The 144,179-nt window shown below is 42.0% G+C and overlaps 1 protein-coding gene across 3 annotated transcripts; it reads left to right on the top strand.

Annotated features, from left to right (window-relative positions):
- The first annotated feature begins 51,047 nt into the window (after nt 1-51,047).
- ST6GAL2 (ST6 beta-galactoside alpha-2,6-sialyltransferase 2) lies at nt 51,048-135,382 on the top strand. 3 transcript variants are annotated; one of them, XM_044263785.1, is made up of 6 exons: nt 51,048-51,116; nt 91,312-92,316; nt 101,869-101,966; nt 103,874-103,975; nt 106,614-106,788; nt 130,441-135,382. In XM_044263785.1, exons 2-6 carry the CDS (start codon nt 91,368-91,370, stop codon nt 130,710-130,712), a joined length of 1,596 nt encoding a protein of 531 aa, XP_044119720.1. In that variant the 5' UTR covers nt 51,048-51,116; nt 91,312-91,367; the 3' UTR covers nt 130,713-135,382. The 3 variants fall into 3 exon arrangements, with proteins under 3 accessions (XP_044119720.1, XP_044119719.1, XP_044119721.1); XM_044263784.1 differs by lacking the exon at nt 51,048-51,116 and adding an exon at nt 51,411-51,466; XM_044263786.1 differs by lacking the exon at nt 51,048-51,116 and adding an exon at nt 82,540-82,623.
- Nucleotides 135,383-144,179: the final 8,797 nt, after the last annotated feature.

The following is a 144,179-nucleotide window of genomic DNA, read 5'->3' as shown; positions in this document are numbered from 1 at the left end:
GAACCCTTAATGGTATAAATGGTCATATATATATATATATATATATATATATATCCCTGAGAATATCATATTCAAACTTATTAAAAAAATCAAAGAGAAAAAGACTATCTTGAATGAATTTAGAGGGGGAAAATATCTAAGATGTAAAGAAACAACAAAAAAATTACATTAGATTTCCCTTCAGAAACCATGTAAGTAAGAAGAGACACATTAAAAGAGAAAAAACATATAATTACACAAATAGATGTAAAAAAGCATTTGCTAAAATCCAACACACATCTATGATAAAAATCCTCAGCAAACTAGGAATAGAAGTATTCACAATTTGACAAAATACATCAGTGAAATGCCTACAGGTAACAACTTACTCAGTGGTCAGAAACTTTCCCCCAAAGACCAGGAATAAGGCAGGGATATATGCCTTTTAACCACTTCCTACTGAAAGTCCTAGATAATGCAATCAGATTTAAAAAAAAGAAAAGATATACAAATTGAGAAGGAATATGTACTTGTGCACAGACAAGATTGTTTTTGTAGAAAATCCCCAAGAACCAACAACAACAAAAACAACAAAGATCCTGGAACTAGTAAGTGGTTATAGCAAAATTTCAGACATGAAGTTAACATACAAAAGTCAATTATGGAGGCACAAGATGGCAAAGGACTAGGAGACCTAAATTTCATCTGGTCCCAGAGATTCAGCTAGATAGTTATCAAACCATTCTGAACACCTATAAACTCAACAGATCAAAGAGAAGAATAGAAGAAATTCTATGAACAGAAAAGCGACCACTTTCTGGAAGGTAGGACAGATGGAGAAGTGAATCTGAGGTGATACATGGGAAGATAGACCAAGGGGGAGGGGCTGGCTCCTGGCAAGTGGCAGAGCAGCAGAGCACAAAATCAGAACTTTTAGAAGTCCTCTCTGTGGACGGACATGGCTCCAGAGGCTAAGGCAGGGTAGTGGAGGGGGCCTCGCTGGGACATTGTGGTCTCAGGTATCTCAGGGTCACAGAAAGACCAGGGGTGTCTGAGTGTGGCAGAGTTGCCAGGTATCAGAGTGGGGAAGCTGGATGCAGAGATGGAATTAAGAAGAGGGCTCTAAGCTCGGGGTTACCTTAAACCGTGATCCAAGGCACAGTTAGGACACTACCCTTTGAGCAGGGACTCCACAAATGGCAGATCAGGGGAGACTCATCTTCCTCCTCCAGGAAAAGTGATGCAGGAGCACACTGCAGAAATCTTCTGGGTTTAGAGCCTCCAAAGGGGGCCATGCACCAGAGTTAGAAAAGCTTGGTCACAGGCTGGGTGAGCATGGAACTTGGCCAGAGATCAGGGAGACAGGAGGGATTGACTGCTTTTCTCTGAGGGTGCACTGAGGAGTGGGGCCCTGAGTGCTCAGCTCCTCTGGCTGGAGACTGAGTGGCCGCCATCTTCATTCTCCTACTTGAAACTCTAGGAAAGAATTCAGGGAACAAAAGCTACCAAGTGCTAACCTGAACAGATTACTTAGCCTGGTCCCTGGCAAGGGCAGTGCAATTCCACCTCAGACAAAGACATTTGAAAATCACTGTGCCCCTCCCCTAGAAGATTAGCAAGAACATCCAGCCAAGACCAAGTTTTCTGATCAAAGAGAAATGCAAAACAGAAATGTTAGGGGAATACAGCACATAGAATTCATGGCTTTTTTTTCCCATGATTCTTTAGTCTTTGAAAGTTAACTGTTTTAAATCCTTGTGTTTTTTTCTATTTTTTTAATATTTCTTCTTCCCTATTTTAATGTATTTTAACTATTTTATCTTATCAATACCTTTTAAAAAATCTTTTCTAATTTTCCTTTTTGTATTCATTTAACCTTATTTTTTTATACATGTAAATTTTTCTTTCTTTAAAATTTGGGGATACAATTTCTTCTAACAGAGCAAACTATATCCTCAATCTAGCATATGGCTTTGTTCTAGTCTCCAGGCTGATCGTATTCTCTTCTTTTTTTTGGTTCTGTCCTTTTTTCAACCAGCTTCTTACTTCATTAATTCCTTTTTTAAAATCGTTTATAATTTTCATCTTTACAGTTATATTCCATACCTTCATCATATATATATATATATATAGATAGATAGATAGATAGATACAGATATAGATATATGCTTTTCTTTAAAATTTTGGGAGGCAGTTTCTTCTAACAGACCAAAATATGCCCAAAATCAAGTGTGTGTTTCTGTTCTATTCACCAGCCTAATCATTTTTTTTCCCCTTTCTTCTCCCCCAGGGTTTAGGTCTCTTCTGATTTGGTTAGTGTATATTTTTCTAGGGTCGTTTTTACCCTTTTAGTGTTTTGTACTCTCATTCATGTATTCTTCCCTGGACAAAATGACAAGGTGGAAAAACTCACCTCAAAAAACAAAAACAAAACAAAACAAAAAAGGAACAAGAGGCAGTACTGACTGCTGGGCACCTAATCATTACGGACATTAGTAAGATGTCAGAACTAGAGTTCAGAATGACAATTATAAATATAATAGCTGGACTCGAAAAAAGCACAGAGGATACTAGAGAATCCCTTTCTGAAGAAATAAAATCTCTTTCTAGAGAAATAAAAGAAAATCAAGAAAACCAAGTTGAAATTTAAAAAAAAAACTATTAATGAGGTGCAATAAAAAATGGAGGCTTTTACTGCTGGATAAATGAGGAAGAAGAGACAATTAGTGATATAGAAGACCAAATGATGGAGAATAAAGAAACTGAGAAAAAAGAGAGATAAAAAACTACTGGATCATGAGGGAATAATGCAAAAGATAAGTGATACAATAAGACAAAACAATATTAGAGTAATTGGGATCCCAGAAGAAAAAGAAAGAGAGAAGAGGGAAGAAGGTATATTGGAGCAAATTATAGTACAGAATTTCCATAATTTGGGAAAGGAAACAAGCATCAAAATCCGGGAGGAACAGAGAATCCCCCTCGAAAACAGGTAACACTGCATCATCTAATAGTAAAATATACATGTCTCAGAACCAAAGAGAAAATTCTGAAAGCAGCTCAGGACAAGAGGTCTATAACTTATAATGATAGGATTATTAGATTGGCAGAAGATCTATCCACAGAGACTTGGCAAGCCAGAAAGGACTGGCATGACATATTCAGAGCACTAAATGAGAAAAATATGCAGCCAAGAATACTATATCCAGTAAGGCTGTCATTGAAAATAGAAGGAGGGGACACCTGGGTGGCTCAGCAGAGCAGTAGCAGGCTGAGACTACCTCAGCTAGCAGGAGATCAGCTAGATAGCTCATCTAAAGATTGCAAACACCTGCAAATCCATCGGCAGATCCAAGAGAAGAAGAACAGCAATTCTAGAAACCGAAAAACAACCACTTTCTGAAAGGTAGGACTGGTGGAGAAGTGAATCCAAAGCGACGGGAAGATAGACCCGGGGGGGGGGAGGGGCCGGCTCCCGGCAAGCGGCGGAGCAATGGAGCACAAAATCAGGACTTTTAAAAGTCTGTTCTGCTGAGGGACATCGCTCCAGAGGCTAAACCAGGGCAAAGCCCACGCGGGGTCGGCGTGGCCTCAGGTCCCGCAGGGTCACAGAAGGACCGGGGGTCTCTGAGTGTCACAGAGCTTGCGGGTATTGGAACGGGAAAGCCGGCTACAGAGACAGAGCCGACAGTAAGCTCACAGCTCAGGGTTACCTTGAACCGTTTGCAGGCTCAGTGAGCTCCGAGCGCGGCCGGAGGTCAGGCAGACAGGAGTTACTGGGCGCTGTTCTCTGAGGGCACACTGAGGAGTGGGGCCCGGGCTCTCGGCTCCTCCGGGCCCGGAGACCAGGAGGCCGCCATTTGTATTTCCATCCTCCGGAACTCTACGGAAAGCGCTCAGGGAACAAAAGCTCCTGAAAGCAAACCCGAGCGGATCACTCAGCCCAGCCCCTGGTAAGGGCGGTGCAATTCCGTCTGGGGCAAAGACACTTGAGAATCACTACACCAGGCCCCTCCCCCAGAAGATCAACAAGAAATCCAGCCAAGACCAAGTTCACCTACCAAGGAGTGCGGTTTCAATACCAAGGAGGGGAGCAGAATTCCAGAGGAGAAAGCAAAGCACGGAACACATGGCTTTCTCCCTGTGATTTTTTAGTCTTGCAGTTAAAGTAATTTTTTTTTCATTTTTTTCTCTACTTTTGCTAATTTTTTAAATTTTTTTTAATTTTTTTTTAATTTTTTTTAACTTTTACCCTTTTCATTTTTAACGTTTTTTAACTAGTTTATCTAATATATATATTTTTCTTTTTCATACTTTTCTTTCTTCATTTTCTTTTTTTAATTCCTTTTTTTTTCCTTTCTTTTTTTTGAACATCTTTTTATCCCCTTTCTCCCCCCTCACGATTTGGGATCTATTCTGACTTGGTTAAAGCATATTTTCCTGGGATTGTTGCCACCCTTTTAGTATTTTACTTGCTCCTTCATATACTCTTATCTGGACAAAATGACAAGGCGGAAAAATTCACCACAAAAAAAAGAACAAGAGGCAGTACCGAAGGCTAGAGACCTAATCAATACAGACATTGGTAATATGTCAGATCTAGAATTCAGAATGACAATTCTCAAGGTTCTAGCTGGGCTTGAAAAAGGCATGGAAAATATTAGAGAAAACCTCTCGGGAGATATAAAAGCCCTTTCTGGAGAAATAAAAGAACTAAAATCTAACCAAGTTGAAATCAAAAAAAGCTATTAATGAGGTGCAATCAAAAATGGAGGCTCTCACTGCTAGGATAAATGAGGCAGAAGAAAGAATTAGCGATATAGAAGTCCAAATGACAGAGAATAAAGAAGCTGAGCAAAAGAGGAACAAACAGCTACTGGACCACGAGGGGAGAATTCGAGAGATAAGTGACACCGTAAGATGAAACAACATTAGAATAATTGGGATTCCAGAAGAAGAAGAAAGAGAGAGGGGAGCAGAAGGTATACTGGAGAGAATTATTGGGGAGAATTTCCCCAATATGGCAAAGGGAACGAGCATCAAAATTCAGGAGGTTCAGAGAACGCCCCTCAAAATCAATAAGAATAGGCCCACACCCCGTCACCTAATAGTAAAATTTACAAGTCTTAGTGACAAAGAGCAAATCCAGAAAGCAGCCCGGGAAAAGAAGTCTGTAACATACAATGGTAAAAATATTAGATTGGCAGCTGACTTATCCACAGAGACCTGGCAGGCCAGAAAGAGCTGGCATGATATTTTCAGAGCACTAAACGAGAAAAACATGCAGCCAAGAACACTATATCCAGCTAGGCTGTCATTAAAAATAGAAGGAGAGATTAAAAGCTTCCAGGACAAACAAAAACTGAAAGAATTTGCAAACACCAAACCAGCTCTACAGGAAATATTGAAAGGGGTCCTCTAAGCAAAGAGAGAGCCTACAAGTGGTAGATCAGAAAGGAACAGAGACAATATAGTGTAACAGTCACCTTACAGGCAATACAATGGCACTAAATTCATATCTCTCAATAGTTCCCCTGAAGGTTAATGGGCTAAATGCCCCAATCAAAAGACACAGGGTATCAGAATGGATAAAAAAAAAAAAAAAAAAACCATCTATATGTTGCCTCCAAGAAACTCATTTTAAGCCCGAAGACACCTCCAGATTTAAACTGAGGAGGTGGAAAAGAATTTACCATGCTAATGGACATCAGAAGAAAGCAGGAGTGGCAATCCTTATATCAGATCAATTAGATTTTAAGCCAAAGACTATAATAAGAGATGAGGAAGGACACTATATCATACTCAAAGGGTCTGTCCAACAAGAAGATCTAACAATTTTAAATATCTATGCCCCCAACATGGGAGCAGCCAACTATATAAACCAATTAATAACAAAATCAAAGAAACACATCAACAATAATACAATAATAGTAGGGGACTTTAACACTCCCCTCACTGAAATGGACAGATCATCCAAGCAAAAGATCAGCAAGGAAATAAGGGCCTTAAACGACAAACAGGACCAGATGGACATCACAGATATATTCAGAACATTTCACCCCAAAGCAACAGAATATACATTCTTATCTAGTGCACACAGAACATTCTCCAGAATAGATCACATCCTCGGTCCTAAATCAGGACTCAACCGGTATCAAAAGATTGGGATCATTCCCTGCATATTTTCAGACCACAATGCTCTGAAGCTAGAACTCAACCACAAGAGGAAGTTTGGAAAGAACACAAATACATGGAGACTAAACAGCATCCTTCTAAAGAATGAATGGGTCAACTGGGAAATTAAAGAAGAATTGAAAAAAATCATGGAAACAAATGATAATGAAAACACAACGGTTCAAAATCTGTGGGACACAACAAAGGCAGTCCTGAGAGGAAAATATATAGCAGTACAAGCCTTTCTCAAGAAATAAGAAAGGTCTCAGGTACACAACCTAACCCTACACCTAAAGGAGCTGGAAAAAGAACAAGAAAGAAACCTTAAGCCCAGCAGGAGAAACGAAATCATAAAGATCAGAGCAGAAATCAATGAAATAGAAACCAAAAAAACAATAGAACAAATCAACAAAACTAGGAGCTGGTTCTTTGAAAGAATTAATAAAATTGATAAACCCCTGGCCAGACTTATCAAAAAGAAAATAGAAAGGACCCAAATAAATAAAATCATGAATGAAAGAGGAGAGATCACAACTAACACCAAAGAAATACAAACTATTATAAGAACATACTATGAGCAACTCTACGCCAACAAATTTGACAATTTGGAAGAAATGGGTGCATTCCTAGAAATGTATAAACTACCACAACTGAACCAGGAAGAAATAGAAAGCCTGAACAGACCCATAACCAGTAAGGAGATTGAAACAGTCATTAAAAATCTCCAAACAAACAAAAGCCCAGGGCCAGACGGCTTCCCGGAGGAATTCTACCAAACATTTAAAGAAGAACTAATTCCTATTCTCCTGAAACTGTTCCAAAAAATAGAAATGGAAGGAAAACTTCCAAACTCATTTTATGAGGCCAACATCACCTTGATCCCCAAACCAGAAAAGGATCCCATCAAAAAAGAGAGCTATAGACCAATATCCTTGATGAACACAGATGCAAAAATTCTCACCAAAATACTAGCCAATAGGATTCAACAGTACATTAAAAGGATTATTCACAACGACCAAGCGGGATTTATTCCAGGGCTGCAAGGTTGGTTCAACATCCACAAATCAGTCAATGTGATACAACACATCAATAAAAGAAAGAACAAGAACCATATGATACTCTCAATAGATGCTGAAAAAGCATTTGACAAAGTACAGCATCCCTTCCTGATCAAGACTTTTCAAAGTGTAGGGATAGAGGGCACATACCTCAATATCATCAAAGCCATCTATGAAAAACCCACCGCAAATATCATTCTCAATGGAGAAAAACTGAAAGCTTTTCCGCTAAGGTCAGGAACACGGCAGGGATGTCCATTATCACCACTGCTATTCAACATAGTACTAGAAGTCCTAGCCTCAGCAATCAGACAACAAAAGGAAATTAAAGGCATCCAAATCGGCAAAGAAGAAGTCAAACTATCACTCTTTGCAGATAATATGATACTATATGTGGAAAACCCAAAAGACTCCACTCCAAAACTGCTAGAACTTGTACAGGAATTCAGTAAAGTGTCAGGATATAAAATCAATGCACAGAAATCAGTTGCATTTCTCTACACCAACAACAAGACAGAAGAAAGAGAAATTAAGGAGTCAATCCCATTTACAATTGCACCCAAAACCATAAGATACCTAGGAATAAACCTAACCAAAGAGGCTAAGAATCTATACTCAGAAAACAATAAAGTACTCATGAAAGAAATTGAGGAAGACACAAAGAAATGGAAAAATGTTCCATGCTCCTGGATTGGAAGAATAAATATTGTGAAAATGTCTATGCTATCTAAAGCAATCTACACATTTAATGTAATTCCTATCAAAGTACCATCCATCTTTTTCAAATAAATGGAACAAATAACCCTAAAATTTATATGGAACCAGAAAATACCTTGAATATCCAAAGGAATATTGAAAAAGAAAGCCAAAGTTGGTGGCATCACAATTCCGGACTTCAAGCTCTATTACAAAGCTGTCATCATCAAGACAGCATGGTATTGGCACAAAAACAGACACATAGATCAATGGAACAGAATAGAGAGCCCAGAAATAGACCCTCAACTCTATGGTCAACTAATCTTCAACAAAGCAGGAAAGAATGTCCAATGGAAAAAAGACAGCCTCTTCAATAAATGGTGCTGGGAAAATTGGACAGCCACATACAGAAAAATGAAATTGGACCATTTCCTTACACCACACACAAAAACAGACTCAAAATGGATGAAGGACCTCAATGTGAGAAAGGAATCCATCAAAATCCTTGAGGAGAACACAGGCAGCAACCTCTTCGACCTCAGCCGCAGCAACATCTTCCTAGGAACATCGCCAAAGGCAAGGGAAGCAAGGGGAAAAATGAACTATTGGGATTTCATCAAGATCAAAAGCTTTTGCACAGCAAAGGAAACAGTTCACAAAATCAAAAGACAACTGACAAATGGGAGAAGATATTTGCAAACGACATATCAGATAAAGGACTAGTGTCCAAAATCTATAAATAACTTAGCAAACTCAACACCCAAAGAACAAATAATCCAATCAAGAAATGGGCAGAGGACATGAACAGACATTTCTGCAAAGAAGACATCCAGATGGCCAACAGACACATGAAAAAGTGCTCCATATCACTCGGCATCAGGGAAATACAAATCAAAACCACAATGAGATATCACCTCACACCAGTCAGAATGGCTAAAATCAACAGGTCAGGAAATGACAGATGCTGGCGAGGATGCGGAGAAAGGGGAACCCTCCTACACTGTTGGTGGGAATGCAAGCTGGTGCAACCACTCTGGAAAACAGCATGGAGGTTCCTCAAAATGTTGAAAATAGAACTGCCCTATGACCCAGCAATTGCACTACTGGGTATTTACCCTAATGATACAAACGTAGTGATCCAAAGGGGCACGTGCACCCGAATGTTTATAGCAGCAATGTCCACAATAGCCAAACTATGGAAAGAACCTAGATGTCCATCAACAGATGAATGGATAAAGAAGAGGTGGTATATATACACAATGGAATACTATGCAGCCATCAAAAGAAATGAAATCTTGCCATTTGCAACAACATGGATGGAACTAGAACGTATCATGCTCAGCGAAATAAGTCAAGCGGAGAAAGACAACTATCATATGATCTCCCTGATATGAGGATGTGGTGATGCAACATGGGGGCTTAAGTGGGTAGGAGAAGAATAAATGAAACAAGATGGGATTGGGAGGGAGACAAAGCATAAGCGACTCTTAATCTCACAAAACAAACTGAGGGTTGCTGGGGAGAGGGGGGTTGGCAGAAGGGGGGTGGGGTTATGGACATTGGGGAGGGTATGTGCTTTGGTGAGTGCTGTGAAGTGTGTAAACCTGGCAATTCACAGACCTGTACCCCTGGGGATAAAAATATATATTTATAAAAAATTTAAAAATTTATTAAAAAAAAAGAAACAAGAAATGTGTCTAATACCCAGCCTCACCCTACACCTACAGGAGTAGGAGAAAGAACAGTAAATAAAGCTTAAACCCACCAGGAGAAAAGAAATAATAAAAATCAGAGCAGAAATCAATGAAATAGAAACAAACAAAAAACAGTAGAACAGATCAGCAAAACTGGGATCTGGTTCTTTGAAAAAATTAATAAGATTGATAAACTCCTGGCCAGACTTATCAAAAAGAGAAAAGAAAGGGCACAAATGAATAAAATCATGAATGAAAGATGATAGATCACAACCAACACCAAAGAAATACAAACAATTATAAGAACATAATATGAACAACTATACACTAGCAAATTTGACAATCTGGAAGAAATGGATGCATTCCTAGAGATGTATAAACTACCACAACTGAACCAGGAAGAAATAGAAAAACTGACAGACCAATAACCATTAGGAGATTGAAACGGTCATCAAAAATCTCCCAACAAACAAGAGCCCAGGACCAGACGGCTTCCCAGGGGAATTCTACCAAACATTTAAAGAAGAATTAATATCTATTCTCCTGAAACTGTTCCAAAAAAAAAAAAAAAAATGGGAGGAAAATGGGAGGAAATGGGAGGGAAACTTCCAAACTCATTTTATGAGGCCAGCTTTACCTTGATCTCAAGACCAGAAAAAGACTTTATCAAAAAGCAGAATTACAGACCAATATCCCTGATGAACATAGATGTGAAAATTCTCACCAAAATACTAGTCAATAGGATCCAGCAATACTTTAAAAGGATTATTCACCACGACAAAGTAGGATTTATTCCTGGGCTGTAAGTTTGGTTCAACATCTGTAAATCACTCAATGTGATACCATACATTAATGAAAGAAAAAAACAAGAACCATGATAATCTCTTAGATGCTGAAAAAGCATTTGACAAAGTATGGCATCCTTTTTTTTTTTTTTTTTTAAAGATTTTATTTATTTGTCAGAGGGAGAGAGAGGGAGAGAGAGCGAGCACAGGCAGAGAGAATGGCAGGCAGAGGCAGAGGGAGGAGCAGGCTCCCTGCCAAGCAAGGAGCCCGATGTGGGACTCGATCCCAGGACGCTGGGATCATGACCTGAGCCGAAGGCAGCTGCTTAACCAACTGAGCCACCCAGGCGTCCCATGGCATCCTTTTTTGATCAAAACTCTTCACAATGTAGGGATAGAGAGTGCATACTTCAATATCATAAAAGCCATCTATGAAAAACCCATGGTGAAAATCATTCTTAATGGGGAAAAGTGAGAGCTTTTCCCCTAAGGTCAGCAACACAGCAGGGCTGTCCACTATCACCACTATTATTCAACAAAGTACTAGACGTCCTAGCCTTGGCAATCAGACAACAAAAAGAAATAAAAGCATTCAAATCGGCAAAGAAGAAGTCAAACTCTCACTCTTTGCAGATGATAGTATACTTCATGTAGAAAGTCCAAAAGACTCCACTGCAAAACTGCTAGAACTCATAGGTGAATTGAGTAGTGTCAGGATATAAAATCAATGCACAGAAATCAGCTGCATTTCTTTTTTTTTTTTTTTAATTTTTTTTTTTTTTTACCATGGGAGACTATGGACTCTGAAAAACAATCTGAGGGGTCAGCTGCATTTCTATACACCAACAATAAGACAGAAGAAAGAGAAATTAAGAAGTCTATTCCATTTAAGTTGCACCCAAAACCATAAGATACCTATGAATAAATCTAACCAAAGAGCCAAAGAATATGTTCTCAGAAAACTGTAGAGTACTCATGAAAGAAACTGAGGATGACACAAAGAAATGGAAAAATATTCCATGCTCATGGATTGGAAGAACAAATATGTAAAAAAGTCTATGCTATCTAAAGCAATCTACACATTTAATGCAATTTCTTTCAAAATACCATCAACTTTTTTCAAAGAAATTGAACAAATAATCTTAAAATTTCTATAGAACCAGAGAAGACCCCTAATAGCCAGAGGAATGGTGAAAAAGAAAACCAAAGTTGGTGGCATCACAATTCCAGACTTCAAGCTCTATTACAAAGCTGTCATCATCAAGACAGTATGGTACTGGCACAAAAACAGACACATAGATCAATGGAACAGAATAGAGAGCCCAGAAATAGACCCTCAACTCTACCATCAACTAATCTTTGACAAAGTAGGAAAGGATGTCCAATGGAGAAAAGACAGTCTCTTCAACAAATGGTGTTGGGGAAATTGGACAGCCACATACAGAAAAATGAAACTGGACCATTTCCTTACACCACACACAAAAATAGCCTCAAAATGGATGAAAGTCCTCAATGTGAGAAAGGAATCCATCAAAATCCTTGAAGAGAACACAGGCAGCAACCTCTTTGACCTCAGCTGGAGCAACTTCTTCCTAGAAACATCACCAAAGGAAGGGAAGCAAGGGCAAAAGTGAACTACTGGGACTTCACCAAGATAAAAGCATTTTGCACAGCAAAGGAAACAGTCAACAAAACCAAAAGCAGCTGACAGAATGGGAGAAGATATTTGCAAACGACATATCAGATAAAGGGCTAGTATCCAAAATCTATAAAAAACTTGTCAAACTCAACATGCAAAGAAAAAATAATCCAATCAAGAAATGAGCAGAAGACATGACCAGAAATTTTTGCAAAGAAGACATCCAAATGGCCAACAGACACATGAAAAAGTGCTTAACATCACTCAGCATCAAGGAAATACAAATCAAAACCACAGTGAGATACCACCTCACACCAGTCAGAATGGCTAAAATTAACCAGTCAGGAAATGACAGGTGTTGGTGAGGATGCAGAGAAAGGGGAATCCTCCTACACTGCTGGTGGGAATGCAAGCTGGTGCAGCCACTCTGTAAAATAGTATAAAGAATCTTTAAAAAGTTGAAAATAGACCTACCTTATGACCCAGCAATTGCACTACAGGGTATTTACCCTAAAGATAAAAACGTAAGGATCCGAAGGGGCATGTGCACTCGAATGTTTATAGCAGCAATGTCCACAATAGCCAAACTATGGAAAGAACCTAGATGTCTATGAACAAGAATGAATAAAGAAAATGTGATACACACACACACACACACACACACACACACACATACATACAATGGAATATTATGCAGCCATCAGAAAAACAAAGTCTTGAAATTTGCAATGACATGGATGGAACTAGAGGGTATTATGTTAAGTGAAATAAGTCAATCAGAGAAAGACAATTTTCATATAATCTCACTGATATGAGGAATTTGAGAAATAAGACAGAGGATTATAGGGGAAGGGATGGAAAAATGAAACAACATGATACCAGAGAGGGAGACAAACCATAAGAGACTCTTAATCTCAGGAAACAAGCTAAGGGTTGCTGGAGGGGTGGGGGGTGGGAGGGATGATGTGGCTAGGTGATGTACATTGGAAGGGTATGTTCTGTGGTGAGAAAAATAAAAATAAACTTTAAAAATTTTTCTAATATAAAAATTTTTTAAAAATTCAATTGTTCATATACCAACAATAAATTATTGGAATTTAAAATTAAAAGCACAGTGCAATTTACAACAGTTGTCTCCTCATGGATGCAAGGTGACTAGAAAAGTTCTGAACATCTCATCTTCATATAGCAATATCCAAGACATGGGCAAATAATCATCCTTATTTGCATCACTTTAATAAGGAAGAAAACCCTTTTAGAGACAAGAACTTCCCCCCTGCCAACATACACACACCCACTACCACCAATGATGAATTCTGTTCAGACCTTTGACCCATTTTTTAATTGGATTCTCTGTTGTCTTATTGAATTTTTAAAGTTCTTTGAATATTTTGGATACCAATCCTTTATCAGATATGTTTCTGCAGAGATTTTCTCTCAGGCAATGAATATCTTTACATTCTCTTTGCAGAGAAAGAAAGCTGAAGATTTCAATTTTAATGAAGTCCAACTTATTAATTTTTTTCTTTCATGGATCATGCTTTTAGTCTTGTATCTAAAAAATCATCACCAAGGGTACCTGGGAGGGCTCAGCTGGTTAAGCATCTGCCTTCAGCTCAGGTCATGATCCTGGGGTCCTGGGACCCAAACCTCTCTGGCTCCCTGCTCAGAAGGGAGTCTGCTTCTCCCTCTCCTTCTGCTCCTCCCCCTGCTCATCTTTCTTGCTCACTCTCTGTCTCTCAAATAAATAAATAAAATCTTTAAAAAATAATAAAAAATTAAAAACCATCACCCAACACAAAGCCAAATAAAATTTCTGCATTGTTATTCTCGGGAAACTTTATAGTTTTGCATTTTGCAATTATTGCTATTTGCATTCTTACAGCAATCTCTGCTAAGAGGAATGGAATAACTCTAATTGGTTTTGGTTATTGATTTTCAAACTCCTTTCACCACTGGAATCACCTGATGGATTCGTCAGGTCAAGGTCCCCCAGAGAAACGAAATCAATGAGAGGGATGTGTGTGCATGTGTGCACAGGTGTGCATGCCTGTGTGTGTGTAATAAGGAATAGGGTTACACATTTATGGAGGTCAGTGAGTGCAAAATCTGCAGTATGGGTCAGCAGACTGGAGACCCAAGGTGGTACACTTCCAGTCCAAAGGCCTTCTGAGGGAGAATTTCCCCTTGCTTGGAGAGGCAGTTCTTTTGGTTCTATTCAAGCCTTCATCTAATTGGATGAGACCCACCCACATTATGGGGAGCAATCTGCTTATTCAAAGTTCACTGATTTAAAAGTTAATCTCATCCCCAAACACCCTCCAAGCTGACACATAAAATTAACCATCAAGAGTTAACCTCCTATCAACTTGATCCTCTTTAAACCAGTGTTAATCTCCAAGTAGAGAGACCAGCAAGATCTTACTTCCACTTAACATTTCTGCAATAACCAAGAACTCACAAAATTCTTTCACCAGAGAGGATACAAAGTCCTTGCATGATATTTACCCTTCTCTCTGATATGCCATAACTAAAACACTATGATGTCATGCTACAATATTTTAAATAATGTGATAGAAAATCAATGTAACATAGTTACATAATAAGGGAATAAGGCAGGCAAGAAAACAAAGTTATTTATTTAACAAGCAAACACACATTCATAAAATAAGAAGGAGAAAATACTCATGACAGTTACATCTCTCGTTCTGTACATGGTCACATGGTCTCAGCTGATATCTGTAACTACCTTCTTCTACCACTCACTCTATATTCTCTTTGCCTTCATCAAACACTTTACCCAGTTGTGGTTCTTTACCCAGTGGGATGACCCAAACTTTCATCTCTAAAAAGTCTGGGCCATTATAGTCCTGCCTGAATTGTGTTGTTGTAGTTATCCATGACTTTAATCACAGAGCACAGTGGTATTTAGAGATGCCTAAAAGATCTCCTGTATTCCAGACACACTCTTCCTTACCTTTACTGTGGAGTAACAGTCTAATTTCCCAATCAAGATCAGTCACTGCAGCCAGCACTGTAACTCCCTTCCTTCTTAGCAAGTTAAATCAGAAGTTTGAGGATTTCTAAATGCCTGGGTAGCAGTCTGAACTTCCAGTTCAATTGAATCATTGCTGTGCCTCCTGGAGGAAACATTCTTTCCTTTAGAATTAAAACCTTTTGGGGGTGCCTGGCAGGTTCAGTCAGTAGACCATGTGACTCTCTATCACAATCATATTAGTTTGAGCCACATGTTGGTTGCAGAGATTACTTAAAAATAAAATCTTAGAAAAAAAATTTAGAAATAAGTCCTCTACACCAGCAGAACCTAAGATCACAGGGATGGGAAAACAAAAATTTTGCTAGTGAGACAATAGAAGTAACAGTGAGTGATACCTCTCACATTTCCACCCCTCGATTCCTGGACCCATGAATTCTGGCTATGGAAGAAACACCACCATCTATTAGAGGCTGACTTAGAGCACACAGAACCTCGTCGAGAACCTTGTCCCAGCTTGGCAAGGTATTTCCACCTAGTTTACAGTATAAACAAATTTTCAAAGGTCATTCCACCATTTTTTCTAGCCAGCTATTTCAGGATGGTGGGGAACATGGAAAGACCATGAGCATGGGCCCATGACCACACTTCATTTGCTGTGCAATGAGTTCCTTGATCAGAAGTGATGCTGTGTGGAAAAGTATGATGATGGATAAGGCATTCTATAAGTTCACAGATGATAGTTTTGGCAGAAACAATGTGCAAAGGGAAAGCAAATCCATACCCAGAGTAAATGTCTATTCCAGTAAGAACAAATTAATGCTCCTTTAACTATTATTCCACACCCATATCCATCCCCACACATATTCCTTGGATTTTGTGTCTGCATAAATTAGCTAACTCAACCCTTAGAATACAGCACATTTTCACATGGGTCATACTTTGTACCTCACTTTTAGAGGCCTGCTGCAACTCAAGTCTAGGTATAGGTCTAGAAGTATAGAGGGTGCCAAAGTGGGTCCTGAGGAAAATTGGCAGTGTCTTAGATGACAGCTGTCTCAAGGGAGGCCAGTGCAGTGTCCCTAGGCAATGCAGGATCAATCCCTTCTGATAGAGATGGAGAGTCTGCTTCTACTGACAAAGAAGATTCACCAGAATTCACAGGCTTTGTCTCCAGTTTCATTTGGGTCTTCTCACATCCCTATTCCAACTTCTAGGATCCTGTTCTTTCTCAGTTAATGCCCTCACTTTAACCCTAGACATCCTACAAGGTTCTGTAACTCAGAAAACTTGCACAATGAAATTTTGAGTTTGGTTTTTAGCAGTCTTCCCAGCAGTTACAGGAAGTAACTTTCCTCCTTCAGAAAAGACATGGAAGCTCTTGGGTCATTGATGCTATGCTTAATTTGGGATCCAAGTCCTTGGGCTTATCCTTTTCTCTTCCCACTTTGTCCAGCAACACTAGGAGCAACCAGCCTATACCATTATACTAAAGCATTTGATGATAGAAAGTGTTCAAAAATAACATATGCATAGTCACCCGGATCCTTGCTTCTTATAACTACTTGATTAGGAGTATCCAGTGGTGATATCTTGAGGATCTCTACTGTCAGATCATGCTATGGACTGTGTTCTATTTAGTACTTGAAATCAAGTCATCATTGTCTTTAAATCTAATCAGATTACAGAGCTAATTCCAGAAATCCCAGAATAAATTCTGAAGATTTATCCTTAAGACTTTGTTCCTCTAGAACCTCTCTCTACCAAAATCTGTATTAGTCATCATTCTCCAGAGATACAGCACCAAAAGATGTGATTTTTCTGAGACTGCAACTGACTCATGAGATTATGGAGGCTGGAAATTCAAATTCTGCCGTGTGGGCTGGCAGACTGGAGGCCCGGAAGTGCTAATGGTGCAGTTCCTGGTTGAAGGCAGTCCTCTGGGGAATCTTCTATTGCTGGGGAAGCCAGTTTTATGTGTGTGTGTTGTATTGTTTTGTTTGGTTTGGCCACTCAACTGATTGGTGTGGCTCACCCACAAAATGGAGAGCAATCTGCTTATTTGAAGTTTATCAATGTAAATGTTAATCTAACTGAAAAACACCCTCTGAGTTGACACATAAAATTAGCATAGGCCCCGGGAACTAAAAAATACTGAAGCCTGAGTCTCATCGCCAGTGATTCTAATTTCATTGACCTTATATGAATTCTGAGCATCCAGAAGCTTGAAAGTTCCCCAAGAGATACTACTGTGCTGTCAAAGTTAAAAATCTCTGTATTAGGTCAGTTAAGATCTATATTGCTGGGGCTAGAAAAGATCCCTGAAAGCATAAGAAACCTTGATGGCTGAAAAAATTAGTTAGCAAGAAATCAACAAGTGGGGTATTAGACCAACTAGTTTGGGATTAGGAGCCTATCATCTCTCCCACAAAGTACCAAAGAAAAATTCCTTTTCTATTGCTTTTATTATTCATTAATATCCTCTTTCTTCTTATTTTATATGTGGTCACTTCTTTTCTTTAAGATTTTATTTATTTATTTATTTATTTATTTATTTATTTATTATTTGATAGAGAGAGAGAATCCCAAGCAGACTCCATGCTGAGCACAGAGTCTGACATGGGGCTCAATCTCTTGACCCTGAGATCACAACCTGAGCCAAAATCATGAGTAAGACTCTTAACCAACAGAGCCACACAGGCACCCTTATATGTGACCATTTCAATTTCAATTTATATTAATTAAGAATAAATAAAATACAAAGTTTACTTCCATAATCACACTGGCCTTTTCCCAAACATTCAGTAGACACTAATGTCTGGTATCCACTTTGTTAGGCAACATGGATAAAGGATATTTCTATCTTCACAGAAAGTTCTGTTGGTCTGTTGGGCACCACTTACCACTTATCTGGAGTAACAAACTTAGCAAACTTGGTTGAGTTTTGTGTGTGCCAGAAACTAAAAACAGATATTATTTTTTAAAAAGATTTTATTTATTTATTTGGCAGACAGAGATCACACGTAGGCAGAGAGGCAGGCAGAGAGAGAGAGGAGGAAGCAGGCTCTCCACTGAGCAGAGAGCCTAATGTGGGGTTTGATCCCAGGACCCTGAGATCATGACCTAAGCCGAAGGCAGAGGCTTTAACCCACTGAGCTACCCAGGCACCCTAAAAACAGATATTATTAAGATACAATCCTCACAATCTTCACAAAGTTTACTATGAAGCTGAAGCAGCATTATATTATGAATACACAATTATTACAAAATACTATAATATTATATATAATATATTATTGTATTATATATATAAAAATATAATAATATTAACAATCATAAAATATTCATTGTGCAAGTTTTTCAGAGGTAAAATGTATCAGGAGCCACTGAATTTTTTTAACAATCTGCTTTTTAAAATATTTCAGGCCATGAGAAACACTGGACTCCAGAAAAAAAACTGACATTAACATATGGGTGGGGAGTAGGGGGATGGGGTAACCAGGTGATAGATATTAAGGAGGGCACATGTTGTGATGAGCACTGGGTGTTATACACAACTAATGAATCATTGAACACTACAGCAAAAACTAATGATGTACTATACTATATGTTGGCTAACTGAACATAATAAAAAAAATCTTTCAGGCCATTTTTCCCTTATACTTCTTTTGAAAAGGAATATTTATAAGCATAGAAAATAGGGATATGCAGGTAGAAGACACATCTTTTAAGATATTTTCCCACCCCACACAAAACTCCCCCTGCCATCACTGTCAGTGGGTACAGGAGTTGACCCAGAGTGGCTGTGTATATACAGTCTGACTCTAAAGTCTCAACCATCTTTGATAGAACAGGAAGGACTCAAATTAAATTAATCCTCAAAAATCGTAAATGGAAGTGAGAAGCATGACTCCTGAAATTTGACCAGAACTGGGGATGTTGGTTCTCCCTTGGAAAGCTCACAAGACACAAAAGCATGCAGGCCAGCTCTTACATTTACAGCCAAGCAGACCATAAAATTATTTCAGGCCCGCTATTGAATTCTCTCCCAGTAGGAAAACTGCATGGGAAGCCCAATCATCAAAAGTTTGTTTGCGCGCATGGCATCAGAGTTAGTCCATTTGAGCATGAAGTGGTAGCAACCCCAGGTGGCCTGGAGTGTCTACAATCATAAAAAGGAATTACTTGTCAGGCTATCTAGACATACCAAGGAAATATGTGGAAATGTGGAGAAGATCGATTTTGAAAGTTTGGTTTTAGATCAGCTAAGGAAACATTCTCTCGCTCTTTCTCTAGTAACCACCCTCTTCCACTAGAATCTCTAACTGAGAACTGTTTTCAGAAACTGTGGTAATGCCATGCTTTTCCTTGCTTAGCATCTTTGCTCACTGGGTATCCCCTTACAGAGATTGAGAGGGGGTAATCACATGCCCCTGGCCATGCTAATCAGAGTCTTTCCACCTGACTAGTCTGCAGGAGGTGACCAGAGGTCTCTAACCTCTGAGATCACAGAGCTGACTGAACGTGAAGTGGTCCAACTCTTGAAGCCCTGTCACCTTGTGAAGACTCCTTCTTGTACTAACAGAGAATGGCAGGCATTTAGAGACCTTTAGAGGGATTTGTAAACCTTTAAGTGGATTGGTAAACCTTTAAGTAATTTTGTCTTCTCAAAGAGCTGACATGCTAGAAAGGAAACTATGAATAAAGAATGAAAAGGTATTTGTTTTCCTGAGATAGTCTTAATTTTACAACACTTTTAATGCCACGAAAAACATTTTTTAAAAAAAGGGATAATGGGGTACCTGGCTGGCTCTATCAGTAGAGCACACAACTCTTGATCTCGGGCTCATCATGAGTTTAAGCTCTACACTAGGCATAGAGCTTACTTAAAAAAAAAATAAAATTAAAAAAAGAGATACTGTAGTGGATTATATAGTGGTTCCTAAAAGGATGTGTCCACGTCCTAAGCTCTGAAACCTACAAATGTGACTTTATGTGGAAAAAAAGGTTTTTGAAGATGTAATTAGGTTAAGGATCTTCAGAGAAGGTCATCTTGGATTCTCTTGCCAATGATCAGTGTCCCAGAAGAGAAAAACAGGGAATCGGGCCATGGGAAGGTGGAGGCAAAGAGTGAGGCCATGCAGCGACAAATAAAGGAAGGCCTAGAGCTCCCAGAAGCTGGGAGCGGTGAGGAAGGTTTCCCCCTAGAAACTTCAGCAGAGAGACAACCCTACCAAGACCTCAATTCTTGGATTTTGGTCTCCAAAACTGTGAAAGAATACATTTTTTTTTTTGTTGTCGTTGTAACCCATCACATTTATGGTAATTTGTTACAGCAGACCTAAGAAACTAATACAAATGCTAAATAGAGAATACAGTTTGCTGACTCATTCAAAACTTTGGCTATAGGAGGTATACACCTAAAACCAATTTCTTGTTCATGTTAATTCTTGGTTTGACATTAAAAGAATGTTAAACAAAATGCTTTGGGGTTTGTCCAAAAATATTTTCTTTCAAGCTAAGCCAAATTTGGGGAAAGTCCTGGACTGATTTCACAGACTGGCTTTGAATCCTATTTCCTAAGTCAAAAGCAAAGTCATTTTTAACTGCCACTAGAAGTGACAGAGAAATATCATTCAAAAGGGAATCTTTATCTTCAAATACATTTCATATTTCTTATGTGGGGTGGGATGCTTCTAACCATGTGAGTGTTTTGACAGGTACATTTAAGGCATTTAAGAGGGTTTTCATTGTTTGATTCCATATTCTTACATTTTGAGCCTAGATAAAAACATGAGGAAAGGATAAAATTGCTATCATCCTTCAGGAAATAAGGGATATGATCTCCTCCATTCATTTAAATTAGTTTGTTCATATTTTTTCATCTCTCCAAGGTTCAAAGAGCCAAAGAGCAGAAGTGACACTTCCTTCTTATAAAGCATCTTAGGGTCCCAGCAAGGAAAGCATCCTATGTGATTATAGGAAAAACTAAACAATTATCTTTTCAATTGATTCTTGCGATGCCCCACTGAGACAGTTCAATATTATTTCTGATTTCCGGACTGATGAAGAATCCAAGCACTAAATTATTTTCCCCCAAAAGCATTCAGTGGCTCAGGAAATGGCAGACCTCTTCTTCCCAGGCATCTGCATTGGAACACCAGGTCTAGAATTAATGTATTTGTCCACATGGCTCCCTTCCAAATCAAACCTTCAGAGGGGTGCTCCTTATCCTTAAGCTGAAGCCAGAGGCGAACTGGTTCCAGAACACCTGCAAGTGGTAAGCCAAGTACAGTTGCCTTTGTGTCTTATCAAGGCTGAGAAAAGGGCAGCCGGCATCGCCCTCCAACTCTACCAGAGGCAGCCTCTCTTGGAGGCTCAGGTGCCAGAATTGCCCATTAGAAGCTCATTCATTTTCCTGGTAAGAGTGTAACTCAAGCTGGAATGACACCACACTCAATTGCTAACCTCTCATCCTGCATTTGCCCAAACTATCTTAGAGAGATGAGATTCAGGGTCAGTAGACAACGCTGATGACTGCTTTTTCAAGAAGGCTGAAATAGGAGAAGTTCTTTAAAAAAAAAAAAAAAAAACAGTGAAGATGGTGAAACAAGACACAAGGAGAATAAGGTCCCCTCCTGAATAGTATTCCTGAAACCTATAAAGAAAAAGGAGAGAAGTCTCCAGCTAAGGGACCCCCCCTTTTTTTTTCATCCAAGTACCAAAATGTGCTAGTTGAGAATTACAGATAACTTGTAGTTAGCAGCTTAGTTAGTGTTGCTGATACTGTTGGTGCTCTGCCATTCTCCATCAAGCCTTGTCACACTAGTGCACCAGGCTGACTTCCAACCACCATCGTTTAATCTCTGTGCCTGGGGACTTTCTGTGACAGCTGGAGGCCTCTTGGCCAACATCAAAAAATGAACGCCCCCTCCCACCCCCTCCCACACTCCAGGCAGCCCTTTAGCAGAGACTGACAGGAACTGATGGATACAATCCCAGCTCCCTCACACCCTGAGCTGTGTGTATTATGCTGGTGCCCACAGCACCCCAGCAGGACTGAGCTCAGAGTGCCCACACTGGTTATTTGCTTCACAAGACACTCTTTATTGGCTGCCTCTACTTACAGTCTTTTTTTTCCCTCCCCTCCCCCACTCCTCCTCCTACTGATGTTTCCTTGGAGCACCTTCAAACAAACTTGCATTTGTCTCAAGGTCTGCTTCTGGGAAAACCAAACTAAAACAACTAGCACAGTTAGCTATAACCAGAACTTTCCTCTGCCTAAATGACTGCTGGCTTTACATTCACAAAGGTCTTTCCTGACAGGAGTGATATCTTACCCTCTCAAAACGAACCAACCTGAACAGTTATCAGATCTAAATACATAGTTTCCTTCTTGGCTTATGATTTGATTATTGACAGAGAATAATTTTAGATCTATCTTTATTAATATGTAAGAAAAGAAAGTACACCAGGCTGCCAAGGTGGTATCAGCAGAGGCTTATTTCCAACCCAGAAATACCAAAGAGTCCCACCTGTCCCCACAGAGGTCAAGGGGAGAAATGAGACTTTTACCCCAACCTAAGAGAAACAAGGTGGCATTCCCTTTCCCCCACTGGAGTAGTGTCAGAAGAACCCTTCCAAAATGCAAGAGTTAAATAAGATCTTGACTCCTATAATATCTAAAATATCTGGGTTTCAAGAAAAAAATCACTTGTCATAGAAAACATTAGGAATATCTTAAACTAAATGAGAAAAGAAAATCAATAGATACCAACAGTAAGATGACATAGATGGTCTAATTATCTGACAAGTGTTTAAAGCAGCCATCATAAAAATGCTTCAATGATCAAATATGAGAATCTGAAACAAAGTTAAAACATAGAAAATCTTGGAAAATATATAGAGGATATAAGAAGAATCAAATAAGAAGTTTAGAACTAAAAACTACAATAGTTGAAATAAAAAGCTGAGTGATGGGTTCAATATTAAAATGAAGAGGAAAGAAGAAAGAAGAAGTGAACTTAAGATAAAACAAAAGAGATTACCAAATCTGCAACACAGAGAAAAATATACACCAAAAAAGAAGAAGGAGATTGAATAGAGGCCCAGGGACATGTGGAATAATAACAAAAGATCAAACTTTTATGTCATTAAAAATCCCAGAAAGAGATCAGAAACGAGACGGGGATGGAAAAATATTCAAAGAAATAATGACGAAAAACCTGCTAAATTTGGCAAAAGTATAAAACTACAATTCAAGAAGTGAGCAATCTTCAAACAGCATAAAAACCAAAGAAATTCATCTTAAGATACATAGGCAAATTTTGAAAACTAAAAACGGAGAAAAAAATCTTAAAAGCACTCAGAGAGAAATGACACATTATCAACAGGGGCAAACAATTCAAATGACAGAATTTCTTTTCTTTTTTTTTTTTCAGATGACAGAATTTCTGATCAGAACCACGGAGGTCAAAAGGACATGGCACAACAATTTTTCGAATACTTTTTAAAAAGGAACTGTGAGTCTATAATTCTGTATCTAGTGAAACTATTCTTCAGGAATGAAGGGGACATCCAGACTTTCGCACAAAAATGAATGTTAAGAAAATTTGTCACCAGCATATTTACGCTGAAAAAAAAAATGCTAACAGAAGTTCTCCAAATGGAAAGAAAAATATTTAAACAAACAAGCAAACAAAGAAACAGAATCTTGAACATCAGGACAGACAAAAAAAAACAGTAAAAGCAAAAATTAGGTTAACTACAATAGGATTTCTTTCTCTTCTTGAGGTTTCTAACCATGTTTGATAGGGGAAGCAAAAATTATAATACTCCCTAGTGTGGTTTGCAATAGGTGTAAAGGAAATATTTACGACAATTATAAATGGGGAAATATATAGATGTAAAAGGAAGTAGTTTCTACACTTCACTTATACTAATAAAATACTGATACCAGTAGAATTTGATAAGTATGTAACTGTTATATAACATCTATAGCAACTACTAAATAAGTTATAAATGAGATAAACTCAAAAACACTATACTCAAATGAAAATAGAATTATAAAAAAGTGTTGATAGCTCACAGAAAGTAAAAGAGAAACAGAAGTGAAAAAGAGAGATAATCAGTCAAAAACAAAATATAAAATGTCAGACTTAAATTTTAACATGTAATCATTTCATTAAATGTAAATGACTTTTGAAAGTCAGTGATTGGCTGAGTGGATTAAAACATTACCCAAGAATATGCTTTCTTCAAGAAACTCATTTCAAATAGGATGGCATACATTGATTGAAAGTAAATGGATGAAATATTATATACTTAATATAATAATACATAATATAAAATATATATTATATTATATATAATATATAATAATATAAATAAATATTACATATATGCAAATATTAATCAAAAGACAGAAAGTTGGCTCTATTAATATCAGATGAGATAGCTTTCAGAGCAAAGAAAATTATCAGAAACTGAGAGGGATATCACATAATGAAAAGAAGTTTAATCCATCAAGAAGACATAACAATCCTAAATGTGTGTGAACCAAACAACAGAGCTACAAAATGTGTGTGAGTGTAAAAGAAAGGAGAAACAGAGAAATCCACATTTACAGTTGGTAACTTCAACACCTCTCTCTCCAACTGACAGAACAGCTAAGGAGAAAGTCAATAAGGACATTGAAGAAGTCAACTACTTCATCAACCAATAGAATCTAATTGATATTTTAAAACACTTTACCTGACAATAGCAAAACATTATTTTCAAGCAGCCAAGGAACATACATCAAGGTATACCATATCCTGGAATATAAAACCAACCGCAACAAACCTAAAAGAATTAAAATCATGAAGACCAGGTTCTCTGACTACAATGGGATCAAAACAGAAATCAATAAGAAGACGATAACAGAGATATTATCAAAACATAGAAACTAAAAAACTTTTTTCCAAATAATCCATTAGTCAAGAGGAAATATCAAGGGAAATAAAAAATATGCTGAACTGAATGAAAATGAATCTACAAAATACCAAAACTCATGACATGCAGCTAAAGCTGTGGCAAAAGTGAAAGATATACACTAGCATAGAAAAGAGCAACATCCAAAAATCTGTTATATATCTATATATTAACAACAAACACATGGAAACTGATATTTTAAAAATGAATTTCTGAGGAATAACAACCCTTGTACTGAAAACTACATAATGCTGAATAAATAAATGAAAGGAAGATATAAATAAATGGAGGGACATACCAGATTCATAGACTTACAGAAGTCTCAACATACTAAAGAAGTCAATTCCTCCCAAACTGGTGACCAGTTTTAACAAAATTCCCATCAAAATTTCAGAAAGAATCTTTTTTTTTAAAGATTTTATTTATTTTATTTGACAGGCAGAGATTACAAGTAGGCAGAGAGGCAGGCAGAGAGAGAGAGAGAGGAGGAAGCAGGCTCCCTGCTGAGCAGAGAGCCCAATGCGGGACTCGATCCCAGGATCCTGAGATCATGACCTGAGCCGAAGGCAGTGGCTTAACCCACTGAGCCACCCAGGTGCCCCCAGAAAGAATCTTTAAGAGATGAGTAAGAGTATTCTAAAATTTGCATGGGAGGGTAAAGTAACTAGATTAATTAAAATTATTCTGAAAATGAAAAATTAAGTTGGAAGAATTACTCAACCCAAGTTCGAGAGTTATTATACAATACAGTAATCAAAATCATGTGGTATCAGAGTTGATAAAAACACATAGGTCAATGATTCTGATTTGATAGTCCAGAAATAGCCCTATACAATTATGACCAACTAATATTTCACAAAGACATGAAAACAATTTGATAGGAGAAGGGGGTAATTTTTTCAACACGTGATTCTGGAGTAACTGGGTAAATATGGGCAAAAACATGAACTTGGGCCCACCTCATGCTTTATACAAAAATTAAAATAGATTTAAGCATAAACCATAGGATTACTAAATTTTCAGAAGAAATGTGGGTAAAAATCTTCAGGACCTGGGGGTCAGTGAAAAGTTCTAATATGTGACACTAACAACATGATCCACCAAAGAGAAAAGATAAATTTAAGTAAATCAAAATTTCAAAATTTGCTTGGCAAAGGACCCTGTTAAGATGACAGAGAGACAAGGTAATATTAGCATCACATGCATGACAAAGGACTCATCTAGATTATGCAAAGGACTCTCAAAAATCAAGACTGAAAACAGAACAATCTGGTTAGAAAATGCATAAAGATGTGAGGAGAAAGATGGATGGCAAAGAAGCACACAAAGGCATATTCAAGATCATTTAACCATCGGGGAACCTGGGTGGCTCAGTGGTTAAACTGCTGCCTTCAGCTCAGGTCATGATCTCAGGGTCCTGGGATTGAGTCCCACATCCAGCTCTCTGCTTGGCGGGGAGCCTGCTTCCCTCTCTCTCTCTGCCTGCCTCTCTGCCTACTTGTGATCTCTCTCCATCAAATAAATAAATAAAATCTTAAAAAAAAAAAAAAAAAAAGATCATTTAACCATCAAGAAACCACAAATTAAGACCAAAGCGTGATATCCCCACATGTGTATTAGAGCAACTAAAATTAAAAATTAAAAAATGGTGACAATCCTAAATGCTGGAAAGGATGTAGAAAAACTGGATCCCTCATGCATTGCCAGTGGGAATGGAAAAATGGTAGATCCATTCCCAAATACCATGTATTCCTTTGTTTCTGAACCATTTATTCAACACTGTGTTTGTGAGACTTTTCCATATTGTTGCATGCAGCTACAGTTTGTTCATTACTATATAATACTCCATAGTGAATAGACCATAATTTATGTGTGTTTTATGGTTGAAGGTCTTTGGAATGCTTCTAGATTGGGGAAATAGAAATGATACCGCCGGGGCACCTGGGTGGCTCAGTGGGTTAAATCCTCTGCCTTTGACTCAGGTCATGATCTCAGGTTCCTGGGATCGAGCCCGGCATCGGGCTCTCTGCTCAGCGGGGAGCCTGCTTCCTCCTCATTCTCTGCCTGGCTCTCTGCCTACTTGTGATCTCTGTCTGTCAAATAAATAAATAAAATCTTTAAACAAAAAAAAGTAAAAGAAAAGAAATGATACTGCCACACAAATTCTTTTTTTTTGTTGGTATTGTCAGTCTTACTAATGTTAGTTATTCTGGGGTAGAAAATAATTACAGATTTAAGACACATTTCTCTGATTACTGAGAAAGTTGAACATGTTTTCAGATTTATTGGCCATTTGTATATCTCGTTTTATGAAGCACCTGTTCAATTCTCTTTTTTTATTTTCTACATGCCTATCTATTTCTTGCTTATTTGTAAATGTTGCAAGTGTCTTCTCCCATTTTATGAATTTCTCTTTCGTTCTCTTAATAATATCTCAGATAAAACTTTTTTAAAACAGAAATGTCCTATCCCAAGATTATAGGGAGGCCAATATGCTGTCTTGTTCCAATGACAATGGCATCATTTGGGGAGAAGAAGGATGATGTCCCTAAGATAAGGGAAGATGCTACCATGGGGCTTCCTTGGCACTGGCTGCTTGAGAGAGTTAGTGCTCAGCAAGGGCTGAAACACAGAAAAGATTCATTTTTAAGTATAAATGAGATCGTTCCTCCATTCCTTCAAACCTAGAGAAACTGAAAATAAAATGGGAAAGACAGTGAGACAATTCACAGTGTCTAGCAATGGAGAACTAGAAAAAGATCTGGCAAAATTCTATTTGTTACTATTGGCAAAACCAGGACTTCATAGCCTGAGGCGGGGAAAAAGACAAGGAATGAAATACTTTCCCAGATATCAGAGTTAGCGGTCTCATGACAGAGATGGATCCTTTGTATGGTGGAAAGTGGCATCACAACACCCCTTACCACTTGTGATATCAGAGCCAAAAGAGAAAGGGACTGGTGCTAACTGAAGGCAGGGAAGAGTCAGATAAGAAGGGAGCACCAAGTTGGGATAAAAAAGAAGACCAAATGACAATAACCTGAGAAGGGGAAAAGAAAACTAAAAAACCAAGGTTCTCAAAATTTCTCAGTTTACAGTGCCCACGGTGTCTCAGACATTTTCTTTCTTTCTTTCTTTTTTTAAGATTTCACTTATTTGAGAGAGAGGGCACCTGTGCAGAGAGAGGAGCAGAGGGGGAGGGAGAGGAACAAGCAGACCATGGTAAGTGCAGAGCACAACATGGGTCTCCATACCAGGACCCTGGAAGCAAGACCTGAGCAGAAACCAAGAGCTAGCAGCTCACCCGACTGACCCACCCAGAGGCCTCTCAGAAAATTTTCAAGATGCCTGTAGGCCAAAAGAAAAGTCTATCTGTTTTGATTCATGTATTCATTAATCAGGTACAAAAAACTTTCCCAAAGTTTGTATAGTCTGACATCTTAGTGAATCCTCATTATTTGTGGCTTCCATACTTTCAAATTCATCTACTTGCTTAAATGTATTTGTCACCCCCAAATCGATACTCATGGCACTGTCATGGTCATTTGCAGACATACACAGAGCAGTGAAAGTTATGAGTCAAAATTTGGATAATGTGTTCCCTGTTTCAGTCAAACAAGGTGGCATTCTGCCTTCTTGTTTCAACTCTCATACTGTAAACAGGTGTCCTTATCATGGCCTCTTAAGTACCATATTTCTCACAGTTCTGTGCTTTTTTTTTGCAGCTAATATTCATGTTTAAAACACCCCAAGCATAGCACTAAAGTTCCTAAACACAGGAAGGTTCTGAGGTGCCCTGTGGAGAAAAGACGACGTGTGTTAGATAAACTTCCTTGGGCATGTGTTATAATGTTGCCAGACGTGAGTTCAATGTTAAGGACTCAACAATATATATTAAATAAGATGCCTTTAAACAAAAACACTAGTAAACAAGGTCATGAACTGGTCAGTTGATGAAAATGTTGTGATCAGGAGCAACCAACCCTGTATTTCTTCTTGGAACAATGATCCAGTATTTGCAAATTCACTGTTTACAGACATTCTGGAATATAACTACCACAGATAACAAGAATAGCTATTTCAAAAGCAATTCATATAAATTGAAGGAAAAAACAAAAAAATTGTACTTCATTCTGAAATATCCAAAATTATTTAATAATAGGTGTTCCTGTTGAGCACGACACAACTTCTCAAACTTGGAATCAGATTGAATGCTGCTGCTTTGGCTTCTAGTTCCACCTTAGTTTATACGTGGTATGTACCTTTTAGTCACAAGAAGTGCTGGAAACACTATTTCAAAGAGATGTGATATAGTAATAACAATGTAGCACAATCTCATGTCCAGAATGCCAAATTGCATCATCCTACAGGTATCAAGTATTACTGTGCTTCCCCTGAAACTCTAAAATACCCTGCAACATCTCAGTGAGTTTGCTGTGGCATCCTGAGCAATTCTGCTCACATTTTGAGAACCAAGGGTCTAATTAAAGAAAGACTAAAGACACAGCGAAATGGAATTTTTTTTTTTTTTCAGGAATAACCAACTTGGTTATTTTCCAGTATGTATAAAAATGGCATACTTGGGGTGCTTGGGTGGCTCAGTCATTAAGAGTCTGCTTTCGGCTCAGGTCATGATCGCAGCAACCTGGGATTGAGTCCTGTATCAGGTTCCCTGCTCCACGGGAAGCCTGCTTCTCCCTCTCCCGTTTCCCCTGCCTGTATTCCCTCTCTATCTCTCTCTATATATCAAATAAATAAACAAAATATTTTTTTAAAAATGGCATACTTGTGAGAAATGGTAGAAAATGAGGCTGGAAAATGAAATTTGAACTAGCAGAGGAAGACTGTGAACGCCACTTCAAAATTCTTTAGCTGCTTATTCTCAAGACATTAGAGAGTCAAAGAAGATTTTAAAGAGGGCCAATTGGCAGATCTGTATATAGATATGTTTAAGTGATATGTAGCTATAGCTATGCAAAGAGGTAGATGATTTCATATACATTTATGAAAGAAAGAGAGTGTGAGAGTGGGAGAGGAGGGGCAGGGACAGAGGGAGAGGGAGACCATACAGGACTTCATCTCACAACCCTGAGGTCATGACCTGAGCCAAAATCAAGGGTTGGATGCCCAATCGGCTGAGTCACCCAGGTGCTCCCACATATATATTATACATACATACATATAGGGGTGCCTGGGTAGCTCAGTTGGTCAAGCATATGACTCTTGGTTTCCGCTCAGGTCAAGATCTCATGGCTGTCCACATCAGGTTCTGTGCTCAGCAGGGAGTCTACTTGAGACTCTCTCTCCCTCTGTCTCTGCCATCCCACCCCCACCGCCACTGTGTGCTCTCGCTCTCTCTCTCTCTCTCTCTCATTTAAATAAATAAATAAATCTTCAAATATATATATGAAAAAATATATTTTGTATGTATATATATCTAAAGTTATAAAATTATATAAAATTCATGATATAAATAAATTAATATATCATATAGTTAACATAAATTATAAATATATTATAAATTAATAGACATATTTATATTTAATACATATATATATGAACACAATATGGTGACTATGAAGGATGGATTGAACAGGGGAGAAATTGGAGGTGGAAAGACAAGACTGTAAACCTCTTTCAGCCCAAGAACATGAGAATCTGACCCAAAGCAACAGAAAAGGAAAGGAACACTTTAAGAGGTGATGCAAATTCAAGCAAGAGTTAAAGAAGTTAACTATTTATTAGGGATAAAGGTGTATGTGTGTTGTGTAACTTCCAGTTTCCTAGCTCAGGTCACCAAGCTATATTCAGACTTGAGTTTGGAATTCTTTTGCCCACTGTTAGGTGAGAGAATGAATTAAAGCTCAGGTTTAGTCCACGTCCCAGTAATCTTGAACACTGCTGCTGGTCTCCATCACTGTTTCACTTTTCTGTCAATGATAAATAGCAAGGACTGAGAGAAGGATCTACAAAGATTCCCGAAATAGCAGTGATTTCAGGAACAAGTGCTAGGGGGAACCATGGTGGACAGTGGCGGGGGCTGAAGGGTGGAAGATGGTGAGGAAGAGACAGAGTTGGGACTGTTGATTCGGCATACACCTATTAGGTATTTGCAGAGAGCACACAACAGATGACATCTTGCTCTTATTTATTCAAACAGGGGAAAGGACTGCACAGAAATTAGATTAACTGTGCTTTAAAACTGTATACTCCTTTATAATATTTCATAAATGAATAACATCTATTATTATAGTACTTGCTATTCCCTCTTCTAACCCTTTTGGGGCCTTCTCCAGATGGGTTTGCTCTTTCTATTTCTCTGTGAAGCTTTTCCTGATCATCCTTTTGAAAATAGCAACCCTCACACTCCCAGGATCCTCTATGTTCCTTCCTTGTTTTATTTTTCTCTAGAGCTCCTATTACCTGACATACTATATAAATTTATCTATTTATTTGCTTATGGCCTGTCTCCTACCATTCTCCACCAGAACATAAGCTCCCCAAGTTCTGGGACTCCTTTTTATGCCTTTCACTGATTTGTTTCAGCACCTAGACCAGGCCCTGGTATTGGATATTGCCATTGGATATTGGAAGACATTGGATAAATATTTGTCATATTTGAATGTGATTATAGTTTTGTTATGTGTAACAGAATTAAAGTACTATGTATTTTTTTTAAAGATTTTATTTATTTATTTGACAGAGAGAGAGAGAGAGAGATCACAAGTACACAGAGAGAGAGGAAGGGGAGCAGGCTCCCTGCCTAGCAGAGAGCCTGATGTGGGGCTCGATCCCAGGACCCTGGGATCATGACCTGAGCCGAAGGCAGAGGCTTTAACCCACTGAGCCACCCAGGTGCCCCTAAAGTACTATGTATTTTATGAATAAGTTTTTCCCAAGAAAATGAGATGGAAACTGAGATGTATAAGTTAGGAAGTGACCAAGCAAAGGCCCAGGGGCCAGAATACCCCACAGGGAGGGAGCCAGGGAGCCGTCTTGTGTTAGGAAGACGAATGTAGCTGGAAAAGTAGGTCACACAAGCCCTGAAGGACCAGCCCAATGTAGACCAACCTGGGCCTCACCATATGTCAGAGCATTTTCATGGTCAAATGTGTTTCAGTGCCCTAGCTTAGAAGTTCTTGACTCTTAAATTTCAGGACTTCTTTCCACTCTTCACAATGACGGAGGACCCCAGAGACCTTTTCTTTCCATGGATTATATCTATTGTATATTTACCAAAGTTAAAACAGAAAGTTTTAAATATTGAATGCATTGAAAAGTAACAGTAATATAACTAAAATAAAAAACCCAAGAAACAAGCATTGACAAGGAAGTGGAGGAAAAGGAACCCTTGTGCACTATTGGTAGGAATGCAAACTGGGGCAGCAACTGTGGAAGGCCGTTTAGAACTTCCTCAAAAAGTTAAAATATAGAATTACCCTACTACCCAGCATTTGCTCTCTTAAGTATTTACCCAAAGAAAATAAGAAGAAGAATAAGAAGAAGAAGCACCACATGCCTCACACTTTTGCAAACTGCTTTCATGTCTGACTGAATTCTCAGAGCTGCTTCTGCAGTCTGCTGCAATATACTATGTCTTACAGCCTCTAGAAAACTCCATGGCACACTCATGATGGAATAAGAATGAGAAGGGACAATAATATTTAATATTACTAGGAAAATCGTTTTGACTTCAAGAGCCCTTTCTAAGAGGGTCTTGAGACCCCCAGACCTTGGGCCACACTTAGAGTAGGCTGCTCCCTCATTCAAGAAGAGGACTGTAGAAGGCAACCCAGCTGCCCCCAGCACAAACCCTGGTGAAGTCTTGGAACTCTTCCTTCAAGAGTGTTCTTAAGTTATACATCCCCCCCAAAAAAAGTAGAATTATGAATGTGTATTTTTTACTTTTAACATATCTTGGTGAGTTCATAGACAGGAACATCTTTCAGGACCCATGAAAAGAAAGAAGGAAAGAAAGAGAGAGAGAGAGAGGCAGGAAGGAAGGAAGGAGGGGGGAGGGAGGAAGGGAGGGAGAAAGAAGTTAAGATTTCAAAGTGCTAATCTTTTCAGAAGAATAAATTATTCATTGTATCTCATCAACAGTGCAGCAACAGGGGGCACCTGGGTGGCTCAGTTAGTTTGGCAACTGCCTTTAGCTCAGGTCTCAGAATGGAGTCCAACATCCAGCTCCATGGGGAGTCTGCTTCTCCCTCTGACCTTCTCCCCTCTCATGTTCTCTTTCACTTTCTTTCTCTCTCTCAAATAAATAAATAAGCAAAATCTTTAAAAAAAGAAATACTGCCACAGTAAGTTTCAACTGAATGAATAGGGCAAAGGAGTTCGATTGTGTCCCTCCAATATTTTTACATGTCATTGGATAATTGGTAATTGGTTCCCCTTAGCCAAGTCAGTCAAAAGTCCTTATAAAAATTATTTCCTGCAAGAAAGAGGGCACAGTTTGCTTTGGTGATTCTTTTTACTTTTGTTGATTTTGGAATTGAGAAATGTAGGACTATCTAAAATTGTGCTATTTAATACATAACTGACAATCAATCCTGGTCATGTGAGAATTCCTTTGGGAAGCACACATTGATTTTTAAACTGTGTTAGATGAGAAATATGTTAGAGAGAATAACTTGAACCAAACAAGAGAAATCTCAGACGACTTAGCACTTCTTTTGAAAAACTAACAGGTAGGTTTTTTAAAAGAAAAATTTGATCCAAAGTTTCTACTTTGTATTCAAGCTTCTGATGCCTCTTAAATTAGTGCCATTATTATCCATTAGTTTCTATAGCTGAAGCTATTTTGTACCATTTCTAGCATTGACTGAAAAAATGTAAATTGCTGTAGGATTTAGGCTCTGGAATGGAGTAGTGTTTTCACCTCTGTTGTAATTGTATGCCAGGACAGGCTGCCTCACCTTAAAATGATTCATGTTTTGAGAGAGATGTGTAGCAAATTGCAAGGCTAATCAATGGGAAAATTACCCAGTAGTTGAGGTAGGTTTTAATTAATGATATTGCTAGTTTGTTAGAAGAGAAGGCTTTGAACAGGTAATCAAAGAAACATCACATATGGGCATTTTGTTCCTGTATCACTATGTTTAAAAAGGAAGTTTTTTGTTACCTCCATAGCCTGCCAAGGACAGGGAAAAGAATGAGGTGTCCTTCTGGCCACTGGCTGATGGGTCTTCTCTCTCCTTCTGTGGAAATAAATGAAGACCACTCAAATGAGAGCCCACAAATCCTATTTATTCAGAGCTGGCTCTAGCAAGAAAGTCAACCACCATCATATGCATTTGGCAGAGACTCCAAAGCAGACAGAGGAAGGGCGAAAGCTTTATGAAGGACAAAGGGATGGTTTCAGGTGTGCCCTGAGAGAGACGGTTGGTGTGGAGAAGATGCAGGCGGTGTGTTTTCCTGCTAGGGTCACCATAAGAAGATCCCACAGTGTGGGTGGTTTAAAAATTAATTAATTTTCTCACAGTTCTGGAGGCTGAAAGTCCCAGATGAAGGTGCGGGTATGAGTGATTCTTTTGAGGCCTGTCTGTCTGGCCTGCAGGTGATTGACTTATGACTGTGTTGTCATATGGTCTTTTCTCTGTGAGAAGGTACCCCAGGACCGTGGTGTCTCTCTGTGTGTCCTAACCTCTTCTTGGAGGACATCAGTCAGACTGGATTAGGACCCGCCCTAATGACTTCATTTTAATCTAATCACCCCCTGAAAGGCTCTATCTCCAAATACAGTCATATGCTGAGGTACAGGGTGTTAGGGTTTCAACATATGAATTTTGGGGGGACATAATTCAGATGAAACCATGGGGTAACTAGACATGGGACTTCCCATGTAATTGGTTAAGGGAGCATACCTAGCTTTCCACATATGGTAGTAAATTGTAAATGGGGACAAAATTTGAAGAAGCTGGCAAGCTATTACACCCTGACTGTTTGGGATGGATTGTACTAACTGGTTTGGTTGCTGCTGATTGAATCAGAGTTTCATTGTCATATACAATCTGGCTATTGTTGGCTTATATGTTTAGTCTCACCTGGAAAAAGTAGAATGTAGTGAGAGCAGGCATCTGTTCTGTCATTGACATCTTTAGCCATAGCTCCTAGAATGGAGTCTGGTGGATAGCTAGCTCTCAAAAAATAGTGGCTGAAGGACTGGATTCAGGTCAGAATGTTCTTTGGTAACAAGTATTTACACATTTCTTTACCCTCTATAACCAGATTTTCTTATCTACAAAATGGGGATACTCCCATCATTTTAATGATAGTTATTGTTTATCACAATTACTATATGTTCAATTGAGATAGACACTTTGAGGTCACCATCTCATTTAATTTTCTGACCAGCCCCATAACATGCTTTATTGTTTTAATTTTACAGATGAAGAAGGAGATCCAGAAATGCTATCTTGCATGAGTGACAATTACTAGATGTGTGACATCAGTCTGCTTCCCCTCTGTGATCTGTCATTTCCTCTTCTTTAGAAAGAAGGGGACAAAATATCCACATCAAAACCTTGTTATAAAATCAATGAATAGGTAAAAGGAAAAGCTCTTCCTGTGGCAACATGCCCATCACTAAGAGTAAAGAAAAAATGGCACCATCATCACACGTCAGAATATATACATGGCCTCATAGTATTTTCACACAAATCACTTTGTAATAAAGGAAGGAAGGTATCTTCACTGGAGAGAAAGGTGGTAGACACCACCTTAGCCAAGTAATGAAATTTAAGCCCACCACTATTGGAACAAAGGCACAGAATGTAAAACTTCATAATGATGATGCTCTGAGAGAGACATAACACTCTGATATTCCGGGCCAAAAGAAAAAAAAAAAGCATACCTGAATCTAATCTGAATTTAATTGTGAGGAAACAATAGACAATCCTATCTGAGGGTATCTGAGGAAATAAATAGACTGAACTCTGCAAAATGTTAAGATTAAAGAAACTCTAAGGAAATGTTCCATATTAAAGAGACTAAAGAGACATAATAACTAAGTATAACAGATAATTCTAGATTGGATTCTGAGCATTATTATTATTATTATCATTATCATTCACTAACACCCTGCGTGAAGGAGGAGGAATACCTTGCCCCCTGTCCCTTTCAAGAATTTCCTGTCCCTTTTAAGGTCCTTCTAGCAGGACAAAAAATAAAATCAATGAGAGACAGATTAACAGAAGAAAATCAAATGTAATAGACCTATGTATGGGGAATCAACATAAACATAGAAATTCTAAAGAGAGTACAGCAAAATGAGAGATATATGTCATTCTGAATTAAGAAGAGGGGGACAGGGGTCTGGGATATCAGAGAAAAGGAACATACTTCACAGGACAATAAGAAGGGCATATGTTTGGTAATTAGATGTTTGCCCTGTCATACAGATGGGTCACTCACATAAAATTTATCTTTGCTAATAATCCTGTTTCTGGTAACATCCTCTAATTTAGATTTTTCTCTGTAGTTAAGGGAGGGGCAAAAGTTTCTCTGGAGCCCATAGGATCTCCACTGTCTTCAGCTCAAAATAATCCACATGCCAAAGTTGTACATTCTTGTGGGGGTGGGCCTGTCCTAAGCCCCTCCACCTGTTATAAAAGATATTAACAGACAATGAGCAAAATGTGGATAAAATCTGAGATTAGAAAACAGTATTACAAATTTTATTAGGGAGAGGGGAGCTCTACTCTGGTTATGTAAGAGAATATCCCTATTCTTAGGAAAATAAAGGGGAGAATTTGGGTGCAAAAGAGCCATGATGTACGCAATGTACTTTCCAGCAGTTCAGAAAAAACAAATAGAAGGTGAGGGAACAATAACAAACACAGTAAAGTGCCCATATGTGGGGAATGGTTGGGGGGAGGTATTATTTAGCCAATTTTCCTGTAAGTCTGAAATTGTTTCAAAATACAAGGTTAAAAATGAAAAAAGGTTTTAAATCCCTTGCCATAAGGATTGCATGAGTTAATACTTCCAAAGAAGGTAGACCCTAAAATTTTAGTGACTACTTATTCTTATTATCACAGAATCAAGAAGTGATGGCCACTTCTCTGGGCACCTCCATACCTTCCATTCAGAGTTGTGGAGAATCCAATGAGATGATTGACAGGAAATCCTTTACATAAACTGTGAAGTGCTGTACCCTTGTGAAGGGTTCTACGCTTGCAACGTGAGCTCCGAGGCTTGTGGGTAACTTTGAAATGGGTTAATCAGTCTTTTTCGTGAGGTAGTTGAGGTACAGAAATCTCAACCAACTTCACTAAGGTGACAAGCTTGGAAGTCAAGGCCTGGCTTTCAGTCCTGTCCTTTAGATAGCAAGGAAAATTTAGGGAAAGAAAATTTTGCCACCCTGACATTTTTCATCCAGCTCTGAAAGGTACAGATTGGCTATGAGAGGTCAGGTTGCAGCCCCTTAACCCAGCCCTGAGGCCAACCCAGTCACCTTGCCTGGAGCCCAAGGATGGACTGGAAGTAGAGGGCACTATGGATGGGGCAAGCCTAAGGGCAACCAATTGATTTGTATCCTCCCTTCTCTATCTGATGCTGAAAAGACACCTTTCTTAGCCTCTCAAAGATTTTGTTTTCTCTCCACCTGTAAATATTGAAGGAAAGTTTTGGGAGGGGGACAGAGGGGTACTCCTGCATATCCAGGATTCTGACCTCTGTACACATCCAAATACCCCAGGTTGTTTCTTCTTCATACTGGTCTGTTTCCTTATTAACATTTCTAAAGAGTAAATTAATTAAATTTATAAAGGAATCTAGGAGGAGGAGTCGAGATGGCAGAGGAGTAGCAGACTAAGATGACATCAGGTCACAGGAGTGCAGCTAGTTATCAAACCATTCCAAACACCTACAAACCCAGTAGGAGATCAAAGAGAAGCAGAGCAGCAATTCTAGAAACAGAAAATCGACCACTTTCTGAAAGGTGGGGCATACAGAGAAGTGAATAGGGAGCGATGGGAAGATAGACTGCGGGGCCAGCTTCCAGCAACTGGTGGAGCAGTGGGACACAAAATCTGAACTTTTAGAAGTCTGCTCCTCTGAGGGACATCGCTCCAGAGGATAAGCGGAGGTGGAGCCCTCATGGCGACAGGGTCGTCACAGGTCCCGCGGGGTCACAGAAGGATCAGGGGTATCTGAGTGTAGCAGAGCTCTCAGGTATCGGAGCAGGGAAGCCAACTACAGAGTTGGAGCCAAGGAGTGAGCTCTCAGCTTGGGGTTACCTTAAGGGGGGTTCCAAGGCACAGTGGGGCCACTGCTCTTTAAGAAGGGAGCCCACAACTGGCAGATCCAGGGAGACTCACCTTACGTCTCTGAAGGCAGGAATCTGCTGGGTTTGGAGATTCCAAACAGGACTGTCTACCAGAGATAGGAACGCTTGATCACAGGCTAGGTGAGCTCAGAGTGTGCTGGAGACCAGGGAGAGGGGAGTGATTGACTCCCTTTCTCTGAGGGCACACTGAGGAATGGGGCCCTGAGCTCTCAGCTCCTCTGGCTAGAGGCTGGGAGGATGCCATTATCATTCCCATCCTCCAGAGCTCTACAGAAAGCATTCAGGGAGCAAAACCTCCCGAGAGGAACCTTAGCAGATTACTTGGCTGGCCCCTGGGGAGGGTGGGGTAATTCAGATCTGCAAAGACAATTGAGAATCACTGCAACAGGCCCCTCCCCCAGAAGATAAGCAAGAACATCCAGCCAAGACCAAGCTCACTGACCAAGGAGAATAGCAGAATTCCAGAGGAGGGGAGCACAAAGCATGGAATTCATGACTTTCTCCACAAGATTCTTTAGTCTTGCAGTTAATATATTTTGTTTTTTCTTCTGCTAATTTTTTTTAACTTTAACCTTTTCCTCTTTTAACTTTTTTCTTTTTTAACTAGTTTATCTTAACAATACCTTACCCTCCAAAATAATAATAATAATAATAATCATCTTTTTTGAACCTTCATTATTATAGTCATATTTTATTCTCCATTGAATCTAACTATATTTTTTGTATATACATATATTTTCTTTTTAAAATATTTTTTCCTTATTCATTTTCTTTTCTTATTTTTTTTTCTTTTTCTGTTTATCCCCTTTCTCCCTCCCACGATTTGGGGGTCTCTTCTGATTTGGTTAAAGCACATTTCCCTGGGGTCTTTGCCACCCTTTTAACATTTTATTTGTTTCTTTATGTATTCTTATCTGGACAAAATGACAAGGCAGAAAAACTCACCACAAAAAGAAGAACAAGAAGCAATAGAGAAGGCTAGGGACTTAATCAATACAGGCAATGGTAATATGACAGATCTAGAGTTCAGAATGATGATTCTCAAGGTTCTAGCCAGGCTCAAAAAGGCATGGAAGATATCAGAGAAATCCTCACCAGAGAAATAAAAGCCCTTTCTTGAGAAATAAAGGAATTAAAATCTAACCAAATTGAAATAAAAAAAGTTATTAATAAGGTGCAATCAAAAATGGAAGCTCTTAGGGCGCCTGGGTGGCTCAGTGGGTTAAGCCTCTGCCTTCGGCCGGGTCGTGATCTCAGGGTCCTGGGATTGCCCTGTGTCGGGCTCTCTGCTCAGCAGGGAGCCTGCTTCCCCCTCCTCTGCCTGCCTCTCTGCCTACATGTGATTTCTCTCTCTCTCTGTCAAATAAATAAATAAAATCTTAAAAAAAAAATGGAAGCTATTACTGCTCAGATAAATGAGACAGAAGAAAGAATTAGTGACATAGAAGACCAAATGACAGAGAATAAAGAAGCTGAGAAAAGAGAGATAAACAAATACTGGACCACAAGGAGAGAATTTGAGAGATAAGTGACACCATAAGATGACACAATATTAGAATAATTGGGAATCCAGAAGAAGAAGAAAGAGAGAGGGGAGCAGAAGGTATATTGGAGAGAATTATTATAGAGAATTTCCCTAATATGGCAAAGGGAACAAACAACAAAATCCAGGAGATGCAAAGACACTTCAAAATCAATAAAAATAGGTCCACAGCCCGTCACCTGATAGTAAAATTTACAAGTCTTAGCGACAAAGAGAAAATCCTGAAAGCAGCCCAGAAAAAGAAGTCTGTAACAGGCAGGCCAGAAAGAACTGGCATGATATATTCAGAGTACTAAACAAGAAAAACATGCAGCCAAGAAAGCTATGTCCAGCTAGGCTATCATTAAAAATAGAAGGATAGATAAAAAGCTTCCAGGACAAACAAAAACTGAAAGAATTGCAATTACCAAAACAGCTCCACAGGAAATATTCAAAGGGGTCCTCTAAGCAAAGAGGGACTCTAAAAGTAGTAGATCAGAAAGGAACAGAGACAATATACAGTAACAGTCACCTTACAGGCAATACAATGGCACTAAATTCATATCTCTCAATAGTTACCCTGAATGTTAATGGGCTAAATGCCCCAATTAAAAGTCACGGGGATATCAGATTGGGTAAAAAAACAAAACCCATCAATATGCTGCCTACAAGAAACTCATTTTAGGGGCGCCTGGGTGGCTCAGTGGGTTAAGCTGCTGCCTTCGGCTCAGGTCATGATCTCAAGGTCCTGGGATCGAGTCCCGCATCAGGCTCTCTGCTCAGCAGGGAGCCTGCTTCCCTCTATCTCTCTCTCTCTGCCTGCCTCTGTCTACTTGTGATCTCTCTCTGTCAAATAAATAAATAAAATCTTAAAAAAAAAAAAAGAAACTCATTTTAGACCCGAAGACACCCCCAGATTTAAAGTGAGGGGGCTGAAAACAATGTACCATGCTAATGGACATCAGAAGAAAGCAGGGGTGGCAATCCTTATATCAGATCAATTAGATTTTAAGCCAAAGACTATAATAAGAGATGAGGAAGGACACTATATCATACTCAAAGGGTCTGTCCAACAAGAAGACCTTACAATTTTAAATATCCATGCCCCAACATGGGAGCTGCCAACTATATAAACCAATTAATAACAAAATCAAAGAAACACATTGACAATAATACAATAATAGTAGGGGACTTTAACACTCCCCTCACTGAAATGGACAGATCATCCAAGCAAAAGATCAACAGGGAAATAAAGACCTTGAATGATGCACTGGACCAGATGGACATCACAAATATATTCAGAACATTCCATCCTAAGGCAACAGAATACACATTCTTCTCTAGTGCACACGGAACATTCTCCAGAATAGACCACATCCTGGGTCATAAATCAGATCTCAACCGGTATCAAAAGATTGGGATCATTCCTTGCATATTTTCAGACCACAATGCTCTGAAGCTGGAACTCAGTCACAAGATGAAATGTGGAAAGAACCCAAATACATGGAGACTAAACAGCTTCCTTTTAAAGAATGAATGGGTCAACCAGGAAATTAAAGAAGAATTGAAAAAATTCATGGAAACAAATTATAATGAAAACACAATGGTTCAAAAACTGTGGGACACAACAAAGGCAGTCCTGAGAGGAAAATATATAGCAGTACAAGCCTTTCTCAAGAAATAAGAAAGGTCTCAGGTACACAACCTAACCCTACACCTAAAGGAGCTGGAAAAAGAACAAGAAAGAAACCCTAAGCCCAGCAGGAGAAACGAAATCATAAAGATCAGAGCAGAAATCAATGAAATAGAAACCAAAAAAACAATAGAACAAATCAATGAAACTAGGACATGGTTCTTCGAAAGAATTAATAAGATTGATAAGCCCCTGGCCAGACTTATCAAAAAGAAAATAGAAAGGACCCAAATAAATAAAAGCATGAATGAAAGAGGAGAGATCACAACCAACACCAAAGAAATACAAACAATTATAAGAACATAGTATGAGCAACACTACACCAACAAATTTGACAAACTGGAAGAAAGGGATACATTTCTAGAAACATATAAACTATCACAACTGAACCAGGAAGAAATAGAAAACCTGAACAGACCCATAACCAGAAAGGAGATTGAAACAGTCATCAAAAATCTCCAAACAAACAAAAGCCTGGAGCCAGACAGCTTCCCAGGGGAATTCTACCAAACATTTAAAGAAAAATTAATTCCTATTCTGAAACTGTTTCAAAAAACAGAAATGAAAGGAAAACTTTCAAACTCATATTATGAGACCAGCATCACCTTGATCCCAAAACCAGACAAGGATCCCACCAAAAAAAGAGAATTACGGACCAATATCCTTGATGAACACAGATGTGATAATTCTCACTAAAATACTAGACAATAGGATCCAACAGTACTTTAAAAGGATTATTCACCACAACAAAGTAGGATTTATTCCAGGGCTGCAAGTTTGGTTCAACAGCCACAAATCAGTCAATGTGATACAATACATTAATAAAAGAAAGAACAAGAACCATGTGATACTCTCAATAGATGCTGAAAAAGCATTTGACAAAGTACAGCATACCTCCCTGATTAAAACTCTTCAAAGTGTAGAGATAGAGGGCACATATCTCAATATTATCAAAGCCATCTATAAAAATCCCACAGCAAATATCATTCTCAATGCAGAAAAACTGAAAGCTTTTCCACTAAGATCAGGAACACGGCAGGGATGTCCATTATCACCACTGCTATTCAACATAGTACCAGAAGTCCTAGTCTCAGCAATCAGACAACAAAAAGAAACTAAAGGCATCCAAATTGGCAAAGATGAAATCAAACTCTCACTCTTCACAGATGATATGATACTATATGTGGAAAACTCAAAAGACTCCACTCCAAAACTGCTAGAACTTGTAGAGGAATTCAGTAAAGTGTCAAGATATAAGATCAATGCACAGAAATCAGTTGCATTTCTTTACACCAAAAAAAAGACAGAAGAAAGAGAAATTAAAGAGTCAATCTCATTTAAAATTGCACCCAAACCATAAGATACCTATGAATAAATCTAACCAAAGAGCCAAAGAATATGTTCTCAGAAAACTGTAGAGTACTCATGAAAGAAATTGAGGATGACACAAAGAAATGGAAAAACATTCCATGCTCATGGATTGGAAGAACAAATATGTGAAAATGTCTATGATATCTAGAGCAATCTACACATTTAATGCAATTCCTTTCAAAATACCATCAACTTTTTTTCAAAGAAATTGAACAAATAATCTTAAAATTTCTATGGAACCAGAAAAGACCCCTAATAACCAGAGGAATGGTGAAAAAGAAAACCAAAGTTGGTGGCATCACAATTCCAGACTTCAAGCTCTATTACAAAGCTGTCATCATCAAGACAGCGTGGTACTGGCACAAAAACAGACACATAGATCAATGGAACAGAATAAAGAGCCCAGAAATAGACCCTCAACTCTATGGTCAACTAATCTTCGACAAAGCAGGAAAGAATGTCCAGTGGAAAAAAGACAGCCTCTTCAACAAATGCTGGGAAAATTGGACAGCCACATGCAGAAAAATGAAATTGGACCATTTCCTTACACCACATGAAAATAGGCTCAAAATGGATGAAGAACCTGAATGTGAGAAAGGAATCCATCAAAATCCTTGAGGAGAACACAGGAAGCAACCTCTTCGACCTCAGCCACAGCAACTTCTTTCTAGGAACATTGCCAAAGGCAAGGGAAGCAAGGGCAAAAATGAACTATTGAGATTTCATCAAGATCAAAAGCTTTTGTACAACAAAGGAAACAGTTAACAAAACCAAAAGACAACTGACAGAATGGGAGAAGATATTTGCAAACGACATATCAGATAAAGGGCTAGTATCCAAAATCTATAAAGAGCTTATCAAACTAAGCACCCAAAGAACAAATAATCCAATCAAGAAATGGGCAGAGGACATGAACAGACATTTCTGCAAAGGAGACATCCAGATGGCCAACAGACACATGAAAAAATGTTCCATATCACTCGGTATCAGGGAAATACAAATCAAAACCACAATGAGATACCATCTCACACCAGTCAGAATGGCTAAAATTAACAAGTCATGAAATGACAGATGCTGGTGAGGATGTGGAGAAAGAGGAACCCTCCTACACTGTTGGTGGGAATGCAAGCTGGTGCAGCCACTTCGGAAAACAGTGTGGAGGTTCCTCAAAAAACTGAAAATAGAGCTACCCTATGTCCCCAGTGATTGCACTGCTGGGTGTATATCCTATATAATCGTGGTGCTCCAAAGGGGCACGTGCACCCAAATGTTTATGGCAGCAATGTCCACAATAGCCAAACTGTAGAAAGAACCTAGATGTCCATCAACAGATGAATGGATAAAGAAGATGTGGTATATATATACAATGGAATACTATGCAGCCATCAAAAGAAATGAAATCTTGCCATTTGTGATGACGTGGATGGAACTAGAGGGTATTATGCTTAGCGAGTGAGTTAGTCGGGGAAAGACAACTATTGTATGATGTCCCCGATATGAGGAAGTGGAGATGCAACATGGGGGGTTTGGGGGTGTAGGAAAAGAAAAAATGAAAGAAGATGGGATCAGGACAGAGACAAACTATAAAAGACTCAATCTCAAAAAAACAGACTGAGGGTTGCTGCGGGAGTGGGGACAGGATAGGGTGGTGGGGATATGGACATTGGGGAGGTGTACCTCCGGGGATAAAAACACATTATATGTTTATTTCAAAAATTTTAAAAAAGTAGAAATGAGAGGAAAACTTCCAAACTCATTTTTATGAGGCCAGCATTACCTTGATCCCAAAACCAAACAAAGACCGCTTCAAAAAAGAGAATTACAGACCAATATCCTTGATGAGACATGAAAATTCTCATTAAAATACTAGTCTATAGGATTCAACAGTATATTAAAAGGATTATTCACCATGACAAACTGGGATTTATTCCAGGGCTGCTAGGTTGGTTCAACAGCCACAAATCAATCAATGTGATACATTAATAAAAGAAAAAACAAGAACCATATGATACTCTCAATAGATGCTGAAAAAGCATTTGACAAAGTATAGCATTTTTTCTTGATCAAAACTCTTCACAATATAGGGATAGAGAGTACACACCCCAATATCATCAAAGCCATCTATGAAAAAACCCACAGCAAATATCATTCTCAATGCAGAAAAATAGAACTTTTTCACTAAGGTCAGAAACATGGCAGGGATGTCCATTATCACCACTGCTATTCAATAGTACCAGAAGTCCTGATACCAAAAGTCCTAGCCTCAGCAATCAGACAACAAAAAGAAATTAATGGAATCCAAATCAGCAAAGAAGAAGTCAAACTCTCACTCTTTGCATATGATAGGATACTTCATGTGTAAAACCCAAAAGACTCCACTCCAAATCTGCCAGAACTTGTACAGGAAATTAGTAAAATGTCAGGGTATAAAATCAATGCACAGAAATCAGTTGCATTTCTTTACACCAACAACAAGACAGAAGAAAGAAATTAAGGAGTCAATCCCACTTAAAATTGCACCCAAACCATGAGATACCTATGAATAAATCTAACCAAAGAGCCAAAGAATATGTTCTCAGAAAACTGTAAAGTACTCATGAAAGAAATTGAGGATGACACAAAGAAATGGAAAAAACATTCCATGCTCATGGATTGGAAGAACAAATATGTGAAAATGTCTATGATATCTAGAGCAATCTACACATTTAATGCAATTCCTTTCAAAATACCATCAACTTTTTTTCAAAGAAATTGAACAAATAATCTTAAAATTTCTATGGAACCAGAAAAGACCCCTAATAGCCAGAGGAATGGTGAAAAAGAAAACTAAATTTCGTGGCATCACAATTCCAAACTTCAAGCTCTATTACAAAGCTGTCATCATCAAGACTGTATGGTACTGGCACAAAAACAGACATACAGATCAATAGAACAGAATAGACCCAGGGTCTAGACAACTAGACAACTTCTGGGTTTAGACAACCCAGAAATGGACCCTCAACCCCATGGTCAACTAATCTTCGACAAAGCAGGAAAGAATATCCAATGGAAAAAAGACAGTCTCTTCAACAAATGGTGTTGGGAAAATAGGACAGCCACATGCAGAAAAATGAACTGGACCATTTCCTTACACCACACACAAAAATAGCCTCAAAATGGTTGAAAGTCCTCAATGTGAGAAAGGAATCCATCAAAATCCTTGAGGAGAACACAGGCAGCAACCTCTTTGACTCAGTTGGAGCAACTTCTTCCTAGAAACATCGCCAAAGGCAAGGGAAGCAAGGACAAAAATAAACTATTGGGACTTCACCAAGATCAAAATATTTTGTACAGCAAAGGAAACAGAACCAAAAGCACTGACAGAATGGGAGAAGATAATCGCAAATGACATATCAGATGAAGGGCTAGTAACCAAAATCTAGAAAGAATGTATCAAACACAACACCCAAAGAACTAATAATCCAATCAAGAAATGAGCAGAGGGCATGAACAGACATTTCTGCAAAGAAGACATCCAGATGGCCAACAGACACATGAAAAGTGCTCCACATTACTCAGCATCAGGGAAATACAAATCAAAACCACAATGAGATACCACCTCACACCAGTCAGAATGGCTAAAATTAACAAGTCAGGAAATGACAGATGTTGGCAAGGATGTGGAGAAAGGGGAACCCTCCTACACTGTTGGTGGGAATGCAAGCTGGTGCAACTGCTCTGGGAAACAGCAGGAGGTTCCTCAAAACATTGAAAATAGACTTACCCTATGACCCAGCAATTGCACTACTGGGTATTTACCCTAAAGATACAAATTTATCTTTACCCTAGAGGTGTATGTGCACCCAAATGTTTATAGCAGCAATGTCCACAACAGCCAAACTATGGAAAGAACCTAGATGTCCATCAACAGATGAATGGATAAAGAAAATGAGGTATTTATATACAATGGAATACTATGCAGCCATTAAAAGAAATGAAATCTTGCCATTTGCAATGACCTGGATGGAACTAGAGAGTATTATCCTGAGCGAAATAAGTCAATCAGAGAAAGACAATTATCATTTCATTTCCCTGATATGAGGAATTTGGAGAAGCAAAGTAAGATGTTTGGGGGTAGGGAAGGAAAAAATGAAACAAAATAACATCAGGAGGCCATAGGATACTCTTGATCGGACAGAACAAGCTGGGGGTTGCCAGGTGAAAGGAGGTGGGGAGAGGATGGTTGGTTTGTGGATATTGGGAAGGGTGTGTGCTGTGGTGAGTGCTATGAAGTGTGTAGGCCTGTGCCCCTAGTGCTAGTAATATATGTTAATTTTTAAAATTAGAAAAAAATAAAATAAATAAGTAAATAAATAAATAGAAATCAATAGGTTGGGTAGAAAACAAATGTTTCTTCCTGATCTTAGCATTGTATAATGGGCTCTAAACAAATGAGTACCTGAGATTCATTTTTAGCTGACTACATACAGATTTGTTTCACTGATTAAATATGAAGAACACATCTATAGGTGATGTTCCTTCCTGAGGGGCTCAATGCATTTTACAGAACGGCATCACAGGTAAGTCAAAACCAGAAGAGAAAATGTTTAGAGCAAACAGTCCTAAAAAAAAAAAAAAAAAGTTAGCCTCTGTTTCCCAACTTGTAAAAGAATATGTGGGTTTATTGTCACAGCTGAATGGCAAAATAAACAGGAAGAAATATTTTCTATAAACCGTATTTAAGCGAAACAAATGCCCCAGATTCAGCAATGGTACCTTTAGGAAATATTTACTTTTTAGTTACCCCCCAAACTCAAATACTTCTCAACTGGGAGATTCACTGAGCCTCCTGATTTGACTGCTAACCAGTAATGACTTCCTCACAGGAGTGTTTCCTGTGAAACAGCCCATCATGGATCAACAGTGGATGGGTCAGTGGGAGAGCCATGAGTTTAAAAACTGAAAAGAAAATTGAAGATGGTATGAGCAAATGGTAAGAGCAAGCAGGTTTCTGATGCAGGAATTTTCTTATTTGGGGAAGTAATTTTATTTTTATTTATTTGTTTGTTTGTTTGTTTTGGTTGTTGTGCTTTGTTTTGTTTAAGGAAAGGGATATAATGTGCCAGGACAGCCCAGGAATGTCTTATAAATTCGTAGATTCATAAAAGACATTAATAATCTGCTTCTATTTGATGTTCCTCTAAGCAATTAAACTAAAGGATGTCAAAATATTTTATTTACCAGGCACCTGGGTGGCTCAGTGGGTTAAGCCGCTGCCTTCGGCTCAGGTCATGATCTCAGGGTCCTGGGATCGAGTCCCGCATTGGGCTCTCTGCTCAGCAGGGAGCCTGCTTCCCTCTCTCTCTCTCTCTCTGTCTGCCTCTCTGTCTACTTGTGATTTCTCTCTGTCAAATAAATAAATAAAATCTTAAAAAAATATTTTATTTACCATTACACTTCGAAAGAAATAAGCATCAATTGATAGCTTCATGTACATCAACTAGATTTCTGATTTCTTCAGGAAGCAATAGATTAAGCCACTCAGGTACCACTTCATTCACTATCTCCAATCATAAATAATAAACTCCATCCTCTTAAAATTTTACAACAGTGATTTGCATACTTGCCTTCAGGTGGTAATTTGTCTACAAGCATCAAGTTAATTGTTATTTGGCCACTCTTATTTAACTTCTCATTAAGATTTCTTTAATGTAGCCAACGTGTCAACTTTAGATCTTTCATGCAAAGAAACAAGAAGTATATAAAATACAAATACAAAACAAGTGTATACAAATTGGTTTTTTCCTTCACCATTGAAGTGCTTTAACACCATTATTTATTAATTACTATAATTTATTAAGCATCAGATTTCAGGCACTAAGGGAGACACTTTTTTTTTTTAAAGATTTTATTTATTTATTTGACAGAGAGAGATCACAAGTAGATGGAGAGGCAGGCAGAGAGAGAGAGAGGGAAGCAGGCTCCCTGCTGAGCAGAGAGCCCAATGGGGGACTCGATCCCAGGACCCCGAGATCATGACCTGGGCCGAAGGCAGCGGTTTAACCCACTGAGCCACCCAGGTGCCCCAAGAAAGACACTTTTAACTCGAGATCTCTACTTCTTAAAAGGAACCTTGAAGGTTGGTACTATTACAAACCCTACACAGAAGAGAAAAACCAAGGTCCACAGTGGCCTTTCAGCTGATAAGGGGGTTACTTTTCCCCTTGCACCCTTGCATTACTTCCTCCCCTTCTCCTCCCCTCCCCCAAGGCCACTGGACTCTATCCTGCCCCCCTCTCCCCGCCACTTCTTTAAACTTACTTTTAGCCTCACTATAATATTTCGCAGTAGTGGAATACAGTGGTCATTGCTGTTAAATCCTGTGACACGTTATCCCTTCATGCAGTTCTGGACAATTCTAGGTGTCAGAAACCATTAGCAAAACTGGGGAAATACTGAGTACGCTTTTTTAACCCATGCTTTTGATTGAGTACAATGCATATTGCCCAGTCAGTTTTAGTTGAACTTCCGTGATGTTTTAAATTTCTGCAAACCTTTTGAGGGTAGGAAAGAGATTTTATTCACCTTTACTTATCTGCTGCTGAACCCGGAGTCCCCAGCACACAGTAGGCAGTCCATAGTACTGAATGAATTGGGTATCTAGGCAATCGTTTTATTCTTAAAAAGACTTATTTAGGTAATTGAACATTATACAAATTTTTAAAATGGTATATTTAGTGGAGACTTTGTGTCTTCAAAATGATACTACCCATTAAGGGACCTAGGATTGAAAGGACAGCAGGTAACTTGTCCCTCTGGGATGGATGGGCACTATGTGGTACTATCACCCACCTCAAGCTAGTTCTACTTGGGAGCGCCCCCACACCTGTACAGCTCTCAGTCAGGGACAGGACCCCCAGGGGGACGGGGTAGGGGAGCGGGGACCCAGCGCCACCCCACGCACTCGGAAAGACACGTTTTAGTTCAAAGGAGCGTGTTTATCAGCAAACAAAGGGCGGCGCGGTCTTGGGTCTTGGGACCAGCTGAGGCCGCGCAAGAAGGGCAAGAGGGCCGCGGTGACAAATGGACATTCCGCACGCGAGCAAAGGGACACTCGATCTGTGGCTCCCGGCGGCCCCACCCACCAGCTCCAGCTGCCGGGCCCAAGTCGCAGCCCGCTCCCGCGGCGGATTCTCCACGCGCCCAGAGGGCAGCCTCGGGCGCCACCGTCCCGAGAACTTTCCCATCCTTCCGGGATAGGGGCCGGCGGTAGGGAGGGGCGGGTAGGTGGGGGCCTCTACGGAATTCCTTCCCCGGACTTGGTGGGCGGCCCTTCGCAAGTGGAAGGTGGCTGGTCTTCAAGTCCAACCCCGACCCTAGGGCGCCCCGGAGAAGCTCCGGGGAGCGAGGACCCGGCGGCGGCGCGGGAGGAACAAAAGGAGCCAGCGGGCCGGGGAGGATGCTGCGCTCCCCTGCGCCCCACCCGGCTGGCTCGCAGGCGCTGCCTCCAGCGCAGGTAGCCCGGCCTGCGGCGCGGCGGGAGGGTGTGTTCAAGCGGGGAACACAAAGACTCACTTCCGCGGGGCCAGGCGCCCGGAATCCCCTGCCCGCCACTCACAGCCTGTTCACATTTCGCATCCCTGCCGCCCGCGGGACCTGCGTGCCCGCCGAACGCCCCGCGCAGTGCCGGTGCAGGTAACCCTGGTAGGAACTGGGGCTGGCTGCAGGCGGCGGCCGGGAAGAGGCATGCCTTTTTAGGCAACCGCGCCGCCCGCGCAGCCCCACGCAGCCCAAGTCTGCAGTCGCTCTCTGCCAGAGACAGGGTTCCGCGCGCAGTCGGGGAGCGCCCCGCCGTGCACCCCGACTGGCGGGCCGGGGGCGCGGGGAGCGGACTGTGCAACTTCCCAGCGCCCGACGCCCGGCCGCTAGGTGAGCCCAGGCCGGGAAGAGGGAGGACAGAGGCGCCGGCAATGGGAGGGGGACCCGAGGCGGGCGGGAGGGACGCGCGGAGCCCGGGGGCGGGGCGCGGCGCTAGCTCAGCTCGGGGGCGGAGAGCCACCGCCTAGCCCCGGGGCTCCGGGCCGCGGTCCCTCCTGCCGCCCGCGCCGCTGCTGCTGCTGCCGCCGCCGCCGCCGCCGCCGCGCTGCCGGGAACAATGAGGCGCGCGGCGCGGGGCTGAGCGCAGCGCCGCGCCGGCCCTGAGACCGAGCCACACGCCGCGCCTGCAGCTGCCGCCCGACGCGGAGCGGCTCTGGCCCCGTGGAGGTGATCCCACAGGCCTCCCGGGACGCGGGCGCGGTCGTTCGGGGCCCCCGAGGTGGCGCGGGGAGGCTGCTCCGCGGAGGCGGGGGAGGCCACCAACAGGAGGATCTTAGCCGCGCGCTCGGCGTCCGCAGACCCCAAGTTCTGCGGCGTGCGTCGGGCGTCCCCGGCCCGGGCTCCCGGCTCCCGGCTCCCGCGGGGGGCCGAGGGAGTATGGGAGCGCGTGGCGCGCGCGCCCGAGCGGCTGCCCGGGAATAAAATGTGACACGCGCGTCTTCGACTCTAGCGCCGCGCGGCCGGGGAGCGCCAAGCACCGCGGGGTCGGACGCTGAGAGGCGCGGCGTCCGGAGAAGGTTGGTCCAGGAGAGCTTGGGATCGGGCGGTAGGAACACGTCTGTCTCGGAGTCGCTGCAGGCTGTGCGCTGCCCTGTAGGGAGTTAGGCTTGGCGACCTAGAGCCAGACAGACCTTGAGAGGGGGAGGTTGAGTGTTTTGGGGGAGAAGCAAGACATTCTTCGAGAGGGTGAGCGAACAGGAGGGCTTGAGCTTTGGGGACGGGCGGACACAGCTGTGCTCCTGCGGTTCAGTCAATAAAACGGCGATCTTTCTTTTTTTTTTAATTTGGCTCTGGGAAGGAATAAATTGCCTTCCTCCTCCCCACCCCCATGTAAAGCTGCACTTCCTAAAGCTTGAAGTGTGTTCTATCGATCTCTAGTTTACTGTAGCTATATGTAGGGACAGAAGGGATCCTTAGAATCCCAAATACCCGGGTGTTCATTCTAGGCACTTGTACAGGGAAAACTCTTGCTTTTAAGTTGTACTTTTCTCCGTGTATAGAGAAGATATTTGATGCATTCTTTTGGGTAAGCAACGTTAACACCCATTTCTTTAGGATTTGACGGTGCCGGGGCACCGAGCGAAGATAAACTTGTGGCTCGCAGCAAGTGATGCCTTCCAAAGAGAGCTGAATAGCTGTGTTTGGAGAAGCCCTGCTTTCCAGGAATTTAAATGAGACTTTTTGTGGTTGCCTTCCAGGTCTCTCCTCCTAGTACCATATTTGTTTTGTCAGGCTGAACTTTCAAAGCTGTTTTATAATCCGAGAAGCACTTGGGGAGAAAAGTTATGCTTGGCTGGTTTTTTGTGAACTTATTTTTACAGGGTCATGCTGAAAATTTGACGAAAAGCAAACCATATTTGGTTGAAATCTTTGTTTTCTGTGCCTTTTGCGTTCTAACAGTGCAAGGGCTTGCTGATCCTCTGCACCGGGAACTGGCTGCTTGGGTGAGGGTATTGTTGGAGCATTTGCAACAGATTTTGTCTTAAGCGCTTTGGGCATATTTAAAAAGCCTCATGCATGTTACTCGATAATTACTTTTTTTTGGAATTTTGCTCAATATATTTGCCATTTCGAGATAATTGTGACCAATGAAGAATTTCAAAAATCGAAGTGCTGTGTATGTGATTGTATTGTTGCAAACTTAGGGCTAACACTTCCTTTCAAAGAAAAAAAATGATGTGTGGCCTTGAACTTATTTTTACCCACTTTCCTTCTCCCATTATTTTTCTAAAACTAGCAGCCAGAGTTTTTGCAGCACTCCAAGGCTTGCATTTTCTACTAAAGCTTGAGAAAAACTGTTGACAATGGTGAATGAGTATTATGATCAAAACGGAGAACAACCTAAAATAATACGTGAATTGCCTTGAATTTTACAGTTACGTTAAAAGCAGGAGCACTCAGACATGTTGGAATCTTGATCCAGTTTTTATGGTGCTTGATGTAAATTTAGCATTTTACCTTTTGGCTTGGTGCAGTTGGACCTTCTGGAATTTTAAGTGAATTCTCTTGGCAAAATTGTGAGGTGAGCCTTGGCTCTTGTGGAATTCTGAGCCCCACAGTTTAGACAGACAGTAGAGACTGTTGGAGAGTGGTCAGAGCAAAGGCCAGCTTTTGATGGGTTTCTTAGGTGATGCAATCTATCTAGGAAGTAAAGATAATGAAATGAGGATGTGCAGACTGGAGGGTTCAAGGCTGAGATAATTTAATGTTTAAAATAAGTGAATGGGGGCACCTGGGTGGCACAGTGGGTTAAGTGTGCGCTTGACTTTGGCTCTGGTCATGATCTCAGGGTCCTGGGATGGAGCTGCATTCACTGAGGAGTCTGCCCGTCGCTCTCCATCTGCTCCTCTACCCACTCGTTCTCTTTCTCAGCCTCTAAAATAAATAAATAAATCTTCAAATTATATATATATATATATATATATATATGGACTTATTGGGCAGAGAAGGGCAATCAATCCACTACGCTCACTTTCTGGTGAGGAGAGTTAAGAAGAAAAGGAAGGGTTTATTTACTCTGGGGGTGAAGACTTAAGTTGGGGCTAAGGGAGGATTTGTGGTCAGCCAGTGAGATACAGGTTAAATAATGAAGGGGATGCTGAGAAAGCCCTGGAGGTGCTTGCTTCCAGAGCTTTTTCCCCAAGGTTCTCCTCTTTCCGAGATGATTCAAGTATGTCTCTGACCTATTGCTTATACTAACTGCAGTGGTATAATACTGTAGGTCCAGAATGTACCCAAGCGTTTGTTTGCCAAGGACTCCTTACGTCTTTCCTAAAATGACAAACTCATCCTGAGTTTTCTGCGTCTACTGCTGAGATCAATTAAATGCTGAGTTCCTTTCCACAAACTTGGAAGTATTTACCCTTTGAGAAACAGTTGATTTTCGATTTAATGCCTCTTTCCCAATACTTCTGAATAAAATGTATTAGGCATCGATAATGGGGACAGTCTTTAAATATTCACCCTCTCTTGATTTGTGATGTGTTTTTCCCCCTCTTGGATCTTCTCTTATATGATCTTAAATCTTGACTGATTAAGTTAAATAAAGTACTTCATCTGACTTGCTTAAATGTCTAAGCATAAAGTAGTGCCCTCATGACAGGTGTTTAAGTTTTTAAGCATTGAAAGCTCTTCCAAAAAGAACTATGGGATGAAGTTCACCACTGAGTGTAAAAGAAATAATTACATAGAATCAGATGCTAATTTTGGAATCAGGAAAGTGCAGGTGTACATTTACATAGCAATTTTCAATGTTCTCAACAGGTGGAGGTCAAGGTCAAGATTGAGTGTGCTGTGCAAGCTGACCAGCTACTGTTAGTGGATAAAGTCAAGACTTTCAGTTTAATGTATCTCCATTTTTCTGAAAGCCCTCCTTCCTACTTTTGAGAGATTTGTCTGTAAACATAATTAAGTACACAAGGCACAGACAGAAGTATCAGAGAAATATGGATTTGTTATGCCCCTTACCAAATCCCATCCTAATCTACAATTCCAAGTCCAACCCCCTCCCCTCACGCTGAATTGGTAGGAAAGAGTTGCAGTGCTTGGAACCCACCCCACCTGTGGGCGAAGTGGAGGCCATGCATTTCAAGGGTGTGAGGTGTGAACTGGACGTCATAAGGTTTTCCAGACAGCAGTGGTTTGGTCCAGCACTAGCTTAGGTCCTAGACCTGCTGCCGCTGTGTAAAAGCCGGTTACCAGCAGTTGCCTTTCCACTGTCTTCACTTGGCCACTGGCAGGTTCTGGGTCATCCCACAGTGAGTGCCGAGTCACTTCTGATTTGGGGAGGAATTGCTCTCTGGATGGAAATGATATCAGAGAAATGCACCCACACTCCCCGGGATTTCTCTGCCCAGAACTGTTCTTTGTCCCTTCTGGGTTCTGCTGCCCCCTGTAGTCTTCCCTAGGAAAGAATTCTGAATTCAAAGTAGACATGGGCTCTAACAAGGGGGTGTGTGGGTTGGTTTTGCAGTTCTTCCTCAGAGAGCGAAGAAACAGCAAGGAAATCTCTTGGCCAGTGCCCTCAAACCTGAGTCCTAGGGAGTACTGTCCCTGCAGAGCAGGTCTTGGAAGCAAGTCTGAGCTGGACCGGCTTCCAGGGCTGGGAAATGAAGCCATACACAGATTAAATCCTCTCCAAGGTGGCTTCTCTTGCTGGGATTCCATGCAGTTGGAATTGTATACTCTCGCATACTTAACAGCAAATTCCCATGCTCAGAGGCGAATCACCCTTTAGTTAACATGCTGGACATCCCTCCAAACACCATGTGACCCCAAGAGAGACTAGTAACTCCAAGGATAATCACAGCGATTGCTCCAGACTGACTGTGGACCATACCCTGCCTCTTGCTCTGCCCAGCTTATCATAGTACACCTAGCCCCATCCCCCAGGAGGTATGGCTATTCCCATTTTACAGGTGAGCAGACAGAGCTTTACAAAGATGAGATAATTTCCTCAAGTGTCCCCTAGTAGGAGAGTGGCAGAGCTGGGTTTGGGACCTGGGTTTGTGTGTTCGGAAGTCTGTGCAGTGAAGATTGAGCTCAGACTCCATGGAGAAGCAGGCATGACTCCTCTGGTGGTCATTGTCTTGGAGCCTGAGAAGGGCTGTGACCGTGAGATTTCATGTCTCAGACCATGGCCGAGGTTGCTGGATGAGGAAGATTGTATAGGATGGAAGGAGATGGCAGGGGAACTCATCCAGCAAAGCCTATGGATTCAATGGAATATGGAAGCAGAAAGGGGCATGAAATGCAACCTAAAAATGGTCCCCATAGGTGAGACTATCTGGGCAGTCAGTATTAGAATGAAAATTGGGCTTGTATGAAGGGTGTCTTAGTAAGTGAAATTTCCAAGCAAAATGTTAAGCTAAGATTTGAGAAAATTATCCCTACACTCTGAGTTATCAGGTCAGTGAAGAGAGCAAAGCTCAGAAAGTAGTCTCTCGGGACATTTAGAAATACATGGCTAAAGCATGAGGTGATACTCTATAAAGAAAAATCCTGTGATATCTTGATTAGAAACTGCTGTTTTCGGAAGTTTATAATTCACACATTAAGTTCTATTCTAGGCTGTTCCTTGTATTTGAGCCTGAGAGGGAAATGCATTATTAAATTTAAAACAATTGGTTTTCCATGTTCAGATTATATAAATTTTTCAAGGAGAGGTTCTTGCGTGTTGGTAATTGTGGTTTCCAAAATGACTTAGCTTTCAATTAAATTGGGAAAAGGGTAAGTCTCTTAGATAATCTGAGAGCTTTCATTATTCAGAGATAAATTTGAGAAGTAGCTTCCTCGAAAGTGTAGTGATGACTTTTCTGAAAGATAAGTATGTTACTATGTGCTAAAAACCTGTGTTGGGCCTCTGACCACAATCCAGTAGAAAAAGATATAGTTTGTACTGCATTTGCTTCTTAAGTGATAGAGTCAACCCAGTTAAGCTATAGAAAGGGAAGCACGTGATTGAATGGATGAATTTGGTTGTACTATGAGAAGAGGGATCTTGCGGTGTAAATTATATTTTAAAATTAGGAAAACTATATCGCCCATACAGAAAAGAGATCTGTCCTTAGAAAGAACATGTACACACACACACACACACACATGCACATGTATACACATACATGTGCAAATACAGGAGGTATACGTCCCTGCATTAACAAGGCTTGCCAGTCGTAATTAGGAGTGAGAACCTGAATTAAGATACTTATGCATTAATTGTTGGGATTCACAACCATCAAATAACTTAGAGTGAGTGGCTTAGAGTCCTGACCTTCTGACGGAGAGAAGAACATCCTTTTTCCTGTATTCATATTTCTGAGAGAATCGCATGTTCCATATTGTCAGTGGCTTGATCGAAAGTTATCAAAACATGCAGGGTTTCAACTTTACTTTTGATTTATTATTAATAGGATAGATATAGGAAAACACAATTTATGTGTGTGAGTGTGAGTATCTGTAACACAACAACAGCATCTTCAAGGTACCTTTAGTGGCTTGCAGAATTTTTTTTTTAAAGATTTTATTTATTTATTTTACAGAGAGAAAGAGATCACAAGCAGGCAGAGAGGTAGGCAGAGGGGGGTGGGGGAAGGAGGCTCCCTACTGTGCAGAGAGCCCGATGCGGGGCTGGATCCCAGGACCCTGGGATAACAACCTGAGCTAAAGGCAGAGGCTTAACCCACTGAGCCACCCAGGCGCCCCACAGAATGTTTTTGACTGTTGACACTAACTCCCAAGGGAGGCCTCTCAGGCAGGGCAGCCAGGAGAACCCATGTGGGGCCCTATACATCACTTAGCTATTCGATGGCCTGAAAGAAGTAGAGCTGTGTTAGGGGTTTCAGGTGACCTGAAGTTGGCCTAACAGTGCATGTGACTTAGACTCCCTCTGAGAGAACAGGTAACTAGTTGAAGTTACCCTGAATTGTAATGTCTTCGATCTTTTTAAACTTTAGGTAAAATAATTAGGACAATAGCAAGCTCAAATGTTTGATTTGGAAAAAAAATATTGATACCCTCTGGTGCTCAAGATATTTTGGGGGAACAATTGATGAATAATGGGAAGCTGACCAGTGCGACATCATTACTTTATATTAGTATGTGTGTATCAGTGTGTATGTAATAAGTATGTAGGTATCTGATTTACGTTTTTCAAAGGGCAGTTTTCTTCCTTGGAATCATGGTGTAGTTAAAAACTATAGTCCTCTGCCCTATGTTCAAAATTTGTAGCTGAGAGAGTTGGACCAATTAAGTAATTTGCCCAACTAAATACTTGATACTTTATAATAACATTCAGAGAATGCCATTAAATAGATTGATTGCTTCATTAACTATTTGAGGCAGGAGAGTTTCAGAAACTGACTTGATAGTAGTAGGAAAACATCTACAGTGTGACTGGAAAATAATGGGAGTGCTTCCATGACTTAAACCCAAACATGTCTCTACTGGCCACACTCTGTAATTTTCACATAATTAAAACGTATCATTAATGTATTATAATCATACCCCAGAAATGCCCCACATATCACTGTGTAATACATACACAGAAAGAGCAGAATTAATTTCTTTAAATTGTATTTAAAAAATGTGCTTCATGAGGGGTAGTCAAAAAACTCCTGGAACAGGGAATCCTTGTTGTTCCTAGTGGTATTTATAACCCAAGGATAACATGGAACTCTTGTGAGTATGATCAGATAGAGGATAGACAGGTTTTACAGGCAAAACTAAACTCTGCTGACCCCAGAGAGCCCCCAGTGGGTCCCTGCCTCTCAGTTGCCCAAATTAGATGTATCTTGAACTCACGATATTGTATTGGAAATGAAAGGGGAGTTTATAATATACAAAATTATCCTGCATTATGGCCCACACGTTCGGTCTGGCAATTGCCGTATCCACGTAGAGCCTACCAGGAACCCTGGATGCTTAGTGCATTGGGGCAGCTGGCAGCCAAGGGTGGGGGTTGCCCTCCGCCAAGTTCAACCTAGAAGGTGGCAGCCTGGTAGGAAGGTCATTTCTTAGAGCCATTCCTTACTGAACTGAAAGACATCCATAGATTAATTAATTGGCTTTCCAGAGTACATATTTTCTATGAACACACATAGTCTTTTCTCTCAGGGAAAAAATTCAAGTTCTGCATGTGAGGAAAGGTAGACAGAGAATGGAATCATAGGGAAAAGGTCATGTACATTTTTGTTTGTTTGCTTTATAGTGTGCGTTTTTTTGTTTTGTTTTGCTTTTGTTTTCTTATGTTGTGGCTAGAAAACAAGGATTGATCATTGCAACTATGTATTTAAACATTCCCCTTGTTTGTTCTTTGTAGTTGCTAAGCAAATCTTTTTTTCCCGAGATAAGGGGAAGTCCCTTGGACTGTTCACTTAGGTGTGTACTTCAAAATGCCATTTCCTTCGCTTGGACCTGATGGTTTGTAGAGAGAGAAAAAGAAGTGACTGGGTCAAGGACTCCATTTCTGGCATTGGTAGAATGGGAGATACATGTTCACGTTTTACTAAGAGAAGCTGATGCCATAAGCATTTTTTCAGCTTGGGGATCTTGGAGTGACATCATTGAACAAAGCAAGTCCAGAGCGTATCTTTTTTTTTTTTCCCCAATTCATGGGACTACATTTGCTTTCATGTGACACTATTCTTGTCACCTACCCTCATGCTCACAAAACAGATTTCATCAACCTCAAATACAATAGAGGTAGAACAATGCCACTAAACCTCCTTCTAGGATCTCAAGAGGATACAGAAAAGCAAACTTAGCCATTCCCTTGCAAATCAAATAGGTCCTCAGAGATTGGGCTAAAACATCCAGGGTTGGAAGACACTAATCAGTAAGAACTGGCTCACGTCATGTTCATCTTGAAAACAGAAATGGACGGCATCAGATGGAATCTGGGAGGAGAAAAGAGATACACAGAAACCTACCATTTCCACCCCCCACCCCACGCCACTTACTTATTCCTCCAGAGAGGTCCGTTCTCCTATCTTCTTCTTTTTCTAACGTGTCCTTGTGCGGCGCATGCTTCTTGTGTCTGTGCAATGTGGGAGGCAGTGTCGCTTCTCCAAGTTCAGTTTTACTCTGGCTTTTGGGCAACAACTTTACCTGTCTTGAGTTCTTCCGCTGTATTCCTAACCCGGGAATTGCTGCAAAGACAAATAATTATTGAATCTTTAGCCAGTGTCAACTGTGCGCAGATCGTAAGCGAAAAGTTTGATGAGTTTTCATAAACCGAATACATCCACAGAACCAGCCAGCACAAGAATCAAATATTACCAGTGTCCTGAAGCTTCCAAATTCTCCTGGTCACTGTCTTGCGGAAGGTAAACACTATCCAGATTTCTCACAGGACAGATTAGTTTTGAGTCACCTGCTTATGTTAAATTTTAAAGAAAATAACATTTTAACAGTTTAGTATATATATTTTTTAGGGTTAGAGCAGCGTTACCCAGCAATGAAATACAAGCTGTGCTTTAAACTAGAGAAGTTTACTATTTGTTCCAGTCACTGAAACTTCCATGTTGCATAAAATGCATTTTGTTATTAACAATCAGTTGTTAATAACATTAGCGCTTAGTTTTGCCATTTGTTGGATACTATAGTTCTTCCTTTCCGTTCATTGCATGACAGGATCAGAAATAAATTTTAAACTGTATTAAAGGCTAGTAACCTTATGTTTTAAATCTCAAAGATACATTTTAATATATTTCAGTTTATTAGACATAAAACCAAACATATGACAGTTCTATGGGAAAAAATCTTCAAAATGAAACTTCCTTTACTAACTGAATTTAATTTCATTTGGCAACTCTCGCCCCCCCTGGCTTGTGGATTGCCATACTTCAGTACTGCAAGTGGATGCCGAAAAATGGATAGTTCTATGAGATATTTTACATAATACAGCTAGACTTTCTTAGGAGATGTTTTTTAAGGAACTAGCTCATAAAAATTCAGCAGACGTGGACGATTAAAGTCACATAGATTTCTTAGAGTTTTTGTCTTCATAGAGATATTCTACATCACAATTTGGAAATAATAAAAAAAATCCATAAACTAAACAAACAAACCAAAAAAAAACCTAAAAAATCCAGGGGTGCCTAGGTGGCTTGATCATTAAGCATCTGCCTTTGGCTCAAGTCATGATTCTGGAGTCTCAGGATAGAGCCCAGCATCAGGCTCCCTGCTCAGCGGGGAGTCTGTTCTCCTTCTGCCCTTTACCCTGCTCCTGTGTTCTCTTTCTTTCTCTCTCTCTCAAATGAATAAATAAAGTCTTAAAAAAAAAATCTAAAAACTCAGTTCCAGGCTATCCCTTGCCTGGTCTGTACTTGCAGTGGGCACTGACCAACTTGGGGAGAGGTTTTCACTACACCAAGCAACTAATGTTCAAAGGGATGTAAAGAAAAGGTAGAATGGTATCTCAGAGTTTACCAAAAAGGAAAAGAGTAAAAATTGGAAATGTGATTTAAAAGCAAAAATGTTAACAGGCAGATTGCTTCATAATGATCCAATGTCCTCAGATTATATTGTGTCAATTCAGGATTTGCCCAAAGCCAGATGCTGATGGAACCAGTGGATAGAGAGCAGGGTATTTTGGCTGCCAAGCTCACAAGGCGAAACAAGTTTTGTGATTTGGTTTCTGTCTCCTGAAAAGGAAGCTGGATCTCTTACCTGCCTCTGAAAATGCAGCTTTTGTTCAGCACGCCCTTGGGCATTTGCTACTTAAGTGGCTCCAGACTTGGTGATTGTACTTCCTGTGACTGTCCAGAGTCTCTCTCCTGACATTGACTGTTTCTGGAAGGCAAAGTGTTTTTTGGGCGTAAGCTTCTATTGTTTGTTGTGTTCCTCACAGAAAAAAATGGAGGGATGCCCTGCCCGATTAGCTCAAGGAGCATTTTATAAGAGGAATTCATTTTACAGATGGCTCCATTCCCTCTTGCTCACCTCCTGAACCCCCGTTCATTGTCCATATTGGCAGAGTCTTCTTTCCTAACCCTAACCTCCTCTCCTCTCCTTAGGTGCTCCAGTGCTGACCCCCTAATCCAGCCTCCCCCCTGCATTGCATAAAAGACACAGCCTGGAATTTTTAGAATATCATGTGCTTCTGGATTGAGCCCCCCTGTTTTGGTCTACGCTTTCCCACTACTAAGTTCTCTCTGACCGTTTTGGGCTGTGTCTAAGGATGGACCTGCTTCTTTTTCTTTCTGTCTCTGTCACACACGTGCATACACACATGCACGGATGGTGCGTGGTATCCTGGGCTACAACACCATCTCTCCTTGTTGTACTTATTACCCCACTTTATAATTAACCTTTCCTTTCTCTCTCCCCTGCTTAACTGTAATGTCCTTGCAGGCTGCCCTGTGGCGCTCTGACCCCAGTTCCTTAGCACATCTCAAGGTACTGAGCCCAGTAGGTGCATGATCAATGTTTGCTGAATGAATGGAGCTATAAGTATTACTAAATTTGAAAGGATTACTGACTGCTCTTAGTAAACATGATTTCTAAAACTGAAGGGGAGAAACTAGGATCTTTTCTGCCTTTTTTTTTTTTTCCCAAGCTGAATCCTCATGTATATAGCTCCCCCAATTCTAGCCAAGCATTTATAAAGAGGACATTCTGAAGACAAGGAACCATGGACCAGGTGGACTGTTCTGTACATGCATAATCTTTAGAGTTACTATTAATCATTCTGGGAAAAAAAAACATTTACTTCCAATGTTAGGAAATCAGAGTTAAACCATTCAACCTTCTAATTTTTATGCCTCTTGTGAATCTCACAGAGAAAACTGGAAATTCACATTTCTTTTCATCAGTGTTACAAATGTGGTTGGGCATCTTTGTTCCCCTCTTTAACAAAGCATTCAGAAGTACGGGACACGTATAATTGGTAAGTGATTAGTAAATAAATTGGGTAGGAACTGCCCAGGGAGGTTTTATAAAAGCTCTTTGTCTAGGATTCATAAATGTTGTATCAAATTCTAACAATTAGAACTACATACGTTATCAGCACCTGGTGTGATAATAAAGGTTGGTCTGGAGCGAATGGGCTCAGCAGCATTTTGTTACTGTGCTACCTTATTTTCTGGCTGCCCATGAATCATCTACGAATAGGCATTAAAACTTGGAAAGGTACTGCTCAGCTATCCATTAGGAATTATAAACGCAATCCCCTCATCCTGAGATCAGCCCAGCCGAGTGCAAGTAGAAAGGTATGCACACTTTCAGCTGAAATTCTGGGGAAGACACTGTGCAGTGTTCTTCCTGTGTCTGTCACATGCGTGGCCCTGACCTTGTTCTGCCAGCTATCCCTGTGGGAGGCAGCCCCAGGGCTGAGGAGTGCCTTCCCAGGACAGAGGGTCAGTGTGCAGCCGAGGTCATTAAAGTTTTATGTGGAATGTAGTGTATCTTCACAGTAGCTTCCCAGATGCCTGTCCTCTTGAGTACCAAGCACTGTGCATTTCTCTCCCCACTAAGTAAGGGAGTTTTGTTTTAAAGTTTGCAGTCTCCAAAAATGTTGAGTTAGAGCTAGGCATGCCTGGGATGAGTCATTTAATTAAAGGGACTCTTTCCCTGACTCCAAATCCATACTAGAATTAAAATTAAATGTTACCAGTGGTTGAAGTTAGGGACCTTTGGCAGTTCTCGGTGGTAGATAGGCATTGCAGGCATAATAACAAAAGCACAAAGAATTAAAAAAAAAAATGCATGGGACATTTGAATAAACTGTTTCCCTGCTCCATTTACATATGCTTAAGATACAAGGGACCACTTGGGAGTAAAGAAAGAAAAACCTAACTGTGGATTTCTTCTCACCCATGGAAATAGCTTTAAATCACTTTCATAGTCAAGTTAAGTGGATTTTAATGACTTCATGTATGTTGGCTATTAGCAGTTGTTGGTGCTGCTGACTGTGGCAGTTCATTCTGGAGACCCCATCACCACCCTTGGCTATGGGTAAAACTCTGCATCATCTGCGCAGATTCACATCTGTCCCTGTGTTCACACACCAGGCAAAGGAAGCTGTTCAAGTAAGAAGTACTTGTATCCTGGTAGATAGTGTGCTTTAGGTCCCAGAGCATCTGGGCATTGCTGTTATTTAAAGTAATATATTCAAATATCTGTTGAAATTATTTCATTTTTCCTTAATGACCTTAGATCTCTACACACCCCCAAGCCCTTTTAATTTTCCTTATGAGTCGTGTTATGCCAGCTTAATAAGGCTGCTAGGCCAGCGGGTTTCCCTGCACTTTTTAATTATGTCGTTGTCCCGGACATGGTTTTCACTAACTGGATGTGGTTAGAAAATTCTCTTACAGTGCTCTATTACTTCCTGGTGCCAGCCGGGAAGGCCTACCCCTGCCGTAAAACCAATCCACCAACTTTGGTTGAATCCTCATAATCACTGGATATTGGAACTCTTTTCAAATGGATCCCAGGTTTTTGGGGGAGGCGGTGAACATGGCCTGTGCCTTCAGTGATGAGTTTGGTGGTGTTTTGCTTATTTATTGGTTTGGTTTTCTTTTCTTTCTTTCCCCCCCCCCCAGCTGCTTTAGACTCCTTGATAGGGTTTACTCTCTGGCAGAAAGCCTCAAAGTAAACACAGTTTTGTTGGCTTTCTAGAAATTGCCAGTTTTCATAATATGAATCTAATAAGAAGTGTTGCATTCACCATGCTTTCATTTCATGCAGATCTGAAATAATTCAAAATTTCAACTTTTCAGGCCCTCTTAGGGAATTACTATTAAACATTCCATTTGCACACCAAAATAATGGTCTTTATTATTTTTTAATTAATTTTTTTTTTTTTTTTTTTTTTTAAAGCCTTCTCCCAGGAAGGGAAGACTAGCACCCTGCAGGGGGATCTCATTAAGGCCTCCAACTCTCTCTGCGGAGGGAAAGGTGGAGATGTGACCATGTAGTGATCGGGAGGATTCCTGGTCCGAGCAGTGGCGGAGTACAGGGCTCCCCCAGATGACTGCCACACAGACCTGGCTCTCCCCACGTTCCCCTCTGGCCATCTTGCTGATGGGTCCCTAGCAGTCCCCAGGGATGCATCACATTACCTGCAGCAGGTGACGTGGAACGAGACTGGACACAGAAGTCAGCCCCATGAGGGCCTTCACAAACAGCTAGGCCCTCTGTTCGGTCCTGCCATTACTCAGGAAGGTGTGAGGCACAGGTGTGAGGAGGAGCTGGGACCCCCACGGAGCTGGGGGAGGGGGCTTCAGCCCTGCATCCTTGCATGACTGGACCCCTACCTGGCTGGACTCCAAGGGCAGCCTCAGCTATCAGTTAATGAGAAGGGCTTAAAAGCAAACAAATCCTTTCTTCCTTCCCCAGGGTTCTTGAGTGTTCTGAAAGGGTCTGACTGACAGATTTGAAGACCCCACTTCTGCCCAGAGAAGGGAGGCAGCGGGAGGGGTTTCTGCACGGTGTCACCTCTCAGCCTTTCCCCTCCCTAATCCAGGAAACAGGCAGGAAAACGGTCCCTCCAAGCCCCACTTCTTGAGCAGGCTTCAAGGTTATCCTGAAGTTCAAAGGGCAACTGCTGTTTGGGGGTTTCTGGAGGACAAGGTGAAGAAATGAGACGAAATATGTTTTCTGTCTGCGGAAGGAAATTGTCTGGGGTTGGTGTTTCCTGGAATATGTGAGTAGAAGACGTAGGTTCTGTACAGGAGGGGAGCTTCCAGAGATCCAAACTGTACTCTCCCTCCCTCAGGGGCTGCACCTGCCTGCCCAAGAGGAGACTTTGCAGTCCCTGATGTCCCCTGAGGCACGACTCCCTCCCCCGGGTAGGTTCTGTACAGGAGGGGAGCTTCCAGAGATCCAAACTGTACTCTTCCTCCCTCAGGGGTCGCACCTGCCTGCCAAAGAGGAGCCTTTGCAGTCCCTGATGTCCCCTGAGGCACGACTCCCCTCCCCCGGGACTTTCTCAGCTACTTCTGTCTCCTGCGGTGGCTGTCATCCTGGGCTTCTGGTTACCACCCACACACCTTCACACACATCCCCACCCCGAAAATTCTTAAATGCGGGGGTTTTTCTCACTTACCTTTGTGTCACAGGGGCTAGCCAATTCCTTCTAGACAGGTGTTGTATAAACGAGTTTTCTGTCATGCTAGACACGGCCTTGTTGCCCTCTACCAATGGATCACCCACCATCCACTTTTTATCCCACTACAAACCCCGGGATGGAATGTGTGTGATGGCATTCCTTCCACGAACAATGTATTTAAATTTTTTTTTCTTTTGTACTCCCTAATTCATGCTCTTCAGCCATAATGAACACAAATGGGGACCGAAATTTACAGAAGAAAAGTACATTCTGAGGTTAGAAATTTCCTTCTTAAAAACGGAAACACGTTGGTTTATTCTGATTGTCTCTCAAGCCCCCACCTCCACACTGATGATAGATCAATAATTTTTTTGCCTGTGGGATTCTCTCCCCACCTATCCTCAGCTTCTGGGCTCCCATCTCTTTGTGGGGCATGTGATTTCAGGACTTGCGCATTAACAGCAAGCGCTACTGAACCACGGCTGGAGGTTTTGGGGACAGTTATCATTGCTCTGGGACTTGTACACAGATATTTCGTTTATTATGGCAGGTTCTAAAAATTTATGACCTGTGAAAAGTTTATTTTCGGTGTAACTGAGGTCAGAATTGGATATTTAATCCAAAACCCATATGGTGCTGAGTTACGCACTGTGCAAAAGTGCTTTGTAAACCGTAGAGGGCGGCCTGAGAAGAGAGATGGGCCTGAACTCAGCTGACCAAGCCTCAGATTCCAGGACCTCCACTTTGCTGGCGCTGGGGTGGGTGGGTGGGGGACAGTGGGTGAGAGGGGTTGTAGGAATTATTCTTCTTTTCTTTTATTTCTACATTTTTGACATTAAGACCTCCAGAGCAGTTTAGGTACAGATCCCCCCACCCGCCCCCCTACCCCTGCAGGTGCACAACCTTCCCCACCAGCAGTCCCCACAGTCAACCCACACGGACATATCGCTGTCACCCCAAATCTGTGGTTCACATTGGGGAACACTCCTGGGGTAGTACCTTCTGGAGGTTTGGACACATGTGTGTTCCTGTGAACCCACTGTAGGAGGACCACACAGAGTATTTGTTCGCCTTAAATATCCTCCCCCAACTCGCACAACCACCGATCTACTGTTTCTGTAGTTTTGCCTTTTTCAGAATGTCATATCATTGGAATCATACAGTTTGTAACCTTTTCAGACTGGCTTCTTTCATTAGTAGTTAGAGCATTGAAGATTACTCCCTGTCCTTCTATGCCTTGAGAGTTCCTTTCTTTTTAGTGCTGAATAACAGTCCTTTATCTGGTTACCACAGTTTATCTGTCCATATTATCCAATAGATTATTCATCCATTTAGCCAATGAGGGACAACTTGGTGGCTCCCGAGTTTGGGCAATTGTGATGGAAACTGCTATAAACATTCCTGTGCGGGTTTTCGCGTGGACGTGAGTTTTCAGTTCCTTCCAATAAATACCAAGGGACATGATTTCCAGAGTACTTGGGAAGAGTATATTTAGTTTTCAAAGAAACGGACAAACTGTCTTCCAAGGTGGCTGTCCAGCTTTTGCATTCCTGCCAGCGATGAAGGAGAGCTCATGTTGCTCCTCACCCTAGGAGACGTTCAGTGTTCCAGCGGTTCTGATAGGTTGTTTATGGGTATATCGCGGTGGTTTTAACTTGCGTGTCCGTGAGGACTGAGGGCTTGGAGCATCTTTGCATACACTTACTTGGCATCTGTATATCTTCCTTGATGAGTTGTCTGTTGAGGTTGTTCACTTATCTTTTAATCAGGTGTTTTACTTTCTTACCATTGAGTTTGAAGAATTCTTTGTCTAATTTTGATCACAGTCCTTCGTCAAGTATGACTTTTGCAAATATTTCTTCGCACTCTGTGGCTTGTCTTCTCATCCTCTTGCGATCGTCTTTCAGGGAGCCATAGCTGTTTGTTTTAATGAAGTTCAGCTGATCAGCTCTTCCTTTCTTAGATGGTGCCTTCCGTGTTGTATTTAACAAGTCCTTTCCAGCCCCAAGGTTGTCACGGTTTTCTGTGTTATCTTTTAGGCATTTTATAGTTTTGCATTTGGGGTTTAGGTCTGTGGGTTCTTCTTCTTCTTGTTCCTAAGTTTCTTCCCTTGTAAAATGAGAGTAAATCATCTGGGTCTTTTTTGACAAACGGTATGCATATCTCTCCTGGACAGGTATCACCTGTGGCTGTTATTAGCAGAACCACAACACCATAGTTAAAGGCCATGGGCTTGCTACAGGTCTAGCAAATTTTTTTGGTGCTTACTTAGTGAGGCTTCATAAAGGTTTGGGGGCTTTTGTTGTTCCGATGGTGGTTTTGCTATTGCATTTCCTTCTTCTATAATATAATACCTTATTCTTTGAAGTAGGTTTTGGCTGAGGGAACTTAAATCCAGTAAGTGGTTTGTTGGGGGTGGGGGTGGGGTTTGAGATCCTGGGGTGGAAATTCCCTGACTTTGAGTTCACCGTGGGACTCGGGCACACAAAATTTTAGTCTGCTGCTTCTCATCCACATTTGGTGTTCAACCCAACATGCTGCTTCTGCACTAGAATGCCTGTTCAGTAGCAAGTGCTCATTTCGGACCCTCCTCCTTCCTAACCAGCCCAGTCCCCTAAAGGATTGCACTTGCCATAAAATGCAGCCTCTGGTTATGGAGGTAATTAAGTACTGGGGAAAAGAACCAGAAGGACTTTGAAGTTACATAAAACTCCTCATTTATTTGTTTTTATTAAGGTTCTTAGAAATGACTTCGCCCTCTTCGTCTCTAAAATTATACGCTTTGTGGAGACTCTGTTGGATAACAGTTATGTGTTCCTGGCTCAGAGTGAATACAATACTTGCCTAGTGAATGGAGAAAATACAGCCTAAATGATTGAGAGAAAACAAGAAGAAAAAAAGAAAAGCCAAAGGGAATAAACAATTAATTGTCAGATGTCCAGATTGCTACCGATGGAATAATGACAAAAATGTTCTGAAACTGTGGGAACCCTGTTGCTTTTAATGAGAGGCTGACTGAGACGCTGTCAAAGCGCAGAGCTCTGGAGTCAGCCCAGGTTCAGATCCCGACCTGCCACATCGTACACACTACCACACTACGTGACCCCCACAGCTGGCTGAGGGACTCCATGTGAAATTTAAATGTGGCTGCAGGGGGTGGGGTGGGGGCGGCAAATGCCCTTAACAGGATCAAAACAAAACACTTTTTTCTTTCCTTACCTTTTTTCCTCTGTCTTGACTTGTCATGGTGTGTCTAATCTTTTTTTTTTCTTTTTAAGATTTTATTTATTTATTTGACATAGAGAGAGAGAGATCACAAGTAGGCAGAGAGGCAGGCAGAGAGAGAGGAGGAAGCAGGCTCCCTGCAAGCAGACAGCCCGATGTGGGGCTCGATTCCAGGACCCCGAGATCACGACCTGAGTCAAAGGCAGAGGCTTAACCCACTGAGCCACCCAGGCGCCCCTGTTTCTAATCTTCTAAGTAAAGAAAAATTCAAATGTAGTGATCAGCACAAATTTTACCATTCATCTTTCTGTTGCACAAAGCCAGTCTTAAATGCCAACGTGAGAGCATTCAGCACCCGTGCAGAATCGCCAAGATCACATAAGGTACAGTCCTTGGTGACACGTGCTTACGTGTTTTGTTCTTACCGGAACAATGGAAACAAAGCTCAGAACGACCTGAGCTGTTTTCGTTTCACCTCATGACTCACATCCATTTTACCCACTTCAGCTTTCCAGCAAGGAAGGAAGGGCTTTTCTATACCCATCATTTTTATCATAGGTAGATGGCTCATCCAAGGAAATAAGAAAGGACATGATAGGGCCCTTGGTCCACTGTGTTTCTTATTTTTGCTTCTGAAGCCAGTTCTAGCAAAGCATGGCCGCTTGGGGCTGCCTGATTCCCCTACTTAGTCACAGAGGTAACACGCTTACCATGTCCTAACTGTGAGTCGCGCTAAACTCCTGTGCATCGTGGGCTCATGGGGCATCACACATGCTGTGTGTGAGTGGCATGGGAAGGCAGGGTGGACACACACATCACACGCATTTTATACCTACCTGCTCTGCTCATACACACGCTCCTGTTGTCCTATCATCCCCTGTTCCCATCAGTTTTTACTTGAAATACACAGACTCAAAAGACAAATTTATTTATTTATTTTTTTAAGATTTTATTTATTTATTTGACAGACAGAGATCACAAGTAGGCAGAGAGGCAGGCAGAGAGAGAGGAGGAAGCAGGCTTCCCGCTGAGCAGAGACCCCGATGTGGGACTTGATCCCAGGACCCTGGGATCATGACCTGAGCCGAAGGCAGAGGCTTTAACCCACTGAGCCACCCAGGTGCCCCAGAAGACAAATTTATTATTAAGAACTTTAAGATCGTGGCAGGAGAATGTGAATGCAGACCCGGTCCTTCAGAACATGGGGACCTATTGCACGGCTCTAGTCACACGCCTGGGAGCCTGGCCCTGGTGGCTGACATCCAATGGATTTTTCACCTCAAGGAACCTGTTTCTCATGATAAAATCAAGCAATAATATGACCCAATTCATAGGCTGTATTCATGTTTCAATATTTACTAATTACCACACTTGGTGCATGGTATGCCTTTACTAAAAGCTCATTCTTAAGCCACTTCTCCCCATCTTCAAACAGGACAGTTCTGTTGTTGGAGAGATAAGCTAGTGTGGAGGCAAGCTGGAGTCATGAAACACTACTTCTAGAATTGAGCAGGTGGGAAAAAAAATTATAAGTCACAAATACATTTTATTATCTCTGTTGAAATGATTCAGTGTCTGTACAGATGCCTAAGAAAATAAAATGTGCCTTGACGGCTTTGAAGAGCAAAGTGGTTTTATAAAACCATGAAACACGGCTTCCAGCTCCACACCTCTGTCCCTGTGGGCAGCTTGCTTCCTTTCTCTATGCCTTCGCTTTGTCCTGGTTAAAGGGAGTGTCAGACGTCCGACACGGATACTAAAACTTGTCACATGGTAGTGCGGTGTCTTAAACAGAAGAGACGGAAGGTAAAAACAGAGACTTGCGAATGTGTATAAAAAGGACATGATGGAAAGAAGAGTGATAATAAAGCCGTTTTGTTATTACCAGCATGCTGACCGGGTGCTGGCCGTGCACAGGACACTGTCAGCTTTCCTTCCTGACAGGCTTGTCTGGCGGAACTCATGCACCAGGCACGATATCAGCCCCATACAGATGTGTACTGTTCTGTAGCCATTTGTCACCTTTGAAACTCTAAGCATACCCTTGCCACATCTCTTTGAAGGGTCCTGCATAATTAAGTCTTCTAGGGGCTCCTGAGTGGGCCAGTGAGTTATGAATCCGACTTGATTCTAACTCAAGATCCCAACATCAAGCCCCGTTGCTGGCTCCCCACTCAGCGGGGAGTCTGTCTGCTGGAGATTCAATCTCTCTCTCTCTCTCTCTCCTGCTGCCCCTCCCCCACCATGCATGCACATGCATGCTCTCTTTCAAATAAATAAATAAATCATTAAAAATAAATTAATTAAATAAAGCCCTTTCTATAATCTGAAAAACCTAGTGCCCTGGAATTAATACCCCCAGAGTCTGCTTTTTCTTGATGAGGTAAGATACAGTGTATGAGAGCGGGCTCCTGAATATTCAGGAATTTTGTGAGCCAATTTTTGTTGTTGTTGTTAAAGATTTTATTTATTTATTTGGCAGAGATCACAAGCAGCCAAAGAGGCAGGCGGAGAGAGAGGAAGGGAAACAGGCTCCCCACTGAGCAGAGAGCCCAATGTGGGGTTTGATCCCAGGACCCTGAGATCATAACTGGAGCTGAAGGCAGAGGCTTTAACCCACTGAGCCCCCGGGCACCCCATTGTGAGCCAATTGTTAAACTACGTTGAAAACAAAAGTAGTCCATTCTCAGCACTCATCGTTTCCTAATTATTTCTATTTCCTATCACCTCTGCTCTCGAAGTTGTTTACATCTGCTGTGTCTGGATGGTGCCTATACTAGCCCACGATGAGCTGCTGTGCATCTCTTCCCAGCTCTATGTTTGTTGATGTCACCTTAGTAGTTTAAAACTGGCCATGGCAGAGGTATGTCCACCAAGGAAATGGGCAGTTGCCGAAAACCTGCTGTCCACTTACCATTTCTCTTTCCCAAGAGCCAACTGTTAGACATTTATTGGCACATTACTAAGTAGAAATGAAATTGGCATAGAAGTTTCTTTCGGAAATTTGTTACGAGCTCTGTAGGCTACTATAGACCACTGCAGAACCAATTAGAAAGTGTGCAAAAGGAAAAAGGGAAGGGATAATCATTTTTGAATCACCCATGCCCCGCAGTACATTAATTGATTTTCATATAGAGGTCAATTAAAATCCTCCTAAAGGCTGGCTAAGCTATAAGATGTTACCTCAGTCTTGCAATTGAAGAAACTGGTCCGGGTTTTAATAACTTAACCCACGTTGATATGGTTAATAACGGAAGAAACATATTGGAGAAGTATTTGAATGTAGGTGTCTGTAATTCAGTTCATTATCTTTTCCCTATAGGATGGAAATTCCAATGCCTTTTGTAAAAGAAAACAGTGTTGCTAATTATATGGTAATATTTTTGTAACTGTAATGAATCCATATTTTTTTCTTTGTTCATTTGTGTGCACATCAAGCATTAAAGTCAGCTATGTGCTGACCAACCTTATCGTTGGTCACGATAAGGATCTTTTTTTTTTTTTTAATGTTATGTTAGTCACCATACCATACAGCATTGGTTTTTGACGTACTATTCCAAGATCACTGTTTGCATATAACACCCAGTGCTCCCTGCAATACGTCACTCCTTAATACCCATCACTGATCCAGCCCATCCCCCCACCCCTCTCCCCTCTAAAACCCTCCGTTTGTTTCTCAGAGCCCACAGTCCATCATGGCTCATCTCCCTCTCTGATTTACACCCCTTCATTTTCCCCTTCAATGTCCTCCTTGCTATTCCTTATGTTCTACAAGTAATTGAAATGTATGATAATTGTCTTTCTCTGTTTGACTTATTTTACTCAGCATGATCTCCTCCAGTCCCATCCATGTTGATACAGAAGTTGGGTATTCATCCTTTCTGATGGCTGAGCAGTATTCCAGTGTATATATGGACCATATCTTCTTTATCCCTCCGTCTGTTGACATCTCTCTCTGCTCTTTTCACAGTTTGGCTATTGTGGACATTGCTGCTGTGAACATTGGGGTATACATGACCCTTCTTTTCACTACATCTGTATCTTTGGGGTAAATACCCAGTGGTACAATTACTGGGTCACAGGGTAGCTCTATTTTTAACTTTTTGAGGGACCTCCACACTGTTTTCCAAAGTGACTGAACCACCTTGCATACCCACCAACAGTGTGAGAGGGTTCCCTTTTCTCCACATCCTCTCCAACATTTGTTATTTCCTGTCTTGTTAATTTTGTCCATTCTAACTGGTGTAAAGTGGTATCTCAATGTAATTTTGATTTGAATTTCCCTGGCTAATGATGATGAACATTTTTTCCATGAGTCAGTTAGCCATTTGTATGTCTTCTTTGGAGAAGTGTCTGTTCATGTCTTCTGCCCATTTTTTGACTTGATTATTTGTTTTTTGGGTGTTGAGTTTGAGAAGTTCTTTACAGATACATGAAGAGGTTCTGCCCGAGGGAGGAATGGATATGTACAAAATCCTGGGGAAGCGCAGGGAGTGAGGGAATGTCAGAGAGGAAGGCCAAAGCTGGTTCTGAAAAGGTGAGGCTCTTCAAATACCTGTAGATGAGTGCGCATGACCCCTGGTCTAATGTGTCATGTAGGTTGGCTTTGTTTGGTGTGACAGAATTAGGAGATTGTGGTCAGACCAGCCTCTGTAAGGAACCCAGAGAATTTCTACCAAACTGCCTCCTGCAGCACCCTTGGAATGCAGCACCTGCCCTTTCCAGTCTCCCCAGCTTCTGCTCACTCACCACCCAATGCCCACTCACTGCATCCCTGGTACTGCCAAGGGCAAGGACGAGTAGCCTCAGGGGACGTATCTACAATGCCAGCTCCAAAGCCCTGCCAGCTGATTTTGGTTCAGCAGGTTGGCAGTGGAACCTGGGAAGTTTCCCCTGTAACATGCAGCCCTAGAGACTCCGAGGCTGCCCCGGCATTCGTTCTGTAGTTCCTGTGCTGTCCGCACCAGGAAGAAAGCTCACAGACATGATAATAATAACAGCTCTTCTGGCTTCCCGTTTCTCTCATACCAGTCTCTGTCTATCCCCACATTCACCCTATGAGGTGTTCAGAGCAGTTGATTGCTCTTCTTGGAATAGAGTTTTGAGAAGTGAGAATGGCAGAGGTTAATCGAGCACTGCGGGATCCCACCATCAGCAAACTGAGGACCCAGACTTCGTGGGACTTGCCAGTGTATCTCCCTCGGGAGCCCAGAGCCCGTGGGGGGCCCAGGGGTGACCTTGTGGTGACCCGCTCTGCAGCCCGCCTCAGAAACGTGCCTTTCACAGGGGACCACCTGTGCTCTCCAGAGTATTTTGGACTCCATTGGAACAATTCCACAGACATTTACAATGTAGTCGTTTTACTCTCCAGATTCCTCCTTCTTGATTTCTGCAGCATTCTGTTTGGCTGTAAACTTTAAAATGTTCTAGAAGTAGAATCCGTGATCCGATCTAGTCAGTATCATTAGATGACAAGGAATGTATTGTGTGTAGTCTGCCTTCAGCTAGCTTGGCAACACAATGCACTTCATTTCCCCACACCGTGAGTTCCTCGTTGGTGAAAAGAGAAAGTTGGCATCTTTGTAAGGCCTGTCCCAGTTCTTATGAAAGCACTCGAGTCTCCAGCATGGAGCGAGGAAATGTCACCACTGATTTCATGTTCTTTGGCTTTTCCAAGACTAATAACATTGACATGGTGAGCTATGAACTCATGATTCTATTATTGTAGTCGTTCATTGTGCGGTTGGGGGAAAACAGAAATGCATTTTACGTGTCGCATTAATTAGGCTTAAAATAGCTCAATTATTTGTTTACTCTAACGTGCAGTCACTTTTCTTGACTGCCCTGTCTCCATCTAGAAATGTGGTTTTCTTATATGTCCTGCCTCTTTTTAAAGCCTGCGCCATAAAGCAGGGTGTAATTACACTCTTTGGCACATGCCTCTCCGATGTTTCTACAGAGAGCTGATATTTCATTCGCTTATAGAATGCGATTCTTACTAAAATGAGAGGAGCAACCAAGTCACAGATGCTTTCATAGCACACGATGCGATGTAGACCCACCGTTGCCCACATGGCTTGACGTGAACTTCACATTCTGAGACCCAGATCCTACTTGAGGGTATATTCTTTCCTTTTAAATCAAAGTAATCACGCCACACTGTTCAGAAATGAATTCCTGCTATAGATTTCTATCGAACACATCTGACATTTTAAATAAATTTTAGAGTGATGAATTCAGTGTTTCTGTGACAGAGATCATAAACATTTTCCTTTTTCCAAAGCAATGTGAAGCGCGTATATTTGTACTGTAGTTAATGCTGTTAAGTCAGTGGAATATAGTTGCTGCAAACATTTGTAGAGCAAAGGAAAAAAAGCCTTTATTTAAATCTTGCCAAGAGCAGAGATAAAATGAGCAAATGCACAGTGGAGTGAAGGAAAACATAAAGATCCATACGGTTTTATTGCTGTGGTACCCTGGTGTGAGCATCTTATTTAAGCCTCGTGGAATGTATGGTACGGTCGCTAATAATTTCATGTCTGAATGTGTAGCTTATAAGAGATGTTTGTTGAGTGAATAAGTGTTGGATCAGTCTTTCTCCCCCGCCCCCCCCCATTACGGACCTTTCATTTCCTCAGCATGGAAATTAGATACAGACACCCTAAGTGTAGTACTGTTTGTATATTTTCATAAGAGTAAGAAATAAAATAAGCAAACATAAATTCTCTTTAATGGTGAAATGCTCTTGGCTAACACAGGTACCCTGAAGACAACTTTAGTAGTTATTTCCATTAAATTATAGAATCATGAAGGAGAAGATTGAGTTTCATTGTTCTTTTAATATCCACCACATAACACAGTGTCTGAGCATACAATAAAAACTTAACACATGCATTGTGTGTGTGTGTGTGTGTGTGTGTGTGTCCCCACCAAGGGCAGGTGAGCAGCCACCTAGCCATGGCTTATTTACAAATTAGATAAAAGGGCTTTTTGCAGACCAGAGAAGAATTAGAGCCAGAAGGAAAAGAGGCTGGGGAGGATTGGGGAGGGGGGGTTAGATAACAGGGCACTGTTTAGCATAGATATTGGGCTCTAGAATTCCTCAGAATGATTTATGATTCATGGTGCCAACCCAGAGACACACAGTCTTCAGATAGCCTCCTTCATCGGCTTTGATGCACTGTGGTCCTGTGTCATCCTGATCGCTTTAAGTTCATGTTCTGACGATTCCACCATGACTCTGGATTCACCTTTCCATCCCTCCTTCCTTTACTGTCCCTGACATTTCATGAGTGGGACCTGGCCTCTCTACAGGGAAGGTCTGAGTTTCCAGCATTGGCAGTGGTTCCTCATTAGTGGTCCTAATGAGGCCTTTCAAAAGTTTTGTGCGATCCCTCAAACCTGGGTGGATGTGGGCATATTATTATTTCCATGTTTCTCTCTTTTTCCTACCTAGTTCCATCCGTCACAAAGTAAATTCCAGAACCCATATCCAACTGCATGTGGTTGAGTCTCAGCTAAAACTGTCTGTGAAAGAAGGTTTTTACGGAGCTCTCATGGGGAGGCTGAAACCCACTGCTTTTTATTTATGTCATTATGTGTGATAAAGACATTAAAATTATAGTGTTTCTCACAAGTTCTGGATAGTATATTTTATAGAAGCCAGCATTTCCGTCTCACGGTGTGTTTGCAGATTAAGTAACAAGTGGTTTGATCTTTGTAAAGAGGATCTATTGTACATTTATGCACTCAGCCAAATTACAGTACAGATGTGCAAATTCCCACCTGCTCTATCGCTCCCAGCTCCTGTCCCTCCTCTTGAAAGGCGCCCAGCCCCCCAGTACATAACTTCTCACCGTCTGTTTGTTTTCAGCTTAAATGTCCCTGCCTCCACATGACCTGCCTAGTCTCCTCAGCCTAAATTATGCCCCTAAGTCTTGTGTCTTACAGTCCCTCAATTCCTTCCCCAACTCGTTCCTGGAATGGCCAAGCCCTGACTATGTGCCATTCACTATCTAAGGACCGAGGAAAGATGGGTCCTCCTCCTGGAGCTTAGGGGCTGTTGGAGAAGAAAAGCACTAAACATACAACATATCAAGCAGTGAGGTGTACCAGAAGTGAAGATAAAGGCAGCTGAGTGAAGTCAAGGGAGTTTTGCAGGGAAAGCCCTTCTGAATAGAGTTGAGACCTTAATAAAGCCAGGAGGGCGACAGTCAGATTCTAGAGGATGGTCCCAGGCAGCAGGAAGGGCCTGGACACAGGCCCTAAAGCAGGTGGGAGCTGAGCGAACAGGATGTCCCAGGGACCATGGGGAGGGAGGAAGGCGAGGGACCAGTGGTAGGAAATGAGGTAGCGAGATAAGTGGGGACACACCAGGTACATGAGGGAAAGGGAAGAGAAAATTGACAACAGGGACCTAGCGAGTCTGTGGGAATTAATTCCCCCTCAAAGAGTTTCACTCAGCCTCCTGGAGCATCCACAGAGAGCAGGCAGGATGGAAGCAGGGAGACGGGTCCCAGGGTCGTTGCGCTGGTGCTGGTGACAGGTGGCTTGGACCACTTTGGGGCAGTAGGGAAGGCAACTGCTTGTGCGAGTGTAGGTATTTTTTAGGGTTATGGCTGTCTATGTCAGGTTAGGGCTGGTGGTTGGAACTGGGTATAGGTTTAAGTAGAAAGAAGCAACAAAAATAACACCAAATTCTTTGACTTAAGCACCTGGGTAAAGGCCTGCCATTTACTGGATGGAGAAAGGCTAAGGGATGAAAAGAGAGTAACGAGGGTTTGGTTTGGACCCGTGAAGCTTGAGATTGCTAGGAAAACTCAAGGGGAGCTGTCACACAAGTAGTTGGTTGGATGGGTTTGCAGTTCAGAGACGTCAACATGATGGATATAAATGTGGGCAGCATCGGGAGGGAGAAAATGTAGCACGCTTCTAGCTTACGTAGCAGGTGTCCACTCTCAGTCCACATCCAGAAGTGTTCCAGAAACGCAACTCATCTCAATTCAACTTAAGCTGTATTTTGAGACCTTATACCACTCAGCGTTGGAAAAATCTAACTGCCAATTTAACCATTTCTAGTTAATTAAATTAACCAAAGTTGACGTTAACATGGGTTCTTAATTTAGGGCCCTTCCCCCACAACTTAGCTTCCTGACCTCAGGGAAACCGTCTAGTCCTCAGCATCCAGGTTCATGCATTTTGGCCTGGGCACTGAATTAGCTGCCTGGCCTTCTGCCTTATAGTACATTTCAGGACGGTGCTCTCTATTGTCCCCCTTTGTCCCCCTGCCCACGCTGCATGTCCCCTCTGTGTCTGTGGATTTGCTTTACTTTGGGGGACACAGTGGTTGTTTTTTCCTGCCATTCTGGGTGCAGAAAACTCAGGTTCCCACAGCCATCCCTGTGCTGCCTCCACAGCCTGAGGTTGGAGGTAAGAGTGCGGGAAGATCTCTTCTACAAACTAACCTTGAGTTCTGCTGTCTTCTTCCTCTTAGCATTGACATTAGAACCATCTTCAGGGGCCCTGGCCAGTGGCCAGTTGCTCTGTTTCAGTTCCCACTCTCCTTTTCCATCAGCCAGGAGATCTTTTCATTCTCCCTTTGGGCAAGAAAAAACTGGGTCAGCAAGTATTCTTCCCAGTTTTTGTCCTGCCCTCCCCACCCCTTGAAATACAGCTTTGGAACTTTATATTTTATTTATTTACTTATTTATTATTAATTATTTATTTTAGAGAGAGAGCATGGGGAGGGGCAGAGGTACAGAGAGAAGCTTAAGCAGGCTCCATGCCCAGTGCAGAGCGGACGCAGGTGGGCTCGACTTCACGACCCTGAGATCATGACCTGAGCAGAAATCAAGAGTCACAGGCTTAACTGAATGAGCCACCCAGGTGCCCCACGTTTTTGAACTTTAAAGGTAAGAATTGACATCACCGCCTCTGATTCCTTTGCAACAGTTTTCCTTTAGACCTGGGAGGTCTTCTGTGTATCTTGGTGAATGGAGGAAGGTTGTGGGGTAAAAGGGAATGTGGTTAAAAAAAAAAAAAAATCCAGTTAAGACTGCACAACATCGTGCAAGACTGGTATACCTGACTTTTGTCCTTCCCATACGGTAAGCTCGATGGGGGTCAGGCAATATTTGATTTGCTCCGCATGGTAGACACAGTAGAAGGTAGTAGATGCTCAGTTATCTGTGGAAGGCATGAATGAGGGCAGTGATGGAAGACCATTGCTGTGCGCCTACATGCGCAGGCTCACGGGTACAGAAGGCATCTGTGCTGCTGTGCGCAGGGGAACCGTGATTTAGTGGTCATGACTGCGGTGTTCTGGCTCTTCGAGCATATTCTAAGGGTGAGCCAAACCTCAGAATTAGAAACCTCAGAAATCATTTCATAATATGGAAATTTTCTACAGACTTAAAAAAATGCAACTAGAGAAGCATACTAGAGAGGAAACATTTGAACTTTTCCTAGGTTAGTCTTCAGGGCGCTGGGGCCCTTACGTGCCCATCTCATCCCAGCAGCTCAGATCTTACCTTTAAGGGAACAGGCAATCAAGCTTCAGAAGTTCAGAGGACAGTGTTGAAAGCTCCACACCGAGAAATTTCTTTGAAGTCTCATGTTTTCTATTAAATCTTCAAGTTGATTTTGTATTTGACTCCATAATGGGTGCGTGTATGTGTTTTAATATAAAAGTTCATGCATTTTGAAGACAGTCTGCCTTATCCTCTTACTGTGGTGGAAAATGTGTCCCATCGTTAGGAACTTGGTGTTTGGGTATTAACAATTTGGCACTTTCTCTTAATAACGTTTTAAAAGTTCCATTCTTAAAGCCAAATTTCAACAGTGTTAAGGCCGCATTAGTAAAGCCACTAAATAGCCTTACAAAGCAAACTATTGGAAAAATAGTCACCATCTACAATTTTCCCTGGCAGGGTGATTTTTTTTTTTTAATATATATAATGGGATCATCTTTTTGATTTACACAATTTTATGGGACATAAAAATCATCTAAGATAACTTTGATATAATAATGGAATCTATAGGGATGCCTGGGTGGCTCAGTTGGTTAAGCGGCTGCCTTCAGCTCAGGTCATGGTCCCGGCATCCCGTTCGAGTCCCACATCGGGCTCCTTGCTCGGCAGGGAACCTGCTTCTCCCTCTGCCTCTGCCTGCCTCTCTGCCTGTGATCGCTTGCTCCCTCTCTCTTCCTCTTTCTCTCTCCCTGAAAAATAAATAATAAAATCTTTTAAAAAAATAATGGAATCTATATGTTCATAATTATATCATGAAAACAATGAATTTGTAGGACATCTAATTTTAAGGTTCCTACTAACACATTTTTTTTGAGTATTTTCTACAACCCTGGCAGGTAAGGAGAGCAACCATTATCCTCATGTCCTCATTTGGACGGCCTACAATTTAACCAGGTACTGTCCTGACTCCAACACATGCTAGCAGTGGGACTTTTAAGTAACTTCAGTGTGATTCGTATCTGTCATCCATAGAACGCGATTCACCGTAGCTCCCAGGTCATAGGTTTCGAGACATACTAAAATTATAACTGTTCCGTGCTTTAGAAGATATCACGAATGTCAGACAAATTGGAGGTTAAATTATTATGGGCATTACTGAGAGCCATGTGTAATTTGTGACCTTGGTGGGGAGAATACTTTGTTTGGATTATCAATCTCCCACCTTTCTTCCCACAACTACCAAATCTAGACTTAAGGCCAACTCAGTTTGGCCTACAGAGATTCATACCATGATCCTTATTTCTCAGTAGGCTGAGAACTCCTTCTATGTGGGAAAATCAAGAGGGGAAGCAGAGATCAGAGATGTCGTTCTGGAGATGTCCCTCAGCTTAACCAACACAGGACTCAGAGACAGTCAGTAAGATGGCACCCATCAGTGCTTAACACAGAGCCTGGGGCCACATGGAATAGCTGTTTTTAGATACTAAATGGTAGCAACAATTGAGACTTTGTTGGCATTTTCTCATTAAAATATATTATTCTGTATCAACCTGTTAAAGTTGGGATTATTTTCAGCTTCATCTGATGAAGCTGAGAATCCAAAAGGTAAAATAACTTGCCCCAAATGACGTACCTGGAAAGAGTGAGGGCTAGAATCTCAGTCTTTTCTGTGCTTTCATAAATCACTCTAACTGTAAGTTATTCTTTTCTGGATTGATGATGGTGTCACATGAGAGTCTTAACCAAGCTGGAATCCAGTTGTAGAATCTAAATGTTAGATTTATATTTTGTGTGAAGAGAGTAAGCAGGGATTACTAGCCAAACAGATTAGGAAATAGAGATGTAAATATAAACACAGTTAATGATTTCTCTTTCTTACTTTTACAAGTCTTTCAACAACGTCTATTTTTCATCATTCATTACGTGTAAAATTGCTATGTTTAAATCCGTTCAGAGAGAGAGAGAGAGAATACAGGTGCACGTGGGTGGCTCAGCTGCTTAAGCATCCGACTCTTGGTTGCAGCTCAGGTCATGATCTCAGGATCATAAGATCAAGCCCTGTTTTGGGCTCTGCACTGGGTGTGGAGTCTGCTGGAGATTTTCTGCCTCTCTCTCTCCAACTGCCCCTCCCCATCCCTGTGCACGCTCGCTCCCCTCTCTCTCTCTCTCTTGCTCTCGCTCTCTCTCAGATAATAAAATCTTTTAAAAAAACACAGAGAATACATAAGAAGTGAGTTTATATACTCGGATTTAGTATTTATTAATATTCTGCTCTACTACTTTGGATCTTTTCATTATAAGAAAGGACATTTTTGAGCAACGATGCGAGTGTTCTCTGTCCCTCCCACTCCTCCAAATCTCAGTCTTTCTTCCTCAGAGGTAGCTGCTAGCTGAGGTTGTTCAGGCGTTTTAAAATCTCTCGTGAGTTGGCTTCTGCAGCTTCTGTGTTTTTCCCCCAGCTTTCCACTTGAGATCTCCTGGTGCTGATCTATGGAGATGGATCTAAAGCAGTTAGCCTTTTTTATTTTTGTAATTTGTTAAGATGCGGCTCTTGCCACAGAAAACACTTTCTTTCCCCTGATGGGCAAAACAAGTGCCCCGCGGGGCCTTTGAAGTTTTCTGAAAGGGGGTTTCTTCTAAGCGCTCTTTCTTCCTGGGCTCTTGTGAGAGCCAGCCCCATTGTCTGGACTGAAGACACATGTTGGACTTTGAATCTACTCCATGCTTTTGGGGTTCAAGAATTTAAATCTTACTTTCCCCAAGAACTTCATCCAGTTCCCCCAAGGCCCAAGTATCATAAGTTATATAGTCAGCCTGACATTAGGTCTATAAATATTCGTTGAATTATAGCAACGGAAATTAAAATAAGGTAACACGATGAACCATTAGAAGATAATTCTCGGGCATCCGGTCCCTGACTGAATGGGACTGAGCAGAGAGAGGTCTTTGTGGAGACTGGGTTTATTACGTTCTTATTAGCTTGAATCAGGTGCTGGTGTTTATCAAAACAAGGGCACGTCCATTTGGGACCATGTAAAGAGAGGGTTGCCTACCGGTGAGTTTCAAGTGTATACTCATGAGGCCAATACTTGAACAGTAAAGTCCATGCTGGTTATACCACTTTTTTACTTTTACAGACTCTCAGAGCCGGGATTGAAAAATCATATTTATGTGGCTTTCATTTCGGGCCAGGCACCGGGCCAGTCACTTCGCACGCAGAGCCTTACTCATTCATTTCACAGAGCTGTGAGCATCTCAGCAGTGTGATGACTCACATTGGATGAGGAAACTGAGGCTCAAAGGGTTGAACTGGAATAACACAGCTGGCAAAGCATCTGAACAGGCTGTCTGACCGCAGGGCTTCCTGGTCAACCGTACATCGCCTGCCTTCCTCATGGGTAGAGTCGTCAGTATCACCCTGTAACACTGGGTAAGCCGGAGATGGTGGCTGACATGTCCCCTGAGTGGTGCCGGCTCTCCCTTGCCATCACACACGCGTCCCCTGCCAGCCCACACTGAAGCTCTGGCCCCTCTTGGGCAGGGTCGTACCGAAGTCCCCTGTAAGAACCACCAGCGGGGGGGGCACCTGGGTGGCTCAGTGGGTTGAGCCGCTGCCTTCGGCTCGGGTCGTGATCTCAAGGTCCTGGGATCGAGTCCCGCATCGGGCTCTCTGCTCAGCAGGGAGCCTGCTTCCTCCTCTCTCTCTGCCTGCCTCTCTGCCTACTTGTGACCTCTCTCTGTCAAATAAATAAAATCTTAAAAAAAAAAGAACCACCGGCGGACCACCTACAATTTTACCTGGAAGCCCACTTTATGTTTGTGGGAACAGGGTAGAACTTTCAAATCTCAGTGGCAGGTAGGCAATATCTCATCTTTGTGACTATTAAACATCACTGCTGAAGCCAATTTACAGCTTCAATCATGAGCCTTGGCATATTATTGGTGTAAAGTGTAAATATTTGAATGTTAATTATCGTAAAACAAACAGGCCACTGTGTCCAAAGCAGATGAATGCTGTTTCAGGAAGCCAGCAGACCCTCGCTAGTAGGCAGCTTGTGTTGTCTCTGTAGGACCAATAATAGACGTCTGGAATCATTTCCACCTCCCTCTGCCCCAACAGCACCTGCCACCTCATTCCAGAATGTTCTGAAAGCTAAAAGCTGCCCAGAGTGGCTCACATATGTGCATCCTTGCCTTTTAAACTATTTCCCATCTGCCCTACTACTTGAGGAAAAATCTCTGTTGCTGAAATGATTCACCCAGAAAGAGAATACGATAGTCTTCCTGAGCCATTCCTGTTTACCTGACTTTGCACCCTGCAAATTCCCACCCCAGGCACACTTAACCCTGTTGTGCCACTGTTGGAAATGACTAAGGGACTAAAGGGACTGTTGGAAAGTCCCTTTCATACCCATGTGGGCTTCAGTGTCCAACCCTCGTCCTCCTCCTCTTTAAAGTAACCCATGATTACTTTCATCTGTATCGCTCCTCTGTACAGCCACTTGTCCTGGGACAGAGAACCAAGCAGTCAGAATTGTGGTCTTCCTACCAAGATGACAGATTCCTTGAGATCCTGGACCTTCACACCTGTGGCCTCACTGGAAATGTTAGTGAATTGGCACCCTATTCTGACAGGGCAAAATCCATTCGGTTGGCCCGCCAAGGCTAAGCTGTCTCTGGCGATTGCCGAGCAGGTGAATTCTGGGGAGGTGTGGATCCAAGGCCTAACTGGGAGGATCAATTTCTCCAGCGTTAAAAAACATGTTAGGGAAGATGGGATGTTAGGGGATCATGCGGCCGAGTCAGAGTAGGGAGCTAGCCCAAAATTTGGCATAGTACTTTATGGCCGAAAGAAAAAGAATCTCATTAAAATCTCAAGCACTGGGTGTGGTACATAAACACTGACTGCTGGAGCACTGAAAAATAAAATAAAATAAAAAATTTCAAGCACGGTGCAGCGTCCCTTGGTTTTGTGATCTAGTTAGTACAAAAAGACGGGGGTTCTGGAACAAGGTGCATGAAGCAGACCACTTAGAGCTTCCGTTTCTCCATATACCAAAGGAGAATAATAACATTTATTGGGGAGTTTGAGGTAAAGATTACACTGGGAATGCAGAATTAACAATGAGACTGCACAGAGGAGGCACTTGGTATAGTGCCTGGCATGGGGCAGGCATCTGAGACCGCTGCTGCTGGTTCATTCCATCTCCCCAACTGCTCCTGACTGCTGTTCCTTGTGATAACCTAACCATATGACCACTGCTTACATTTGCTGCACTCCCCCCATACACACCCCCTCTGGCCTGGGAAGGCTCGCAAGCCGTGCATCCCCTCCCTTTGAGCCCAGCCAGGAGCCCTATCGAGGCAGTCTCACTTATTTTGTTTTATGAATTGTAGTCATTCATTTCATTTATTTAAAATATTTGTCGGGAACCTTCCATGGAACCACCTCCACTGTTTGCTGGGAACACAGGCTGAAAGTGATATGGTCCCACCCTCAACTAGCCCCCGCTGTTCCCAAGATTATTCAAGCTTCCAAATTTGACATTCAACAAGAAGCCACGCCACCGGTGGTTTAAACTCAGGCCTTGGCCAAGCAAGCTCATGTGAGTTGGCCAGCCCTCACGGAACAGTGTCCCTCTTCGCACAGCGGACGGCTACCCCTGTTGCCTGAGCCAGGCCACCTTGCCCTCGGGGCTCCCAGTGCGCTCTTGTAGGGCAATGAAGCCACCGATCCTCCAGGACCCATTAGAAGGCCGGGCAGCCCTCCACCACCCAGCCCTACTGACCGGGCTGACCTCCTTCTTTCTGTTCTTCTGGACATTAGCTTAAGAATGGGCTGAAACCAATCCCAGAGAGAATTAAGGGGGGGGGGCATCTTGGAGTTCTGCACACAGCAGTCTGGACACTAGCTCACTAGCTCACATTCACAGAAAATGAGAAAAGGAAAGAAAAGGGATTATTTGTGAAAGGAGCCGATGGGGCTGTGAAGAGATGGAGAGGCATTCCAGCTGGGGATGTCCCCTCCCTCTTCTGAAGGATGAAGAGTGTTTTCTTGGGTGTGTGACAAAAGCTAATTTTAGAAAAATGAATCTGGGGAGAAAATGACTCCTGAAGTCTATTAAGACACATGAATGTCTCACTATAGCTCACAGACTAAATCTTCTTTATTATATCAATGTTCAAGTAAATACTTAGATTTAAGATCCTTTAGACAACTTCTACACCAAAAAAGAGACACGAGCGTTTCTCAGACCAACAGAAAACCCCGGCCAGATGGCAGCTGTAACACACACATCCATCAAGGTGGGTTAAAAAAAACACTCTCCATTCAGGAAAACCAGGGAGCCAGCCTGTGAACCTCCAGGCATAAGAGGGACGTCGTTCAAGTGGCAAAGGCCAGAATTAACTTCTCTTTCCCCTTGAACAAAATGAGACACTGGCGTATTAACCCTTTGCTGCACTGTTGTCAGGTTCTCCTGTGGCTTACACTTTCCAATTTCACCTGACGACTTGTAATAAATGGTACCTTTTGGAAAATGTGATGTCTCTCTGAACAATTTCAAGGAGAGTTAACACTCTTTTGTATTATTTTGGACATCCATGCAGAAAAGTGACTCATCCCTTTGAGAATTAATACCTAAGAGGCACTGAAATTCCTTAGCAAGTAGGACAATCAAAATAATTTCAGAAGATAAATTCTGAAATAATTTATTTCAAAATAATTTCTGGCCGTGGGTCATTTTTTCATTGCGTCAGGGTTCATCGCTTTAGTGTTCCCATATAGATTTCCTAGAGGCTTGGCTCGAAAGGCCACAGAAAATGGGACAGAAGTGGGAATAGACAAACAGTAGTTCAAGGAGGCAGAAAATATCCATCTGCTTAGAATGCAAACCTTAGCACGGCCAGGTACTAGTGCTAGCATCGCCGTGGAGAGAAGAGAAGGCCACATCACACACACAGACTGTGCTTATAATCTTGCCAGTTGTCTTCCCAGGGGAAAACTGGCAAGAACTCCACTGCCCCAGTCACTTAAACTAGCCCCGACAAAGCACACATGAACATGAGATCAGGGAGCACATTGTCATTGGCATCTGGGGACAGGTGACTCCCCTGATGCGTGTCTTATGTCTCCCTGATGCAATTTATATCACAAGCTAACGATGAAATAGAACAATGAGCATGCGTTACTTTGCTTAAACCGGATCATTATAATATTTCAGATACACTACATTAGAGGGGGAAAATGTGTTTTGTTTCTTTCTTTTTCTGTTTCTTCATCTCTTCCTATTAGGCTGTCTGGTTCTTTTAAGGACAAGAATGACCAATGGATCTGACAGTGACGATATCCTCCATTTCTCTCTCTAACCTGAGTTTTTGTAAAGATGCCGATGACGGGACCAATGATACGTAAAATGATTTCTGTAGCATTTTGCTGGCAGAGGATTTGCTCTCGCCTTGCGTTTAATCATTTTGGAGAATATTCCCTTAATTGGCAGCAGAAGGTTTGCAGCGACGGAGGTTGCGGGGAAGGCTTCTGGATTATTATAAGTTCAGCCTAATCATAAGTTGAGACAGGAATCCCACTCCTTTCTATTATTACTGTGCATCAAAAGCCACAAAATCTTACCTAATGAAAAATCCTCATTATTGCTTTGGGATCCCTATTGCTTTCACAGTGCTCAGAGGGCTTCACAGATCCTACCCTTCTACTCCCCAAAAAAGTGGGCAGAGAGAACCAAATCTGCCCTCGTCTCCTGGCCCCATTGCAGCTCCTCTCCTGCTTTTCCTTTTAGGCTTTCCTTTTCTCCAGACTGCCTCACTCCCTCCCTTTCATGTCTGTCATCTCCCCACAGAAAAACAAGTCTTCGGCTGCTTCCGTTGGGAACTAGGCATTTCTGTATAATGGGGTCTGTATGTCTGATGTTTCCACTCTGTTGCTTTGAAACAGCCAAGTGTCATCTGTCATCTGGCGGCGGGTGGGGGGGTGAGTTGCGGGGGAAGGTCAGAACCCTCAGTTCTGATCCCAAAGGCCAGAGGTTTCCAGGTTGTCCGCCAAGGATCCAGGCTTCCTCTACATCGACGCACCCCCAGCAACCTGGTACACACCCCTTCCCTCCTGACTCTGCATCTTAAAAATAGTCCCTCCAGCAAATGCCCCACAAAGAACCTCCACTCCCCATTCTTTAATAATCCACCAAGTAAGTGCCCAGAGCTGTTGCTCAGTATGGAGCAACCAAGTAATAAGGACTTCCAGCCAGAAGCAAAAAGACTGCCTTTTAAATGAGCAACTACAGCCTTGCTGAGGTGTAATCATTTCTCTGGTCTTTGTCCTCGGTTCCTGGCAGGAGCTTTTAAAACTCTGGTCATTTCCTGAGTGACATCAGTGTCTTTGTTATGTTCATGAGGTGACTCTTGGTGGGTCTCTGCTTGGCTTCAGGATGGGGACTGATCCCCAGAATGGTCACCAGAAAGGCCCAGACTGGGGACTGAACTCATCACACGGTTAAATCAGTGATTCAATCAGTCATGTGTAGCAAATGGAACCCCAGAAAAAGCTCTGAATGCCAAGGTTGGGTGGAGATTGTGTTTCATGAACACAGGGATGTCGGGAGAGGGGGAAGTTCCCTGCCACCGAAGACAGAGGGCAGAGATTCTCTGTTTGGGACCCACCCCCCTGAGACCTCAAACTACCTGTATACCTTCCCGAAAACCCAGTAGTCATTAGTGTAGGGCCTTTCTGAATTCATCCTGGCTGATTATGGAACCTGGGAGCATCCCGGATTGCTAGCCAAATGCTCATTAAGAGCAGGGAGCTCATAAGGCTCTCCCTTAAGGCTGCCGTCTGAAGCAGAGGCAGTCTTCTGGGCCTGAGTCCTTAACTCCTGAGCACCATGCTAACTTCAGAGGTTGGCGTCAGAGTTGTATTCAGTGCTCAGTGCTCAGTTGGGGCGATGACAGAAAAATGGTCATTGAGGGTGGTTTTCTAATTTCTAATAGAAATGTCGAATCCTGGAACTAGGCTCTAGATCTACAGAGTGGGCATCACAGTTTGAAGCATGTGCTCCGGGATAGGACTAGAAAGATCACTTAGTGGATTCTTCCTCAAAGTGTGGTCCCGAGTCTATGCATATCTGCACATGGTTCATTACCAGGTACTGATGAGATGTGTATGGAACTAGCTGGTCAGCATTTAGCATCTCTTACAGCAATCAGGCTTTGCCCAGATGCTTGGGAATGGAAATATAAAAGTATCAGGTTGTGACAGTTTGGAGGGAAAAAAAAAGGATCCTTCCCCTACAGATAGTATACTTCAGAATGGAGTCAGAATTTAACGTTAAAAGTATGAGTCTTAGAGTCAAGCAGATGGGTCGGTACGCAGTCTCTTCTGCTTGCTGTCTTTGAGGCTTTGGGCAAGTTACTCAATCTCTCTGAGCTTTTGTTTCTGCATTTCTGGAGAGAGCAGTCTTTCCTAGGAGCAAGTGAGGTAGGTAGTCCAGAAAGAGTGCTAAGCGTGGGGTGTGGCACAGGTTAACGGCTGGCATCATTTCTTCTTTGTAAATTTCATTTCTTCTTTGTAAATTTCATGGCATCAGCGTGTCTGGCTTGGCGAATGCATGTTCTGTCTATGTGTGTTTGCTTTTTGACTATAAATGAAACCAACAGCCTTGTCTTTATGTGATTATACGGTAAAGCAAACATTTTTAAAAGTCACAACTTATACATGTAAATGAATATTGCTTTTCAAATCATCTCTGAGAGGCTAGACCCTCATTTCAAGGATGCCCCCGTGTTGGAAGATTCGGGGCTCTTCTCATTTCATATTTCTGTTAGCACCTGTCCCAGGGAGCTGTTCTTATGTAACAAATAGCTTCAAAACCTAGTGGCTTAGAACCACAATCTATCACTATCACTCTGGCTCTGTGGCTAGACCAGGCTCTGCCGGGTTCTCACTTGAGGTCTTCCCTGCAGTTACCGTCAGAGGTTGGCCAGGGCTGGACCATCTGAAAGCTCAATGCACCTGGGCATACAACATGGTGTCTTCACTCTTCATGTCTCTTGTGGGGCCTGGACCGCTGGAACAGCTTGAGGGTGTCTGGGCATTGCTGAGTTTGTGTGGCCTTTCCCCATGGCTAGCTTGGGTTTCCTGGCTGTATGGTGGACTCAGGTCCAAGAGATATCTTTGTTCGTGGCTAGTCTCCTCCTGAAGGGGTGTCTTAAGAAGCAGGAAGCAGAAGCTGCTGGACCTGAGCTGGGTAACTGATCAGAGCAGCTACAAAGCCCCTCCCAGAATGCGAGGACAGGAGCCATAGACTCCAGCTCTCCATGGGAGAAGGTCAACAAATCCATGTCCATATTTAATTGGCTACAGAGCCACAAAGTAAATGTGGTTTTCTTACATTGGCAGATCTTTTTAACCACCAAAGACAGTGTGTAGCTTCCACGGTAACTACAGATATGTAGGTATCACTCACATTGATAGGACTTATGTGAGTACAAACCCTAAATGCTGCATTTTGGTCACACCTCACGTGCCTTGGATTTTTAGTAACATCCGTCCGCCTATGCCAGGGAAGGAGTCCCCCCCCCTCCCCGAGCTCCTCCCTCTCTACTTTGAGTGTCTGATTTCTATTAATGACCCCCTTGAACCCCACATGGCCCCCCTTCACACCTCCCTGTCCCCCTTACCTGCTATACAGAAATCTGAAAGCCCATGCAACCAGCATGGCATACCCCCTTGCTCAGAAAACTTCACTCCTCCCCATTTCTCACAGAGCCTGTGGCTCTGGCATCCAGATAGGTCTTCGAGGTCTCCCATGCCTGGATGGGCATCACTATTCAGTTAAGTTTTTTCCTACTTCCAACCCCATCACCCAGACATACAGTACCCCCCACAAACACACACGCAGACTCATATTCTTCTTCTGTTTTTTTTTTTCTTTTGTTTATTTGGCAGACAGAAATCACAAGTAGGCAGAAATCACAAGTAGGCCGGGGGTGGCGGGGGAAGCAAGCTCCCTGAGCCTGATGTGGGGCTCAATCCAGGGATCATGGGATCATGACCTCAACCGAAGGCAGGGGCTTTAACCCACTGAGATACCCAGGCGCCCCACTCATGTCATTCTTTTAGCCATTATTACTCAGTGTCTCCCTCTGTTGGGCACTGTGTTCATTGTTAGCTCCAGTAGGCTCCAGTATTATTACACATGCCTTGTGTTTTTTCCCTTTGGGGGGCTTTGCTTACATTCCTGAAGGCTCAGTGCATTTCTTAGTACCGTCTTATCCCACACAGCAATGTCACAATACACACAGATTGCGGTACTCTATGAAGGAGAGGCTCCTTCTGCCTTACATTTTATCTTATACTTTTCATCTCCGCCTCCTTTGTCACCCTTTCCCTGTTGGAGGCTCATCGACAAACAGCAAGCTCTCTCCTCATCTCCTCCTTTATTTGAAATGTTAACGCACCTCCCTCCTAGTCCATCAGAGATTCATGATGGGGATGAAGTAGGAGGGCGTTTCTCGGGGTGCATTTTTGAAGTCTACAGGTGCTATGGTATAACATTGGTCCACGGCCACAGTCTCTGAAGCATTGCTTATTCAGGACCATAGGTGAACTTCTGGTATATTCCGGGAAGCCTCCAGAGCCTGGGGGAGACTATGAAGACTCTGATATGGCTGTCAGTCCTTAGAAATTGAGCCTTTGGTGTTCTGATAAAGCAGGGAAGAGAGGGCCGACTCTACTTCTTAATTCAGCTGCTTTGCTTTACCAAATGGAATTCTGTAAAGGCAGTTGCAGAGAGAGGTTGTTGGAATTGGCCCTGATCAGCCCCAGGGTGGAGAGGTGGTTATACCACCAGAAGTTTTCCAAATATACAGCCACTCCTCCCCTCTCTCCCAGGATTCTCAGTGAGACCCCTTGTCTTGCAGAGGTCCGGTCTGTGAAACGGGGATGTGACACTGGAATTTAGCCAAAATTCTCAGATGATTCTGGTTTCTAATGCCTCCTTTTAACTCTCCCCTGCAGAAACGCTGCTTAGGCCAGATTGTCCCCAGCGCCCCTGCCGTCGGAGCAGGTGTCTTCGGGTGGCTAACCGTAGACCTGGCTGTTTTTCAGGTTCATTTGGCCTCCCACCACTTTAAGACACAAGGTGCTGACCCCAGAGACCTGCCATGAAACCACACTTGAAGCAATGGAGACAACGAATGCTTTGCGGGATATTCGCCTGGGGCCTCCTCTTCGTGGTGATTTTTATTTACTTCACTGACAGCAACCCCGCTGAGCCTGCGCCCAGCTCCTTCTCCTTCCTGGAGACCAGGCGGCTCCTGCCCATGCAGGGGAAGCAGAGGGCCATCATGGGCGCAGTGCAGGAGCCCTCCTTGCCTGAGAGCCTGGGTACACACAAGGGGATAATGAATGGACGCCCGCCTGGCCCCTTCCACGCGGGGCCGGGAGATCTACCGCAATGGGCCCAGGTGCAGGACGGGTTCGAAAATGACGAAGAGTTCTTTTCATCCCAGATCGGGAGAAAATCGCAAAGCGCTTTCTACCCGGAGGACGACGACTACTTTTTTGCCGCGGGTCAGCCAGGATTGCGCCGCCACACTCAGGGCACGCCGGGACCCCCCTCCTCCCACGGGGACCAAGGCCGGCTGGAGAGGGCTGCACCAGCCCGCCAGGCGCCAAGAAGGCGGGCGAGGAAGAGGCAGCGGAAACCCGGCGGGGGCCTGGTGCTGGAGGACGGCGAGGACGGGGACAGGCTGTACTCATCCATGTCCAGGGCCTTCCTCCACCGGCTCTGGAAGGGAAACGTCTCGTCCAAGATGCTCAACCCGCGGCTGCAGAAAGCCATGCAGGACTACCTCAGCACCAACAAGCACGGCGTGCGCTTCCGCGGGCGGCGGACGGCTGGGCTGAGCCGCGCGGAGCTGCTGTGCGCGCTGCGGAGCCGGGTGCGGGTGCGCACGCTGGACGGCAAGGAGGCGCCCTTCTCCGCGCTGGGCTGGCAGAAGCTGGTCCCCGCCGTGCCGCTGAGCCAGCTGCATCCGCGCGGCCTCCGGAGCTGCGCCGTGGTCATGTCGGCCGGCGCCATCCTCAACTCCTCCCTGGGCGAGGAGATAGGTGGGTCGCCGCGGTGCGCACTCGGGCTGACCCTCTGCATCATCCCTCCCTGGGGCAGAATGAGCCTGGTGGAGAGGCCAACAGAGGTCTTTTGGGGGACGATTTTAAACCAGAAGTGTTTCTCCACAAGTTGGGTGTTAGGGGAGTAGGAGGCCGGTGCCCTGGCCCTTCCAGGTGCTCAGAATTCGTCTCCTACAGACCCTGTGTTCTACGTGGACAGGCTCCCAGCCTTGCCCACAGTAGGCCTGATGAACCCATACATGGTAGAATCATGGGATGAGAGAGAGAGGACCAGAGAGGAAAGCAGAACTCCCACGGGGGCAGCGACAGTTAGGGATGTCGCCTCCAAAGAGAAGTATAAATGATGGTAATTTTAGTTAACCCCGGGATTAAATGGATGTTGTGGGCTCAGAGGAGAGCACTTCTGGTGAGAACAGGGAGTTCTGACCTCACAAAGCTTGGCGCACATCCAACGGTTGGGTGATGGCCAGCGCACCTAGCAGGGCCCTTCTCCAAGATGGTAACTCACAGGAGCACACCTGGGTCGTCCATCTTTACTTCTGAACTCTGCCTTCAGAGCCATGTCAGGAGCCCAGGAGCACATCTGGGTCACAGTTCCTGTATTCGGCCTCTCCGGAGAAACAGACTGACGGGATGGGGGGAGAGAGAGAGAGATTGATTTATCTTCTTATAACAACTTGCCCCTGCAGTTGTGGGGACTGGCAAGTCCGAGATTGGTAGGTCAAGTGAGTAGCCTGCAAACTCAGGTAAGAGCTGAGATTGCAGTCTGGAGACTGAAGCCTGTAAGGCAGGCCAGCATGTGGGAAACTGAGGCAGTGTCTCTCTGTTGCATTACAAACAGAATTCCTTTTCCCTGGGAAACGTCAGTCTTTGCTTTAAAGCCTTAGACATCCCTCTGCGCCCAGGTTCATTCCATTGCCACCCCAGTGAGGAAGCATTTTGATCCTTCAGACTCAGTCACTCATTTAAGAAACACGTGCTTAGTCCCTACTGTATGCAGGCTTCTGTACCAGGTGCCAAGGAAGAAAACTATGAGTCAGACACAGCCTTGGCCTCAAGTCCCAGTGTAAAATATCTGTGTCTGCTACATTCTAACTGTAGATGGTGTTAGTTATAGCTCATAACTCACTTAGACGTGACAGTTAAGGGGCATTGCCCACTTGTTACAAAGGAATAACCATTGTTTCTTGGGTCCATTAGTGTTCTGTGTTCCTGAGGAATGATTTGAAATGCCATTGTAATCAGGCTTCACAACCCAGACCTCCCTCAGACGTTCTTGGGAATGAAGCTGAATGTGAAATTTTTAAAAAGTTAAAAAAAAAAAAAAAAAAAAGTAGGCAGGAGTACGGGCTTGAGGTCTAGGGTCCCAGGGTCCCTGTGCTGACATTACAGCCAGCTCATAATAACAGTGTCCGCATGCCACATGCCGCCTGAGTTGGAGCGGAGCAGTCTGCAATTGATTAGGGAGGAACAGTGGTTTAAAGCTCCCTGGGGTGAAGTTCTTCCCCGTTTCCGAGGACCATTATTAATAATGTAAGAAGGAATTTAAGTGTCATGCTTTAAAGCAGGCGGCAACTGGCTTCTGGTTTGGTTTTGCTTTATTTTAAACACCTCTGCACAGTCGCTGCATATTTGGATTGCTCGTGGCATGTCACGGAGATTTCTCTTGCTCTTTCTTCTGGCATCAATATCCCTGACCAGAGTCTTGGAAACGCTCTTCAGAATTTGGAAGAGAGCGTGAAAGACACCAGGAATTACACATTTCCGGGGAATGGGAAATGTCATTTACATCTTTGTCAGTTTCTAGCATCCAAATTTAATTTATATTGTCTGCACTTACATGAAGCTCCGTGATTAGAATTATAGACTCAAAGAACACACTCAGAAATGAAGAACATAACTCAGAAATTTTAAGAAATTCTCTCTATTGTTTTGCCTTGGTTCCTTTGACTCCAATTGCATACTACCATTTTATGAATACTTAATCAGGGGCACCTGGGTGGCTTAATCGGTTAAGCAGTCAGTTCTCAATTTCAACTCAGGTCATGATCTCAGAGTGCTGAGATTGAGCCCCGCTTTGGCTCTGTGCTCAATGGGGAGTTGGCTTCAGGATTCTATTTCTCTCTCCCTTTGCCCCTTCCTCACTCGCGTGCTCTATCTCTTTCTTTAAAATAAAGATTTAAAAAAATCCATAATCAGAGCATAGTTCAATGTTTAAAAACAACAACAACAAAAATCTTTCCTTTTTATAAGCTAGTATGTCTCTTAGTCTCAGCATTTGTGCATGCCAGGTGCTGACATTTCTCCTTCCTACTCCCCTGATATATACGTGCTTCTTAACACAGAGTTGTTAATGGTACTCCTGATAAAAACACATTCATGCCATGGGTTCCTTCAGGCGACTTGGGATATCGGGGCGTGCTCTGCTAGTCAGCGAAAATCATGGTCCTTAGATTTCGTGGCCCTTGGATTTCGACTTGTGAAACTGGCTAACGGAAGATCAGAGAACTTACAGAAGGCCATGGTGTCATGAAAAACTGACGAAGAAGCTAAGAAGGTACCGGAGGCTAGCTCCAGGTCAGCCCTGCCAGGAGGCCCCTCCAGGCTGACCCTCGGCGCGGCCACCCCGGGGTTCTCCGAAAGGGAGACCCAGTTGCGCCTCATGTTTGCTTAGGCTGCCCTCTAGCTCCCCCTGCTGGTTGCTCCGCGGACGATGCAGTCCTGTTTCCCTGCTCTGTAATCTGAGTCTTACACCGTGTTCATTGTTTTTGAGAATGATGCAGCAGTTGTAAACACCTCCACTTTGAATATGTTATTGAAAAGCAAACGGAACTGTTTTGGAAACATGGAACAATCTTTCCTGGAACCGAGAGATAATTTTTTTTTTCAGCCGTACATATAAACCATAATAATTTGGTAGTGAGTACCAGCAGTCTTGTGCAGACACACAACAGAGGAGAAATGTCCAACAGTAGTAGCCTTGGTATGGGAAATCAGGATCTGTGTGCTTGAAACTCAAATTCTGAGAAGTGTGTGGAGGGAGAGGGATGGGAGGGTGCAGAGGTCTGTGTGTAAGAAGAGGGGCATATAGTACTTGGTGGTTAAGAGGTTGGGGTTTGACATATCCTGTTATCTTAAAAGGTGAGAAAGCAGATCATATAGTCATTGAACAGGCATCGATTATTTATTGATCCCCAACTCACCAAGGCCTGATTCTATGTTGGGCAATAGTGATGCAAAGATGAGTAAGGCACAGAGCTAGACCTCAAGTCCTCGGCAGTCTAGTGGGGGAGACTGAATGTAATGGGCAATTCCAGTCCCATGACTGGAAGAACAGAGAGATATGCAGACTGACAGGGAAGAAATGACAACAGAACCATAAGCCACCATGAGGGCTGATGGCCGGTAGGTAGAGGAGGTTAGCAAGGACTGCTCAGAAGAGGGAAATCCAGGGCAAAGACCAGGGTAACAAGCGAGATAATGTGAGGAGTTCTGGGAGTGGGGGTGGGGGTACACAGAGGGCACCAGGGTAGGGGAGCTGCGGGGGTGGTGAGAGCTCCAGCGAGCACAAGCGGCCTGGAGTGGGGAGGGACCTAAGCTGATAAGCAGGCAAGCGGGCAGCTCGTGATGTTCTCACGCATTGCACTCCAGAAATTAGACTTCATGTAATCATTGTAATAAAAGGTGCCCCTTCTAGGTGTCTACTGCTGCAAAGTCCTCTTCTAAGCGCTCTTGTGTTCCCTGTTGCAAGCCAAGGATACAATGATTCCTGCTTTATGGAGGCACCTAGAGGCACAGGGGGTGGAACCTGGACTCCATTAAGCCCCACTCTCCCTCTCCAGAAACTCCCAACTCGGACCCCGTGCCCCTAGTGCAGAGCGAGGCCTTGCGATCTTTGAAGCAGGGAAGTGATGGGTCAGCTTTTCATAGGAGAGAGAAGGTTCCAGAGCCTGGATCACAGGGCACAAAGAAAGTCAGTCACTGCGGCAGTCCCAGGGAGAGGTGAGACAGGCCAGGCGGTGGAGTCTTGAGAGGGATGAGTTATCGCTGGCAGGCCCTTCCCTAGACTGAAGGCTTTTGCTCCTTTGCTGGTTCAGATTTTGTGTTCTGGAGGAGCGCAGAAAAGGAGGAGGGGATGAGGGGGCCCAGTACCCAAGGCAGGGCAGTGACTTAGTGCTCGTGCACCTCCGGGCTGGCTGCTCCTTAAAGGGTTTTGATTTTTTTTTTTTTTTTTTTAATCTTTGTTCAGTGAATGCCTGCAGCCTGGCTTGGTTCTCAAGGTCAACACGAAATGGCTTTACCCTGGAAATGCCTTCTTCAGCAATGAGGCTTTACTTTATTCCCCGTGTGCTTGCTGTCTGATCCATTCCTCCTTTTGTAAATATGAATGGACAGCTTAGTTTTTCAGGCACACTATCAAGGAGATGCATAGCCAGGCAGAGGGTTTACAAAACATGTCTGCCTGATAGACACACTCTGGGCTTGCCCTGCTCACCCGCACCTGCTTCCCCCTCCTATCCTGCTCCTGCTGGCAGCTCTGGGGAGGTTGTCTCTCCATCCATAGCAGCCTCCCTCTGTCTCTACCTCCCTGCCTCCTCCCTGAAAAGTGACCTTTTAACTCGTTCCACTCCCACCACTTCCAAAGGAACAAAGCCAGCTTCCGTTTCCATGCCCCGTGCTGTTCGTGGAAGGCTTAACACACCCCAGGGTAGAATCCTGGCATTTCTTTTCATTTTTTTTCTTTTCCTTTTTTTTTTTTTTGAAGATTTTATTATTTATTTGACAGACACAGTGAGAGACAGCGCATAAGCAGGGGGAGTGAGAGAGGGAGAAGCAGGCTTCCCGCAGAGCAGGGAGCCTGATGTGGGGCTGGATCCCAGGACCCAGGGATCATGACCTGAGCTGAAGGCAGACGCTAAGGACTGAGCCACCCAGGCATCCCAGAATCCTGGCATTTCAAAGCTGCGACACTTTCGGGGGCCCTCCAGGGGATTTGGAGCATCCACCTCATTAATCTGCAGTACCCAGCCCCAGCTCAGGAGCCTTGGCTTGTTCACCTTGGCTTTAGACAGAGCCTGTGTCCAAGGGCGGCATGGTTTAGCGGGAGGGCTGTGGCTCAATGTGCTGGCCTCACGCTTCTCGTCCTTGTGTTGTCCTCGTTATCTTCATTCCTGAAGGTCACCTCACGTCTGGAGTCTCTCGTCCCTCAGAGAAGGTCACCCCAGATCAGCAGTTCACGTAGTGTGTGTGGTTCTCATTTGGGGTCCCCAGTACCCTTTCAGGAACTCATAGAGTGAAAACTATTTCTTATAATAATGCACCGGGGTCTTCTGAACTGTTGGACCTTCACTGGTGATGTAGAGGCAGAGGTAGGTAATACTCCTGGTTAGGGTAGTTTTAGGCAGTCGTATCCAACATTACTTACTGGTCGTACTGGTTTTCACAGCCTCGCAGGTGGGGAAAGAAGAGAGTGCCCGTTTCACTTACAAATGTCCTTGATGAAGTAGGAAAATGTTTGTTTTACTAAATATCAATCATTGACTCGTATTTTTTAAGACAAAGTGGGCAATAAAGTGAAAACACACTTCCGCATACCAGCGCACAGCAGAGAAGCCCTTGTGTGGTTCAAGTCATGAGCAGCACTAGCCACTTTCGTCATGAAACACAATTTTTACTTGAAACCCATGACTGATTAGCATACTTTATTCAGACCTGCCTATTTGGTAGATAATTTCTCAAAAAGGAATTGAGTAAGCCTGTCACTTTTAGGAAAAGAGCTGACAGTATTTTTTGCCAGTGATAAAACTCAAGCTTTCAACCATGAACTTGGAACTGAACCCGAGTTCCTCTACCCGATGCACCGCAAAGCCGATCCCTGAGACATCAGGCATGCAGCAAGGGAATGGTTTATTTAATGCAGCCAAACCAGGACACAAGCCTCAAATCTGCCTCCCCAAAGGGGGAGAGAAAGAGTTATTTATAATCACAGGGGTTGAAATTGCATACATATGGATGAAAAGGGCAGCGAAATTTATGACAGCTCCTGAAGAAAGATGGAAGATGTACACTGAGCAAACGTACATGTAACAAACATCCCGTGTTCACTGGGGCAGAGACTTCACATCAGAACGAGGCAGCATTCGGCCCCTGACGTCAGGATGTTATCTTCAGACAAGGAGGAGGGGCTGTGGGTTTGCTCCAAGAACCATTTTAAACTGGATGGGGTCTTGGCCTTGTTATCTTGGGTAAGGAATGCGGGACCTCGTTTGTTCCCAGGCTGGAGTCAGTTGACCTTGAGTCCAGGCTTCTGCAGAGACAGCCAGTGGGCTTGTTAGAGGGGTCTGAAAAGACACAATAGCTGATTAGGTGGAAACAGTTTTCTGAAAAACAAGCTTTAAACTTTCTGCTGGCTTCAGCCTTATCAACCATAAGACACATGGTTTCCAACTTGGAAGCTTCCCATACTTAAAACTGATGAGATGTGTGGTAATTTAACTGATGTGATTTGGGGGAATACTTTGTAATGAAATGCATCAATATTTGGAAGATCTGCATTATCGATCGAACTCATAGCCCCAAATGATCATTGTGCAATGCTACAAAATCATGCCTGGGTGAATAATCCATTTTAAGAGCAAGATGAGGTCTTTGGATGGATTTCAGTGGAATAGAGCATGGAATGTTCATTTACATTGTTTCACATTCCGTATTACAGAAGTTTTTCTTGTTTGTTTGTGTTTTTTTAAGAAACCAGCACTTGTCAAGTTTTGATGAAGTATCAAAGAAGGATATTTCCCATAATCTGGAAAGACTTAAAGTACTCCTTACATTTTCAACAATATATCTGAGCCTTGACATAATTCAACTAAATCAATACATTGCAGCAGATAGAATGCAGAAGCAGATAAGAAAAACCAGCTGTCTTTTGAAAAGCCAGGCGTTAGAGAGATTTGCAAACATTTAAACCAGTGCCAGTCTTCTCACTATTTTTTGAAAATATGGTTATTTTTCATAAAAATATTTTATTTTAAAATAAATAATAATACATAGATAATAAAATAAATAAATAAATGTCTTACTTCCTAAGGTGGCATACACTGAAAAATATAATCCAAATAAACAAAAGAACTTTGGGTTTTTGATAATTTTCAAGAGTGAAAGTGTTCCAAGACCCCCAAAGTGAGAACCACTGGTTTGGGAAATCTAATTTTTCCTTAAATATCATTTGAATTTTTGTGACAAAGTACTATTCAATAAAAATAAATAATAAAACAATTCATTACAAAAGATGTGCAAACAAGTACTTATAAAGAAAATAGAAGTGTTCATGTTTTTTGACATCGTTTATGCAAAGCAATGGATCACCTAGAACATCAAGATTGGCAAACTTCTTTTGTTTTCTTTTTATTTTTTAATAAGAGCCAGGAAGTAAATATTTTTGGCTTTGGGAGTCATGGGGTCACCGTCACCACTCACCTCTGCCATTAACAGACAGTAGATAAACAAATGAGTGTGCCTGTGTCATGGTACAGCTTTAGTTACTAAAACAGGTGGCTGGTCATAGCTTGCTGACCCCTGGGACATTTCCCCTAAAAGGACACTGTAGAACTTTTTAAAAAAATATTTTATTTATTTAACAGAGAGAGAAAGAGGGTGTGCACAACCGGGGTGGGCAGCAGGCAGAGGGAGAAGCAGACTCCTTGCTGAGCAGAGAGCCTGATGTGGGACTCGATCCCAGGACCCAGGATCATGACCTGATCTGAAGGCAGACACCTAACTGACTGAGCCATCCATGTGCCCCAACACAGTAGAATTTTTTTAATGGCATAGCCAGGAATCCTTTATGCATTCTTTGTGTTCTATTTAATTCTGGTGCTTGAAACTGGAATACAAATTCTTTCGAGCTCAGAGCTCAGAAGCTCAAGAAAGGTACCTAATGTAACACTGTTTTGATGGTGACATGTGTGCCTGAGGAGTGTCTACTGAGGGAACAGGAAGGTCTCTCCCAAGGAGACTGCTCAGGAGGGGTAGCAGGACTCAATGAAGAAGATGGGCTGCTTTAGCGACTTGCCTGGGGTATGGTCACAGTAAACGCAGTAAACACAGGGTACCTCCAAAGGTTTTTCGGCAAATCAGAAATATGTAATCTTACCTGTCTCTTTCTCTCACACACATGGCATTGTTGCTGCTCCAACCAAGTTAAACTTGAAATGTGCATGGAATTTTTGAAGCTAAAGATAGCCCATAGAAATTCCCTTATTGCTGATTAACTCTGGGTTCTGGGCAACACAGTAGCTGGCTCAGGAAATTTCCAGATATAGGTATGCATATAGACTCCTTTGTGGGAAGGGAACATATCCCCATTCCCATCCCTTAATCGGGTGAGCTCACTCTCCTCTGCCTCCAGCTGTTTGTGTCCCTGTCAGCCTGCAGGAGATGGGAACTTTGTTTTCACCCAGGACCTTTAGGAACTTGAAAAAAATCTGTCCTGTTGAATGGAGAGAGACATAGATTTATGTTGTACTTGAGGCTCGGTGAACCAAGGCATGCCCTTACGGAGTGCAAAGTACCCTGGCAGCCAGTACCATTGGTGGGGCTTCCGGTCCTCCAGGGCTGCAGCAGGAAGTCACACCATTGCTGGGGATGCAGAATGCGCGCGATTGCTCTCACCTGGGTCCTCTGGGCATCAGCAACAGTATGTGAAACACGGAAGCCATGGCTGGTTTTATTTTGTTTTGTTTCTAACTTTTCAGTTTTAATTCCAGCATAGTTAACATATGGTGTTATATAGGGCTGTGGTTTTGGATTTTTTTTTTTAAGATTTTTATTTGTTTATTCAGGAGAGATGGGGAGAGAGAGAGAGAGAGAGAGAGAGGCAGAGAGAGGAGAAGCAGGCTTCCCACGGAGCAGGAAGCCTGACATGGGACTCGATCCCAGGACCCCAGGACCATGACCCACCTCAGAGGCAGACACTTAACCGACGGAGCCACTCAGGCTGGTTTTCTTTTTAAGTACAAACCGGTACCCTAAGGAATGGAAGTTGCATTAAAGGCTGTGGCTCTTCCTCTGTGAGAGACGCCCTTGGTCTCAGTGCAGGCAGCGGCATTAGTGGAACCGTGGGAAGCCTCCATGCTCCCAGCAGTAAGAACCACACAGGAAGCCCCTGTCTGCAGCATCCTTCCCTGCTCCCACAGACTCCATCTGTGAGATATTCTACAATCGTTCAGAGAACGGCTGCACAGAGCAGGTTACGTTTAAAGAATGTGAACACATAAGGAGTATCTAAATATAGCTTCATATATAGATGATATAGGACCACCTGTCATGGATTCCTATGTTTCCATATGTCCCCAAGCTTGGGACCCCACCCTATAAACACACTATCCTGAGAAATATGTGTATAGGTATCTTAACTTAATTGGCTGTTTCTTATTAGCTTCAGGTATTGAAAATTTTGCTTTAATGCTTTTTCTAAATTACGTTGATTTGACAGCAAAAAATACAGTTAGTTTGTCACTTACGTACCCTTAGATTCTCATGATGCAGTTTTGAGATTCAACTCTGCTCCTACACGCGGCTATGAGAAAGATGTTGGAAATAAAACCACCGTGCGCATCATTAATTCCCAGGTAAGGTGGATGGGGTGTCTTCATGGATGTACATCTAACTGGGTGAGTGAAGAGAAACTACCCAGTTTTCATGAACCGTGGTCTTGCTTATTTCTATGGGTCTTGTAATTAAAAGAATTGAGAAAAAATACAGATAAATAGGAACTTATGTGTGACATGAATAGGAAGACATGAGTAAATAAGGTTAAAAGGAAAGATCAAGACTGGAAGAGATTATGCTGAGTGAAATAAGTCAAGCAGAAAGACTCAGTTATCATATGGTTTTGCTTATTTGTTGAGCATAAGGAATAACACAGAGGACATGGGGAGATGGAGAAGAGAAGTGAGTTGGGGGAAACTGGAGGGAGAGACAACCACGAGAGACTATGGACTCCGAGAAACAGACTGAGGGTTTTGGAGGGGGGAGGGTGGGGGGTTGGGTGAGCCTGGTGGTGGGTATTATGGAGGGCACGTATTGCATGGAGCACTGGGTGTGGTGCATAAACAATGAATTCTGGAACACTGAAAGAAATTTTTTTTTAAAAAAAGGAAAGATCAACATACATGTGAAAATATGTGTGTATATCCATACACACGTGTATGTACATAATCATAGACTTAGCATATTGCATTTTAGGAATGGAGGAAAAGACAGTTAAATTTAAAAGAAATCACGGCTATGAGAAAGGCTGGCGATAAAAGCGAGAAAACCAAGGGTTACAAAATCCAAGGGTCAATAGTGTGGCTTGCAAACTTTAGTCCGTCATTTGAAAATTTTTAAAAAGTAAATGGATTGTTTTGTTAAAAACGGGAGTATTTTTTTTTCCTGGTGTTCTCCATAAGAATGTTTTCCAAATTCAAAGCAAAATTATTCTGAAAACCACAGCAGTTCCCAGAGTTTCAAACTATAGAGAAAGAATGTGAGATGATGGATGATTTATGACAGGTTGCTTGCAGGAGGAAAGATTAGCTTTCTGCGTGGTACCCTGAGCCGGGCAGCCTGCAGCAAAGGAAGAAACAATCGCTATATTTCCTCACTTCGTACATGCCATCGATCGTAGGAGCCACCATTCACTGAATCCCAGCTTCCCAGCTTTTCAGCATTAGCTACCCCACCGAAGGAAAATATGTGTCCCCTGTAAGATACACCCTGACTTGAGAAAACTTCAAATGTGAAGAAAGAAAGTATATCTCGAGAACTGAAAACTGATGACAACCAATCCTTTTTTTCCCCTCTAAAATTGTGGTTAAAAAAAGATGATTGGTAGGTGAGATCAAAGGACTCCTCCAGGACCGGATAAGGCCACAGAAGGAGGAAGTCATGTGGCAGCTGCATCGTCCACCAGCTGGCCCATCATAAGACGAGTCACCCAAAATGGCACCTGCCTCTCCAGCCCCTTGTGAAAGCAACTGGAGAAGACGTTGCAGGTGCTGAATTAGCTAGGGCATTGCATCTTTTGGGAGCTGATTCGATGCTACGGGCTATGAGTACAGTGCTGGTGAAAATAGAGGGGCTGGGGGATTTTATTTTTAACCTTCATTTCCCCCAGACATTTTTTTTTTAAGATTTTATTTATTTATTTGACAGACAGAGATCACAAGTAGGCAGAGAGAAAGGAAGAAGCAGGCTCCCCACCAGGCAGAGAGCCCGATGTGGGGCTCGATCCTAGGACCATGGGATCATGACCTGAGCCAAAGGCAGAGGCTTTAACCCACTGAGCCACCCAGGCAACCCTCCCCAAAGACATGTCTTTACTCACATTAACATGCGACGCTCACCTCTCCATCCTGCAGAGGAAAAGACAAAGTCTGAACAACTTCCTTTTTTTCTTGCTCTGATTCATTTTTTAAATTTTCATTTTATTTTTAAGATGTGATTCTGAAGAACAAAACACTTGTTTTGAAATGCCTTTCATTTGTATTTGCAGATTCTGACCAACCCCAACCATCATTTCATTGACAGCTCATTGTATAAAGATGTCATTTTGGTAGCCTGGGACCCTGCTCCTTATTCTGCAAATCTTAATCTGGTAAGTGTTTTCATTAGGGTAAGTGCCCCTATCCTAGCAGTCAGACAGTGCCACTGACTGATTAATAATGGGAGCAGGTCAGGGATTAAACTTTCACAGAAGGAAACCAATCATGGGAGCTACTTAAATACATGCGTATCACACCATTTTGATACCAAGTTCCCAGAGCATACTTGGTGAACATGGTCTATCTAATGAAAAAAGGGCTTTTGCTCTCAAGGATTTAAAAACAAAAACAAATTACAGTGTCGAAATGTTCAGATATTCCTCGTTACCCGAGAGGCTGGGCCAGGTAAACTCAGATTGTTTCCATTGCGATAGGGTTACTTCACCTTCCTAGTTATAAAATCTTCTGAAGTAAATTCAAAGTGCTTGGCAAGAGAATTTAAACTTTGTGACTCAGCAGCTTATTATTCTTTAAGTGTAACCTATTACAGGCTTTTTTGGAGTGTGCCACTCTTTGGCTTCTGCCTCTAAACCTTTTTTAATCTTACATGGTATAGTGTAAACAAGATTATTACTAGGCATCAAAATATAAGTGAGTTACATTCATGACATTCTGGCAAATCATTGCCCATCTAAAGGAGCAGCTAGTTACTTTTGGCCAAAACTTGGATGAAAAGCCAGTGCACTTGTTTTTTAAGGAGGGCTGGGAAAGATGTAGGACAGTTTAGTTTCATGAAAGATGCTGTGAGCTGTGCCAAAAAAAGCATCTTTCAACTCGTTCTTCCATGACCTAAGAGAATGCATCCTTCCTTAAGATGAAAGTGGGGGAATAGATCTTGGCTCCTCCAAGAGGTAACTTTCCAACAGACCAGTTGTCCAAGGTCAAATGGGTCCCTCCGGGGATATTCTGTCACAGTGCATCTTGAGACTGAGGCTGGACATTTACCTAGCATGATTGCTAACTGGTTCTTAACTAGGAGTATGAACCACAATCATCTGGAGAGTATTTTCCAGATGTATCTGTCAGAGCCCCATTTCCAGATATGTAGCCTGCAGACTGAGTGGGTATTTTTTGAGAAAGCTCTCCAGCTGGTTCTCACAGGTACTGTCTACCAAGAATCAAACATGAAATTCATGTTGGAACTCTTCAGCTTCCTTTCCAGACTGAAGTTCCCTGGCTCTAAGTTCTGACCAATTTCTTACTGTTTGGGACAGACTGAGAGCCCTAACCATGGGACCTTATTTCTTCCTCCTTTGGAAGAAACCAAGCCCAGGGCACAGTGCTGTCCAACCCAATGACATGAGCATGATAGTGCCAAAATCCAGGTGACAGGGCTATTTTCTGTGTGATCTGTGCTCTGGACGGGGAGGGAGGTACAGAAACTGAGACCCATACTCTTCTTGCTTCCCCCTGCTATGTCTTGGCCTGGGGGCAACGTTTACTAAAGATGACTGGGCCAAGCCCTTCTCAAAAATTGTTGAAGCCACAGAACCCATACAACCAGGGAATATTACTTTGGATCTTAATATATACCTACTATCTCCCCAAGGTGTCTATTCGAAGGGATAATGGGGTCCTCAGAGCCTTATGATCTAAGTCTCTTCCCCACAGACCTCCAAATCCCATTTCATGATGGCATGAATGCATTCTAAAGACATTTAAAAAACAATCTAAAGACATTCTAAAGACATTTAAAAAAGACATTCTAAAGACATTTAAAAAACATTCTAAAGACATTTAAAAAACAATCAACATTATTGTGCATTTTTCATACCATAATGTATGTATAATCATGTATGTAAAATCATACCATAATGTATGTATAAAAATGTATACTTTTAGGAGTATTAGCAAATTTATATAGTCATGTATCTATCACCACAGTTAGGAAATGGAGTATTTTCATCACTCTAAAGAATTCTGGGCGCCTGGGTGGCTCAGTCGGTTGAGCGTCTGCCTTGGGCTCAGGTCATGATCCCAGGGTCCTGGGATTGAGTTCCGCATCGGGCTCCCTGCTCCATAGGGAGCCTGCTTCTCCCTCCCCCATTGCCTGCTGCCCCGCCTGCTTGTATTCTCTCTTCTTCTGTCAAATAAATAAATACAATCTAAAAAATTAAAAAAAAAAAAATCAAGAGTTCCTGATGTCCCACCTGTCAGTCTTCCCAGTCCCACCCCAGACCTAGGGAATAACTGGCATGCTTTTCTCACTGCACATTAGATATGGAACACATGTTTTTGAAATATACTGATGGATCCCAGGGGTCAGCCAAATATGGCCCTTTATAAATAAAGTTTTATTGGGACACAGTAATGCCCATTTGTGCTCTATCGGCTGTGACTTGTCAGTACAATGGAAGAATTGACTAGTTGAAGAAGACTGTGTGGCTCACAATGCCTAAAGTGTTTACTGTCTGAGACTTTACAGAAGAGTCCAGCATCCCTGCCCTACCTCACTTCCCATATTTCACTAAAGAACAAAGCATCCGTCTTCCAGAGCTAGAACCCTATTTCTCTTTGTTCTGGTTTCCTTGTCCAGTGAGGCAGCACCTGAGGAAGTGACAGTCATCACCTCTCCATCCTGTTCCCTCAGCCTGGAAGTAGCTTCCACTTCCCCCCACCCCAGGTGCTGCCCAGTTTCCTTTTCACAGTGTGAGGCTCTGTACTTGATTGTGTTGATTTTTTTTTTTTAAGTGGTACAAGAAGCCAGATTACAACCTCTTCACTCCGTATGTTCAGCACCGTCAGAGAAACCCAAATCAGCCATTCTACATTCTTCATCCAAAATTTATATGGCAGCTTTGGGACATTATCCAGGAGAACACCAAGGAGAAGATTCAGCCCAATCCACCATCTTCTGGCTTCATTGGTAAGTGTATATAAAAATGGATAATCAGGCTGGCAGGGTTAGACTTAATATTTAGTGAATGTACAGTTGCATTATTTAATCGGAGCAATTAGAAGGTGGTTTTAGAGGAAGAATAGATTAGCTGAAGATAGTAGAAATACTCTGTTCTGATTATCTCTTGGTGCATAACAAAGTACCCCCCAAATTTCAAGGTGTAAAGCAAGAACTGTTTTATTTTCTGTCATGATTTTGTGGGTCAGGAAGGGCTTGGCTGGGTGATTCTTCTGTTCCACAGGCACCAGACAGAGTCACTTGGTGGTATCCAACTGCTTCCTGTGATGTCTTCCCTCCCATGGTTGGCCCCCTTGGTGTGGATGGCTGGGAGGGTGGGCTCAACTGGAACTGTTGACTCTGTGCCTACATGTGGTCTCTTGCATGGTGGTCTCAGGGTACTTGGACCTCTTAAATGGATGCCTGGGTCTCCCAGCAAGTTTCTTAGGGCAGAGGCCTAGAGACATACACAGGGTCACTTGCACTGTATTCTGTGGGTCAGAGTAGTCAGGGCCCCATGGGATTCAAGGGGAGGACACCCAGACCCCACCTGGGTCATCTCTGACCCACCACCCACTCACCCATTCACTTTGTCCACGTGATGCCAGAGTAAGGAGCTGAATTTGTGAAGGTACGACAGTGTCATGTGCTGTAAGACAGTAGGTGCAGGCTCTGATGAGAATAATTCTAGGACCTTCTACACCTCTTGCTACCAGAGTGCACTAGCTCTAATTTTAAAAATGGATTGTTTTATCTAACAGGATCATCACACTTGGCTTATTATATATATTTTTTTGCAGCCAGGCTTTGATCCTCAAAATGTGTGGTCTTAAACCCCATTTCTTTACCTATGTTTCAGCTAATCATCCCATTATCTTTTTGATTTTACCCAAGTAGGGTGATATCAAGGAATATCTCTGATCCCTTTGGCAATATGATAGCTGCAACAGAACCAAAAGATATTAGTTTTGTCCACAAAAAACTGTGATGTTCTCCACCCTAATTTCAACGAATTTCCAACCCTTTATCTTAACTTGGGCCACACAGTGGGTCCCTGTGAATAAAGGAGAGATTTATGGAGATGACAGTGGTTTAGTTATGGATACAAGAATTTCAGGTGGATTTTGGAGTGAGTTTCTGTTATTACAATAATGTGAAATATTTTACATAGAATTCAAAACAGAATTTACGATATGACTGCAGATTATCCTCCTTAGGCGTAGCTAACCCCCCTTCTAACGTCATGGCTTCGACACTCTATTTCCAAATCAGTCCTGAAATGCTAAGTACTTTATCTTTTGTGCAATTTCATGGGATCCTGTTGATTTAGGAAAGAAAGTATAATCTCATTTGTCAGCAAAGGTTAAGTCGGATAGAATCATGCTTAGACAGCATAATAGGATGTGGCAGAAGTTTAATAAAATCTTTTTCATATTGTTGACTTCTCCTGAATTCATGGGGCTATCTCTTGCTTGGAGCAAAAGTTTTCAAGCACAGTGAGGGCTGTCAAATACGCTTACCGCGATGTGTAGTTCGAAAAATTCAAGTTAGAGCCTCATAGCTGTAGAGAAACCTTTTCCCATGTGTTTTTGTTGAAAGGAATCCTGCCACATATAGATAGCTTCCTTTCATAGCTCTTTACTGAGAATTTGGAGTTTTCAGAGGCTGACACTTGCCTTTGAGACTTCTTTGACTTGAAGAAGGGGAAACACGCTTCGATGGCATTGCAGGAGTGCTGACTGGGTCTGGAGAGGTGACGTGTGAATTGTTCTCTGCCATTTAGTACCTTTTTGATCGTGGGCGGGTCTCTTCCTCCTGCAAGCCTCCCTGTGTTCTTGAGGAAATGAGAATGATAAAAATCTTCCTCAAGGTGAGTTGGTGCATGGATTTATGGATTTATGAGGATTCCCGTTTTCTACCACTGTCCTGTCCGGAGTGGCAGCCAACCACCACCACCATGTGGCTATTTACATGTAAATTAATTAGGATTAAACAAAAGGGAAGATTTGGTTCCTCAAGCCCCGATTTCCTTTCAAGTTCTAAACAGCCCCGCGTTCTGGCAACTGCTGGCTTCCATAGGCAGTGCAGAGGGAGAACATCTCCATCATCACACAGAGCTGTACAGGACAGCACTGCGAGTTCTGCTAATCCTGGAAAAATGAGAAAGAGCAACCAGGTAATTACAGAAGTCTTAAATTCCCACTGGGTGAGCTGTGCTGGGTGACTGGGGATACCAGTGTCTCAGAAGACCTGGCCAGCCAGCATCACATTCAATTGCTGCTCTCGTCCCCAGACAGATTTTAGTGTGAGCCCTCATGAAGAATGGGCAGGAGAGGCAGCCCGGGCGAGATGTGCCCAGAAGGGCACTGTTCGCCCTCTGAAGACCCTGCGGATGTTGCCATTGGCCTGCCTCCTCTTTGATCTTGCTCAGAAATATGCTAAGAGCCAGAGTCTGTTTGATAAATTCTCTGATGTTCCTAAGTATTGGTAAAATGATGTCACTCACATCTCCAACTTTCTGCCACAAGAATTTTTAAAAATCCATGAGTTGTTTTCTGTTCTAAAAAGTGTTCTCCATGGGCGCCCAAGTGGCTCAGTCAGTTAAGCACTTGATTCTTGATCTCGGCTCAGGTCGCCATCTTAGGGTCATGAGTTCAAACCCTGCCCTGGGCTCCACACAAGGTGTGGAGCCTGCATTTAAAACAAACAAACAAACAAGCAAAGAAACAAAAACTGTTCTCCAAATACTCCTTCACGTTCTAAAGTGACATTGAAAAAAATTATTGACTTCTTAATCTCACCACCTTAGCATTTCCAGACGCAGACGCTAACCTCTCCTGTCCCTTGTTGTACAGAAGAAGCCATAATAGAGACAGTCAGTGAGATCAGGAGGTTTCTGGGTGCACAGTGGAGGGTTCTACGCAAGTTTGGGGGTCAGTAGGATGTCCTTTCTCAGAGATGAACAATTTCCTGATACTCTGCTTTCCTCATTAGCACAGGGCTCCACCTGGAGGTAAAGCAAGATGAGTCCCTGTACTTTATTGATGTGATCATCCATACAGGAAAATAGTCTCACATTTAATTACTTATATTTCTAAACCCACTGCATATATTTCCCTTGTATGTGTTTATGAATCTGCTTGTGTAATATAGACGGGCTCTAAAAATTGACTGTTTTGAACATACAAGACATTTCTTTCCATGGAAATTTATAGCCAATGGCCATGCGCTTTCCACAGGATCACACCTTGAATGCCTTAAATGTCTTGTTATTGGTTGCTGTTCCTGGGGCCTCAGTTCATCGTATTGGAGGAAGATGGGGAAGATGGAAAAGAAAAGGCCACCCACCAAGTGGATATTAATTAGGCACCTCCCATGTAGCAGGCACAGGGCTAGGCACAGGCAGGGATAGAGGGAAGGAAACTAGGCAAAGGTCCTGATCACCACAAACTCAGGGTGCAGTGGGTGACCCACATAAGTGTGTGTTCCCTAAATAAAATAAAATCACAAACTCTGCAATAAAGGAAAAGAACAGGGTGCATTGAGGGCTGGAAAGTGTCTGTTTTGTCCATCATGTTCATGCTCTAGCCTAGCACATAGGAAATATGAGAAATAATTATTTGGAGAATGAATGGATGTTTTAGTTCAGTGGTTCTCAAGTTCAGCATGTATTGGAATCACTGGAGGGTTTGTATATTAGTTACCTACGGCAACGAAAAAAATTACCCCAAAACTCACCTCTTGGAAGGAATCGGCTTTTATTACTCTGTACAGTTTCTGTAGTCAGTATCATGGGAGCACATTGGCTGAATGGCTCACCGTGCTGTCGTTCATGAGGTTGCATTCCAGTGTCTGGATGTAGTTTGGCTGATCTGTTTTCTAGATGGCTCACTCACAAGTGAGTGATGACCGGGCACCTCAATTCCTCACCACAGGGACCTCTATAGGTGTACTTGGAAGTCCTCACAACATAGCAGCCAGCTTCCCTACAGGAAGTGATCCGAGAGAGGGCAAACACGAGGCCACAGTACTTTTTATGGTGTCCTACACTATCACAGTGCTATATTCTGTTTGTTTCATCAGTCAGTCCCATTATTGTGGGATCGAGCTACCCAAAGTAGTGAACACTAGGTAAGGCACCATGCTGAAGGCTCACTACCACACCTTTCTAAAACACAGACACCTGGGCCCACCCTAGAGTTTCTGAGGAGAAGGAAGTGGCAAGATTTTGCATTTCTAATGCATTTGCAAGTGATGTTAATGCTTCTGGTCCTCGTTCTGTGCTTTGAGAACCACCCTTCTAGTGTTTTTGAATCTTGAAGTTAGAAGGAACTTCAGGAGTCTAGTCCGCAGATCCTGTATGGATAGATGTGCCATCAAGGTGATAAGCATTTGGCTCAGTAGGAGAACAGAGGATGTGACCAACTCATTATTCTTTTTGCTTCTTTGAGGACGTAGCTAAAAAATTTACTCTTATCTTTACTGATGGACGTCTTTCGTGTCTTGAAAACTCGCAAAATGTCATATATAATAGCTGGCTGTAAATGACTTCTTAAAGGTGGATTTTTGTTTGGTTGATTGGTTGATTCTATCACCTTGGGACCCAGATTCTTTAGATATACTGATTGTTTGGGTATAAGTTTTGGCACCAATAAGCAAGGTCCCAACTCTCACTGATTGCAGGAAACCATCCCCAGTAACATTCAGGCAGATGGTTCAGCCAACATCTCCCATTCTAGAAGCACGAAATCATTTTTGGACCTTCCTTAGGAACCCCTAACCCTGAGCCAGGCGTCTCCTTGATAGCATGTAAATCAGGAAGGTTTGCCTGGTAGATAGGAGCTGTGGTGGGTATGTGTGCTTCTTGCAGGGAAAAGAGACGCAATAAATACATATCCTCCCCCTTATCTGCAGAGGATACATTCCAAGACCCCCAGTGGATGCCTCAAACCTCAGATAGTGCCAAACCCTATTTAGACTGTGTTTTGACCTATACATACATACCGATGAGGTAGTTGAGTTCATAGATTGGGCACAGTAAGAGATGAAGAACAATAACTGTAATAAAATAGAACAGTTATAACAATCTATCACAAGAAAAGTTATGCAAATACTGTCTACCAAACTCTGTTATTGTACTGTACTCACCTTTCTTCTTTGGATGGTGTGAAATATGATAAAATGCCCATGTGATGAAGTGAAGGGATGATGTGGCCATTGGGACTTGGTGTTAGGCCACTTACTGACCCTCTGATCATATGTCAGAGGATCTGCTTCCAGACTCCAGGTGACTGTGAGTTGCTGAACCTGCAGGGTAAGGGGAGACTACTGTGTTGACGGGAAGAAGAGTCTAGAAGCTTCTGTCCACTGCACCCCTCTGAATGTTCCTTAGAGAAGGCTTGGAAATATTTCTGCATCAGTGTTGTCTTTGATCACAGTACCCAAGTACACATTGTACTTTTTCCTGAGTTTCATGGGATCTGTGTATTATCAGCTCCTATGGAGAAATTTTCTTATGGGCAAGATGTCCTAGTAAGATGAGATTAGGGCACAGATATTGAACTTGGATCTAAATAAATTCTTCTTGTTTTATCTACAAATAACAGGAACTGCCTTTTCTGATTTTAAAGACAAAGAAGTAAGTTGTAAGACTTGATGAACACATTGACCTAGCATTGAAGAAAACAAACTCTGAGACTGTCTTGACTGAAACTCCTTTTATTGCTGGAAAAACATCCCAGAAGTTTCTTTTGTTTGTTTGTTTTTTAAAGATTTATTTATTTTAGAGAGAGAGAGAGAGTGCAAATGGAAGGAGGGACAGAGGAAGAGGAAGAGAGAGAATCTCAAACAGTCTCCCCACTGAGCATGGAGCCCGATGTGGGGCTTGATCTCAGGACCCTGAGAGCATGACCTGAACTGAAACCAAGAGGCAGACACTCAACTGACTGAGCCACCCAGTCATCCCCAGAAATTTCTAATTCACATACCTGAAGGACTTACCAAAGCTAATAATTTTAGTATGCTTTCTTTATAATTAAACTAAATTAGAGAACATATGTTAATAAATTCTATAATAGTGACACAGTGTCAATACATTTTAAGATCAAGTAAATTAAACTATACTTTCATTATAAGCTTTATTTAATAAGATACTTATTAAAGATTTAATATCTATGATACACACTGAAGCTAGTCCTCTCAAGTTTCTAAATGAATGTTTTTAAACTATGATTTCTCCTTTTTTTATAACATTAATCTGATATTACGACCAAACTACTCTCTCAAACAAAATGTTTTGAAGAGTCACTGCTGAAGAGATAAATATTCACTGTAATTAAACATGAAAACTAACTCAAAGTTGGACATTGATTAGCGATAATTGTCTTTCAAAATATTTTAGTATAACTGTGAAAATATATTCTGACTTTTGTTAACAAGATAATTATGTGAAAATCAGTGAAAACTTAACTAAATTCTTTTTTTAAAAGATTTTATTTATTTATTTGACAGACAGAGATCACAAGTAGCCAGAGAGGCAGCCAGAGAGAGACAGAGAAGCAGGCTCCCTGCTGAGCAGAGAGCCCGATGCGGGACTTGATCCCAGGACCCTGGGATCATGACCTGAGCTGAAGGCAGAGGCTTTAACCCACTGAGCCACCCAGGCACCCCCAAAAACTTAACTAAATTCTTAAGAAATCTCATTATTAACATATGTAAATCCAAGGAGATTTAGGGATTATTTGCCGCAACATAGATATTGGTCCAAAGCTTTCAACAAACTTTAAGGAAGAGACTCACTGTCATGCTGTATAAGATTTTTCTTTTAGTCTTCTTTGTAGGCCTTATACAGAGGGGAAAATAACATTATAACTAAATATTTAAACATTTTTTTAAAACAGCAAATAATCCCACCACTAGTACTCCAGGACTGCCATCTAAATGTATTTTAGTCTAATAGTCTTCCAAATCTGGACCACAGAGTTCTGTTTTCTTAACACTGTTGCACTGTTGCAGTGAGGGGCACCTGGGAGGCTCAGTTAATTAACATCTGACTCTTGATTTTGGCTTGGGACATGATCTCAGGCTCATGGGATCAAGCCCCTCATTCTCCACACTCAACAAGGAGTCTGCTTAAGATTCTCTCTCTCCCTCTCCTTCTGCACCTCCCTCTGCTGGTGTGCACTCTCTCTCTCAAATAAATAAATAACTCTAAAAAAAAAAGTTGTAATGAATGAGCTTCCATCAGTGTGGGACACTTCATAACAGGTTCACAATAAATCTTTGCTGAATGAATGAAGGGATGAACAAATGAATGGGAAGTTGTGATTTATGGTGCCCACCTCCACCCATACCACTCCATGTGTTTGCTGTATTATGTGGTTAAGACCCTGGGCTCTACAGAGACCAAACCAAACCTTGGTTCTACCAGTCAACTAAATATGTGATCTTGAGCAAGTTACTCCAAACCTCCAGGCCTCAATTCTTTCAACGAGAAAATGAAGATCCCAATAGCGCCTTTATGTTTGAATTCTCATGTGTGAATTATCATGTGCTTAGCACAATAGCTAGTGTTTACTATTCACTGTTACTGGGATGCTTCTCATCTAAAACTTCACGCTCAGTCAAATAAGACCATATTCGCAACTATAAAAAACACTGTTCTTTCATTATGATACATAAATCAAACAAATAAGCTTGTTCTTTTTGATATTACAGAGGCCATATCCATACATCAAATAAGAATATCCTAACTTATGCCTCTCTGTAGTTATTAAGTATTTGGGTTGTTTCAGAGTATTTGATATATTCAAACAATTACATTGATGAGTCATCCCTCTATCTATGTACAAAAAATACTAGGGTTTATTCTGTATGTGAATATGTGACTTTTCATCCCTTAAATCATTTCTTAAGATAGAGTCCCAGCATATTAGTGCCGAGCAAAGGATATGTATGACATTTTGATGATGTTGGTTAAATGTTGACATACTGCTTTGTCTTTGACTTTCTGATTGGAGCCGTCTTTGTCCTTACAGTTCCCAGAAAGAGGCACACTAGTAAATACACTGGAAATGTGCTACATGTACCACCCTCTTCTTTAAAGAAGCAGTAAAGGGATTCTTGCACCTGGTGGACTGCACATGCATTTTTTAAATTAAAAGGAAGTAACATGGATCAAGGTAATTTTGATGATCCATAAAGACTTCTCCGGAACAACTTTTTCATCTAATTAGGTTCCTTACCCTCAGCCCACTGGTGGGGGGGCTATTCGTGCACATATGAATAGCATTTCTCTCTTTTCATCCCTACTTGGATACTAGACATTTATCTTGTTATTTGGCACTTTGAAGTCATTTTGACTGTATTTTAGCCTGATTGAAGATAAGGAATAATTTACTTGGAATCCCGTGGCTTCCATTTTGTTCTCATAAAGACAGGTATTTTTGTAGAGAAGGTCAGTGAACTCCCTTGGGGGTCATCAAGCATGGCAGGATTGGTTTGTCACTTACATGCAGTAGGGCATTCAGCCAAGCCAGGAGGCACCGGCTTCACCATCCCTGGCTCATAGCCAGGACCAGCAGGCAGATGAGCCTGGTAGCCTGGGTCCCAACCAGTAGCACACAGAGGAGACGCTCTAGTTAAATCTATAATTGACCAACTGACAGTATTTTTTTTGCAGAAACCACCAACACATCCTGCCACTTCTTAAAAGGCAACCACTACTGGTTACATTATAACTAATATTTCTGGAATTCATAAATGCAGACACTATAATTTCAGGTTATTTAAATATGCACAAGAATAATAGGCTGAAAAGCAAGCCATAGCTTTTTTTTTCCATTTTGTATTGTTTTGGGGGGTTCTAATTTCCCAATATATCACCCACACTTAGATGTTTAGTACAAAGTAGTCCACTTAACATTCATATTTATGATTTTGTAAAAATGTCACAATTTTATGGATTAGGTGCATTTCCTCATGAATAGTGAATCCTGAATGTGTATTACCATCAAATAATACAATATAAATCGGGGAAAATTTGGTCTTCAAGTATTACCCTTGCATTATATGATTTTATCTAATAAGGTAGATGCTTCTTTAACTATTGTTATATTGCAACAAGTTTAAGTCTCCAAACCACCTTTTAGTTACAAATATTTTCTGGAATTCTCCCTTGAAGAGTTGCTTTTGCTCTTAAATATTCCCAAGTATGATTCTCATGATTTCCTATTTCATGATGAATTTATGGGGGAACCTGACAGAGCTGCTAGATTTCTATTAGGCTGGCATATTCCATACACTCAGGTTTCCTTTCACTCTAACCACTCCTTCAGAAATATGTTTTGCAGTGTTGTGTTGGTCATTCTCAGAAATTCCTACTTTACCTTATGTATGACTGACATCCAAATGTTAACTGGAACTGATGTCAGCCAGTATTTTGCCTGTGGGATGCCTGGGTGGCTTAGTGGGTTAAAGCCTCTGCCTTCAGCTCAGGTCATGATCCCAAGGTCCTGGGATCGAGGCCCAAATCAGGCTCTCTTCTCAGCGGGGAACCTGCTTTCCTTCCTCTCTCTTTGTCTGCCTCTCTGCCTACTTGTGATCTCTCTCTGTCAAATAAATAAATGAAATCTTTTAAAAAAAAAAGGTTTAATCACAATTAAAGTCAAGGATATAAATGATTACTCTATACTAGATGTGAAAACACATCAAATCCAAAGCTAGAGATGCAAAGTAGAGTTTTATAAGGAAAACCTCATTCATTCAGAATTTGTGATACCCTGTACATTGGTTTTCGGAATACTTTTTTTTTTTAATTTTTTTTCCAATTTATTTATTTTCAGAAAAACAGTATTCATTATTTTTTCACCACACCCAGTGCTCCATGCAAGCTGTGCCCTCTATAATACCCACCACCTGGTACCCCAACCTCCCACCCCTCCGCCACTTCAAACCCCTCAGATTGTTTTTCAGAGTCCATAGTCTCTCATGGTTCACCACCCCTTCCAATTTACCCAAAAGCACATACCCTCCCCAATGTCCATAACCCTACCCCCCTTCTCCCAGCCCCCCTCTCCCCAGCAACCCACAGTTTGTTTCATGAGATTAAGAGTCACTTATGGTTTGTCTCCCTCCCTATCCCATCTTGTTTCATGGATTCTTCTCCTACCCACTTAAGCTCCCATGTTGCATCACTACTTCCTCATATCAGGGAGATCATATGATAGTTCTCTTTCTCCGCTTGACTTATTTCGCTAAGCATGATACGCTCTAGTTCCATCCATGTTGTCGCAAATGGCAAGATTTCGTTTCTTTTGATGGCTGCATAGTATTCCATTGTGTATATATACCACCTCTTCTTGATCCATTCATCTGTTGATGGACATCTAGGTTCTTTCCATAGTTTGGCTATTGTGGACATTGCTGCTATAAACATTCGGGTGCACGTGCCCCTTTGGATCACTAGTTTGTATCTTTAGGGTAAATTCCCAGTAGTGCAATTGCTGGGTCATAGGGCAGTTCTATTTTCAACATTTTGAGGAACCTCCATGCTGTTTTCCAGAGTGGTTGCACCAGCTTGCATTCCCACCAACAGTGTAGGAGATCATTTGTTTCCATTATCATTATCATTTGTTTCCATGATTTTTTTCAATTCTTCTTTAATTTCCCGGTTGACCCATTCATTCTTTAGAAGGATGCTGTTTAGTCTCCATGTATTTGGGTTCTTTCCAAACTTCCTCTTGTGGTTGAGTTCTAGCTTCAGAGCATTGTGGTCTGAAAATATGCAGAGAATGATCCCAATCTTTTGATACCGGTTGAGTCTTGATTTAGGACCGAGGATGTGATCTATTCTGGAGAATGTTCCATGTGCACTAGAGAAGAATGTGTATTCTGTTGCTTTGGGATGAAATGTTCTGAATATATCTGTGATGTCCATCTCATCCAGTGTATCATTTAAGGCCTTTATTTCCCTGTTGATCTTTTGCTTGGATGATCTGTCCATTTCAGTGAGGGGAGTGTTAAAGTCCCCTACTATTATTGTATTATTGTTGATGTGTTTCTTTGATTTTGTTATTAATTGGTTTATATAGTTGGCTGCTCCCACGTTGGGGGCATAGATATTTAAAATTGTTAGATCTTCTTGTTGGACAGACCCTTTGAGTATGATATAGTGTCCTTCCTCATCTCTTATTATACTCTTTGGCTTAAAATCTAATTGATCTGATATAAGAATTGCCACTCCTGCTTTTTTCTGATGTCCATTAGCATGGTAAATTCTTTTCCACCCCCTCACTTTAAATCTGGAGGTGTCTTCGGGCTTAAAATGAGTTTCTTGGAGGCAACATATAGATGGGTTTTGTTTTTTTATCCATTCTGATACCCTGTGTCTTTTGATTGGGGCATTTAGCCCATTAACATTCAGGGTAACTATTGAGAGATATGATTTTAGTGCCATTTTATTGCCTGTAAGGTGACTGTTACTGTATATTGTCTCTGTTCCTTTCTGATCTACCACTTGTAGGCTCTCTCTTTGCTTAGAGGACACCTTTCAGTATTTCCTGTAGAGCTGGTTTGGTGTTTGCAAATTCTTTCAGTTTTTGTTTGTCCTGGAAGCTTTTAATCTCTCCTTCTATTTTCAATGATAGCCTAGCTGGATATAGTATTCTTGGCTGCATGTTTTTCTCGTTTAGTGCTCTGAAAATGTCATGCCAGCTCTTTCTGGCCTGCCAGGTCTCTGTGGATAAATCAGCTGCCAATCTAATACTTTTACCATTGTATGTTATAGACTTCTTTTCCCGGGCTGCTTTCAGGATTTTCTCTTTGTCACTAAGGCTTGTAAATTTTACTATTAGGTGACGGGGTGTGGGCCTATTCTTATTGATTTTGAGGGGTGTTCTCTGAACCTCCTGAATTTTGATGCTCGTTCCCTTTGCCATATTGGGGAAATTCTCCCCAATAATTCTCTCCAGTATACCTTCTGCTCCCCTCTCTCTTTCTTCTTCTTCTGGAATCCCAATTATTCTAATGTTGTTTCGTCTTACGGTGTCACTTATCTCTCGAATTCTCCCCTCATGGTCCAGTAGCTGTTTGTCCCTCTTTTGCTCAGCTTCTTTATTCTCTGTCATTTGGTCTTCTATATCGCTAATTCTTTCTTCTGCCTCATTTATCCTAGCAGTGAGAGCCTCCATTTTTGATTGAACTTCATTAATAGCTTTTTTGATTTCAACTTGGTTAGATTTTAGTTCTTTTATTTCTCCAGAAAGGGCTTTTATATCTCTGGAGAGGGTTTCTCTAATATCTTCCATGCCTTTTTCAAGCCCGGCTAGAACCTTGAGAATTGTCATTTTGAACTCTAGATCTGACATATTACCAATGTCTGTATTGATTAGGTCCCTAGCCTTCGGTACTGCCTCTTGTTCTTTTTTTTGTTGTGAATTTTTCCGCCTTGTCATTTTGTCCAGCTAAGAGTATATGAAGGAGCAAGTAAAATACTAAAAGGGTGGCAACAATCCTAGGAAAATATGCTTTAACCAAATCAGAAGAGATCCCAAATCGTGAGGGGGGATTTCTCCCCCCTCACGATTGGGTGAGGGATTTCCTCTGATTGGGATCTCCTTTGATTGGGATATCCCAATCTCTTCTGATTGGGATCTCCCAATCTCTCCTGATTGGGATCTCCCAATCTCTTCTGATTGGGATCTCTTCTGATTTGGGGATAAAAAGAGGTTCAAAAAGAAAGAAAGAAAAAAAAAGAAAAAAAAGAATTAAAAAAATGAATTAAAAAGTATAAAAAAGAAAAAATATATGTATATATATTATATAAACTAGTTAAAAAACGTTTAAAAAGAAAAGGGTAAAAGTTTAAAAAAATTTTAGCAGAAGAAGAGAAAAAAAAATGAAAAAGAAAAAAAATTAAATTAACTGCAAGACTAAAAAATCACAGGGAAAAGCCATGAGTTCCGTGGTTTGTTTTCTCCTCCTCTGGAATTCTGCTGCTCTCCTTGGTATTGAAACTGCACTCCTTGGTAGGTGAACTTGGTCTTGCCTAAATTTCTTGTTGATCTTCTGGGGGAGGGGCCTGTTGTAGTGATTCTCAAGTGTCTTTGCCCCAGGCGGAATTGCACCGCCCTTACCAGGGGCCGGGCTGAGTGATCTGCTCGGCTTTGCTTTCAGGAGCTTTTGTTACCTGAGCGCTTTCCGTAGAGTTCCGGAGGACGGGAATACAAATGGCGGCCTCCTTGTCTCTGGCCCGGAGGAGCCGAGAGCCTGGGGCCCCGCTCCCCAGTGCGCCCTCAGCGAACAGCTCTGACTCGCGTCTGCCTGACCTCCGGCCGCGCTCCGAGCTCACCGAGCCTGCGGCCGGTTCAAGGCAACCCCGAGCTGTGAGCTTACTGTCGGCTCTGTCTCTGCAGCCGGCTTTCCCGTTCCAATATCCGCAAGCTCTGCGACATTCAGACACCCCCGATCCTTCTGTGACCCCGCGGGACCTGAGGTCACGCCGACCCCGCGTGGGCTTCGCCCCGGTTTAGCCTCCAGAGCGATGTCCCTCAGCGGAACAGACTTTTAAAGTCCTGATTTTGTGCTCCGTTGCTCCGCCGCTTGCCGGGAGCCGGCCCCTCCCCCCGCGGTCTGTCTTCCCGTCGCTTTGGATTCACTTCTCCGCCAGTCCTACCTTTCAGAAAGTGGTTGTTTTTCTGTTTCTAGAATTGCTGTTCTTCTCTTCGATCTGCCGATGGATTTGCAGGTGTTTGCAATCTTTAGATAAGCTCTCTAGCTGATCTCCTGCTAGCTGAGGTAGTCTCAGCCTGCTACTTCTCCGCCATCTTGACTCCTCCCCCCTCCACTTCTCGGTTTTCGGTTTACTTTTTATTCTGGTTTTGGAGCAAATAAATAAGTGTATATATTGCTAGTATGCTGAGTCATATAATGTGACATTTTATTAAGACCAGTTGAAATGCTTTTTAATTGGTTTGATAATTACATTGCATTATACAATACTTAAGGACATGTAATTTGGCAAATGAATGCTTTTTGAGTCATAATTGCCTGGAAAAATGTGCACCTTCTTTTTTTCTTTAAATGAATCCCTAGTACGGACTCATTTATAAAAACTGGCCAAAGAAACTGAATGTTAATTGAATTATATTTAAAGATTTTAAAAACCTGGCTACATGCCCATCTGATTGGCTTAGAAAAATACATTAAGAAGTGTCTGAATACTAATCTGCCTATCTAAAAGTCTGGCTTCACGGTGAAAGCAGAATTTTTTTTAATTGAGGTTTAATTGATATACAACATTATATTAGTTTCAGGTATAGACCTTGATGATTAGATATTTGTTTCTATTGCAAAATGATCACCACAGTAAGTTTGATTAATGCCTGTCAGCATGCTTGGTTTGCAGAAATTTCTTTTATGTTGAGAATTTTTAAGATCTATGTTCTTAATAGCTTTCCAATATGTAATAGAGTGTTATTAACTATAGTCTCGAGGCTGTATGTTACATCCCATGACATATTTGTTGCATAACTGGAACTTTGTATCTTTTGGCCCCCTTCACCTGTTTTGTCCACCACCACTCCTGCCATCCCCCCCTGCCCACCACCTCTGGCATCCACCAGTCTGTTCTCTCTATCTATGAGGGTGTTTTTTGTTTCTTGTTGTTGTTTCTCTCTTTTTATTCCACATATAAATGAGATCACATGATATTTGTCTTTCTCTAACTTATTTCATGTAGCATTATACCTTCTAGGTCTACCTTTCTTCACTTAGCAATGCCTTCAAGAACTTTTAGGCTGTTTCCACATCTTGGCTATTGTAAATAATGCTGCAGTGAACACAGGGCTGCTCATATTTTTCTAGGTGGTTTCTTTTTCTTTGGGTAGATACTGAGAAGTTGACTTTCTGGATCATAAGGTAATTCTTTTTTTAATTTTTTGAGGAATCACTACAGTGTTTTCTTTAGTGGGGCTGCACCAATTTACATTCCTACCAACAGTGCACAAGGGTTTCTTTTTCTCCAAATCCGTACCAAAACTTGTTATTTCTTGCCTTTTTGATGATAGACATTCTAACAGGTGTGACATTGTATCTCATTGTGGTTTTAAGTTGCATTTCCCTGATGATGAGTGATGTTGAGCATCCTTTCGTGTACCTCTTGGCCATCTGTATGTTTTCTTTAGAAAAATATCTATTCAGTCTTCTACCCACTTTTTAATTGGATTGTTGGGGGTTTTTCCTATTAAGTTATAGGAGTTCTTTATGTATTTTGAATATTAATTCCTTATCAGGCATGTGATTTACAAATGTTTTCTCCTATTCCGTAGGTTGTATTTTCATTTTGTTGATGGTTTCCTTTGCTTTGAAGAGGCTTTTTAGTCTGATGTGTCCTACTTGTTTCTTTTTTGTTCCGGTGTCAAATCCAAAAATTCATTGCCAAGATCTGTGTTAAGGAGCTCACACCTGTGTTTTATTCTAGAAATTTTATGGGTTCAGGTTTTACATTTAAGCCTTTAATCTATTTTGAGTTAATTTTTCGGTACGGTATAAGATGGAACTCCAGTTTCATCTTCGGTACGTGGCTGTCCAGTTTGCCCAGGGCCGTTTATTGAAGAGACTGTCCTTCCTCCATCACATATTCTTGGCTCTGTTGTTGGAACTTGATTGACCATTTAAGTTTAGGCTTATTTCTGGGCTTTCTACTCTGTTCCATGGTGTCTGGTTTTATGTCAGTACCGTACTGTTATTTTTTTTTTTATTAGTGTTATCATGGTATATTTTTCTCCATACATTAACTTTTTAAAAAAAATTTTTCAATTTATTTATTTTCAGAAAAACAGTATTCATTATTTTTTCACCACACCCAGTGCTCCATGCAATCCATGCCCTCTATAATACCCACCACCTGGTACCCCAACCTCCCACAACCCCGCTACTTCAAACCCCTCAGATTGTTTTTCAGAGTCCATAGTCTCTCGTGATTCACCTCCCCTTCCAATTTACCCTAACTCCCTTCTCCTCTCTAACACCCCTTGTCCTCCATGATATTTGTTATGCTCCACAAATAAGTGAAACCATATGATAATTGACTCTCTCTGCTTGACTTATTTCACTCAGCATAATCTCTTCCAGTCCCATCCATGTTGCTACAAAAGTTGGGTATTCATCCTTTCTGATGGAGGCATAATACTCCATAGTGTATATGGACCACATCTTCCTTATCCATTCGTACCATACTGTTTTGATTACTACAACTTTGTAACATAGTTTGAAATCAGGGAAGGTGTTGCCTCCAGCTCTGGTCTTCTTTTTCAAAATCGTTTCAGCTATTTGGGGTTTTTTTTGTGGTTCCATACAAATTTTTAGAATTGTTTGCTCTATTTCTGTGGGGGAAAAATGCTATCGGGAATTTGGTAGGGGCTGCATTGAATCTGTAGATTGCTTTTGGTAGTATGGATATTTTAACAATATTAGTTCTTCCAATCCATGAGCATGGACTGTCTTCTCATTTATTTGTGTCTTCTTCGGTTTCTTTCATCAATATAGCTTTTCATCAGTATAGTTTTCAGTGTTCAGATCTTTCACCTTCTTAGTTAAATTTATTCCTAGGTATTTTGTTGTTTATAATGTAATTGTAAATAGGATTGTTATCTTAATTTTTCTTTCTTATAGCTTGTTATTAGTGTAGAGAAACAAAACACATTTTTTATATTGATTTTATATCCTGCAACTTTACTGAATTCTTTTATTAATTCTAACAGGTTTTGGTCTAGCCTTCAGAGTTTTATATATCTAGTATCATGTCATCTGCAAATAGTGACAGTTTTATTTCTTCCTTTCCAATCCAAATGCCTTTTATTTCTTTCTCTTGCCTAATTGCTCTAAGACTTCATACTATGCTGGATAAAAGTGGCAAACGTGGACATCCTTGTCTTGTTCCTGATCTCAAAGGGAAAACTTTCAGCTTTTCATCATTGGGTATGATGTAGCTGTGGGCTAGTCATATATGGCCTTCATTATGTTGAGGTTCATTTCCTCTATACCCATTTTGTTGAGAACTTGTACCATAAATGGATGTTGAATTTTGTCAAATGCTCTCCTACATCTACTATGATGCTCATATGACATCTTTTCCTTCATTTTGTTAAAGTGGTCTCTCACATTGATTGATTTATTGATGCTAATTCATCCTTACATCCCTGTAACAAAATCCCACTTGATTGTAGTGTATGGTCCTTTTAATGCACTGTTGAATTTGGTTTGCTGATATTTTGTTGAGCATGTTTATACCTATGGTCTTCAGGGATATTGGCCTGTGATTTTCTTTCATTGCAGCATCCTTGTCTGGTTTTGGTATCAGGGTAATGTTGGCCTCGTAAAATGAATTTGGAAGTGCTCCCATCTCCTCCGTGTTTTGGAAGAATTTGAGAAGGATTGGTATTAATTCTCTTTTGAATGCTGGGTGAAAACAGTAAAATTTTATTAGTGATGAAAGCAGTTACTTTTTGGTAGTCTACTTAACATTAAAGTTTAAGTGATTTTTTAGAAATTCTTTACTGAATAACATAGTATTAAATTATTTGTATTCTTCTTGATTTTTAGGTAACCCTGAGCAGTCCTAAGAGAGGAAATGAAAAAAAGAATAAAAACATTTTTAGCATAACCAGATGTGAATTCCCCATATTGGTCTGACATGGAGAATTGATTATGAAGTAACATGATACTTTGAATTTATCCATATATGGTCTCTTTGCAGAAAAGATTTAACCTGGCAGGCTTGATTGCTGATCTTTAGGAAGGCATGCTTACAAAGTTGGCCCTTGGCTGGCATCTGGGATCTTTGATTTGGGAAGGTTCCCAGTCCCATAACTGATAAGAGTAGTTTACTGTGCCCAGACTGTTTATGTAAGCAATATGGTTTATGCAAAATACCTGCTTTCATTCTGGAAGTCTGGAATTTGGATATGTGCCAGGCAGAGATGGCCTCCACAACCAGTTCCCAGTAAAAACCTTGAGCACTGAGTCTTTCAAAAATTTCCCTGATTGGGGAGCTTGGGAGGTTTAGTGTGTTAAGCCTCTGCCTTTGGCTCAGGTCATGATCTCAGGGTCCCATAATTGAGTCCCTCATTGGGCTCTCTGCTCAGCAGGGAGCTTGCTTCCCCCTCTCTCTGCCTGCCTCTCTGCCTACTTGTGATCTCTCTCTGTGTGTTAAATAAATAAATAAAATCTTTAAAAAAAAAAAAAGAAAAAGAAAACTTCCCTGATTGACATTTCACATGTGTTGCTAGGGGTATTAAGCAAATCCGGTGTGACTGCATTAGTAATAGAAACTTGGCCTTAATTTTCCCTAGACTTTGGCTGATTTTACCTTATATCCTTTTGCTTTAATGAATTATAGTTGAGTATCACTGAATATTAGGTCCTGTGGGTCCTCCTAGTGAATCATCACACCTGAGGGTGGGTTGGGGACCCTCAACATGGTACTCTACTGATAGTAATTCAGAGGACATCTGAGAACCATGTGTTGTTGGTATTTACATCATTTGTGGATAATAGGGCTCAACCTCACAATATTTTCAGAAGCAATGCTGGTAGTAGGACTCAAATATTCTTTCCCAGTGTATTCTGTTAAACACTCTCTTCAGGTCATCCAAAGAATTGTAGGTCATGGGCTCTCTACCTCTTTTCAAATTTAAAGGTTAGTTCTCTAATTTACTTTCTTTCCTTAAAGAAACTTTCTCTTAATCCCCATTGATTAGCACTGTGCCCAGTTTAATAAATGTTGGATTTAATTGAAGAGGTCACCAGCAGAACATGAAGGTTGTTTTTTTTTTTAAAGATTTTTATTTATTTACTTGATAGACAGAGATCACAAGTAGGCAGAGAGGCAGGCAGAGAGAGAGGGGGAAGCAGGCTCCCCGCTGAGCAGAGAGCCCGATGTGGGGCTCCATCCCAGGACCCTGAGATCATGACCTGAGCTGAAGGCAGAGGCTTAAACCACTGAACCACCCAGGCGCCCCGAACATGAAGGCTTTGATCTTTCCTAGCCCTGCCCCAGCCCTGCCTCCCTGTGGTGTCTGCACCCACACGCCCTGTTCCCTGACACACACCCTGTGAACTGTGCCAGGGCTGTTACAGAACCCCCAATACCGGTGTCTACGTCGTTCCTTTTTACAAAACAAGAAGAAATTTCGTCTTAAGGATTTTGTGTGCTGCTAAGTGCCATTGACTCATAGGATAACTGATGTGTAGATCTGACTACACTTAGTAATAGTGATTTTCAGTATTTATTATATGACAGAGTCTGAATCTAAACTCAAAACGATGCATAATAATGGACTTAATAAATTGAAATGCAGAGTATGCATATGCCGAATGAATTGACCATGGTGTATGAAAGAAGTTCAAAATAAGAAAAGTATTCTCCAGTTTTGGTTCCCTCAATCTTGTCCACCTTTCACATGTACCCAACAAATTGTAAATTACTTTTTCCCTTCCCTTTGAAGGGGTTACCATATCTATTGTGACATCAGCATAGAACAGATCCTGCCATTAAGTTTTAGGGTGCTCTAGGCTCTTGGATACTGGAAGCCACAAGTTCATATGAGTGCACAATGGGATGGACAGCTGCTTTTGTTAGTCTGTCTCAGATAAGGAAAGATCAGAGGAATTGTGCAGATAACTCAAGGCAAGAACCCACACTTTTTTAACCTGTATTGGCCTCCATTTTAAACTATCATGAACTAACTGCCAAGTTCCTGCATTTTTGAAGTTCTCGAAGTTATTTTTAAAATACAAGGGGTTTATATAAGAGAATGCTAAAATGTACCTATTTACTTGCAATGAAGCTAACTTCTTGCCTAGTCTTCTGACAAAATCCATATTGTAATCTAGCAAATGCATGATTAAGATGTAAAAATTAACCAGCAGCAGAAGTGAAAATTTTCTCTAGGAAACTTTCTAGAAAAAAGAAATTAAATTCAAAGATCTTAATAGATTTTTTTTTTTAAGAGCATGAGCAGGGAGGAGAGCAGAGGGAGAGGGAGAGATAGATAATCTCTTAAGTAGGTTTCATGCCTAGCATGGAGCCTGATGCAGGGCTTGCTCTCACTATCCTGAAATCGTGTTCTAAGTCAAAATCCAGAGTTAAGACGTGAACCAGCTGAGCCACCCAGGTGCCCCTTAGTAGATGACTTTTGAGACTAAGACGATATCAAGGACTAGAGAAAGTACCCAAGGATCTTCTCTCTTGGGTGTGGGTAGCAGCTCAGCTCTAGATTTAATCTAACATGTAGAATGTCTAGCTACTTAGGACACAATATGGGAATCCCTTATAAGCAGACTTTTTCAAAGAATATGTGTGTCAGACCAGCATGGTCCTCAGAGTATGGGAAGTGGAATGATTTGGTCCAGAAACATTAGTCATTGTTCTATAAATAGATGACTATAGAAATTGAACATATTTACAACTTCTGTAGCAACTTGACATAGCATGGCATCCAAATGTGTAGTAATTTTTCTAGTAAGTCATTGTACTGTATTTTACAGAAGTAATAGACTGTCATAGATTAAACTCCGCCCTCCCCATGGCCCTTCACCACAAATAGCTTAATTACGTTGGTTAAAAATCTAGTTTCCTGGACCCCACATAAACCAGTGGAATCCAAATCTCTGAAAATGGGGACTGGTCCCAGGAATGGGCATTTAGCAAGCTGCCCCAGTCATTCTTTATCATGCCAAAGTTTGAGAACTGCTTTAGGAAACGGACCAATAATGTGGCTAATACATTTCCTAAGTATAAGGTTAACTTTTGAAAGCCATCCACTGTAAGGACCAGAGTGGCAAAGGTGACAGCTCATACACGTTTGACTTCAGGGAAGAGGCTGTGTCGTTGGCCCACAACACACCACAGCTAACAGGGCCCTGTGGTTTCTAGGTACAGTTCTGTTGCTAGTTTTTGAGATGCCTTTGTGCAAGACACCGTCAAAGCTTCTTCACTGCAGGAAAGTGGTTTTATTAATTGTACTAATGGAAAGCATCTAGGTATGTGAGGGATGTCTAGGATCCTTTGATGTGGTTCCTTCTGCACAGCTCGTAGGGCCCCACGCCATGCCCAGGGGAGGGCGATGTAGCACAAGACCCTGTTCCATAGCTCCTGATCAGAAAACACTGATGCCTGCCTCAGCTCCGTAGACACAGGCCCTGTGACACTCATCAGGAGAGAACATACACATCAGAGGAGTTCTTGTTTGTTTCAGGTGTAAAGTAACCCGGATCAAAGGGGGAATTTAATGCTCCCTGGGCACATGGCTTTCTCATTCACCATGTCAATCAATAGACCAGTTTATAAGGAGGAAGAAAAAAATATTTCTAGAGCAGTAATTGCTCATCAGAAAGGAGAGACTTCTTTGTCACCTGTGCTGCATGTTCAGCAGCTACTAATACCCACTGTCCTCGGTGACTTCAGGCGGGAGGTGCTGCTCCTTGGCTCCCCCTGAATCACTGTCACTCACGCAGCCATCCCAAGGAAGGGGCCACAACCTAACACTAAGGCAACCCATGAAGAGGAGTAGGAAATGGGTTGTGGGAGGAAAAGGAAAGAAATAGAACAGTAACTTGAAGTTTTGTTTTGTTTTGTTTTGTTTTCACTTCATTTTATTTTATTTCTTTTCAATGTTCCAGAATCCATTGTTTATGCACCACACCCATTGCTTCATGCCATACGTGCCCTCCATAATACCCTCCATCAGGCTCACCCAACCCCCCACCCCCACTCCTCCAAAACCCTCAGTTTGTTTCTCAGAGTCCACGGTCTCTCATGGTTCATCTCCCCCTCCAATTTCCCCAAATTCTCTTCTCTTCTTCTCCCAAAGTCCTCCATGTTATTCCTTATGCTCCACAAGTAAGTGAAACCATATGATAATTGACTCTCTCTCTTTGACTTATCTGACTCAGCATAGTTTCCTCCAGTCCTGTCTATGTTGATGCAAAAGTTGGGTATTCATCCTTTCTGATGGAGGCATAATACTCCTTGTATACATGGACCAGATCTTCCTTATCCATTCATCTGTTGAAGGGCATCTTGGTTCTTTCCACAGTTTGGCGATTGTGGCTGTAAACATTGGGTACATCTGGCCCTTCTTTTCACTACATCAGTATGTTTGGGGTAAATACCCAGTAGTGCAGTTGCAGGGTCATAGAGTAGCTCTATTTTTAATTGTTTTGACAGAGCTTTTGAGGACATTTTTGCTTCTTAGAATTTAAACTGATTCTCTGTTAGGAGTCGGTTTTATTCTCAGCCACAATCCTGTGCCCTGGCTCTCAAGCCTTTAAAGGGTTAAACATCCTTCTAAACAGGATGCCGTTGTCATCTGTGGACCAGCACTCTCTCTCCTGCTTCTCTTCCTCCCCTTGTCTGCCAGGCAGCCTGGAGGTTCAGTCTCACCTCCTTGAGGAGTTCCTCTGGACCCGGACAAAATTCAGCCCCTTCTCTCTTCTCTCCCTGTGGCCCTTATGCATGACATTCTCTGATTGTGAGGATTGTCATGGTTGATTATTAAGAAATACAGGGGTGCCTGGGTGGCTCAGTCCGTTGAGCGGCTGCCTTCAGCTCAGATCATGATCCCAGGGTTCTGGGATCGAGTCCCACATCAGGTTCCCTGCTCAGCGGAGAGCCTGTTTCTCCCTCTCCCTCCGCCTGCCTCTCTGCCTACTTGTGTTCTACCTATCTGTCAAGTAAATAAATAAAATCTTAAAAAAAAAAAAAAAGAAAGAAATACAATTGTCCCCTGCAGATAGATGTTGCCATTTAACAGGAACTAACCGTTGTAACTATGTTTTTTTATAAGAAAGGATCGCTCTTTCATAAAAGGGATAAATGTGTGTGTGTATATATATATATATATATATATATATATATATATATATATACATACATAGTTAAAGGATATTAACAAAGATGGTGGTGGTGCTGGGGAAAAAGAAAGCCTTTTAGCCCTTCTAGATCAAGAATTAGATTTGCCCAGGGAGGATAAAGTTTGATAGCTCTCTATTTGAAACATTAAAAAAGAAAGAAGGAAATTAAAGCAACTTTAGTACTGACAGTTGCAGGGAGATAAATAATTTTGGTAATAGGAATCTTCAACCCTGCGTCCCCAATTCCATCTCTTTCTTTTCAAACAACTATCTTCGAATCAGTTACAATCAAGCAACTATTTTATAGTCAGTCTTTTTTTAACCATTTCTTCGGTAACTACTCTTGCAAATAAGGACAGGTTGTGTGTGTGGACCGTGACACAAGATACCTTTAACTTGGGGAATGCAAATCTGTTACTACACTGTCCTCTTGTTCAGTTCAGTGCGGTTGTCTCCTCCTCCTCTCTCGCCGCCCCGCCCACAATAATCAGCCAGACGCCAGAATGTGCGCCTGTCACATCTCCGGAGGTGCCCCATGAGCCACAGACAGGCCACTTGCCGGCGGTCCTAACACTGCAAATGTGTAAGTGACAAGAAACGAGTGCAGACCGAGTGGGCATCCCACCGTCACTCCCACCACCGCGCTCCGACACCTCCTCCCTCCCGCCCCGAGTTGTTCAAGGGCTTCTGATTTTCTTTCCGCCGCAGGGATCCTCATCATGATGTCCCTGTGCGGCGAAGTGCACGTGTACGAGTACATCCCGTCCATCCGGCAGACGGAGCTGTGCCACTACCATGAGCTGTACTATGACGCGGCGTGCACGCTCGGCGCCTACCACCCACTGCTCTACGAGAAGCTGCTGGTGCAGAGGCTGAACACCGGCGCCCAGGGCGACCTGCACCGCAAGGGAAAGGTGGTTCTGCCTGGGCTCCGGGCCGTGCGCTGCCCCGCGCCCAACCCCGCTGGTCCCCCGTCTTGAAGAGGGGCTCTTGAGAATCGATGTGCAATAAGGTACTACTGTTGTCCTCTGAGTCACAGGAGAATACTTGAAGATGTATTTTAGGCAATGTAGTCTTCAGTCCTTTAGACTGTCACTTAGCGCTGGCCACAAGAATTCTTTTTCTAAGCCATGGAGTGTTTATGACTGCTTTGAATACAGGAATGGAATTTAAAAGGAAAAGAAGCTCAAGAAAGATGCAAAAAAAAAAAAAAGAAGCAAACATATGACAAATGGGTATTATACCTCCAGAAATATTAACCTTTTCTTAAGCCGTGGGCACCCCTGTGAGGCTTGGTTTCCGCTACAGTTTTCAGTGCTGTACTTGATATTATGAAATGATTTAGACACCCATTTTGGGGTACAGTATCTGTAGAACCTAGCGTGTCACTCGCACATTTGTTCATTATTAAAGATCCTAGCGTTTATGACAAGCATCTGAATCAGCACTCAGATGTATTTATCTTAACAATAAAATTCCCCCGTATGTGTTGAGAGATGACAAACTTGCTTCCCGGCAAGCTGTGGCATTCCCCTGCTCTATTTCCCAGTGCCCACCCAAGCTTTGCTCTTTGTGTATCAGGACAGATTTCTAAAACCAGAAAACACCCCTCTCGAGCAGTCCAAGGAAAAAGTCAACCCTGGGATAGCACTACAGAGGAGACACTTTGTTTTCCTGCAGTATTTCCTTACTTTGACAAATAAATACACAATCACCCGGCTGCAGGGTGGCCCAGGGCCAGAATCTTCCCAGCTTTCCTGCATGGTACATCCTCAGCTGCCAGTCCTCCTCACAGCCCTTACACTGTTACACCTACAGACACTTGTGACCCCTGCCGCCGTGGGGGAGGACCCCTTCGGGTCAGAAGGAGGGGATATGGAACCTTCACTCTATGCTTCTGGGGATGCACACCTGTCTCTTTCATGGAGATTTCTTTCAGGCCAATAGCAGCTGCTGGAACCCCAGCAATGATGTACTAGATTTTCACCAATTCTCCCTGCAAATAGATATTGAGGAACCCTGTCCCTGTTTTCACAGATATATTTTATGTCAGCAACATACAAGCCATATAATTAAATAAAATTGTGTGAAAACGTTGTTCTTTAACAAGGAAAATACGTATATGCTTGAGAAGCAAAGGTACTGGGGGAAGAAGTTGTCACCCCAATATGTTAGCTATATTCAGATCTGTTTTATTTTGTTTTTAATCTCAACTTTTACCACTGATACATTGAAAAACAATATTTTTTTTGCTATAATGTAGTGAAACAGAAACATTTTGGAATACATTAATTGAACATGCTGTCTCTCTATGTAACCAAAAGTTAGCACAAGAGGTAAGACTTTTTTAATTAAATACATTCTCTCTTGCAAATCTATGAATGTCAGGAGAGTTCAGTGGGAAAGTGTTTTTTGGTCCACGATTGGTTTTTTCCCTGAGTGCTCTCAAAACTACTTTCTTGAGCAAGAATGGTTTATATAAATTGACAGCTTCTGTTTGGTGAGTCTAACTCCCCAGAAATTGGGTTGGGTGATGGGCATCTCTCTCCTATGGCTTACTATAACAGTGAAGTAGAGGAGTAATAGAAAAATTTCAGTTATGACAGCATCCACTAGAAGCCCATTTTGAGAGCTTTCTTTCCAGGTCTATGAGAAGACATCGATCATTTTGTCCTACACAGTAGCTTATGTGTAAGCTAATGTGGTCAAGCCGCTTTTCTCTCTGGTTTCCTGAAAGACCTTAGTCTTGTCCCCATGTGCAGTGAGTACGGAGTTCAGATTGTGAGGTTGCTCTGAGTACAGTGAGCCGTCCTTCCATGGTCTTGGGTCTCCCTAGACCTGCCAGCTCTGCCTTCAAATGTTCATGACACTGAAGTTCCTTTGATAGTCTTCCTGGTAGATTTCCTTCAGACCTTATTACCCAGGACAGCCCCCATTGGTGATATAAGAGGCTGGTTAGAGAAAGATTGATTGGGGTACTCAAGTTCAAAAGCCCCAGAAAGTACTTCAAACACTTCAAAGATTTTTAAATAGCATTTTGTTGTAACGCATGTACTTTAAAAAGGTCCTTTCAGTCTCACTGACATTACAAGAAAGACTGAAGAGCATAAAGGAAATCCAATTAAAATTTTCGAATTTATTATGGCCTTAAAGACTCTTGGGAATCAGGGTCTGTGAAACATTCAGAAAATGTGGTACACATATTAATATAGTGTGACTGGGCATTCTTCTATTTGAAAGTTTAGTTTAGCTTCCCAAAAATATCACGCAGTTAGAGTTAACACCACTGCGTCTAGTATTAGCTAAATTGGCCCTAAGTGCCAGTATTTTGCCAGACATTGATTAAGTCCTTCTAGGCTACATTTACTGAACTGCTGTAAACACACAGCTCTTCCGTGGAGTAGTTAACGATAAACGCTGTCCTAGTACATTTCTTCCAGGCTCTGCCCCTCCCAAGACACTCCAACTGCTTCTGGAAGGGATGCCCATATGATCTTTAAGGTGCAACCAGAAAGCATTAGCTGTCTCAAAATAATTTCACAACCCCTTTTGTGATGGTTGTTATTACCGCAAAGAAACGAATTTTGACCAAGAATGACAACTCACCTTTATCTAGGTTTTCACTGACTTGTTTCCCCAGTCCCTCTCCCAGGTATACGGGTAGGGTTTAACAGGTGTCCGACGCTCACTGTCCACGGGGAATACCGGTGCTGGCCCTGTGTACCTGACCTTCCCCACTAAGTCCTTACAGGGCTGCTTTTATCAAGAACTTTGTGCAGAGGCCAAGAGAAGTTCCATTAAAAGTTGCATATATGCATCGTGCAACATCAAGGGCATACATTAAGTTAAGCCATGTGAGCGACTTTTGCCCATGTTTCAATTACTGGGGCCTTCCTTTTCGCCTGGACGCAGAGCTCGGAGAGCCCTGCTTCAGTCATAGCCCTTCAAGCGTCTTGTGCCCTCAGTCTCTGAGCCAGACATTTAATCAATCCTGGACTCACCAGTAATCATCTGTCATTGTAGACATAGCGTCTGGACAAAGCAATGCTGAAGTGATCATTAGCATTTACAAAACTGGGAAATAAAAGTAGCTGTTTAAAGCTACCACGGGGTTGCTCCATTACGTGTTTATGAGCCAGTTCATTCTGGTGGAACAGATTAATACCTTCTGTTGCTGGCTGACCCTTCCGGGCGGGAGCACTTGCAGCCACTGAATTAATTAGGTCCTGTTTGGCTGCGTTAAGTGGGATCAGTCTCACGTGAGTAATGGCACACGATGGAGGTGTTCTCTGAGCACAAATGACATGATGAAAGTTCTCTCTCCAGCCTCTCTCAGAGATCAACACACAGTACGTGTTTGAGGCTGGTGGGCAAAGTGACCTGGTCCCATTTCTGTTTAGCTATAGGAAGAGACAGAGGGAGGGAGGGGGAAGTTATCAAGAAATCCATGACTGGCCAAGTAGTCTCTGTATTCTGTCATATTGTCTGATTCGACTTCCTACTTTCTGATAGCTTAGAGCTCTCTACTCGGTTCTTAACAGCCCATTCAGGCAGCTGCGTTTAGAAATTAACTGCTTAGGTAAAACGTGCCTGAGTTCCAACTTGTGTTTTTATACTCTGGACATTTCCATTGTGAAAATACTCTGCATGTTCTTGTCACTTGGGCATTACTTACACAACTGGTAAACGAAAAGGTATCGCTCCGGGAATTCAAGGATAAAATGTAAGTTCTGATTTTTGTTTTATTAAGTGAATGAAGCCTTTTAGTCAGAAACAATAATCCAGCATATTCTTCTACAAGCTTGGAATGATAGAATTTAAAGAATTAAAGACATTGCTATAGTTCTTACTTTTGTTATGAGAGTGTGCATGTAGATATAGTTATATAATTGTATATATACATATCTACACGCATGGTCGGTCTTATATTGTCTTTTTTCATCAAGCTTTATTCCTGAAACCTTTACAATAAATTTTATTTTAATTATGCAAATGCCAATTTTTTAGTAGAAGAAAGCAAGTGTTATATGTCTTTCTATTAAAAAAATAAATGCCGTCTTCCCACACACTGATATTCTACACATCCTGGGCGTGTTTGAAAATATGGCAGAAAATTTTTTTAATGGAAGAAATATTTAAAAGGCACTATGTAGGTAGAACCATTACTGAACATCGTAACCTCATCGGAAATCTAATGGAACATTGAACATTGATGAGGAGGTTACTTATTATAGCTCATGGCTTTTACAAAGATAGAGGGGAAAAACTGAATATTGGTTCTGTGGAAAACAGTATTCTTACCAGGTAGGTTTCAAACAAATTAACTGCGCTGGTAATGCTAAAAACCTAACATTTACGATACCATACATCCTGTTGTACGCTAGCTAAAATACTTATGAAATTTTTCCGGTGGGAACCAGTGAACTTTTTTAACAGCTTTGGGAATTTTTTTGTATGATAATTTTTAAACTGAAATGTGTACTCTTCAAATTAATTAAGGCCTGAGCTTTTTCCAGGAGTCACATTTGAAAAAAGTGTTTGTATACATTTTAACACCTTTGATATTTTCTATTTTGGTTTTGTATATTTTTATGTATACACAGTGTACAGACCTTTTTCTTGTAAATAAAAACATGTTTTCATTTGTCTAGATGTTTCTCTGTTTTCATTTGTAAAAGTTGCAGATAAAAATGAGTGAAGGGCAGAAGAAAGAGCCATCCCTAGGAGAACACGGCAAAAAGCCGAAAGCTAATTAGAAAATTGCAAATGGGGTACCAGCAGCAGGCTCTGGAACTGTGAGTAGGGACACTGCCTGCCTGGGTCGAGACCAGAGGCAGGCTCTGTCTTCTTCACCCAAGGGCTCACTGCCAAATATGAAGATCTACAGTGGCAAAAACAAGCAGGAATTTTTTAGGTGACCACATCTGTATGTCGAGTTAGTAGCCCAGCATTTTGGTTAACTGATAGCCTTGGAAGACCCATCCCCCGCTGGCCAGGGCTTTGGGTCTTAGAAAATATGCCTAAGTTATCAGAGGAAGGCCTTGGGCTGGAGAAATCATGTTAAGCTGCCTCCATGTCCCACCCACCATGGGATCTTTGTGCTGGCTGTGGCGGGAAAATCGGTTCATTAGGCTGCTCGAAAGAAGTTCCCGGTCATTTGTGCTTTCTGGGCACAGTGCAAAGGAAGCCTTGAAGGGAGGCACTCAGGTGTTTGATGTCAGGACCCATTTGAGCAGCTGGGGAATTTCGGGAGCCATAAATCACAGCTCCACATCTGGGCTGCATCGGAGAAGACTCCCACCACCTCTGTGTTACTGTCAGTTTTCTTGCCCCCACAAGATGACTGCCTGCTTCCAGATAATTAAAACGCAGACCTGGCTCAGAAGGTTCTGATTAGAAGGCTGCTCCCCCCAGACTCCGAGAGCTGCTCCCCCTGAGGGGGAGGGGCCGGCCTTGCCGCAGAGATGCCTCCGTGGGGGACTGGCTGGTGGCCTCTCGGATCCGGTCGCTCCTGGGAGGGCCAAGGGGGGAAGACCAGGAAGGACTGTCAAGTAGCTGACACAGGGATGAAGGAGGAGTGGGGAGACATGGATGAGGGTGAGGAACAGGGAGGAGTAAAGGGAGAGGGAGGGAAATCTAAGTGCCTGGAGCGTCAACGATTTGCATAACAAAGGCATCCAGTCAGAACCAAAGCTGCCTCTTGGCTGAAGGCTCCAAGGGTTAAGGGAGCTCTAGGCCTAAAATATTAGAAACCCTGGAGCACAGAATGCTTCAGGAGGAGGGCTCTCCGGCTGGCCCCTCCAGGAAGCTGGGATTGGCAAACTGCCTATTGTTGTAAATAAAGTTTTATTGGCACACAGCCATACTCCCGTGTTCAGGTATTATCTAGGCTGCCACATATAAAGAGACCTTTATCGTCCACCTGCCAAGCCTAAACATGAATTATCTGGCCCTTTATAGAAAAGGTTTGCCCACCTTTCATTATAAATACAGTGGCCCCCAGGCTTATCCCTGGTTTTGCTACCCATGGTTCAGTTACCCAAGGTCAGCTGCCACATGATCCTCCGGAACCAGATGACCCTCCTTCTGACCTGTCAGCAGGAGGTCAATAGTGGTATAAGGCTATGTCGCAGCGCCTACACCATTCAGCTCAATTTCATCTCATCATATAGGCATCTTATCATCTCACATCGTCACAAGAGGAAGCGTGAGTAGAGCACAATCATATACTCAGACCACATTCATATAACATTTATTGCTGTATATTGTTACAATTGTTCTATGTTGTCATTAATCTCTACTGTGCCTAATTTATACATTAAGCTTTATCATAGGTATGTATAAAAAATATAGTATATATAGGATTGAGTACTATCTTTGGTTCTAGGCATCCACTGGGGTCTTGGACTATCTCCGCCAGAGATCCGGGAGACCACTGCACAATTTACCAAGAGCTATTTAGGCAAGCCTTAGGGTAGATGGTTGCATTTAGGCCTCACAAAATCACCTTCTAAGGTAGCTATTTTATTAGACCCAGAAAGCTGGGACTCAAGTTTACTCATTGGCCTGTAATCACATGGCCAGGAAATGCCAGGGGCTGGCTTGCAATCCTCATCTGACTTCAAAGCTCATACTTGGAACCATTACGGTAGGCTTTTTAAAGCAGCCTCTAGTATCTAGAGATACTGCTTGAATACTCAAGTAACCCATACCCAAATACTCCAAGTTTTGGAGGACAATTATAATTTGAATATTTTGAGAAACTATGCTATGAATGTTACGGAGATTAACAGAGGATCCCGGTTTTTCAAGTTCTCTAAATTGCCAGAATACTAAAATGCATCTGAACTACATGGGTCAGTCAAGTACAATTTTTATTTTGTTATTAGAAGCCAGTCTCTATGTGGGTCCCACTCAGGGTACAGAGTGCCTCTCACGTGATATAGAGAAAGCAGGCATAGAGCACTGGCATTTCATCCACTATTCCCAGCTACTGTCCTAAATTGCATCATACTGGAGAAACAAACAGTACTTAACCTGAAAAATGAGATGCCAGCTGAGAAGCTGATCACAAAAGTAAAATAAAAGAAAAATCAATGACTTTGAAAAATACTTTCCTGTCATTGCTGACTTCCTGATCCTCACAAGGGGGGAGAAAAAAGAGGATTAGAACAACAGCATGCCCCTTGGCGATTTAAAAAAAAAAAAATGATGCTGGCCTGAAGCCACTGGGAAGGGTTCTTTTTGAACCACACCTCTTCACATTTGTGAAGCCTGTTTGAGGGAGCCCTGTGCAAAGCCTCTACGGGGAGACCAGCCGGGACCTTAGCAGCCATGTTGGGTGGCAGGAATGAAGAACCGCAGCCATAATACCGAAGTTGCCTTTCCAGAGGGGCTCTGAGAGGGGGCCTCAGCTGGTCTAGGAATCCTGAGCCAACAGCAGTGTTGCAGACAGCTCTCGTCTAACCTAACATGACAGGTGTATGTAACGTAACTGTTTTTTCCATCACTAAACTTAATTTCTGTCTTGAATCCCCTTCCCAGCTCAAGGTAAAAATTACCATATTTCATCTCATCAAAGACATGCTTAAGTATAAGAGGCACCACTACAGAGAAAAATGCTGTAATTAAAGTAGTGAGACCTCAAGTATGTGCTGACGAACACAGCAACGACAAGCCACATAAGGATATTGAACAGCCGAAATGGGGCTCATGAGATTTGAGATGTGAAGTATAAAATACACCTCGGATTTCTAAAACTTACTGTGAGAAGATGAATGTAAACTATCTCAATCATTGTGTTATATTAATGATACTGAAATGATATTTCAGACACTTGGGATTAAATAAAAATATATGAAAATTAATTTTACTTGTTCCTTTTTGTCTTTTTAACATGCTTACTAGAAGATTTGCAGTATCTTTGCTCATGGTCTAGCTCTGGTAAACAATATTTTGAACTTGTAAGTTGGTTGGGAAAGCTTTTAAGCTTATTTAGACAAATTTTGTGTTCCATTATCATGCTTGTACATACAGAAAAGCTAAATATAAGTGAAATAGATTATTTAAGATATTCCTTTTTTTAAAAAAGATTTTATGTATTTTACAAAGAGAGAGAGAGCAGGAGAATACAAGCAGGGGGAGAGGCAGAGGGAGAAGCAGGCTCCCCACCAAGCAGAGAGCCCAGTATGGGGCTTGATTCCAGGACACTGGGATCAGGACCTGAGCTGAAGGCATGATGCTTAACAGACTGAGGGTACCCTGGTACCCACCCAGGCACCCTTATTTAAGGTATTATTAAAGCATTAATATTCAGAGGCTCTATTCTGAATCACATTTTGAATAAGAGTCACTAATTTCTATAATTTTCTGACCCACAGCAGTTCTCTGCACCATCAGAAGCAATGGGACACCTGGTTGGCTCAGTTAGATAAACATCTATCTTTTGCTCACGTCATGATATTGGAGTCCTGGGATTGAGCCCGCATCAGGCTCCCTGCTTAGCAGGGAGTTTGCTTCTCCCTCTCCCTCTGCCTGCTGCTATCCCTGCTTGTACTCTCTTTGTCAAATAAATAAATAAAATCTTAAAAAAAAATAAAAATAAAGGGTGCTCTACTATCATCTTCAGGATATCCTTTTGAACTACTGATACATTCTGCAATTTTAATCTCCACAAGGAGACAAGAACAAATTCTTAAAACTACTGACTAGCAAATAGTGATGGCAAACTGCATTTCAACTTCTGGGATGTTAAAATATGAGGGAAAAAAAATCTTGGTATTATGAAAAATGATATTTCTAGCCAACTGAGATGCTCAGGTGCCCCAAAAAAAGATATTTCTAACCTAGCTTGGATTTAATCCCATTCTTTCCCCAAGGTTGTGTTTAAATACTGGACTACAGAAGAGCACTTCTAATATGGCAGTGTGAGATCTACCAGAAATCCACTCCCTCCGTGAAAGCAACAAGAACACTGGAAGAAATCATTGGAATCAAGTTTTTCAGACATTAGGACAATAACTAAGGGCTGACAACAAGCCAAAGAGTGTTCATTCATGAAGAATGTCTAAATCTCAATAAGAACAGTGAGCTTTGTGGCATTTTTAACTTGCCATATTCTCTTTCCTTCCTCTCCAGCTCCCAGAGAGTCTTGAACAACAGACTCACAACTATGATAGCTGTGAAAACCAGAATGCTAGCAGCCACTGGAGGGTCAGAACAGCTTTTGAGCTTCCCCAAAGCCCTAGAAAACTAGCACTATTTGACCTCTCTTACAACTCACTGCAAAACACCTTTCTCAGAGATTGTAGTTCTTTTCCTGATTCAGAGCCATCTGGGGCCAACAGCCCTATCACTAGGGTGTTTGCTAAAAACAACCGCCGGCAGCATTCTTTAACATTGCAGCTATCTGAGGCAGTGATACCAGTTAGAGGTAACAAGAGGCTGACCAAAGTCTTATAATAAAAAACTGGGAATGAGATGTCTGTAGCAGTCTTTGAAAAACCTTTGACATCTCTGCATATGACACACATCTCTGCATATGACAGGCAAGTCATATGCAGAGATGTGTGTATGCCCAGAAAAAACCTGAGATTCAAGTCTTCAAGACATGCTTCAGTACACACATAGACCCCTTGGCAAAGGTTAGGTAACTTATTGGTTCAAGGCATTGAAGAAAATCACTCTCCAATCACTAGCTAAACGATGAAACTGAACAAAGACCTCAGTGACTGAATACAACAAGGAATACAGAATTTACATAATTAGTCCAGAGAGTCACTAACAAATAGCAAAAATAAATAACCATGGAGAAGGGAGGAAAATCCAATTTCCAGAATTGCCATAGTAAATAATACAAAATGTCCAGTTTTTAACAAAAGATTATGAGACATACGACAAACAAGAAAATATAGCCCAAAGATGGGAAAAAAAAATCTATGAGGAAGATAGATGTTGAATTTACTAGATAAAAACTTTAAATCAGCTATTATAATTATGTTCAAAGAACAAAAGATAACCATGTCTAAATAATTTTTTAAAAGTGTAAGAGCAATGGTTCACATAACAGAGATTATCAATAAAGTTACAGATATTATAAAAATAATGAAATAGAAATTTTAGAGTTGGAAAGTATGATCTCCGAAATTAAAATTGTGCTGAAGGGGCCTAAAAGCAGATTTTAACAAGCAGAAGAAATAATTAATGAATTTGAAGGTATATAAACTGGACTGCACCACAGTAAAAACCTTTGTGCTTCAAAGGGTACCATTAAGAAAGTGAAAGGACAAGTCACAAAATGAGAGAAAATATTTACAAATCACGTATCTGATAAAGGTCTAGTATCTAGAATATATAAAGAACTTCTATAACTACACAATAAAAAAGCATAGAAATCCAATTAAATGGAAAAAGGATTTGAAGAGATATCTCTATACAAAAGATGTACAAATGGACATGAAACCCATGAAAAATGTTCTACATCATGAGTTATTAGGAAAATGTAAATCAAAACCACATGATACCACTTGACACACACAAGGATGTCGATAATCAAAAACAAGACATGACAAGTATTGGTAAGAGTGTAGAGAAATTGGAACACACATACTTTGCTAGTGAGGATGTAAAATGGTGTGTCTGCTAAGGAAAACAGTCTGGCGGGTCTTCAAAAAAAAAAAATAGAGATACAGTGATCAAACATCTCAGCAAGTCCATCCTAATCTCTGGAACCTGTCGGTATGTTATGTTACATGGCAAAGGATATTGTGGTGCTTGACTGGCTCAGTCAGGAGAACATGCAACTCCTGATCTCGTGGTTGTAAGTTCAAACTCCACTTGGGCATAGAGTTTAAATTTTTTTTGAAAAGTAAACAACAACAAAGAATTCCCACATGGCAAAAGATAGTAAGATTTCAAATAGGAATTAATTAGCTAACCTTAAAATAGATTATTCTGGATAATGAAGGTGGGCCCAATGTAATCTTAAAAGTAATGAAAGAATTGAAAGAAGATGTGAATAAGGAGAACCAAAGAGATGGCAATGTGCTATCTCTACCCCAAGCATCTGTCTTCGGTGATGAAAAAAGAAAGCCACGAGCCAAAGACTGTGGGCAACCTTTTGAAGCTGAGAAGGGCAAGGAAGGGAGCCTCCAAGAGGGAATGAAGCTCTGCTGACACCTTGATTTTAGTCCAATGAGATGAATTTCAGACTTCTAAACTACAGAACTATAAGATAATAAATTTTTGTTATAAGCCATTATACTTTGTACTTTGTTATAATAACCATAGAAAATAAATGCAAAGCTCAAAAAGTTATAAACATATATATCCACACAAAAATTTACACATGAATATCCATAGCAGCCTAATTCATGATAGCCAAAAAGTAGAAAAAATTCAAGTATCCATATCGATGAATGGATAAAGAAAATGTGGTATGTCCATACAAGAGAATGTTTGAAACTAAAAACATTATATCAAGTGAAAGAAGTTAGTCACAGAAAGACAAATATTTTATGTTTCCTTTCATATGAAATGTCCAGAATTAGGCAAATCCATACAAACAGAAAGTAAACTAGTGTTTCCTGGAGATTGGGGTGAGGGGAAAGTAGAGAGTGACTGTAGATGCATATGGGGTTTCTTTCTTAGGTGATGGAATATTCTAGAATTAGACAATAGTGATGGTTACATGAACCTGTGAATATGCTCAAAACTACTGAATTATATCCTTTAAAAGGTGAAGTGTGTGGTATGTGAACTATATCTCAACAAAGGAAAAATAAATTTCCTTTTTATTTATACTCAAATGTATTTATACTCAAAAATAAAACTAAGGTTTCATTGAAGTGAAATTCATGACTGTGTGAGGGAGCAGCTGCTCATGGCATGAAGCCCTGGAGGACAAGTCTGATTCTCAGCCACCCACATCCATCCATCCATCATCACTGTGTATATCGTGGTTGTGGTTGGTCTAGCGTCCAACCACAGCCAAGCAGATCTACCACCTCTCCTCTTCCTGTGGTCTCAAGGCCTCTGGAGATAAACTGGTTCTCTCATAGGCTACTCCTTTCCCACTTTGGGTAGGCTCACAAATCACAGATGTGTCTTGTGAAGTGATGGGACACCCAGGAGTCTCTTTGCCTTATTGTTTATAGAGTCCATTTGCTATCCTATGCCATCCTGGTTGCAGGGGTTGCCTTACATCTTGCTTCCTCCCACGGTTCCCCAGGACAAGCAAGTCATGTGTTCTCTCTCTTTGATCTTTAAACCCACCTTGGGATTCTTTTACTGCCCTGATCTTGGACTCAGCCTAGGGTTGGAGGAGTAGGGAAATGGCTCCTGGTTCTGGGCCACCAGTGTCTACCTTTCTTTGTTCAACTCTAGCTTCTCTCTCACCCACACTTTAGAGAACCTTTAGCCAACTGGATACAGATAACAACTAGCTCCTCCTATGGTATGGTCTTCTGAATCTTCTGTCTTAAAACCAACTTGGCTAAAGAAAATCAGAAGCCAAATATCTGACTCTTCATTTCTCTATATTTTACAGTTCTATTCCATCTTTGAGGAATGATGACAACATGCCTTAACCTCCTGAGCTGGAGAAAGAGCCACGGATTAGGAATTATAGGGGGGAGAACCTTAAATTACTGTTCCATGCTATTATCACCACATACCAAATTTGCAAAATGGCCAAGTTATGAATGAAACACAAATCAAAAATAGCCATGGTTCAGGGACTTGGTCCCTATTTAGGGCGTGCTTTAACTGAATGATTCTACCACACCTGAAGGTTTTTGTGAAACTTTCAAATATCAATATGTATGCTCATCTGACATACTAAAAAAGCCTTCTTTCTGCAGAAAATTTGTCTCTCTTTTGTATTCAATACGAAATTACAACTACAACCATACCTGAAGAACAATAAAACAAATTGCTGAGTAATGAATGAAAACGGATACTTTAGGTTTACAATTTATCTTCCTTTCCTTCCTATTTGTTTGCTTATCTGATGGCATCATTAGCAGACGGGAAATACTTGGTGCCAAAGATTGAAGAAAAAGAACATGGAGATACACTTTACTTGGAGAGAAGCAGGATCCATTGTTTCCCTCTTCCTCCCTGCCTCCCCTGCAAATTAGGTCTGACTGCTCTATTTATTGTGGAAGCAACTCCCAATATAAAATTTGAATTTTGCCTAGGTGAAAGTCCAGCAGGCTGACATCCTTCCTCATGGTGGAGGGGACCCAGGCTCTGACTTGAAGCTCTTCCATTGTTGAGGGCTTTGAAGCACTCCACAGGTTCTCTCTATGGCCCCACAGGATGAGAGAACACAATGCTGGCAGGATGTCATGGGACATTTTAGGGGTCGCAGCATGGTGTGTCTTACTTCTGCCCACAGTCCCCACACCCTGAATCAATCACATGCCCCATGCCTGATTTCAGGCACT

This window comes from Neovison vison, chromosome 8 (assembly GCF_020171115.1).
Source record: "Neovison vison isolate M4711 chromosome 8, ASM_NN_V1, whole genome shotgun sequence".
Taxonomy (NCBI): Eukaryota; Metazoa; Chordata; class Mammalia; order Carnivora; family Mustelidae; genus Neogale; species Neogale vison.
This window is presented reverse-complemented; position numbering and strand designations above follow the sequence as displayed.

Bases quoted from the DNA above. Each gene is read 5' to 3' on its own strand.
- ST6GAL2 (XM_044263785.1), top strand. From the start codon at position 91,368: ATGAAACCACACTTGAAGCAATGGAGACAACGAATGCTTTGCGGGATA. The intron at 101,967-103,873 runs GTAAGGTGGATG...TTGTATTTGCAG, and splicing joins TGCGCATCATTAATTCCCAG to ATTCTGACCAACCCCAACCA. The intron at 103,976-106,613 runs GTAAGTGTTTTC...TTTTTTTTTAAG, and splicing joins ATTCTGCAAATCTTAATCTG to TGGTACAAGAAGCCAGATTA.